This window comes from Staurois parvus, unplaced genomic scaffold, assembly GCF_062004578.1.
Source record: "Staurois parvus isolate SC_StPar_1 unplaced genomic scaffold, SC_StPar_1.0 ptg000192l, whole genome shotgun sequence".
Lineage (NCBI taxonomy): Eukaryota > Metazoa > Chordata > Amphibia > Anura > Ranidae > Staurois > Staurois parvus.
This window is the reverse complement of record NW_028317988.1, coordinates 9,097,949-9,242,127: the sequence shown is the minus strand read 5'-3', so window position 1 is coordinate 9,242,127 and position 144,179 is coordinate 9,097,949. Positions and strand designations below refer to the sequence as shown.

Below are 144,179 nucleotides of genomic sequence, written 5' to 3'. Positions count from 1 at the left end.
CTGGGGCGCACAAAGGGTTAACTGTGTGCTGTTTTACTGTGTGGACAAGCTGCTTTGTATTGCTCTGTTGTGCAGAGCAATACAATCAGCCTGTGTGTGCTGACGGGAGAGGACTGTGTTTACATACAGACCTCTCCTCTGTCAGCTACGCCGACGATCACCGAGTCCCAACCGAGAATCGGCGGCCGGAACCCTGTGATTGACATGCGGAGACGACCATAGCGGGGTGGGTAGCAGGCAACCCTACCTGGCAATGCAAAATCACACACATATATATATATATATATATATATACTGTATCAGGGGTGGACTGACAACTAATGGAGCCCCCGGGCAATAGGGGATCAAGGGGCCCCTGTGTCCTCGCCCACACTCAAACCACACCCAAAAAAGCCTATGTATTGTGCAGAGTGGCCCCGATTCTACTCTTCTCAGTGCGCCCCCATAGGAAGCTGCTTCCTATGGTGACACACCTGCGGGCCCACTCTTGAGCTGGGCTACGTGTGTCTATTTTCATAAATCTCTATGTACAGGATAAAATGTTAGCTAAAATCTACCGGACTAGTGAAGAGCGAATCTGCCTGCTGAGGGCCCGGGGAATCCAGGTTGAAGTTCAGTGAACCCAAACTAGCACATTATGACGTACCTGTAAAACAGATCCCTCCAGCGGCGTGCTGTCACTGCTGTCAGGACTTCCATTTTCACCTGGCCTTCTTTCCAGGTTCACAGGCTCTGGCCATTTGAATTGCTGAGTTGCGATGATGTCACTCTCACGTATGCAGTGTGCATGCATCGGTGCCATCAAAGGCTGTAAAATATGTAAATATCTCCTAAACGGTGCACGTTTAGGCCTTACCCTCCCGTCACAAGTCAGCATTTCTGGAGTATCTCATACCACCCAACCCCTCTCCTGTTATATGTTCTACAAGCAATAAAGCATACAAAAGACAGTCCCCTTGTCTGTTTAATGGAGCCAGAGTGAATGGACTGTTGCCTGTGTGAATAGTGGCCTCTGCACTGTTTGGGAAAGAGCCAGCTAAATCAGTGAAACCTATGAGGATAGAGCTACACTTAGCTCCAACAGGCCCGCACTTGTAAGGTTCCTTGCCGATACCAGATCCTTCTCTCCAGCTTCTTACCAAAGCCAGCACCTTCTCTCCAGCTTCTTGCCGATACCAGCTCCTTCTCTCCAGCTTCTTGCCGATACCAGCACCTTCTCTCCAGCTTCTTACCAATGCCAGCTCCTTCTCTCCAGCTTCTTACCGAAGCCAGCTCCTTCTCTCCAGCTTCTTGCCGATGCCAGCTCCTTCTCTCCAGCTTCTTACCGATGCCAGCTCCTTCTCTCCAGCTTCTTGCCAATGCCAGCTCCTTCTCTCCAGCTTCTTACCGAAGCCAGCTCCTTCTCTCCAGCTTCTTGCCGATGCCAGCACCTTCTCTCCAGCTTCTTACCGATGCCAGCTCCTTCTCTCCAGCTTCTTGCCAATGCCAGCTCCTTCTCTCCAGCTTCTTACCGAAGCCAGCTCCTTCTCTCCAGCTTCTTACCGAAGCCAGCTCCTTCTCTCCAGCTTCTTGCCGATGCCAGCACCTTCTCTCCAGCTTCTTGCCGATGCCAGCTCCTTCTCTCCAGCTTCTTTCCGAAGCCAGCTCCTTCTCTCCAGCTTCTTACCGATGCCAGCTCCTTCTCTCCAGCTTCTTGCCGATGCCAGCTCCTTCTCTCCAGCTTCTTGCCGATGCCAGCTCCTTCTCTCCAGCTTCTTGCCGATGCCAGCTCCTTCTCTCCAGCTTCTTGCCGATGCCAGCTCCTTCTCTCCAGCTTCTTACCGAAGCCAGCTCCTTCTCTCCAGCTTCTTGCTGATGCCAGCACCTTCTCTCCAGCTTCTTGCTGATGCCAGCACCTTCTCTCCAGCTTCTTGCCGATGCCAGCTCCTTCTCTCCAGCTTCTTACCGATGCCAGCTCCTTCTCTCCAGCTTCTTGCTGATGCCAGCACCTTCTCTCCAGCTTCTTGCCGATGCCAGCTCCTTCTCTCCAGCTTCTTACCGATGCCAGCTCCTTCTCTCCAGCTTCTTGTCGATGCCAGCACCTTCTCTCCAGCTTCTTGCCGATGCCAGCTCCTTCTCTCCAGCTTCTTGCCGATGCCAACACCTTCTCTCCAGCTTCTTCCACATGTTGGTCTTCAGCCATTTTTACTGGCCAATGCAGGATGACCTAACTCCCGCAGGTGACCAGGAGTTCAGTCCAACCTTGCCGGAATTCAAACTGAATTGCCCATGGGCAGCTCAGTCTACATTTTAGAGAAGACTAAGAACAGACAGATCTATTTATTTTATTTCAGAAGAGATGTTGCATGTCTCTTCTGCAATAAATAGCCCATCTGCTGAAAGTCTTTTAAAGTTCCACTTTAAACCCAATAAAGTTCTATGACTAAAACGTTTTCCCATTCACATGTCAGGTATTATCTTTCTTTAATGTTTATATTGTGTATTTTGGGTAGGGTGATAGTGATCATGTACAATCCCGTGTGTTTTGTGTGGGTGCATATTTGTGTATACCCCTACACTCTAAATCCTTTCTGGACAATTCTCTTTCTTGTTGCATTGGTTTTTATCTTGTATAATCAAACTCGTAGTAGGAAAATAATGGGTTCCGAAAGGAACTTCTAATGGGGGGTTTAAACCTAAACTTCTATGGTATGATTCCTTTGGGGCTTTTAATCTCATGCTTCACTTCAGTGGGTTCCATTATCAATGGCACTGCAGGACTACAAGTTTCATTAAAATGCCATATTCAGCATTTAAGCATTTAGAAACTAAAGGGAAATGCAAAGCACTTAGATCCCATCCAACAATGCCTAGATTGGATAGGAAAGATATTTAGGACAACTAAGAAGAGACAGAGCGGTGGATTTTCATAATGTGTCACCAATAGGCCCTTGAATGCTGGTCTTCCTAAACCCTCCATTCTTTGCAGTGGTTACATGTATCTTTATGGAAAAATGGTGTAATTAAAGCGGACATCTAGTCAAACTTTAAAAAAAAGTTAGCAGGTACAAAAAACTGTAGCTGCTGACTTTTAAAAAGCAGCCACTTACCTGTCCCTCAATCCCACAGTGTCCTCACCGTAGGCCGTTTCACCACCCATCCTGTGTTCCCGGCGCTGGCATCTTCAGTGTGGGCATCCGGCTGTAACAGCTTGTGACTTCACAGCCGGGTGACCACTGCGCATGCGGGAGTAGCGCTGCGCTTTCGCAATGGTCCTGTAGTCTTCTGGGACCTGTCATGTTTCCCAGAAGACTACGGGGAGGGAGGGGGGGGATCAACTTCCACTGCCGATCGCCTAGGCGATTGCAGCAGAAGTGGGAGCAGGTACCTGTCAATTTCAGGTACTGGCTCCGCAAAGGTGCCAATCCTTAACGGGGAGAGGGGCACCAGTTCTTAAAGCGTAACTTCCCGTTTTGGTGGAGCTCTGCCTTAAGATGATTTCTGTTTTTTTTTTCTTATAGGCAAGGTTATGTTGGTCATTAACGATGAACAAATATGTTTGCTGAATAGAAAAACGGAACCTTAGAAGCGTGACAACAGAAAAAAGACCAAGTATTCCTTCATGTCTGCCCCAGTTTTTTTTTCTTTTTCTTTTTTTTTCTTTTTACTGAGTTGAGATCTGTTCTTGTCCTACTCAATTGAACTTTTCTCCTTCTAGTTTGAGGTCATGTCTCCATGTTCTTGATCATTATTCTGAAAATACTACTCATCAACCTTATTCACTACCCAGTTTTTTTTTTATTTTTTAGATTTGCGCCGATTATTGATTATACACTGCTGAAAAACATTTAAGGAACACTTTTTAATCAGAGTATAGCATCAAGTCAATTAAACTCCTGGGACATTGATCTGGTCAGTTACAGTGCCTTGAAAAAGTATTCATACCCCTTGAAATTTTCCACATTTTGTCATGTTGCAACCAAAAATGCAAATGTATTTTATTGGGATTTTATGTAATAGACCAACACGAAGTGGCACATAATTGCGCAGTGGAAGGAAAATGATAAATGGTTTTCAACATTTTTTTCTAATAAATATCTGAAAAGTGTGGCATGCATTTGTATTCAGCCCCCCTGAGTCAATACTTTGTAGAACCACCTTTCACTGCAATTACAGCTGCAAGTCTTTTGGGTATATCTGCCAGCTTTACACTTCTAGAGAGTGAAAGTTTTGTTCATTCTTTTTTCCAAAATAGCTCAAGCTCTGTCAGATTGGATGGAGAGCATCTCTGAACAGCAATTTTCAAGTCTTGCCACAGATTCTCAATTGGATTTAGGTCTGGACTGTGACTGGGCCATTCTAACACATGAATATGCTTTGAACTAAACCATTCCGTTGTAGCTGTGGCTGTATGTTGTGGGTCGTTGTCCTGCTGGAAGGTGAACCTCCGCCCCAGTCTCAAGTCTTTTGCAGACTCTAACAGGTTTTCTTCTAAAATTGCCTTGTATTTGGCTCCATCCATCTTCCCATCAACTCTGACCAGCTTCCCTGTCCCTGCTGAAGAAAAGCATCCCCACAACATGATGCTGCCACCACCATGTTTCACAGTGGGGATGGTGTGTTCAGGGTGATGTGCAGTGTTAGTTTTCTGCCACACATAGCGTTTTGCTTTTAGGCCAAAAAGTTTAACTTTGGTCTCATCTGACCAGAGCACCTTCTTCCACATGTTTGCTGTGTCCCCCACAAGGCTTCTCGCAAATTGCAAACGGGACTTCTTACGATTTTCTTTCAATAATGGCTTTCTTCTTGCCACTCTTCCATAAAGGCCAGATTTGTGGAGTGCACGACTAATAGTTGTCCTGTGGACAGACTCTTCCACCTGAGCTGCGGATCTCTGCAGCTCCTCCAGAGTTACCATGGGCCTCTTGGCTGCATCTCTGATTAATGCTCTCCTTGCCTGGCCTGTCAGTTTAGTTGGATGGCCATATCTTGGTAGGTTTGCAGTTGTGCCATACTCTTTCCATTTTCAGATGGTGGATTGAACAGTGCTCCGTGAGATGTACAAAGCTTGGGATTTTTTTTTTTATAACTTATACCCTGCTGTACACTTCTCCCCAACTTCATCCCTGACCTGCCTGGTGTGTTTCTTTGGCTTCCTGATGCTGTTTGTTCACTAATGTTATCTAACACACCTCTGAGGGCTTCACAGAACAGATGTATTTATAGATTAAATTAAATTAAATTGCACTTAGGTGGACTCTATTTACTAATTAGGTGACTTCTTAAGGCAATTGGTTCCACTAAATTTTAGTTATGGGTATCAGAGTAAAGGGGGCTGAATACAAATGCACACCATACTTTTCAGATATTTATTTGTAAAGAAATATGAAAACCATTTATCATTTTCCCTTCACTTCGCAATGATGTGCCACTTTGTGTTGGTTTATCACATAAAATCCCAATACAATACATTTACGTTTTTGGTTGTAACATGACAAAATGTGTAAAATTTCAAGGCATTAATACTTTTTCAAGGCACTGGAAGTAGCAGAGGGGGTTGTTAAGCAGTTTCAGCTGCTTTTTTGTTGCTTTGGTGTTAATGAAATTAACAACAGGTGCACTAGATGGGCAACAATGAGATGACCCCCAAAACAGGAATGGTTTTACAGGTGGAGGCTATTGACATTTTTTCCCTACTCATCCTTTCTGACTGGTTTTCACTAGTTTAGCATTTGGCTAGGGTCAGTGTCACTACTGGTAGCATGAGGCGATACCGGGCTCTGTGTTCACTGCCCGGCACCATAGAGCTTGATTGGCATGTGCCATTGAACACCAGAATTGTCAGGTCCTCCACTGGTGCCCTGTGTTTTTCACAGATGAGAGCAGGTTGACCCTGTGACAGACGTGGAAGGGTCTGGAGAAGCTGTGGAGAACGTTATGCTGCCTGTAACCTCGTTCAGCACGACCATTTTGGTGGTGGGTCAGTGATGGTCTGGGGAAGCATATCTATGGAAGGACGGACAGAACTATACAGGATAGACAATGGCACCCTCACTGCCATTAGGTATTGGGATGAAATCCTTGGACCCACTGTCAGACCCTACATTGGTGCAGTGGGTCCTGGGTTCCTCCTGGTGCCCAGTCTCATGTGGCGAGAGTATGCAGGCAGTTCCTGGAGGATGAAGGAATTGATACCATTAAATGGCCCCTACGCTCACCTGACCTAAATCCAATAGAACACCTCTGGGATATCATGTTCCATCCAACGCCACCACGTTGCACCTCAGACTGTCCAGGAGCTCAGTGATGCCCTGGTCAAGATCTAGGAGGAAATACTCAAGAACACCATCCGTCATCTCATTAGGAGCATGCCCCGACATTGTCAGGCATGCATACAAGCACATGGGGGCCATACAAACTACTGAGTACCATTTTGAGTTGCTGCAATGAAATTTGAACAAAATGGATTAGCCTGCTGCATCATTTTTTCATTTTGATTTTCGGAGTGTCTTTGAATTCAGTCCTCTGTAGGTTGGTAATTTTCATTTTCATCAAACGATGGGGCATCCTTACGTTCCTAACACATTACCCAGTCCATATCAGTATAGATATCCAGCATGATATTTTTCCCTGTTGAGATCTGATGTGTTTTCACAGTGTTCCTTTAATTTTTTTGAGCAGTGTATGTGAGAACCTTAGCAGGGGTTCCTAGCAATTAGCAGGAGGCAGCCCGATTGAATTCAACCCAACTTCCAGGGTATGGGGGACTGGCAAATGAAGGGTGGTGTCAGAAAAAAGAAAACAGATCTTGCCAATATGCAGACAGGATAGGGCGAGCCCAAAACATATGTAGAAGATCTGCGCCCCCACGGCCACAACGAGGACACGCGACCGCAGATCCAAATCCTATACAGGCCAACCTGGAAGGAGTATGAAGAAAATGGTGGATAAACTTAAATTGAATAAATCTGTCAGCAGTACTAATAATATCTGAAAACAAATCTCCATATCCTCCTCTCATCCTTCCTCAGATAGCCCAGGAACCAACACCAACCATTTACAATTAGCAAGCTGAAAGGAGTTGGCTGACTGAAGACAGGTATATATAGTAGTAACCAATTTAGTTATATCAGGGTCCATCAGCAGTACCTCTAGTGGAGATTCTGAGAGCTCCAGGATCAAAGCCCCAAACTGCGCCCATGCAGCTTGGCAAAACAGATTTTTTTTCTATTGTTGTGTGGGGATCTATTGTTGCTATGGGGTGTCAATTATTGCTGAGAGGGATTTACCATTGAGGGAAGGGTCTATTGTTGCTGACTGCTGGAGGTTATATTGATGTTGACTGCAAAGAGATTATTTTTTGCTGACAGGGGTCAATTGTTGCCTGGGGGCATTGCTGCTGGGGGGGGGGCTCTATTGTTGCTAAAGAGAATATATTTTTGCTGGGGGCACTATTGTTGCTGAGGGCTGTATTCTTGTTGGCTGCAGGGGATATTTTTTTCTGATTTTCTTGTTATCATTAACAAATTCAATGCAAGTTATTTAGCACCACAAAATGATCCTTGGTTCTATATTCTCTGAACGGGGTGAAACTAGGAGATGGGAAGAGGGTCCAACCAAGTGCCGATGCTTGGAGGTGGGTAGGGTAAGGGGCAGAGACAAGGGGTGACTCAGAAGGGTGGGTACCTGCACCTATTCTCTGAGGCAAAAAAACCCTGCCCCCGCTGAACATAGATTTGAGACAGGGATGGAAAGTGTACTGAAAGCTTGCACTGCCCAAAGAGGACTCCATCTTCAGTTGGGTGGCATGACAGGCAGTCCAATAGCGAGCATTATTGGAAATATAGGAGCTAAGCATCACCGCCTTAAAGGCATCCCACTCTGGTCCCATCATGGAAGAGTGACTCTTCATCTCCCAATAATTAGTCATGTCAGTATGGATGGGTACTTGAAATTCAGATGTGGAGGGCTGAATCTCCAGATCCAAAAAGAGGGCCTATGACCTAATAACAAATTTACCTGGAGGACAGAATGGTCCGACAGCGTTTGAGGGGGTATAGGAAAGAAACTGGACCCATCATTCGTAGCTAAACCACAGTCCAACCTGGAAAGAGCACAGTAAGATTTAGATTGACAGGAATATACCCTATCCGTGGGAAACCTCAAATGTAAGAGATCAACATATCTATAAGTATCGAACCAATGTAAAAAAAAGTTTTGACTCAGATGGTAGAGGTTTCAAGCAGTATAACGTAGGGTTCATCACCAAACTGAAGTCTCTAAAAATAATGGCAGCAGTAACTGGTAAAGATGAAATATGGACACTCAGTTAACTAGTTGCCGACCGCAGATAGCCGAATGATGGCTGCACTGCGGCTGGACAGTTCTGGGAGGGCGTCATATGATATCCTCCCAGAACGCGCTCTCCTGCGCGACCCTGGGGGTGTGCACCCGGCGATCTCCGTGATCGCTGTGTCCTATGGACACAGCTAATCACTTGCTGTGGTAAAAGGCCAATCACAGCGGCCTTTTACCATGTGATCAGCCGTGTCCAATGACACGCTGATCACTGGGAAATGCAATTGCCGGTTCTCGGCTGCACTTTCCTCACGCTGTCAGAGCGTGAGGAAAGTACTGCCAAGAACTGGCAGTTGTCAGAGCAGGGATTGGCACCAATCATTAGGGCACCAGCAGTGCCACCCACCAGTACTGCCCACAAGTGCCCAGCAATGCCACCCACCTGTGCCCAGCAGTGCCACCCACCTGTGCCCATCAGTGCCCACCAGTGCCACCCATTGGTACCCATCAGTGCAGCCTAGCAGTGCCACCAGTCAGTGCCCAGCTGTTGTGCCAGTCAGTGCCCAGCAGTTGCGCCAGGCAGTGCCCAGCAGTGCCGCCAGTCAGTGCCGACTATCAGTGCCTACTATCAGTACCCATCATCAGTACCAGCTCATTAGTGCCACCTATCCGTGCCACCTCATTAGTGCTGCCTGTCAGTGCCACCTACCAGTGCTGCCTATCAGTGCCCATCAGTGCCGCCTATTAGTGCCCATCAGTGCTGCCTATCAGTGCAGCCTCATCAACACACATCAGTGAAGGAGAAAAATTACCTGCTTGCAAACTTTTATAATAGAAACAAAGAAACTTTTTTTTTGCTCTTTTTCTGTTTATAGTGCAAAAAGTAAAACACCAAGTAGCAAGTAAATACCACCAAAAGAAAGCTATATTTGTGAGAAAAAAATGATTAAAATTTCATATGGGTACAAAGTTGCATGACCGCACAATTGTCATTGAAATTGTGACAGGGCTGAAAGCTGAAAATTGGCCTGGTAAGAAGGGGGTATAAGTGCCCGGTAGGTAAGTTTAAGTAAAACATGGCTACTTTTGGTCTCCATGGTCCCACTGTATGTAGGATTGTAGCCACCCTCTCCAGGTCACTCCGGAGATGAACTGTGGACTATGAGATGTTTAGTGTGTTTAAAGTAGTGCACAGGATTGCAACTAACATGCACTACTTGTTCCAAATAAATGGAAGTGAGGGGGTGCTTCAAGAGCTCACCAAGGATGTTACAAGGAAGCACAAAATCATAGTAAGAAATAATTTAGTGAAAAAGAAATTACAGGGACATGAATTAGTGGATGTGTATGGATTATTTTTGGAAAATAAGGAGATCGTTTAGCGTCACATCGTTTAACTTTGGTCCTGTTCATATCACCATCCCGTGTATCTGTGCACCGTCCATCTCTGATGTTAGTGTTACAAAGGAAAGTTGTTTATAAAAAGTGTCAAAACTTGGTGAAGTAACAAGATACAGCACATTGCAGAATTTATTCCGAGTCATCCCGCGGTGCAACTCTGCATTACATTTGTCCGGTACAATTACCAGTCATTTGATCTCACATTGTACTTTATCATTTCGGTTAAACTTGTCTTCTGTCTGTGTCTGCACTTAGCCGTTAAATTCTATCTTGGGGAAGTGTGGCGCACACACACACACATGCACACAGACTATGTGGTTTTCATGGTTTAACGGACACAGCTGTTGACTCTTGACTGTTCTCCTCTCCGAGGTTCAAGAAATCCTTCAAGTTTTGAAAGACTGAGGCAATACCAAGACAAAATAAACCCTCAGCCTGGGTTTCTTTTCCTGTATTTCATATACAGATATGCATTTACAAGGCTTCATCCCAAACACAAACATTTATTATATTACAGTTTACCAATTCTTAGATGTGATGGCTTTATTTGTTTTCTTTCCTTTATTTTCACCTAATGATATGGCTGGTTAGTCTGTTGTTTTTCAACTGAACAAACTGTCCTGTGGATGTAGCAGTTAGAGGTCTGAGAGAAACCATTTACCTCTGACAGGGGAGCTCACAATGACCAGCTTATATTTATTTATGTAAAACCTTTATTTCAAAAGCTAAATGACTGTTTATGTAACTGAGCTGGAGTTTGGCTTCAACTTGTTAGTGTATCCAAATCTGCCAAATCTGCTGTTATTATTATCTAACACCCTCAATATCTGTTGATCCTGCCATGAAGGTATTTGTGCAGGCACTTCTTGTTATAGGGGGATAACTCCTAGATTGTAAGCTCCAAGGATCAGGGCCCTCCTATCCCTCTTGTATTGAACTGTATTGTTCTGTATTGTCTCCCGTTATATTGTAAAGCGCTGAGCAAACTGTTGGCGCAATATAAATCCTGTATAATAATAATAAAACCCTAAAATGCTGAATTCACAGATTAACCACTTGCCCTCCAGAGGATTTTTTTCCCCTGTTCCGTCAAGGCCATTTTTTGCAATACGGCGCTGGCTTATTTTAACTGACCGTTGCATGGTCATGCAACGCTGTACATAAATGAAATGTATGTCCTTTTTAGCCCACACATAGAGCTGTCTTTTGGTGGTATTTGATCACATGTGTGTTTTTTTAGTTTTTCCGCTATAAACAAAAAAAGACCAACAATTTTGGAAAAAAACAATATTTTTTACTTTTTGCTATAAAACATATCCAGTAAAAAAAATTTAAAAATCAAATTTCATCATCAATTTAGGCCAAAATGTATTCTGCTGGAATAATGGATTTTTTTTTATTTTTTATACTAGTAATCAGCGATCAGTGACGTATAGTGGGACTGCGGCAGGCATTTTGCAACTGGGAGGGAACTGACTAGCTGCCACTGACATCCCAATGAAACTAATACAGTGATCAGGGCTAATAAAAGGCACTGACACTGTACTAATGGCACTGGGCAGGAAGGGGTTAACATCTGGGGCGAGCAAAGGGTTAACTGTGTGCTGTTTTACTGTGTGTGCTGTGTGTGTTTTACTAGGGAAACATGCTGCTGTGTATTCCTCTGCTGTTCAGAGAAATACACAACAGCATGTTATTGCTGGCAGGAGAGAGACCTGCGTTGTTTACACACAGGTCTCTCCCCTGTCAGTGTTCCTCGGCGATCGCTGGGTGCCGGCGTGGAATCTCCGGCCGGGACCCGGTGATTGACATCTGTATCCGCCAATGGCAGCACGGGTAGAGCGGCACGCGCGCCCCTTACCCAGGGATGCAAATCACACACACACATATATATATATATATATATAGGGGCGGACTGACAACTCATGGGGCCCCGGGGCAATAGGGGATCATGGGGCCCCTGTGTCCTTGCCCAAACTCAAAAAAGCCTATGAAAAAGGTACCAGGGGCATCTCATGGGGTCCCCTACTGACCTCGGGCAGTGTCCGAGTCTCCAAATGGTCAGTCCGCCCCTGTGTGTGTGTGTGTGTGTGTGTGTGTGTGTATGTGTATATGTATATATATATATATATATATATATGTGTGTGTGATTTTGCGCAGCCCCGCAGCCCTACAGCCCTGTTGCAGTACTTCTGCTGTAGGGCAGAGGGGAAGCAGTTAAATTTATACAAGTGAGCTGTTCTACCTGCCAAAGTCTGTGCATTTCTGTCCATCCAGACCTGATCTTTATCTGCCGCAGTTACACTTTAATTTAATGGTCTCTTAACCACCTGCAAAAAGTAGCAAAATGATATAGCATTTACAATTGTTAGCCACGTTGTAGGTCATGTTATTAAAATGCCCTTTCCTGTTTATTTGCTGCTGCTGTAATTTTCTGAAAAATGCAATACAATATGGAAACCTGGAGGAGCTCTGTGCAATATAGGTGTACAGAATCCCCCTAGAAATGTCACTTCCTGCTTGTGTGATTGGCTCGCTGATTTTCCCAGAGGTTTGCACTAAGACAATTCAGATTTTAGGCATCCCCTGCAATAGGAATTTCAGTTTTGGTGAGATACTCCCCAAGGGAATGCAGACACTGCAACTTTTATTATCAGAACACTGATGCACCAGGTGATTATAATAAACCAGACCCTCCCATTCAGAATCAGTCTGCACAGGAAACAAACAGCTACAGTATGTCTCTTATGTTTGTTGAAATCCCTGCAATGAACATTGATTACCCAGAAGGGATTTTTTCTTTTTCAACAAAAGTGGAGTTACTCTTTAAGCAGGATAGATAACCGTAATAAAAATAAGACCGCTGGAGGGAGCATCCCTGTGAAGGGAGTAACTTTGGGTGGGGGGCCCATGGAACACAGCTCACTTTGGAGGGGTGGGGAGACCCCTGTCTCAGCTCCCCATACCCTTCTTATGTGTAAGTCACCCTGTGCTTGTTAGGGGTGCAGGGTGAAATGTCCTGATATTGTGTAGACATGTATAGGAGGTAGGTGGGGGTTGTGGATTGTTTGGTGTTATGTGATTGTATCCCATTGTTCTATTGTGTGTCTTGCTTGGGAGCAAACTATTATGGGATGTATGTGTTTGTGTATTGGCTTGGCGGGGGGTGGCTGCTGATGTGTTTCTTTTTGCTAGATTTGGTTTGCCCCACCCTGTGTCCTTATGCAGGGAGGGGAGAATTGTTCCCTTGAATGTATATATCTTATGTATGTGTTAAAATAAAACAGTCTATTTCCTGGTTTAATACAAGACTGGTTTTGTCTAGTCTCATATGGTCAGCGGTGGTGTCCGTGGATCTGTGTTCAGACAGGGAAGCGGGAGTATAACGGAAATACCCAGGTGTAGTCGGGGTCCAGTTCCGTTACAATCCCCAACCCTTTATGTGAAACACAGTAATCAAAATATGTAAAAGCAAGATAACAGAAGTATTATTAAAAAATGAACTGATGCAAGTTTTTACAATATAAAACCAAAATGTCAGCTTCCCTTTGTATGTCTATAGGATAGCAACAGATAGTAAGTTCGCACAGTACTGAATATGTCATACTAGAATATCTTGCTCAAGGAGTGGAAACAATCTTCTCCCAGAGAAACATATAAAAACCTTGTCCCGGAGAGTGAGACACAGTTGGCATCTCTACAGCGGGTGGGGGACTCGTACAAAACATGCAGCACACTAATTGCCCAATGTGTTGCACAGTGAAGGGACATTGCAGATATGATCAGAATGACAGAGGCTGCAGGTGTTCAGGTATTCAGTACAGTATGATCTGTCTCTGTTACATCGCCCGTCACTTGGATCAGTCGCATTGGGTACCCCTGAGAGCAGCGCGTATCTGGATGGAATTAATAAAACAAGAGCAGCACAGAGGCCTCTATTCATTGATGTACAGGGATGCAATTTCCAAGCGGAAATGAAGGCTGGCTCTCAATAACTCATCTTTCCATTTTCATTCAGCAACTCCTACAGACTAAAGTGAGTGTGAAAATACATTTGTGCTCTGTCTGATGGCCTCTCTGGTACAGATCACAATATACATAATAATATCCAATGTCTGGTAACCCTTCTGCTGACATTCCATAAAAATAAATAGATATATTTTTGGCAGAGAACTGCCCATATAAGATACCCTGGAGCTTCTTACAGTCTGTTACAGAAAATTTGGGTTTGGTACAAATCATGGCCAATGACGTTACAAATGGCAGAAGATCTGAGCCATCAAGTCCAAAATAATGTATGGATGTAGTACCCTCTCATATACGTGCTAGGTTATGTAAATTTAGTTCTTCGCTCTCTGGTGATCAGTGAGGCTGCCTGTGATCACTTTGGTCTGCTCGGAGTTTCACAGGCTGTGAGTTTCACTTCTTGCCAATGCCTTCTAATTGGTTCTGGAAGATAGTGGGCTAGGAGAGTCAAATCCACAGTATGAATATGTATGTGGTCCCAGCCAATCCCTGGGATAGGGCCCAGAAGGTGGCTGGGAGGGAGCATAAATGATTTGATAGCAGTAGGATTTTTTCCAGGAGGAGGACATCCCAGCCTAAAGGGCTGTTGCCCTTCTAGGCAGTACAGTTGCTCTTTTCTACTGCTCATCAAGGTCCCAGCCTTGCTACCTGGGGTGTGTATTCTACTGAATATTGCTGGGGCTGACTGAGGGACTTATTTTTGGGATCTGGTATGGAGAACTCACAGGAGATGTGTCTGGAAGATATTGGAAGGAGGCATCCAACTATCCAAGGACATTGAGTACAGACCGCTGTGTGAAATCCCAGTGACTGTGTGCTGCTGTCCCTCTTGCATCAGAGTAAGCTTGTACTTATAAATGGACATTGTTCGTGGTGTCTCTATGTATTGCAGCCCATTATTTGATGGTGCGTGGTCTGTGCTCAGAATTCTTAGGAAGAAGATAGATGTCCTCAAGTTTCTACTTAATGTTGCTGGAGTATCCCACTGTTATCTTGTACCCATCTAAGATCAAATTTTTTCAGTAAAGCTTCAAAAAGAATACCCCTAGACTGATCACTGAGCTGGAGAAGTTACTGAGAATATGCGCCTGGCTGCTAGTGCACCTACTGGGGAATCAACCTTGGGACCATATTAAAGGGACCTTTAGGGGGTGAGCTTTACATGTACCACAGAGGTTACGTTTGTTAGGCATTGTATCAGGCCATGTTGACTTGAATGTAGAGTGCAATGTTCAGACTGTGGTCCTTTGGTAACTCCCGTCCCAGTCTAGAAAGATTCTACTAGTGTAGGCAGAATGGAGGTAGCTTCATCCAGACCATCTTGGAACTTAGCCTTTTCTTCCCCATCGCCATTGCTGTACTCCCCATCATCTAACTGTACCACCATCCCAACATTTTATTGTCCTGTGGTAAGATGATGTGTAAAATGCATAGAGCGTTGCAGAGCTTTGGAGGGATTTTTCAAGCTCAGTACAGGGTTCGTTGACTCATTGCATATCTTTGCTTGGTTATGTAATATGGAAAACCACAGGGGTTGCATCCAGAAGGGTCAATGTGCAGATGGTGTTACTTTCCACTGAAATGTGGAATCCAACACCTCTTCACTTGGCCCACTCTACATGTAAGACCATCATGTTAATTTGTAGAGTATGGACTAATCTACTCCCTCCCAGGAGTAATTACAATTGCTGCTATTACTTTCAATATATGACATTGCTTTTAGTGGCCATATCTGGCCATGTGTGGATGCTTATTTGTTTGATGGGGTCCCTTCCAATGGCAGGTGGACTTTATTGCAGCCCCTTAACAATGGTTGACTCACATTCTACTGCTTAACTATGGCAGCCACTGTAATTTAACAATTAGTAATTTAACATAGCCACCAGGCATTCTAAATAGGTAACTTTGCAGTCATTGGAGGGCAAGCAGGGCTTCCATGAGCTTTACTATGCCTATTGTGTGTATCAAAGAAGAGCAGTGGTATGGTGGACCCAAACGAAGCTCGTCAAGGGGTGTGTCTGAGATCATGAAAAATCACATGCACTTCTCAATCACATAGCCATCAAACCTTTCAAGGAGAGGGTAAATGAATATAGTCAAATAATCAAATGTGTTTATTTTACAAATTCTTTTCAGAAGAGGACAGGGCGCCTCCTGTCCCTGGGCCCTATAGAAGGTGCATGGGCTGCCTTGACGGTAGTTACTCTCCTTAAATCTAGGGGGGAGATGAAGAGGATGTATTGCTTAACTTACCCCAACTAGAGTTGGCTCCAGCGTTCTCCTTCCTGTTTCTGAAACTCTGACCTGTGGGCAGTCCCTCAGGATCATCATGTACAATGCAGGTCTATTAACCATGCATTTTACATGAAGGAGGGTGGACCTCAGCCCAGAACATGTTAGATAAAGACAAGGATGGACTGGTCACACAGTTTGAGAAGCCTACCAGACCAAAGAATAAAGTATTACTCCTTATTCACATACCCCTAGACATAACAAGCAGGTAAACAGTGTGGCGAGGGGTCCCACTGCAAGGGTAGGCTTTGGCTAACTGCAGAAGTTCAACTTTAGGTCTCGACATTGATCAGCTTTGAACTCTCAGGGCCAATCACAAGGATAAATCCCTTGGCTCTGTCTTAGAAGTTCCCATGTTGTAAACTATTCTTTACACTAAAACACCTCCTGAACCCTCATTCTTCTTGAGCCCTCGCTATGTTCCCCAAACCTCAAATTAAATCCCTTTCACTCTTAAACCCATCTCCTGGTACACCAAATCCCACCCCCATTCCACCCTGCTTCCACCTATTCTCAAACGTTCTCATAAAAATTTTTTTTTTTAAATTACCTTCATTGTTACATGACACTCTGAATCACCACTTCCTGTAATGAGGACCTGGAATCTTCCACTGCAGACTGGCCCACCACCAATTGGTCTTGTTGCCTTTTTCCATGATGTCATTACACCGATGGAGTCTTCTGGACCCTGTGAGGTCCCCTCTGACTGACAGCCAACCTGCAGATTTTTCATAATGCTAAATTGCTGGCTTTAGTTGTGAAAATATATCTGGCATGTTTTGTTTCAAATTCCAATTTAAATTTTATCTTTAAGAATAACAAATCTCAGTACAAAAATTCAGAACTTAATGTTAAATATTTAGCTTGAAAAACGCATATTCCTGTTTATAGATAATTTTATTTTGTATATGCAGGAAAGAGGATTTAGCACTGTGCTCAGCCTTAATTTGTACAAATGGCAAATGTTTACATTTTGTTTATCTACGTTGTTGGAATTAGTGTTGAGAATGACGTCCTTTGGATGTGATCATTTTTTTGGCATTCAAAAAATGAATCCAGATACACTGCAATTTAATTTTTAATACAAGACAGATGATGACCATTAACCCCCATGAGATGATGAGAAACGGCGAATTAAAGACAATCAACAATCACGCTTTAAGATTGTCATTGCTTTAAAAACCATGTTAGAGATGTGCACAACAGAAAATTTAGTTTCATTTTGGTTTCATTCGCTAAGTAAATTATTTCATCATAATTGTTATGTTAGAACGATTCATTTGTAGAATGAGTCCTTATTTTAGGAGAGTATATATTTGTTGTTGCGATTCGACTTTGGAAGTTCTGTTATTCTTTTGTTATTTTGGAGGATTGACTATATTCATATGTTATTAGGTTGAATTCAAGTTCAAGCCTAATACAAAAAAGAAACTTAGAATATTCACGCTACGCTCACTAGAATAAAAGCAAATGGATCCAAATCAATTCAGATCATTTGTTATGTCGTTACATTATTTCAGAAGATTCAAACACAAACAAAACACCCAAACTATTGCATCATGTCATCCGACTGTAACAAGTTAAAGCGGAGTTCCAGCTGAAAAAAAATAAATAATAAAATTCAGCAGCTACAAAAACTGTAGCTGTTGACTTTTAAAATACAGCCACTTACCTGTCCCTCGGTTCAGCGAAGTCCTCACCGGGGCTGGTTTCACCGGCCGTTTCTTCTCCCTGGCACCGGCATCTTCAGTGTGGGCACCCAGCTGTGACAGCTTACGGCTAGAGATGAGCGAATCGAACCAGGCGAAGTGGAATTCGTTTCGAATTTCAGGAAAAATTTGATTCGCGGCGAATCCGAATATTAGCATACTTCGGGTGCGCGAATCGGATTTTTCCCGATCAGCCGGCAAAAGTGTCCCTGCAGAGAGCTCCGCTATTTCTGACAGTTCTCTGACAGTTCCTTCACATGTACAGCGGTTGAAACATTGTATCTACTTGTTTCCATTTAGGATACAGATGTTTTTATTCGGAAACAGATACAATGTTTCAACCGCTGTAAATGTGAAGGAACTGTCAGAGAACTGTCAGAAATAGTGGAGCTCTCTGCAGATACACTTTTTGCTGTACTGGAATACCTCTTCTTTTCATTCTTCTTTTCATTCTTCTCATTCTTCTTTTCATTCTTCTTTTCATTCTTCTTCTCATTCTTCTTTTCATTCTTCTTCTTCTTTTCATTCTTCTCATTCTTCTTTTCTTCTTCATGAAAAGAAGAATGAAAAGAAGAATGAGAAGAATGAAAAGAAGAATGAAAAGAAGAAGAAGAATGAAAAGAAGAATGAAAAGAAGAATGAGAAGAAGAATGAGAAGAATGAAAAGAAGAATGAGAAGAATGAAAAGAAGAATGAAAAGAAGAAGAAGAAGAAGAATGAAAAGAAGAAGAATGAAAAGAAGAATGAGAAGAAGAATGAAAAGAAGAATGAGAAGAAGAATGAGAAGAATGAAAAGAAGAAGAAGAATGAAAAGAAGAAGAAGAATGAAAAGAAGAATGAGAAGAAGAATGAAAAGAAGAATGAGAAGAATGAAAAGAAGAATGAAAAGAAGAAGAAGAAGATTGAAAAGAAGAAGAAGAATGAAAAGAAGAATGAAAAGAAGAAGAAGAAGAATCTTTTCATTCTTCTCATTCTTCTTTTCATTCTTCTTTTCATTCTTCTTCTTCTTCTTCTTTTCATTCTTCTTTTCATTCTTCTTCTTCTTCTTTTCATTCTTCTTCTTCTTTTCATTCTTCTTCTTCTTCTTTTCATTCTTCTCATTCTTCTTTTCATTCTTCTTCTTCTTCTTTTCATTCTTCTTCTTCTTTTCATTCTTCTTCTTCTTCTTCTTCTCATTCTTCTTTTCATTCTTCTCATTCTTCTTTTCATTCTTCTTTTCATTCTTCTTCTCATTCTTCTTTTCATTCTTCTTCTTTTCATTCTTCTCATTCTTCATGAAAAGAAGAATGAGAAGAAGAATGAAAAGAAGAAGAAGAATGAAAAGAAGAATGAGAAGAAGAATGAAAAGAAGAATGAAAAGAAGAATGAGAAGAATGAAAAGAAGAATGAAAAGAAGAAGAATGAAAAGGAGAATGAAAAGAAGAATGAAAAGAAGAATGAGAAGAAGAATGAGAAGAATGAAAAGAAGAATGAAAAGAAGAATGAGAAGAAGAATGAGAAGAATGAAAAGAAGAATGAAAAGAAGAAGAAGAAGAAGAATGAAAAGAAGAATGAAAAGAAGAAGAAGAATCTTTTCATTCTTCTCATTCTTCTTTTCATTCTTCTTTTCATTCTTCTTTTCATTCTTCTTCTTCTTTTCATTCTTCTTTTCATTCTTCTTCTTCTTCTTTTCATTCTTCTTCTTCTTTTCATTCTTCTTTTCATTCTTCTTCTTCTTCTTTTCATTCTTCTTCTTCTTCTTTTCATTCTTCTTTTCATTCTTCTTCTTCTTCTTCTTTTCATTCTTCTTCTTCTTCTTTTCATTCTTCTTTTCATTCTTCTCATTCTTCTTTTCATTCTTCTCATTCTTCTTTTCATTCTTCTTTTCATTCTTCTTCTCATTCTTCTTTTCATTCTTCTTCTTCTTCTTCTTCTTTTCATTCTTCTTTTCATTCTTCTCATTCTTCTTTTCTTCTTCATGAAAAGAAGAATGAGAAGAAGAATGAAAAGAAGAAGAAGAATGAAAAGAAGAATGAGAAGAAAGAAAAGAAGAATGAAAAGAAGAAGAAGAATGAAAAGAAGAATGAGAAGAAGAATGAGAAGAATGAAAAGAAGAATGAGAAGAATGAAAAGAAGAATGAAAAGAAGAAGAAGAAGAAGAAGAATGAAAAGAAGAATGAAAAGAAGAAGAAGAAGAATCTTTTCATTCTTCTCAGTCTTCTTTTCATTCTTCTTTTCATTCTTCTTCTTTTTCTTTTCATTCTTCTTCTTTTCATTCTTCTTTTCATTCTTCTTCTTCTTTTCATTCTTCTTCTTTTCATTCTTCTTCTTCTACTTTTCATTCTTCTCATTCTTCTTTTCATTCTTCTTCTTCTTCTTTTCATTCTTCTTCTTCTTTTCATTCTTCTTCTCATTCTTCTTCTTTTTCTTTTCATTCTTCTTCTTTTCATTCTTCTTCTTCTTTTCATTCTTCTTCTTCTTCTTCTTTTCATTCTTCTTTTCCTTCTTCTTTTCATTCTTCTCATTCTTCTTTTCATTCCTCTTCTCATTCATCTTTTCATTCTTCTTCTTTTCATTCTTCTTTTCATTTTTCTCATTCTTCTTTTCTTCTTCATGAAAAGAAGAATGAGAAGAAGAATGAAAAGAAGAATGAGAAGAATGAAAAGAAGAATGAAAAGAAGAAGAAGAATGAGAAGAAGAATGAAAAGAAGAATGAGAAGAAGAATGAGAAGAATGAAAAGAAGAATGAGAAGAATGAAAAGAAGAATGAAAAGAAGAAGAAGAAGAATGAAAAGAAGAAGAAGAATGAAAAGAAGAATGAAAAGAAGAAGAAGAAGAATCTTTTCATTCTTCTCATTCTTCTTTTCATTCTTCTTCTCATTCTTCTTTTCATTCTTCTTCTTCTTCTTTTCATTCTTCTTTTCATTTTTCTCATTCTTCTTTTCTTCTTCATGAAAAGAAGAATGAGAAGAAGAATGAAAAGAAGAATGAGAAGAATGAAAAGAAGAAGAAGAATGAAAAGAAGAATGAGAAGAAGAATGAAAAGAAGAATGAGAAGAAGAATGAGAAGAATGAAAAGAAGAATGAGAAGAATGAAAAGAAGAATGAAAAGAAGAAGAAGAAGAATGAAAAGAAGAATGAAAAGAAGAAGAATGAAAAGAAGAATGAGAAGAAGAATGAAAATAAGAATGAAAAGAAGAATGAGAAGAATGAAAAGAAGAATGAAAAGAAGAAGAAGAATGAAAAGAAGAATGAAAAGAAGAAGAAGAATGAAAAGAAGAATGAAAAGAAGAATGAGAAGAAGAATGAGAAGAATGAGAAGAATGAAAAGAAGAATGAAAAGAAGAAGAAGAAGAATGAAAAGAAGAAGAAGAATGAAAAGAAGAATGAAAAGAAGAAGAAGAAGAATCTTTTCATTCTTCTCATTCTTCTTTTCATTCGTCTTCTTCTTCTTTTCATTTTTCTTCTTCTTTTCATTCTTCTTCTTCTTCTGAGGATGAGGATGAAGAAGAAGAAGAAGAAGTAGGATGAAAATAAGAAGAATTCCAAGCCGGCAAAAAGTTTATCTGCAGAGCTCCGCTAAGTGTATCTGCAGAGCTCCGCTATTTCTGACAGTTCTCTGACATTCACATTTTACAGCGGTTGAAACATTGTATCTATTTGTTTCCATTTATGGAAACAAATAGATACAATGTTTCAACCGCTGTTAATGTGAATGTCAGAGAACTGTCAGAAATAGCGGAGCTCTGCAGATACACTTAGCGGAGCTCTGCAGATACACTTTTTGCCGGCTTGGAATTCTTATTTTCATCCTTCTTCTTCTTCTTCATCCTCATCCTCAGAAGAAGAAGAAGAGGATGAGGATGAAGAAGAAGAAGAAGAGAAGAAGAAGTAGGATGAAAATAAGAAGAATTCCAAGCCGAGAAAAAGTGTATCTGTCAGAAATAGAGGAGCTCTGCAGATACACTTTTTGCCGGCTTGGAATTCTTCTTATTTTCATCCTACTTCTTCTTCTTCTTCATCCTCATCCTCATCCTCTTCTTCTTCTTCTGAGGAAGAGGATGAAGAAGAAGAAGAAGAAGAAGAAGAAGAAGTAGGATGAAAATAAGAAGAATTCCAAGCCGGCAAAAAGTGTATCTGCAGAGCTCCGCTAAGTGTATCTGCAGAGCTCCGCTATTTCTGACAGTTCTCTGACATTCACATTTTACAGCGGTTGAAACATTGTATCTATTTGTTTCCATTTATGGAAACAAATAGATACAATGTTTCAACCGCTGTTAATGTGAATGTCAGAGAACTGTCAGGAATAGCGGAGCTCTGCAGATACACTTAGCGGAGCTCTTCAGATACACTTTTTGCCGGCTTGGAATTCTTCTTATTTTCATTCTACTTCTTCTTCTTCTTCATCCTCATCCTCAGAAGAAGAAGAAGAGGATGAGGATGAAGAAGAAGAAGAAGAAGTAGGATGAAAATAAGAAGAATTCCAAGCAGGCAAAAAGTGTATCTGTCAGAAATAGAGGAGCTCTGCAATTACACTTTTTGCCGGCTTGGAATTCTTCTTATTTTCATCCTACTTCTTCTTCTTCTTCTTCATCCTCATCCTCATCCTCTTCTTCTTCTGAGGATGAGGATGAGGATGAAGAAGAAGAAGAAGAAGAAGTAGGATGAAAATAAGAAGAATTCCAAGCCGGCAAAAAGTGTATCTGCAGAGCTCCGCTAAGTGTATCTGCAGAGCTCCGCTAAGAAATAGCGGAGCTCTGCAAATACACTTTTTGCCGGCTTGGAATTCTCCTTCTTCTCATCCTTCTTCTTCTTCTCATCCTTCTTCTTCTTCTCATCCTTCTCCTTCTTCTCATCCTTCTTCTTCTTCTCATCCTTCTTCTTCTTCTCATCCTTCTCCTTCTTCTCATCCTTCTTCTTCTTCTCATCCTTCTTCTTCTTCTCATCCTTCTTCTTCTTCTCATCCTTCTCCTTCTTCTCATCCTTCTCCTTCTTCTCATCCTTCTTCTTCTTCTCATCCTTCTTCTTCTCATCCTTCTCCTTCTTCTCATCCTTCTCCTTCTTCTCATCCTTCTTCTCATCCTTCTCCTTCTTCTCATCCTTCTCCTTCTCCTTCTTCTCATCCTTCTCCTTCTTCTCATCCTTCTCCTTCTCCTTCTTCTCATCCTTCTCCTTCTCCTTCTTCTCATCCTTCTCCTTCTCCTTCTTCTCATCCTTCTCCTTCTTTTCATCCTTCTCCTTCTCCTTCTCCTTCTTCTCATCCTTCTCCTTCTCCTTCTTCTCATCCTTCTCCTTCTTCTCATCCTTCTCCTTCTTCTCATCCTTCTCCTTCTTCTCATCCTTCTCATCCTTCTCCTTCTCCTTCCTCATCTCCAAGGGCATTTAAATTAAAGGTACAGTGTTCTGCACTAATATAAAGGCTCTCTGAAGCCTAGAAACCCTTTCTATAAGTTAAATTCGCAGCGAATAAATTCGCATCGAATTGAATTTCTTCCTCAAATTCGGCGAATCAGCCGAATCGAATTTTTGAATAATTCGCTCATCTCTACTTGCGGCTTCACAGCCGGGTGCCCACTGCACATGCACAAGAAGCGCAGCGCTTTGTGAATGGCCCTGTAGTCTTCTGGGACCTGTCATGTGTCCCAGAAGACTACGGGGAGGGAGGGGCTACCTGTCAAACTTGGGTACCCGCTCCCCAAAGGTGCCAATCCTTAACGGGGAGTGGGGGGCAAAGCATTAAAGTGGAACTTCCCCTTTTGGGTGGAGCTCATCTTTAATACAAATTAATTTTCTGTTTGCATTGTAATTTATTTTCAATTTGTTAAAGATTGTTACTATTGTGATTCGGAGATTCACATACATCTGAATCACTCAAATTTCGAACTGCACATATCTAAACTGTGTATAATTGTGTATAATTTAAAGGAGTTCTATAGTCACAGCATAGTCTTTCAATTTATGACATCAATATTGTAATAACAATACAAACTAATAGATATTTCTGCCAATCAAATATAAGCTTTTTTTGAAAAATCACCTTTCATGTTGCTGCCTGTCTGCTGGCTGCCTCTTTCCACATCTTCTTGGAGTCCCTGCATACTTTGCAGCTTCTCAGTTTCTGAGGACTACATATCCCATGGTACCTTGCTGCCTCCAATCAGTGATTTCTGTACTGACTCTGCCTCCTGAAGCTCCTCCTCTCAGGATCTCTGTAGATCAGAGGCAGACGCTGTGAAATGTGTGACACAGCAGTGCCTACTCACAGTGCATACTGACTAGGATTCAAAGAAGAAAATGTGTGGGCGGTTTCACAAAGTAAGTTTACAAACTTCAAGATCATTCAGATGAATAGGAGCATGTTAGAAAGAATTGAAATACAGTGTGGAAATGAATATATGATTTTACATTGACCATAAGTACATATTAACATTTTTATGTGCATGGGAGCAGTATTATATGCTCATTACATATGCAGGTTTTCAGGCTTTGCTTAGCTACAGAGATTGTACTTCCTTTCTCTGAGTGCCAGCCTATTAGTTTGCTCAGACAAACTGAAAACAGTAAGATCTGTATGTAGCTTACACATATTTATCTCAGCAGTTTTTTTTTTCAGGAATCTGGATTCACTGTTTTTGATTTACTAAAGGCAATCAGACTGTGCAATCTGCAAGTGCAGTTGCTCCTGAGCTTTGTAAATGAACAGAAGTTCTGCTGACTTCTATCATCCAATCAAGTGCAAGCAAAAATGCTGTTTTATTTATTTTCCTTGCATGTGATTGGGTATTCTAGGTAAAGGGAAGCTTTACCTCATTGGTTAAGCTCTGGAGCAACTGTATTTGCAGAGTACAATTGCACTTTGCAAAGTGCACAGTCTATTTGCCTTTAGTAAGTCAACCCTATTGCCTGTGATACAAATGTGCCTGTGTCCACATACCATTATGAGATACAGATCCTAAATGACAGCCAAGTCCCTCCCTCCTTCTGCATGCCTAGCAACTTAAAGTGGAGCTCCACCCAAAGGGGAAGTTCCGCGTTAAGGTCTGCTCCCCCCTCCCCAGTAAGGATTGGCACCTTTGGGGGGCGGAGGGAGTGGGTACCCGAATTTGACAGGTACCTCCCTGTAGTCTTTTGGGACATGTGACAGGTCCCAGAAGACGACGGGGCCATTCAGGTAGAGCAGCGCTACTCACGCATGCGCATTGGGTACCCAACTGTGAAGCCGCAAGCTATCACAGCCAGGTGGCCACACTGAAGATGCTGACCTCCTGGAATACAGGATGGCCGGAGAAACGGGCTGCGGGGACACACTGCAGGACCGAGGGACAGGTAAGTAGCTGTTTTTTAAAAGTCAGCAGCTACAGTTTTTGTAGCTGCTGACTTTTATTTTTGACAGGGTGAGTGGAATTCCGCTTTAAAAAGTACACAGTGAGTGGGATGTCACATCTTGATTGATGGAGGCACCACCTCCCATAAAAGCATGTGGACACTGGCTTTAGTGGAGGGTGCATGTGATCAGCAAAGAGCCAATCAGTGCTGTCTAGACAAAGGGTCATGGGTCATGCAGCCTCTGCATGCAGGAAGCTCAGAGAAGAATGAAAACTCCTCCTAGAAAACGAACCAGCACTTGGCTGGACACAGAAACCAGTTATATGACCAATGTATACCGCTGCTGAGAAAAGGTATTCAACGGTTTCAATTTACTACAATAAATGCATTACCATGTTTTATGTACTGTGGGAGACCTTATATTGTTAATTCAGTGTCATGAGTTCAGTATCAATTTAAATTAAAACAAAGTGAAAAACACTACACTTGCTATGTATAAATTAAATGATCTACCACATAATACATTTTTTAAATTTGCTTTAAGATGCACTTTAAAGTGTTACTAAAGGATATTGTTTTTTATTGAATGTATGTAATGCATTTTTTTTATTGAATGTACCGTATTTTCCGGCGTATAAGACGATTGGGCGTATAAGATGACCCCCTACTTTTCCTGTTAAAATGTAGTGTTTGGGCTATACTCGCCGTATAAGACTACCCCTCTTCCAGTGCACACCAGTGGGAAGAATCGTGCCCCATCATTGGTGTCAGTGGGAGGAATAGTGCCCCATCATTGGTGTCAGTGGCAGGAATAGTGCCCCATCATTGGTGTCAGTGGCAGGAATAGTGCCCCATCATTGGTATCAGTGGGAGGAATAGTGCCCCATCATTAGTATCAGTGGCAGGAATAGTGCCCATCATTGGTGTCAGTGGGAGGAATAGTGCCCCATCATTGGTATTAGTGGGAGGAATAGTGCCCCATCATTGGTGTCAGTGGGAGGAATAGTGCCCCATCATTGGTATCAGTGGGAGGAATAGTGCCCCATCATTAGTATCAGTGGCAGGAATAGTGCCCATCATTGGTGTCAGTGGGAGGAATAGCACCCCATCATTAGTATCAGTGGCAGGAATAGTGCCCCATCATTGGTATCAGTGGGAGGAATAGTGTCCCATCATTGGTGTCAGTGGGAGGAATAGTGCACCATCATTGGTGTCAGTGGGGGGGGAGGAATAGTGCCCAATCGTTGGTGTAAGTGGGGGGGAGGAAAGGTGCCCCATCGTTGGTGTCAGTGGGAGGAATAATGCCCCATCATTGGTATCAGTGACACCAATGATGGGGCACTATTCCTCCCACTGACACTTGCTGACCCCTGTTCCAGTACGGTGCTGCTGTAGCCAGCATATGTGGTTGCAGCAGCACCTAAGCACGGCACACTTACTTGCATCTCCACACGATTTTCGCGGGGCCGCTCAGCTCCGCCTCCTCGCCGGTGATTGGCCGCCTGTGTGCCTTTCCTGAGCTACAGTTCTGGCGGCCAATCACCGGTGAGGAGGCGGAGCCGAGCAGCCGCACGAACATCCAGTGGACGAACCGAAGGAAAGAGCAGCCGTGCTTCCTGGACCGGATCGTCGTGGGACTGGAGCCAGGTAAGAGACAGCAGCCCCTGCCCACCCCTGTACTTAGTTTCCCTTCTGTTGGAAGGGGGGGACGGCGGCGGCACCGCGCCGCCCCCCTAAAAAGTGTCAGCATGCCGCTACCGGCGTATAAGACGACCCCCGACTTTTGAGAAGATTTTCAAGGGGTAAAAAGTCGTCTTATACGCCGGAAAATACGGTATGTAATGCATTAAGTTGAAAAAATGTTTTTAGCTTTAGTATCTCTTTATGTTTTTAGATATACATGGATATGTGAGCTTGATTATGTGTCTGATGAATTCAGGTAATATTCATGGGAGGGCAGTGTTTAAGATAAATGATTACATGAAGATTTGAATGCTTTACTTCTCCATCTTCCATCCAAACTCTCCTGCTACTGAGCAGGCGCTCACACTTTTAAGGGTGTCCCAGCCCCTTGCCAAGCCTTCTGTTGTGGATTGGCTTGGATCCCTCAAAATTGCAAGTCAACCACTCCCCAGATCCACCCACTGCCTAAAGGCCTTCCTTCAAGGCTCTGGAGCAGGGGGGAATTTCAGAGAGACTGGCCCTGACCCAAATTTAACCTCCTGACTATCACACCCAGGCTGCTTCTCAGCCCTCTTCTTTGACAATCAGTTAACTAGGAGGTCACTACAAATTAGGTATATGCAATATATTTTTTTCTTTAGATGGCATTGTAAATCCTTTTTGTTAGATGGTAGCACAGATACTATTGTAATAGTGGCTCTTCCACGCTTTCTATGGGCCTTTATTTCCTCTGTTAATTTGAATGGCCTCAACATCTGTAGATGTTATTTAAAGTGGAAATTCACCCTAGAGGGGAGGTTCCACTTTATGCCCTCCTCTTGGCTCTTTTTGGCACTGTTTTATTTTGACAGGTACCCACTCCCACATCCGGTCGGATCACTGCAGTGATCCACCAGAAGTCCCCCCCCCCCCGCGACCTTCTTGGACACATAATGGGTCCCAGAAGGCTGCGGGACTATTCAAAAAGAGCAGCGCGGCTCGCTCATGGGTAGTGGGCAGCCGGCTGTAAAGCCACAAGGAATCACAGCCGGCTGCCCACAGTAGATATGCCGGCACCGGGACCTGACGACTGGCACATGGCTTTGTCATAGCTTGCTCAAGAGGATACTTACAGTCCTCAACTGTACATAGTTCTTATTTCTGGAGTATTCCACCTAATTCCCCATCCCCATCCAAGTTCTCCAAAAATAAAAACAACATAAACAACACCCCTAGACTGGCGATTGGAGAATTGTGTGAATGAGCCTATGTACCTGGGTACGGGGCAAAGTATACGGGGAAGACCTGGACAGTATTCCTGCAGCTCCTCCGAGAGTAGTGCTTCATTTATAGTTTGTAATTTGTGTTCTTTGTTTGAACCTCTAGACCAGGGGTGGACTGACCATTCGAGCACTCGGGCACTGCCCGAGGGCCCGGGTTCAGTAGGGGGCCCCATGAGATGCCCCTGGTACCTTTCATTGGCTATTTCATAGGCTTTTTTTGGGTATGGGCGAGGACACAGGGGCCCCATGATCGCCTATTGCCCGGGGCCCCGTGAATTGTCAGTCCGCCCCTGCTCTAGACATACAGTATATACTGTATATATTGTTTGCGCACTAGTTGGGAGTGCGACTTAACCCTTACAGATTAAGTTGATTTACTTGTGAGGTTTTGTGTATGGTCTTTTTTAATCTCTGTATGCAAATGGTTTTAATATGTATACCAATAAAAAGTAAAGGTTTTTATATTTGAGAATAGGGGGGCCCTAAAAGTCTGCTGGTTGCACAGTGTATAGTTTTCTGTATAATGTCTTTACTCAGCCTTACCAACCATGTAAGTATACTTTAAAGTGACTGAATACAGTTACAATTTGAAAAAGCGATCCCTCCTTGTACACAAGCTTATCCCAAACCGGCTTTACCCCCATGCCCTTTTTCCAGTGTTCCAGACATTGTGCTTAAACCACATAAGTCTGAATAATTTATGGTTTACAAAGTTCATTCACAAAGATCCAAAACTCGAAGTGAATGACATATTTGCGTTCGGCATATTATGTCCTGCACTCCCTGATGCAAGGCGCCCTGCTGAGAATGAACATAAGACCAAGCATTTATGAAAAAAAATTGCCTTCCAACTTTTCAGCCCTCACAAACTCTAACAAGCCGTTCTAACAAGTATGGGCAGGAAATGTCATAAAAACCAGAATATATTGTAGCTGTGTCAAAAGAAGTGTGACAGCTGAATTGAGCTGATACAGGCCCTTTCATTATTTGAACAATTACTCCGCCATGAACAGCATGAGCTTTCATGAAGTCTCTTTTTTTTTTTTGAGCTCAGATTCCTGATAGAAGAACATTACATAACTCCATCTTTGTAGGAGCTGGCAGACTTGGAAGCTGAAAAATCTTTATCCAGAATGCAAGCACTCAGCTTCTTTTCCTTGCGAGCCAACTATTGAACAGAAAAAGAGACTATCTTATTTTTCCACTGCGTCAACACAAGCATGTTTTTCATCACAGATTAATAAGTGAAGCTCTTCGTCATTTTACAGCTCCTTAAGGGCTTCTTCCCACAGATTTTTCACATAGGAATCAACAAGTCAATGGGATAGTGCTTGTGTCTGTAAGATGCTTGACTGTCCCATAGTTACAGAGGAGAAAAATGAGAACCATGCTTCAGAGGGTACATTGAGTCAAACATGTAAAAACTGTTTTCTAGTTCAATAGTTTTTATTATATGAAAGTATAGACTTCCCACATCCAAAATACTATAGAAAAGGTACAGATTGAGTATAAAACTCAAACAAAAAAAAAAAAATAACTTAACTTTATCGGCTCGGCACCACATATAAAAAATCCATTATTTTATTACAAATGGATAAAAACACATATACAAAAAGGTAATATAAAAACAAAAAAGCTCCCCATAATACAAATAACATACCCAGGGGCAAGAGAGCCCCAGGTTATGTACAACTCTCAATGGACTGGAAATGTAAGCACTAATCACATGTCAAATTTTTATTAACAAGTAGCGAACTTTAGGTATAGTAGTCGTGCTTCCCCAGTCTTTTTTTTCAATTCCTAATATTAAATTTGACATCATGTGATTAGTGCTTACATTTTCAGTCCATTGAGATTTGCACATAACCTAGGGCTCTCTTGTACCTGGGTATTTTCTTTGTATTTTAGGATACTTTTTTTTTATTTTTGGATTATCTTTTTGTGTATGTGTTTTTATCTATTTGTTATAAAATTATGGATTTTTATATGTGGTGTCTCTGGTGCTGAGCTGATAAAATCCAGTTGTTTTGTTTGGGAGAGATTGTGGTGTAAAACCAAATTCCAGACAGCATTCACCCTATATAAATCTGCTTTATTAAAATACAATTCCTCCTTCCATGTTGCCAAACTCTTATTAATACCTTGTCATCCAATCCTTGTCGTCTCTTCTCTACTTTTAACTTTCTCCACCGCCAACTCCACCCAGTAACTCACTCACTGTTCACGAGATTGCCAATCATTTCAGATACAAGATTTATGTGATTCGTGAGGGCACCTCCACTGCACAGACATCCATCCCACTTAGCATACCTTATACTAAAGCTCCCTCAACACTTTCCTCTTTTGACCTTGCTACTACCAAAGAAGTCACTAACGTTTTCTCAGAAGCCCGTCTCACCACCTGCCCTTTGGATCCTGTCCCCTCACAACTACTACAGTCACCCTCTTCTTCTATCCTATGCTCCCTCACTCACATCTTCAATCTCTCCCTTTCTACTGGCACCTTTGCCTCCCTCTAAAGCATGCCAAGATCACTCCCATACTTAAAAAGCCCTCACTGGACCCCACCACTTGAACAACTTAAGACCCATCTCCCTGCTCCCGTTTACCTCTAAACTCTTAGAACGCTTAGTCTACAATCGCCAGAGCTCCTACCTCACTGACAACAACCTTCTTGAACCTTTACAATGCAGCTTTTGCTCACTACACTTCACTGAAACTGCCCAACTAAAACTCACTAATGATTTAATAACTGCTAAAACCAATGGCCACTATTCCATACTCTTACTACTTGATCTCTCTGCGTCTTTTGATACTGTTGACCATCCTCTTCTCCTTTAAAAACTCCACTCTCTTGGCATCCAAGACTCTGCTCTTTCCTGGTTCTCCTTCTACCTATCGCAATGCTCCTTCAGTGTTACCTATAACTCTGTCTACCCCTCTACACTTCCTCTTTCTGTAGGGGTTCCTCAAGGTTCTGTCATTGGACCCCTACTCTTCTTCATTTACACCTCCTCCCATGGTCACTTGATAAACTCCCATGGCTTCAAGTACCATCTCTATGCTGATGACATACAAATCTATCTTTCTACTTCTCACCTCACCCCTTCAGTCTCCTCTCACATTACTAACCTACTAAGTGACATATCCTCAAACTCAATCTTTCTAAAACTGAGTTCATAATATTCCCTCCAGCTCATACCCCCTCCCCTGACTTCTCCATCAAGATCAATAATACAACCATCAGTACCTTCCCTCATGCCAGGGTACTAGGTGTAATCCTGGACTCCCATCTGTCCTTTCAGCCACAAATCCAATAACTGTCCAAATCTTGTAGACTTCACCTCTGTAATATCTCCAAGATATGCCTGTTTTTAACCACCGAAACCACATAAAAAATGTATTCACTCCCTTGTTATCTCTCGCCTTGACTATTGTAACTCCCTCCTTATTTGCGCAAGCTATCTCCTCTTCAGTCTACCATGAATGCTGCTGCCAGACTCATCCACCTTACTAACTGTTCCGTATCTGCCATCCCTCTCTGCCAATCCCTCTACTGGCTTCCCATTGCCCAACTAATAAAATTCAAAACACTAACAATAACACATAAAGCCATTTATAACTCTGCTCTGCCCCCAATTACATCACCAATCTTGTCTCCAAATATCACCCAAACCATCTTCTCCGCTCCTCCCACAACCTCCTGCTGTCTAGCTCCCTTGTCTCCTCCTCCCATGCTCGTCTCCAGGACTTCTCTAGAGCCTCTCCCATCCTCTGGAACTCTCTACACCAATCTATCCGACTATTGCCTACTCTGTCCACTTTTAGACAATCTCTGAAAACCTATTTCTTCTGGGAAGTCTATCCTGCCTTCAGCTAAAAACCAAATCTTTTATTTCTCCCACAGTTATTACCTTTTGTACAACTAGCCCCTCCCTCTTATATTGTAAGCTAGAAGGAGCAGAGCCCACCTATCCCTCTTATATTGAACTGTATTGTTGCTGTATTGTCTCCCGTTATATTGTATAGCGCTGAGCAAAATGTTGGCGCTATGTAAATCCTGTATAATAATAATAATACTTAATCCATACCTTTTCAATAGCTTTATTAATTTTTTACAAACAAGTATATAATTATATGAAAGTGAAAGTGCATCTGGATGGTTTCCACAAATCAAAGCATCGTACATAAATGACTGCCAGGACCTAAGTAGAAGATACAATCTTTAACAATTATAAGCTTTCTACAGAGATTAACCTGCCTGATCACTTCAACCATTAGGTGTATAATATGGACACCTTGGTGCTAAATTGAAGAGGGGGGGATGGGGTGGGACAAGTGTATATGGAATCAGGGTGGGCACCAAAACAAAAACAAGAAAGAAGTGATTAAACGTACAACCTAAGAGTTTACCACCACTGAAATGGTGGAATGCCAGGTCCAACTACAGTGTATATGATAAAGTCTGATGTGTATAAGAGACCAAAAACTCTAAATGATGATCAGAGCAGTATAGCAGCAGATTGCCAACCGGTCCTGCTTATAGTGTGGGAAGAGATAAGAGTAGAGAAAAGGTATAAAAGAAAGATAGAGAGAAAAAGAGAAAAAGAAATGAGAGAAAAGTGCTCCTTTCGACTTGCCCCTACCCGACTTCCTTAGTGCCTCCTGCTTATATTAAAAAGAGAAGGTTTACTTTTAGATATACAGTACTTTCAAGCTGAAGAAAAATAACTACCCTTGCCCCTCACACACTGCAAAGGTTTTGTATTTTTTTTCTCCATGGGACTGGTCCCGAGGATGCTTCTTTTTGGCAATTCTACATCATAAGTGAAGACGCCCACAACCTGGAGCATCAGAAGGAGAAGAAGAGCGATGACTTCATAGGAGCAAGGGGCAAAGACAGCCCTTTTTATCGGCGCACTCAGAAAAAACAAGAATTTAACTCTTGCAGTTGGGGGTTGTGTTGTGACCATTGTTGTACCATTTCTTGGCAGTACACCACAACTCACTATTGCTTCGACACTGACAAGATGAATTGTGATGCCACTGAAATGAATGGCACTGTATTGCACCAACTGATTTTGGGTGTGTTGCAGCACATTGTGGTAATAATGTGAATGGAACTTAAAGTGGATACAGTCTCAAAGTTTTTTACCTTCATGTATTCTATGCATGAAAGTAAAAAACCTCTGTGCAGCATTCCCCAGCCCCCCCTAATACTCACCTAAGCTGTCTATCACAGCCAGTGAGCCAATGAGAATAGAGAGGGGCGGGGCCGAGCCACGGCTTCTTGTGTGAATGGACACATGGAGCAGCGACTGCGGGGTACGCTTGCTTGGGTGCCCTCCAAAGCAAGCTGCTTGCTTTAGGGACACCCAACAGGAGGGAGGGGTCAGAGGCACCGGCGAGGACCCGAGAAGAGGAGGATCCAGACTTCTCTGTGCAAAACCATTGCACAGAGCAGGTAAGTACAATGCTTTTTTTTTTTAATTTAAACCTTTAGAATCACTTCAAAGGGGTGTTTCACCTCACTTTGGAATGATTTCCTCTTATTTCTTGTTGTGTCTCTGGGAGAAGAAGTAAAGAGAAATCCCCCGAGCAGGACAAAGACAGTAAAGAACTCCACTACTCTTTTCAGTATTAGAAACCAAAGGTGATACAGATCAAAACATTGTACATTTATTTATAAAATTATAAAGGTATTTTTTGTGTGTATTTTTTATAAGACACTATAAAATTGAACAAGTAGAAACTCCAATTTATATAATGTTAAAAATGTTTAGCAAACAAAAAGGTAAAGAAAAAAAGGAGGATGGAGTCGATAAGAGCTAATTATGATAAAAGAAAGGGGACTTCTTTATTTTAAAACACTAACAACTGTAACTATTTGATTTGCACCTAAACACTAAGAAAATTGCTCTGTAACAATTTTGACACAATTTATTTGTGAATAGAATCTGCAAACAATGTTTGCAAGCTTCATTCATACAGGAACAATTGTTATTGCTCCTCATACACAGAGCTGGATCCACATGGCAGATTACAGTGGGAGAGCCATGGTAGTATGCTGTGCCCCATCCCCTAAATCAGTGTTTCTCAACTCCAGTCCTCATGGACCCCCAACAGGTCATGTTTTCAGGATTTCCCTCAGATGAAACAGCTGTGGTAATTACTAAGGCAGTGAAACTGATCAAATCACCTGTGCAAAATAATGGAAATCCTGAAAACATGACCTGTGGGGGGTCCATGAGGACTGGAGTTGAGAAACACTGCCCTAAATGCAACACACAAGGCAGGTCCCTCTCCTGTCTTTGCATCTTCTTGATCCTGTCTTCTAATTCTGGTGTCCCAATGCCTAACTGATACAAAAAAATCTACAGATGTTTACGCCTACCTTGGGGGGGGGGGGGGATAACTAGTAGTTCTCACCTTTGGAAGTGCTCATTCTGTCTACAATGGAATATTCACCTGGCCAATCCTTCCTTCTTCTGAAAGAGCACATGGAGATAAGGGATTGATTTACTAAAAGTAAATAGGCTGTGCACTGAAAGTGCAGTTGCTCTAGATCTGAGGGGAACATGCAAAGAAAACAAAACAGCATGTTTGCTTGCACATATTTGGATGAAAGAAATAAAATCTTTGCCTCATTTCAGAGCTTCCCCTTAGATCTAAAGCAACTGCACTTGCAATGCACAGCCTGTTTACCTTTAGTAAATCCACCCCAAGGTGTGATCAGTGTTTAGTCCCCTGAACCACAGAATATGTGCATATGCTGGGATTGTCTTTACATCCATCATTTTCTGGGAGAAACCTGCCCTTCTATGGCTATCCTCATAGTAATGTATTAGGAACATAGCTGCAATCACATGATATGTGGGTGCTTTTAAACTTCTACCTAGCATTTTGATGGTGAGTTGTCAGGAAAGGCCTGCCCATAGTGCAGGTGAAGTTCGGCAGCGCACAAATATGCATGCAAATATGCGCATACGAGCCCAACAGATGTGCGGGTACTTGGACATAGGTGCGCACACGCATGCGCATACAGGAGCGCGCCTGTCACTAATGCTGGTGCCAAAAGGGATATTTAAACTGGCTGCAGTAGTTGTCCCATTGCCGTTTGGTCTTATCCCTGTTTGTGTTCCCTGATTCCTGTGATTGTCTTCTGATACCGAACCAGCTTGTTCCTGACCTCTGCTTGACCGCTACCTGCCCTGATCTCTGACTTGCCTTGGATTACCCTTCTGTCTCCTCTCCTGTCTGATTGATCTTCCGCTGCTGAGCTGGCCTGTGACCGACTATTCTTCCTCCTGCCGCTTAAAGCCTGATCTGCCTGACCAATACTGACCCCGGCTCGTCTGACCCTGCATCCTCAGTATACATCCATCCAGAACCCTGCTTCCTGCCTCCGGCCTACAACTCATCTGCTTACCAGCTATTTCTGGACTGATCACAGGCACTCATACCCCACCATGCCCCTGCGTCCTTGAGCCGGAGTTGTACGGGAGGCCTGCCTCTTCACATCAGGCTCACTATCCAGCTTTCCGGGGTACACCTGCTAAAAGGATTCTACCTACAACTCATGGACAGTGACAGTGAGTACTCTTCTTGGCTGTATCCAGGTGTCCGCAGCTGACCAGCCTAAGCAGGATCCTGGAGGGTCCAAAATCTCCCCCAACTACAAGACTTCCATTGGCTGCCTTTTTCCCCATATCCTCTTCTATGAACCTTTGTTTCAGAGTTGTTCTTTAATCTTGTCCAGGATTCAGTGAACTTTTTAGCAAAGCAATAAAACAATGTCGACTTTCAGGACCCGTGTAATGAAGGATCAGCCAATGGGAGTGCCAGGCGAGAGGTCTAGTCTGTTAGGGGAGATTGGACACAATTCTTGTGAAATCCAGAATGTTTGATATAAGAGGGATTTGCTTATCCTCACTTCATTTCCTCTTGCACAGGATGCAGCTATAGAAATAACAGACAACTATTTATTACGTGCGCTGAGAAATGTACGCAGTCATGTTAAAAGATTTTCTGGATCTGTTTCAAAAGTAGAATATTTGCTGCTTTGCATTTTTTGAAAATATGACCTTCCATTGCACCAACAGACAGACGGTACTATATAGGAGATTGAATTACTCCCTAAGTATAAGAATGTTCAGTCGGTGATCTATTACACATTAGGCTCTGTTTACAAAGTTTTAAACCAACCTTGTCACGTAAGAGAAAACTCAACAGTCCATATACCTGGAAAGAAGAAAGAAAATGTGTACATCTTCTGCCTCTTCTGCAGTATCTTCCCTTTCAGGTCTGCAGAGAAATCGGCATGTTCCGGTATGTCAATACTCTATGTCCCATACAGTACTCACTGGTTCCTCCTGCCAACCCCCACCCCCAGTCAATACTGTATCTTGTACTAACATGGACATCAGTAGTAGGAACAATGATCAAATTGCAAACTGTATCTAAACCCTAACAAACGTAGTTTAATTGAGTTTATCAGTCCTTCGATATGGTGGCTGCTTTTGTTTTCTTCTTTAAAGTGGTTGTAAACCTTATACATGAAATATGAACAAAACATATCCCTCTATAGCAGCGGTTCTCAACCTGTGGGTCACGACCCCTTTGGGGGTCGAACAACCCTTTCACAGGGGTCTCCTAAGACCATCGGAAAACACATATTTCCGATGGTCTTAGGAACCGAGACACCGCTCCTCTATCAGTCTCCAGGCGGGTCCGCCCACATGCAGATACGTCCACATTTCCCTGGACCGCGATGTGTGCGCAGGATGACATGCCGCCCGTCATCTGGCCACATCCCCGGGGTCACTCAACAGCTCCGCCTCCTCGCCAGTGATTGGCCGCCGGAACTGTAGCTCAGGAGAGGCACACAGGTGGCCAATCACCGGCGAGGAGGAGGAGCCGAGCAGCAGCGCGAAGATCAAAGCAGATCGAGCAAGAGAGCGGCCGGAGAAGGAAGACAGCTGACAGGTAAGTGTCTGTAGCGTGCAGATGGTGCTGCTGCAGCCAGGTATGCTGGCTGTAGATGGGAGAGGGAGGGAGCAAGCCCAGGCTGGAGCAGGAGTCAGCAAGGTAAGTATCATTGGTGTCAGTAGGAGGAATAGTGCCCCATCATTGGTGTCACTAATACCAATGATGGGGCACTATTCCTCCCACTGACACCAATGATGGGGCACTATTAACTCCCCCCCCCACTGATACCAACGATGAGGAACTATTCCTCCCCCCACTGACACCAACGATGTGGCACTATTCCTCCCCCCACTGACACCAACGATGGGGCACTATTCCTCCCCCCACTGACACCAACGATGGGGCACTATCCCCCCCGACTGACACCAATGATGGGGCACAATTCCCCCCCACACTAGTATCAATGATGGGGCACTATTCTCCTCCCCCCCCACTGACACCAATGATGGGGCACTATTCCTCCCACACTGACACCAATGATGGGGCACTATTCCTCCCACTGATACCAACGATGGGACACTATTCTCCCACTGACATCAGTGATGTGGCACTACTCCTCTCACTGACACCAATGATGTGGCACTACTCCTCTCACTGCAAAATTACAGTTATGAAGTAGCAACGAAAATAATTTTATGGTCGGGGGTCACCACAACATGAGGAACTGTATTAAAGGGTCGCGGCATTAGGAAGGTTGAGAACCACTGCTCTATAGTGTGTACTTGTCTCAAATAAGACTTTTGTCTGCTGCTTCATTCCTCTGCTATCAGCATGAATCACTTCTGACAAGTTTTCCTGACACCAAGAGAAAAATGGTGACAGGGGAAGGACTTCCAGCTGATTGACAGCCTCAGTTCTGTTCCTGTGTGGAGGAGGGGTGTCCTTTCCCTCCAATCAGCTCACAGAGCTCTCTTTACTGAGCTCTGCAGAGTGTAACTTCAGCTCTCCGTCCCCTTTTTTCTAAACTCTCAGACACTGTGGCGGAACCGTTCCGCCTGGGCTTCCTCGTGCGGAGCAGTGCATCTCATCCAATGGTCCCCTTTTCCGGCAAGTCTTCCAGCACTCTCCCAAGGCAGGTATTATAGCTAAAAATACTCCCTTCCCTGTTCTCCCAAACCACGAGTCGGAACTTTGTGTAGGGTGAAAATGAATGACTCTTTATTAAACACAGTTCAGTATATACATCTTCACCCCACCCCCACCAAACAGCCTGGCACCATGTTTTCCCCACCCACAGTAAAACCTACAATACTACATTACAGTATAAACTCTATTAGAGGTGAATGACTACCAGGTCACATTACCCTAAACAAACAGTGTAGAATGTCTGTGAAACATGTCCAGCTTTACAAAGGGAAGAAAACTGAAACAGAAAGGGCAAAATGGTATCACAAAGGGACGATTCGTCACAGACACGCTTTATAATTCAGCACTTTGAACAGATGTAGAGAAGAGAATACTACAGATAAACAAGTACAACTTATTGGGGAGGATTTGTTTCAACTCTGTATAACCTGAGGCCAGTCACTTCACTGGGTACATGTAGGGGTTTACAATCACTTTTAGGCTTTTTTATTTTTTTTTACTGGATCATTCTGCCAGTAACACACTTTCTTTCCAAGGATGATAACACTTACTTTCTATTCTGAAGCTTTGGAGAAGGAGTCAGTCCAAAACATTACATTACAAAGAATGTAAGGTTTTCTGTAGTTTATAGAGATGACCTGGACAGGGTTGACATATACTGGCAAGATGCAGGACAGCACTGGACTTGTGTGATCAACAGATATTTTTGAAGAGATATAACAAAAGATATTATATGGTTTATTTAAAGGTAAAAAAAGATTAAAAATAAAAAAATTCAATGTAAGGGTTATATACAATTTATCCACTTGACCTCCGAAAGGTTTTACCCCCTTCATGACTAGGGCATTTTTTGCTACTTTAACTGGCAATTACACAGTCATGCAACACTGTACCCAAATTAAATTGTTATAACTATTTTAAAAAATAAAGCTTTCTTTTGGTGGTTTTTGACCACCACTGGGTTTTTTATTTTTTATTATATAAAGGAAAAAGACCAAAAAGTTAGAAAAAAACTATAGTTTCACTTTCTATTATAAAACATATCCAGTAAAACAAAAAACTAAAATCTAGTTTCTTCATAATGTAGGTCAAAAATGTATTCTGCTATATGTTTTTGGTAAAAAAAAATCCCCATAAGTTTATATTAATTGATCTGTGTTAAAGTTGTAGCGTCTACAAAATATGGTATATATATATATATATATATATATATACGTACTGGAATTTATGCAGCTATTACTCTAGTAATGGTGGTGAACAGCAGCTTATAGTGGGACTGTGATAGTGTGGTGGGCAATCTGGTGCTAGCTGATGCCGGCTGGGAGGTACACTAACTGACTAACTGACTCTGACATCAATGGCGACACTAATACATTTATTAGTGCTAATACTGTACACTGTCACTGTACTAATGGCACTGGTTGTAAAGGGGTTAATATCTAGAGGCAATCAAGGGGTTAACTGTGTGCCTAACAAGTGTAATGTGTACAATATGAGCTGCCAGGGGCGGACTGACCATTTGGAAACTCGGGCGCTGCCCAAAGGCCCGGGGTCAGTAGGGGGCCCCATGAGATGCCCCTGGTACCTTTTTCATAGGCTTTTTTGAGTTTGGGCAAGGCAAAGGGGCCCCATGATCCCCTATTGCCTGGGGGCCCCATGAGTTGTCAGTCCGCCCCTCTGAGCTGCTTTTACTTTGCTATCCGGCTGTTTTTGTCTACCTGCTTTTCAGGTAGAAGAAACAGCCGGATCGCTGTTCACAGTACACAGAGGTCTGTGCTTTTGTAAACACTGTGTGTGATTGGACACAGCCGATCAGCTGACCTCAGCCAAAATCATTGGCTGAAATAAGCTGCTAAACTGTGTCCAATCACTCAGAAGAAGGCCGATCAAATACATGTACATGATTGTGCCTGCACATGCAGTATATTTACTGTAAGTGGTCAGCAGGTGGTTAATTTATAAAAACATAATCTATGAACTGAAACTTTTTTTACCTCTCCATAATACAGGGTTTCTCAACCAGGGTTCTGTGGTTTCTTCTGAGGTTCCTATGGGTTCCTTGAGCAGTAACCGCCTACCATTCGAGCACTCGGGCACTGCCCAAGGGCCCAGGGTCAGTAGGGGGCCCCATGAGATGCTCCTGGTACCTTTCATTGGCTTTTTCATAGGCTTTTATGGGTGTGGGTGAGGACACAGGGACCCCATGATCCCCTATTGCCTGGGGGCCCCATGAGTTGTCAGTCCGCCCCTGCCGTCTACACTAAACATCAATGCAAGGGGTTAATTTTCCACTAACCACCAACATAAGAATTCACTTCTACACTGACCACCAATGTTAGTAGTTACAATTTGTACTGTCTGCCTCTCTTTTCTGCATTGGTAACAAAATTAGCTATCCTGAGTGTCAAATATGCTAGGTACTCCAGATTACTTATTCTTTTATTTAAAACTTTTCTCAACTTAGTGATCATGCTTATTTACCATGAGCTGTAGGTAGAGTCCTTTTAGCAGGTGTACCCCAGAAACCTGAAAATTATTTCACGGGTTCCTCACGGATAAAAACGCTAAGGAAGGCTGCCACAATACATTTCTTCTTTCAAACAAAAATATCTTCTGCTCTTGTGTATATCACATTCATTTTCACTATGTGCATCATTCGTCAATTTGATAAAATATACGGATGGTCTCATTTTCATTACATCTTGCAATGTGTTTCCAATTAATAAATAATCATTCAAAAGTACATTCAATTGGACAATCTAAATTAATCACAAAAGCAATACAACTGAACTGTAGGTCAGTCTCAGAATTTGAAAGTGGGAGGGCAGCACTCTGAGCATGCACATGTGCTGAATGTGTGAATGTGAACATGCTGATACTGTAGGTGGAAGGAGAGAGGTCTGCTGTTGATCCTTCATCGTCCGGTCACAGGTAGGGGCAGAGAGATGACCAGGGTATAATGATTTACCGCATTAGTAACTGGGAAGCTCTGGACTAAGACCAGGGGGGAATTTGCTTCATGGGCTAGTGCTAATTTGATTTGTACAATATCCACCCACTCAATAAACAATATGTGCAAGAGAATAAAGAAAATACAGCTGCTGTTACATGACATACAGTGATTAATTTACTGGAGAGCGCAGAATCTGGTGAAGCTCTCTATAGAAACATAGTCAGCTTCCAGGTTTTTGTCAAAGCTTCATTGAACAAGCTGAAGTTAGAAACTGATTAGCTACCATGCACAGCTGCACTAGATTTTATACTGTTCAGTTTTAGTAAATCAACTGCACAGTCTCTCAAAATCTGCTCGTGCAAACGTTGTGAACAGATGACGAAACGCGTAGGGAAGGCTTCACTTACGCTTATCTGGATCGCACACTGGAGGACATAGCAGAATTTCCTGTGTACCATGCAAGATCTTGATTCCTATTAGGTATAATTACATTGGCCTATATTATTATATTTTTATGCATTCATTTAATTTATTTATTTTTATTATATTGAACAATATTACACTATGAGAGGCTCTTCCCCTTTTCTTTTACTTGGCTCTGCAGTATATTCCCAACTATTTCATTAGAAAATAAAGTGACACCTGTCTCCAATGAAAAATTGGTGGGGTATACAGGGAGCGAGATATTCTGTATTTGTTGCTGTTTGACTTTCTTGTTTACACATCCGATTGCGATGTGAGGATTGAGGGCACACAGGAGAGGAAGACACATGGTTTTTATAGTTATCAATTTATTGAAGCACAAAAGCACATTTATAGATTGGCAATGAGCACATCATCACATGGACTTTATTGTGTTTGTACACTTTTATCACGTGGACTTCTTTTAAAATCATATATTTCTGTTTGTATATTTTATGAATGTAGGCTATTTCACAACAAATTTGATGTATTTGGCTGGTGGTCCCGAGTCGAGATACTCCATCAGAAATTGACCAAAGCAGGATCTGCAGTCAGTAATGACACATACTGGGCATGATGTACTGTAGCTACTTGCTACTCATTCAAGCTTGCTATAACAGCATCTGGCAAAGAGAAGCCTTCCATCACCAGCTTTCTTATCAGCCCGCGGATGCTGAGAACTCTACTGAATGCTGGGAATAGCAAAGGAGCTGATACTGAAATATGCAAGAGTGTGTTGCAATAAACCATGTCCTTTAGGAACATCCACCTATTATCATGCCCACCAATCAATGTGGCATTGTGGCATGGTACACTTTCCTTAGCTCACAGATACCTGTCCCTACCATGAACTAGGCTAGTTGATTGGTGTTTGCTCAATAGGCCAAAGGTTCCAAGTCTTCCCCTGAGTAGCAAATTGCACATCTGCAGGGCTAAATGGACAGAAAAACAAATGATTTGGCAGGCAAAGCAGTTCCCATGCATGTTTTTGCCTAGAGTTCAGCTTCAAAGATTTTGTTTATCTCAAAATTGTGCTTTTCAGTGTTCAATAATATGGACCCCCTTATTAGGGACTGCCCCACTATGTGTTACGTGGCACCCCAAACTGCAATATATAGAATTATCTTGTCACAATTCAAGTCCAGCACTCCCTCAGAGTTCAGGCACTACAAATTTACAAACTGAGGTCTGTTGGCATTGGCAACGTCATATGTACCTGGATAGAAAACTGGTTACAGGAGCAAGTCTAGAGGGTGGCGATAAATGGTGTAACTTTGGGATGGTCTGTTGTAAGTGGGGTGTCCCAGGGCTCTGTTCTAAGAACAATTCTGTTTAACTTGTTCATAAACTATATAGAGGTTAGGATAAATAGTTCAATCTCAGTGTTTGCTAATGATACAAAGCTAAGCAGGGTAATAGCCTTACAACCAGTTATTAAAACCTGACAAGAACTTGATAGAATAGAGGGATGGGCAAACATTTGGCAAATAAGGGACAATGTAGAAAAATGTAAAGTAAAGCTACGCTCTAGGAGGAGAACCCCTGGGGCAATCAAGAATGGTAAAGGATCTGGGAGTTCTGGTAGACAACAGGCTCAGCAATAGCATGCAATGCCATGCTGCAGCAAGCAAGACCAACAGAATATTAGCATGCATTAGACAGATAAAACAATAATTCTACCACTTTACAAAACTCTGGTTAGGCCACATCTTGAGTATGATGTCCAGTTCTGGTTATCAGTCCTCAGGAAGGATGTGCTGGAACTGGAGAGAGCCCAGAGAAAGGCAACAAAGCTAATGAGGAGGCTGGAGGAACTCAGTTAAGAGGAAAGACTGCACACATTAAGCTTATTTTGATATGATTGCAATATATAAATATCTAAATAGAGACCCCAGCAAAGAAGAAACTGTTCAGTCTCAGGGTACTCAAAAAGACATTTGGCCACTCAATGAGGTTGGATGAAAAATGATTTAACCTTAAATTGCATAAGGAGTTCTTTGCTGTTAGAACGGTAAGGATCTGCAACTCCCTTCCACAATCAGTGGTGTCAGCAGGAAGTGTCAATAATTAAAAAAAACCCATTTAGATGGGCATCTTATTGAACACAATATACCGTGATATGGGAATTGGCAGAGACAGAATTGCATACACACCCACACAGGTTGAACTGGACGGACTGAGGTATTTATTCAACTCAACCTTACCAACTATGACTGTCATGTTTCTCAGAAGTTGCCTGAATATTGTGGAACAATGCATCATACACAGGTTTAAAGGTTACCAAAGGGGCTCGAGAACCAAATTATGACAAAACAATGTACATTCAGACAACTGCAAACGGCAACTCATGCAGGTTGGCATTCTCATTGCTGACAATAGTGAATGTGCAGGTCCACTACCAGGATCAATTCAACCAGTGTATCCTACAGCACTTCATGAATACTTACAAATAGGGGTCCATAAACACATAAACATCCCCCCCCCCCATCATGAGACACAATTCCATTGATTAAGGGAAATGGGCCCTTCTGCACCATTCCAAAAGGTTTTGTAGACATTGGTGAGATTTATGCCTTTTGGAGAAAAGTAGGTTACCATTCCTGTCCTGATTTTTAAAAGTTTGTTCATTTCTGTTCACAATTTATTTTAGGCTAGTAACCTTAGTAAAAGAACATTATCTTTTGTGAAGTTTAAACAAACCTGTATAATGTCCATGTAGGGCAAGCACAGGAAGAACATAGAAACGCCATGTTGGGTAGAGTTGGGTTGGGAGTCTAATCAAAGACCCTAGTGCTGCAAGGCCAGAGTGCTGCCCCACATACCTTTCCTTCACTCCCCCCAATGCTCTATTCTTTTTGGTATGAAGGAGAATGCGATGCATTCCCCTTCCTCTCATGTTATAGTGCTGGGGCTTGAAGATTGTCCCAGTGCTGCCACACGAGGATATGTAGACAGGTTTCAACCCTGTGTAAGCTTTGACTAGGAGGATTCTGCACAGAGCTTTCTTACTTTGCTCCTGGCAGCTGAATGGAGTGGCAAGGGAATAAAAGGCAGTTAGTCAAGAATATGTTGACTTGGCAATAAAATATGCCTGTTGAGTTGCTCTATATGGGCAAAGCACAGAATCACTTTAACATCTATTATTAACCACTTCCCGACCGGCCATTGTATATAAATGGCTGGACGGTGGCACTGCAGGGTCGGGTGGCTGTTTATAAACGGCCTCCCCACACCCTACTTGTGTGCGCTCCCGGGGAGCGCGCAGCACCGCGATCCGGTGCCCGCTGTGTCCTCCGGACACAATGAAACACCGACCGTCGGACAGGACCTCTGTACAAGGTCCCGATCATGTGATCAGTGATTGGCCAATCAGTGATCACATGCAAAGTAGTAAGCAAGGTGTCACTTCTGACATCATTGCTTACTACGTGTGAAATGTGTGAATGATCAGAGGTCACATGGTACAAGGCTATTCACAACAGCCTTGTACCATGTGACAAGCTGTGACCAATCACAGCTCACTCAGTAGTTCTCAATGGCTGCAAGAATGCAGACAGAGAGAAAGAGAAATGATTGCTTTTACATCCTATATGGGTGTAAAAGCAATCAGTGTAAAAAAAAAAATCTTCATCACCCCCCAAACGTAGTACAGTGTCACCATGGTGACCATGGTAACACTGTACTGCTAGGGTGACAGTATGTAAAAAAATAAATAAATAAATAATAATATAAAAAAAAAATAAAAATGTAAAAAGAAATGTTTAAAAATTATAATTTTTGGTTATAAACTAATTTGGCTTATTTTTTTTTTTTACTAAAAAGATAACGGAATACATTTTGGCCAAGATTTATGATGACATATTATTTATTTGCAAAATTGTATAAGAAAAACACTTTTTTTCAAAAGTTTTGGACATTTTCATTTACATAGCAAAAAAAATAAAAATCCCAGCGGTGAATAAATACCACCAAAATAAAGTGGTCTCCTGGGTACAGTGTTGCATGACTGTGCAATTGTCATTCAAAGGGTGATAGCGCTGAAAGCTGAAAATTGCCCTGGTCAGGAAGGGGGTAAAAGTGTCCGGACTGGAAGTGGTTAAATCCTTGCAACTTCCAAAGCTATTGATTTTCAGTATTTCCACCCACCCCACCCCAAGATTAGCTTGCTGCAGTTTTTTAAGTTTCACTTTAATCTCTAGAATCTGAACAGAAACTAGCAAGCCAAAAGACTCTGTTCAGAGCAAGTCTGCTCATTGATGTAGATGAAGGGTTAACCATCTCAAGCAAAGGGCAAAGGGTCACACTGACTGTTCTTTGTTATTGTGACTCAACTGTTGTCCCGAAGCCACAGACTGTATATTAATAAAATGACATTGATGCTGATCCCCAAGATGTTTCGGCAGGAAGCCAAAAGATTTCCGTGCAGAAGCAGGCCCTTCAAAGACACAAAGCACAATGTAAAGAAGAAAAAAAAATGTGAACGCATTACATCGTGTACACATGGATGCCTGTGTGAGAGAGAGAGGGTGTGGATGGTTTAAATAGAGGTTGAGAGACAACTTGACACACACTTTGAAAAAAAAATACAAAAATTGTGCAACCCACACACTTAGATTATTTTTATTGCTACACGCTTTATATTGTTCTTTCAGCTAAAAGATTGAGAGACATTCCATGCATATCTGTAAAAGATTCCCACATACTTATACGCTGAATGAATGTATGGAGTATTTAATCTTCATTAGACCAAATGGAAGTCTGCACTACATATTTGTCCAAAACCACATTATCGTCTCTCTGATTGCTCAGTAATTATAGCAGAAATGATTTTGGCTCAATTAGTTGGAATCAAATGAGGAAAATAAATTGAATAGTAAGATCCGGCTTCTACCAAAAAAGGAAAGATACAGAAGAAGGCCTGTTAGTCTTGCTTATTAGGTATTGTGACTATGGTAGCCCAAGGTTTTGACTTTTAAAAAATTGCAAATAGAATTACCAAGCAGTCATTGTGGGAAGTTTTATTAATGTTCTTGTTATTTGAGTAAAATATATTTAACTATTTTAACTCATACAGTCCAACTTTACTTAAAAAATAAAATCAAGTGCCCAGTACAATTAAACAGAAAAAAATGCAATTTTTGCTGTTGCAATGCTCAATTTTCTTTGTTGCTTTACTCGGAAACTCTGCTCTTCCACTAGACACTTCTAGACACATAGGGGTTTATTTACTAAAACTGGAGAGTGCGAATTCTGGTGTAATTCTGTATAGAAACCAATCATCTTCCAGGTTTTATTGTCAAAGCTTAATTTACCAAGCTGAAGTTTCAAGCTGACTGGCTCCCATGCACAGCTGCAACATAGTTTGCACTCTCCATTTTTAGTAAATCAATCCCCCCATGTCAATCAACTCAATTTATGTAAGCCCAGTCCATAACAGACCTCTGAGATTGTGTTCTCACATACCCAGAATGCTGCTTACTACATGCACAATGTTTTGGGCAGGAATTGGTATTGCCAATGCTGAAAATGGAGAGGAAGGACTGGTGATATCATGTGACCAGCCAGAAAACTGCAGGATTTAAGGTATGTATAAAGGAATTTAAGAAAAAATATTTAGTGTGGATGGCTTCAGGGAGGTGGGGATAGACAGAATGGAATTTGGCCCTAAATGGTAAGTTCACTTTTAGTCTCCTTTAGAAGCCTGTATAACAGGGTGGCAATGGAGCAATCACAGACAAAGAGTTTTTACCCTATAACAGAACCTTTTACAAAGTCCTTCATGGCATGGTCACCTGGAATTATTTTATTTAAAACAGCATATTTAAAGACTAAACATTAGCAGAAAAAATGTAATTGATGTTTTATGGATTGGGTGTACATATACCTCTACTTTTATGTTCTTCAGTCATCAACAATATTTACTATAAGGAGCTTATGGCATGGACAAGAAATATAACAATACACAGTTTTTTTTAATTCTGGATGGAGTTTGCCTTTTAACATGGTAATAATTTTGTCAGTTTCATAAAATAACTATACCGCATATCAATAGAAGAATGAACTTAATCAAATGAAGTGATATTTAAAAAAGTAATGGTTAGAAATACTGATTACTCTAAGAACTAGAAACTAATAGCAATATGCATTTAAAAAATACATTCTTGTAGTTTGCCAAACATGACAAGAACAATATTTAAGACTAAAAAAAAAAACAACTTCACAAGTATACATGAAAACACTATGGGACAGAGTTCTGCTGGAGAACTATATTAGATATAGCCCATGAGGTCAGCTTCTGTCTCCCAGTTTCCAGTTTTATCTTAAACATATGTATTCAATTCATGGTAAATCTTTCTAATGCAAACAAGCTGTACGCAAATAAAATTCCCGGATATTGCATCTAATTTTAACTCCAATTCCCACCCCAGCATAAATATTCTGCAGTGGAATGGATAGCAGACAATAGAAGTAAGTAAGTTTAACAGCAAATGGAATTTTTATCCAACAATATTTTAGGAATCAAGATACCACACCATGGATCATAAAGCCAAACTCCAGCCAAAGTTTGTTTTTTTTTCCTTTGGTTTTGTTTGAGGTAGAGAAAGGTTAGAATATTGTTCAGGTTTTCATTGCCATCTTTCTCCTTGTTTTTGAGGATTCACCTCATTTCTCATACTGGTGACAAAACAGGGAATGAGCTCTCCCCAGTGGGGAAACAGCAAGGAAAGCTTGTCAGCGGTTCTTGGGATTGAGCAACACCACATACAACCACACCAGTAGAAGACCAAAATATACTAAACTGTTATTAAATCAAATAATACAACAGACATCATGATATGCCAATGGCAATTTACTGGGGTTTAAAACAGATAGATTAGATTGTAAGCTCCAAGGATCAGGGCCCTCCTAACACTGTTGTATTGAACTGTATTGTTGCTGTATTGTCTCCCGTTATATTGTAAAGCGCTGAGCAAACTGTTGGCGCTATATAAATCCAAAGAGTAGCAAGAAGAACAACCTAGTGGGTGAAGAACCCACGGGTCAAGGGGGTCCGTATGTGGACAAAATTCCATCCTTTAATCCTGCTATATAAATCCTGAATAATAATAATAATAATGAAAAAAACTTTTATTAAAACAAACCAACCAAAATTAACTTTAATTGAAAACCACCTGCTTAGTTTTCAGGACTCAAGCACCAAGCATCTTTATACCACCAGTTTAATGGCTGAAATACTGTCCATCCACATAGGTGGGCGACAATATGACCAACGCAGTCAAAGCCATGACAAAGGGAGGGAAGGACCAGAGATGATAGTTAGACTGAAGATCCAAACTGCTGATAGGTTCCAGATAACAGCAATGAGGGCAGCACAGTGGCTAGCACTTCCACCTAGCAGCACTAGGGTCATTAGTTTGAAGCCCAGCCATGACACTGCCTGCCTGGACTTCACATGTTCTGCCTGTGCCTGTTTGGGTTTTGTCTGCATACACCGGTTTCCTCCCACACTCCAAAGACATGCTGGTAGGTTAATTGGCTCCTGTCTAAATTGGCCCTAGTATGTGTACGTATGAATGTGAGTTAGGACCTTGGATTGTAAGCTCTTTGAGGGCAGGGACTGATGTGAATTTACAATATACAGTATATGTAAATTGACAATAATATACACTGCTCAAAAAAAATTAAAGGAACACTTTGAAAACACATCAGATCTCAATGGGGAAAAATATCATGCTGGATATCTATACTGATATGGACTGGGTAATGTGTTAGGATCGTAAGGATGCCCCATTGTTTGATGGAAATGAAGATTATCAACCTACAGAGGACTGAATTCAAAGAAAGACAAAGTGAAAAAATTATGCAGCAGGTTAGTCAATTTTGCTGAAATTTCATTGCAGCAACTCAAAATGGTACTCCGCAGTTTGTATGGTCCCCACGTGCTTGTATGCATACCTGACAATGTCGGGGCATGCTCCTAATGAGACAACGGATGGTGTCCTGGGGTATTTCCTCCCAGATCAGGACCAGGGCAACACTGGGCTCCCTGGACAGTCTGAGATGCAACCTGGCGGTGTTGGATGGACCAAAACATGATATCCCAGAGGTGTTCTATTGGATTTAGGTCAGGCAAGTGTGGGGGCCATTTAATGGTGTCAATTCCTTCATCCTCCAGGAACTGCCTGCGTACTCTTGCCACATGAGGCCTGGCATTTTCGTGCACCCAGAGGAACCCAGGACCCACTGCACCAGCGTAGGGTCTGGCAATGGGTCCAAGTTTTCACCCCTATACCTAATGGCAGTCAGGGTGCCATTGCCCAGCCTGTAGAAGTCTGTGCTTTCCTTCATGGATATGCCTCCCCAGACCAATGACTGACCCACCACCAAAACGGTCTGGCTGAACAATGTTACAGGCAGCATAATGTTTTCCACAGCTTCTCCAGACCCTTTCACGTCTGTCACATGTGCTCAGGGTGAACCTGCTCTCATCTGTGAAAAGCACAGGGCGCCAGTGGTGGACCTGCCAGTTCTGGTGTTCAGTGGCAACTGCCAATTGAGCTCTGTGGTGCCAGACAGTGAGCACAGGGCCGACTATAGAATGTTGAGCCCTCGGGCTACCCTCATGAAGTCTGTTTCTGATTGTTTGGTCAGAGACATTCACACCAGTGGCCTGCTGGAGGTCTATTTGTAGTGCTCTGGCAGTGCTCATCCTGTTCCTCTTTGCATAAAGGATACTGGTCCTGCTGATGGGTTAAGGACCTTCTATGGCCCTGTCCAGCTCTCCTAGAGTAACTGCCTGTCTCCTGGAATCTCCTCCATGCTCTTGAGACTGTGCTGGGAGACACGGCAAACCTTCTGGCAATGACACATATTGATGTGCCATCCTGGAGGAGTTGGACTGCCTGTGCAACCTCTGTAGGGTTCAGGTATTGCCTCATGCTACCAATAGTGACACTGACCCTAGGCAAATGCAAAACTAGTGAAAAACAGTCAGAAAAGATGAGTAGGGAAAAACATGTCAGTGGCCTTCACCTATAAAACCATTCTTGTTTTGGGGGTCATCTCATTGTTGCCCATCTAGTGCACCTGTTGTTAATTTAATTAAAACCAAAGCAGCTGAAACTGATTAACAGCCCCCTCTGCTACTTAACTGACCAGATAAATATCCAAGGAGTTTAATTGACTATACTCTGATTAAAAAGTGTTCCTTTAATTTTGTTGAGCAGGGTATAAAGGGTCCAGTAATCTGGCTGTTAATTTTCTTTAAAAAAACATCAGCTTCCAATTTCTCTGACAGTTATTAATGATTCTACAGCTACAGGGGAGAGAGCTTGTGACCTGTAAAATAAAAAAGAGGCACCAGCAGAAAGCCCAGACTAAACTCTAACCTTTGTTAACAATCTGTTACATAAGATAAATTAAAACACATTAGACAGAAGAAAAGAGGGTTTGAAATATTTTGGCCACTATCTGTCTCTATGACCAAACAGGCAGTGAGGGAAAATCTGCCCAAAGGCTGCAGAAAAAGCAGTGAATATCTAAAAACAATTATTCCCCTACACCACTTTGTCCAAAATACAAACCAAAAAATTTCTATTTTGTTAGCTACATGAATACTGAGCCAACGAGACGGTGAATGGGACACAAAGCCTCGTGACTAGTCTACAGGTAATAATAGAGAATATAATGTATCTAACCCCAGAAACAAGAATGTAATTAATTGCAGCATACCAATCCTTAATTTTGGTGGCTGTACTAGATGTCTAAAAACACATTGCAAATAACTCTCTTCCTGTCTTACCTTCATTGTGGTTATGTCTCTGCCTCCCTCTCTTCTTGGTTATTCACAAAACAAAGTGTGTGTTTTGAATGGCCTGAAGGAGATACAACCACAGTGCTGGAGTCTATTGGGCCTACAGCCTTTATATCCAAGTGGTCTGGAAGTACATGATTTAGTGAATATAGAAGAAAGCCTGTATGACAGGAGGTGGCTTTTGAGGTGTTGAATGTGGTGGGGTTATTGTGTCCAGAGTCGGTCTTCAAGTCTACAGGACTGCAAGGTTGTCATTTTATGCCTATGACCACCTTGAAAGACTTATCTATGTTCAAAAGTAAAGGATTTCTTAGCAATTTGTCTGCTCCCTGTTGGCCTTTTAACACACATAATTATAATTAGCCTTATGACGGACCTACTTAAAGGTTTAAGGTGGTGTGATTCAATTTCCAAGCTCCATGCCCTACCCCTTTCCCTGAAACTCTTTTTCTGACCCTTTCTATTTGATTCCCTCCCTCTTTCTCTGCACCTCATTTCTTTTTGAAACTCTTTCATTCTCTTGCATAGCATTTGTTAGTGACCTCCTGAAGAGGTGTTCTTATACTTTGCCCACACAATCCCGATAAAGAACTGTGACTGTATGTTGCCATTTGCCTTGTGTAAGACTTACAAAAGGCTTTCCAGAGACACAATTAGCCAGTTACATATACCTTTTCAGTCTGCTCATTCATGGAGCATGGGAGGAGGAACTGTTGATACCATTTCATGCTTTGTCTAATTGTAGTGTCAAAAGCCTGACCTTTACTATCAAAGTAAAGACTAACCCTTACTAAGGGAGGTCAACCTTGGACTGACAATCTAGTAGTTCTGCTAAAAGATATATCCAACTGCAAGCTACCGAGTAGAAAACATTTTACTTACAACAGAATACAAGAAAACTGAGCTGAATGGATTCATGTTCAAGTGATACTTGAGTTCAGCTGTGAAATACAGCAGGGGTCATAGGTTGTTTTAGGGATCAGGGGTTTTCTTGGAGTGGTTTATAGCTTTTTAAAAACATTTACACATTTCATATAATTGAAATTAATAACGTTGGCACCATTGGATAAGCTTTTTAAAGGATTTTTTTTCTAATCAAAAGTAATAATATAGCTATAGGTGGTGCCTAGTGGACTTAGTCAACCCTGGCTTCTTATAAGCTTTGGATACTTCAACAGCCAGATTTCCCTATCATATTTAGCAGCTTTATTCCAGCCTGCCTGGGAGTTTGGGCATTCCTGCCTACATTTGTGTTCTATCTCCTCTTATTACATTATTTCATAGTATAAAATGAATAAAAAATCCAACAAGGAGGATTGCCAACTCCTTGTAATGGCCACAGTAGACAGCCATTATAGTGTTCAAAGTGAAAATTTCCCCCAAACATGGAGGGGCAGCCGCCATCTTTTTTGGACACCAAGCACAAGAAAGAGTTAGATTGGCTGTCATTGCAGCTTTAAACAGTAAGGCCACCCCTAGTCACCAAGCTGGAGGAGAGACATGTGCAGCTGGAGAAGGAAGATCTACTACAATGTGCAGCTGCCCAGGACCACATAGTTGCTCTTCATGGAGAGTTGTTGCCTGATCCAGAGGACAGAGACTTAGTAATTGTGGATTGTGAATACCTAAAACAGAGACTGAATTTTCTATCTTTGAGTACTCCACACACACTTCGCAGCACTCTCCAGGTAATGTACGGTGAACTTGGCCAGTGAGTATCAGCCAGAAAGCATCATAGGCTGTGTGTGCCTCCAGAGATCAGTTGTCCATTAGCCACAGTTCCAGAGTTACTGTCTCCAACTGCTGTACAAGAACCTGCTGTTCCAGGCTACATGGGCTGCTGTTCCAGACTCCCAGGTAGAGGTAGAGAGAGCCTGTCATTCGGGACCCCAAGATAGGAGTTGATAGCAGCAATATTTACCATCAGCTTGAGAGAGGACAGCTCAGAACAAGAGGGGTGATCCCTCGCCAGGACTTGGAGAGATGAACCAGGACTCCAGAGTGGTGAAAGACCTGTTGGCCAGCTCAGTTTGTACTTGCCCAGTTTGCTAACCATCGTATTATGCTCAGGGGAGAGAAGGTTTCCAGATGTATTACAAACCAAATCTCTCCAGTTGGAGAGAGTGAAATCCAACTTCTTAGGGCTTCAACTCTGGCAGACTCTTTAGTACCTTGCCAGTGGTACAGGGAGAGTCCTTAGAGGCTAGTTGGGCTCAGTTTAGAGATATCATGCTGAGTTTTATAGTATACTTGCAGTACTATGTATTTGTAAACTGTGTTCTTAATAGTTGCCTAGTTAAATTGGAATTCACTATCCACTGTGCCTTGCATGATGGTTATCTAATTTAGAAAGCATTACTGTTTGTCATAAATTTAATTGTCTTTTCTGTTCTTCTCGGCAATGTTTGCCCAATAAATTTGATCGTAAAGGAGTCATCCTTTTGAGAAAAGAAGAACCCAATACAACCAACGGCTCCTCCGGGGGTAGGTAGCACTACACTCTTACATGAATGAACTCTCAAAATTAGTCATAAGAGATTTATAATTTAGCAATATGGATATGTTGTTATCAAGAGTGATTGGTAGAAAGAGAAATTAGACATTTGCAATGAGATGAATATTTCTCAAACGGTTATTAAGAACATCATACAAGTGTTCAATGAGAACCTGATGATCTCTGCAATGGCTGCCGCAGATAAGTGTGTGTAATTATGTACATCTGATAATGGTCACGTTTAATAATAATAAACGTCCTGAAATCTGTTTGCATTCTCCTTGTTGGAATGCATTACGCTGGCTTAATTTGCCTGTTCTTTTCAAATCATGTATTGATTAGAGAATATATTTAGCAATTAGCAGTCTTTTCTCCTCCCTGGGGTATAACAGCGATGCTTGTATTAGTATTTCATAAGAGGAGTCAAAGACACAAGGCTGGCTCTAATTGTTTATTTATAATTCACTGAAGGACTCTGCTTTATTTCAGATACAGCTTTCAAATACTTTGCTGCACAAATAAGGCGTAAAGATGGTTTTGTTTCCTAATGAGTAGTTTGGGGATTTCAAGCAGATATTTGCTTACGAATATTTTAAGTAAATTATAAGCAGTGAGACTGCAATGTGAATTAAGAGGTATGATGTCACCTCTGGGGGAGCATTCAATGCTTCAATTACAGCCAACAAGTAAACACGGCTTTAGCTGCTAATAAATTCACCTTTTTTCCTCATTACACTGTGAATGCATTCAAAATAATCTTGGTATAACGAGCATAGGAGAAGAGTGTTCTAAATTACAGATCCTGCACGTTTTTTATTTATAACAACTGAGAATCTGTAACAATAGAAGGTGAGAAAATGCAAAGGATCTACAACTCCGTTTTGAAATTATTAGTTTTTTTGCATTGGGATTTGTTAGAAAAAGAAATAGAAAATTTTGTTCCTTGTCAGCTTGCTGTAAAAAAAAAGACAATATGAATGAAAGCAGTGGTCTCTCTGCTGATGTCCAACTCACCTCCTGTTGGAACAGACCATGTGTATAGTGCTCACCCCCGAAAGGGGCCCACTGGTTTGCCACAGGTTCCTCTGGGCACAGCAACAATCATTCTTTCTGGCTCAATGAACTGTCCAGGGGTGTCTTTTTGAGATGCATTGCTGAATAAACTTGGATGGGGTACAGGGAGCTATGGGATACTCCATTAACACTGAGCAGTAACAAGAGGACATGTCTCTTTGTCACTACTTCTTAGAATAGTCCCTCTGGTAGAAGCCAAGAGAATTGACAGCACTGAGACACCACAGTAAATGTCCCTGTCCAAGCAGGCACTGGCACTGATGCACAAGGGATAGTAGTGGCAGTCACCAGGATCCTGCACTCAGGTCTGTACTCACAATGTCCCTGGATACTTGGATGCCAGAGCTAAAGCTGTGGGGCCTGTTTTGCTGAAAATCTCTGAAACTAGAGTTCACCAGAGATTTTCAGAAAAACAGACCCCACAGCTTTAGCATAGCTAGGACCTCAGTGAGCACATTCTGAACTTCCACTGGGCTGCCTGGAAGGGCAGTAGTCCTTCAGACTGGGAGCTTCTCCTCCTGGACCAAGAACAGGGCTGACCTAGACCCCAGGCTATTTATACACTCCTCAGACACCTCCTGGGCACCCTCCCCCAGGGATTGGCAGAGGCAACATAAATATTCAGGCTTCTGATTTGCTTCTTTCCAGCCCACTACATTCTTGAATCCTCCAGAAGGCATGGGCAAGCAATCAAACTTGCAATCAGTGAAACCTAGAACAGCCCAAAACAATCACAAGCTACTCCACCGTTTATAGTAAACTAAATTCACCTAACCTTTTTGAAACCTCCCTAGGAGGGTGCTACATAAGCAAAGCTCAAGCTCCTTGTTCCTTGAATCTCTGCCGAGAGATTTCTTTTTCAGAACAGAGACCAAGGGTCCTTCTCTACAGCATGCTGGCAGGGGACAGGTTTTCCTGCCTAGGCTGTGGATGCTTTAGAAAGAAAACAAACTATAAAACTTTACCCACTTTTTGATTTGATGTACCTGGAATGCATACAGCTAATTTTAACTGATAGTTCAGTTGGGCTTTAATGCAATGGGTAACATTATTGACAGTCCTCAAAAGGTAAGTATGTGCCAAAGCAAGCTTACCCAGAAAAGTCTAGATTTGTATATAATTTCTGCTTCCTATATTCCTTGGTCTACTGATCATTTTGACATGTCACTAAAGATAACATTTGCCAATGTATTTTTGTACCCTATAATCAACTTGAATTGTCCTGATTTTTGACAGGTTTACTTTAGGCCTCCCTACCCTACCTAGTCCTTTGTACTGTTTTATTTTAGCATATCCTATTCAAGTCAACCTTTGAAATTTAAAACATGTCAACAATGCATGTTTCAAATGCATCAGCTTTCCCCTCACACTGTACTACTTTATTGTCTGGGCAATCCACTCAGCATTCCAACTCCTTTTTATTAATGGAGGACCAATTCCCGGGAGACGAGCTCTGGAGCTCAGTGATGTGTGCATGGCTTACACAGGAAAGCTTTATGGTACTGAGTCATAGCAAAACAACAATACTAAAGGATCCGCAAAGGAATTATGTGTTGACTGCTTTAAAACAAAAGAAATTATTAAACTGCGTGCATGTAAGATAAAAAAACATTTAGTCTTGAAGAACCTCTGGGAAATTATTCAATTTTGCTGCAAAAATGGGTTATGTGGCCCAAATGTCTACCATAGGTCTAAATAAAATATAAGTTTTAATGATAAATTTTCTCTAAATAGTACACTAAGTTCATAGCCTTTATACCTATTCCTAATATTTCCTTACCAATATCTTATTGTACAAAGAATGCATGAAGGACACCAGTTGACTATATGGATCATCTCTCCTCATATGCAGCACTCCAGAAGGTAGAAAAAAGGCATGTGGTGTGGGATCATGTATTTCAAAAGATGTTCTCAGTTGGGAGGGAAAGATTACCCTAAGGCAGCTCTCCCTGTAGTAGTCCCAGGTAAAGGCTAGATATGAAAGAAGGAAGACGCCAGACTGTGTGAGGTCCACATATAATTTTAAATTAAATCTTGAACCATAAAAAGACAACTTGTTTCAAAGGCTCTAAATGTCCCCCTTCATTAGGGCTAAAATGAGGAAAATGCTATCAGAGTTCAGAATTTGGTAGTATACATCTGATATTATTATTATTATTATACAGGGTTTATACAACGCTATAAGTTTGCGCAGTGCTTTAAAAATGAAGGTAGACATTACAGTTACAATACAATTTGGTACAAGAGGAAACAGAGGGCCCTGTTCATGAGAGCTTACAATCTAAGAGGAAGGGTTAAGTGATACAAAAGGTAATAGCTGTGGGGGGATGGAAACCATGGGAAGCTATCAGCTGACCCAGGGAAAAAGCGTAGATCGTGAATAACAGAGGTCCAAGGACAGAACATTGGGGGACCCTGACAGTAAGAGGAGTAGGAGAGGCGAAAGTAGAGTTGTAAGTGACACTGAAGGTGTGGTTAAGTTAATTTTCAAATCAACGGAGAGTACAGACATGGAAGCCAATTAAATAGACTTTTTGAGGATGAGGGGGTGGTCAACTGTATCAAAGGCAATGGAGAGGTCCAAGAGTAAAAGTATAGCATAGTGACCATTGGTTTTAGCTGTTAGTAAGCTGTTTGTAAGTTTTAGGAGAGCAGTTTCTGTGGAGTGTTGTGGGCGAAATCCAGACTGAAGGGGATCAAGAAGGTTATTCTCAATGAGGTGGCAGCTCAGCTGGTTGTAGACTAGACGTTCAAGGAGTTTAGAGGCAAAAGGGAGTAAAGTGATGGGTCTTAGATTGCTAAGATTGGTGGGGTCCAGTTAGGTGTTTTTAAGTATGGGGGTGACTAGTGTATGTTTTAGAGGGTTGGGGAAGATGCCAGTAGAAGGGGGGAGATTGAAGGATAGAGACAGAGGGTGACCGTAGTATTTGTGAGGGAACAGGGTCCAGGGGACAGGTGGTTAGGTGGGCTTTAGCAAAAAGTTTACCAACTTCCTCTATAGAAGCTGGGTTAAACAAGGGAAGTATTGATTGTGCAGGTGGACAAAGAGTGTAGGGTGAGGGAGATATCTCTACAGTGGAAATCTCATCACAAACTGCATCAGTATTTTTTAAGTGATTAGTGATCTCCTGGGCAGTGCGTGAGTTAGTGGGTGGAGGTAATGAAGGATGAAGTAGAGAGTTAAATGTAGAAAAGACTTGACAGGGACTGCGTGAGAGGGTGTTAATGAGAGTGATAAAATAGGTCTGTTTGGCAGTGTGGAGACAAGAATTGTATTTTAGAAGGGCAGATTTATATTGGTCAAAGTCTTGCTGGGTCTTAGTCTAATGAAATAAATGTTCAAGAGCACAGTTAACTTTTTTGAGGCCTCTAGTATTGTCTATTTTCCAGGGCTGTAGCTGTCACGGCCTAATTCTGTGTGTAGTGGGGGGGGGGGCAATTTGTCCAGGGTGGATGCCAGTGAACTGTTGTAGACAGAAGTGGCCAGGTTGTGGCAGGACAGGGCTGAGATTGTGTCATAGAGACAACCTGTTGCAGAAAAAAAAGAAGGGTTAAGATAGCAAAGGTTTCTACGGGTAACTGTTTGGTAGTTGAAAGACAAGAAAGAGTGCAGCTAATAAGGGAGTGATCAGAGAGAGGAAAAGGAAAGTTGGTGAGGTTGCAAGGAGTGCATAGGTAGGAGAATACAAGGTTGAGGCAGTTACCATTAGAACGAATGGAAGCATATGTCCATTGTTTTACGTCAAATTAAGTGGTTAGGCTCAGAAGTTTAGAGATAGCGGGATTGTTAAGATTAACAGGGATGTTGAAATCCTCGAGAATAACTGTGGGAATTTCAGAAGAGAGAAAGTAAGGTAGCCAGGCAGAGAAGTCATCAAAGAAGCTTGATACCGGTCCAGGAGGCTGATAGAGCACTGCAATTCTTAAAGAAACTGGAGAGAATAGACAAATGCAGTGAGCTTCAAATGAGGAGAGGGACAGAGAGGGAGGTGAATGAAGTACCTGAAAAGTGCTATGAGGGGATAGGAGGATTGCAACTCCACCTCCCTCATCAACTAGGCCTGGGAGAGTGAGCCCAGAGGAGTCCACCATGGGAGTGGGCAGCAGGAGAGAGAAAGTCAAATTCATGAAGCCAGGTTTCCGTAATTGCAAGTAGGTTAAAGGAGTTTGTGATAAAAAAAGGTCATGGACAGAGGTGAGTTTGTTACAGACAGAGCGGGCATTCCAAAGGGCACAGGAAAAGGGGAGGCTGGTTTTAGGAAGAAGATGAATATTAACCAGAATTGGTTACTGTTAGAGGATAGGAAAAGAAAAAGATGGCAGCCCAGGATTTGGGGAAATGTCTCCGGATGTTAGGAGAAGTAGAAGGGTGAGAGAGGTAATATGGGAGTATGACTTTCATGGAGGGACAGATCCCAGTGACCTGGAGGATTTATTAGTATGTGTACTCAGAATTAGCAGTTGATGAGTACAGCAATAAGGTGAAGACAGGAGTAAGGGGATGATATATATAAACTGTGGGGTGGAGAAGAGGGGTGAAGGAGAGAGAGTTTGAAGAGAGAGGATACAACTGTGAGAAGGAGTAGGGAGTGCATGTTACAGAGTGGTGAGATGAAGAAGCAGACTGGGTAAGAGGTGAAAAAGCTGGATGGGCATACAGGTCACCTGTAGTTTGTTTAGTATTTGGAGTTGTCTGCAGTGGCTTCTTGCTTTGTGTATTTGCTGAAGTGCAGAGCTGAAGTGCAATGCTCAATATGGGCTAAGGAAATAAAAATTGACAAATGCAAAGAAAATATAATCATTATAACATAAACATTCTACATATACAATTGTGCTCAAAAGTTTGCATCCATTTGAAGAATTGGCAATAGTATGTTTAATTTTTAAAGAAAACATGATTGAGCAGGCAAAATAAATTTATTTTATTTCTTATGCGATTCATATTTAACTGAAGGCCATAGCAGAATGGCACAATCATAAAACAAAACATGGCAATAAGTAAACACATTAAATGACCCCTGTTCAAAATTATGCATACCCTTAGTTCTTAATACTGTGTATTTCCCCCTTTTGTATTAGATTTCCCCAAATGTCTGCAGGTGGTATAGCTGCCCATTTGTCTTGGCAAAATGCATCCAGGTCATGCAAAGTCTTTGGTCGTCTTGCATGAACGGCACGTTTGAGATCTACCCAGAGTGGCTCGATGATAGGAAGGTCAGGAGACTGTGATGGCCACTCCAGAACCTTCATCTTTTTCTCCTGTAACCACTGGAGGATCAACTTGCTCTTGTGGTTAGGGTCATTGTTGTGCTGGAAAGTCCAAGAGTGTACCATGTGCAGCTTTTGTGCAAAAGAATGCAAATTGTCCGCCAATATTTTCTGATAACATGCTGCATCCATCTTGCTATCAATTTTCACAAGATTTCTGTGCCTTTAGAGCTCACACAACCCAAAATATCAGTGAGCCACCACCATGCTTCACAATGGAAATGGTATTCTTGTCGCTATAGGCCTTGTTGTCCTCTCTCCAAACATAGTGCTTATGGTTGTGACCATACATCACTATTTTGGTGCCGTCACTCCAGATTACAGTGTGCCAAGATATATGTTTATTGCTGCTCAAGGTAGAGAGACTCCCAATCTCCAAGCATAACTCTTCCTGTAGGTGCTAGCCCAGCTCGTGTGCTGCATAGATGAGAACAAAAGAAGTCCGATTGGCTCCACTTCAAACAATCCACTTTATTGAACCAAGATAAATCCAATATAGACAGTGGAAATACAGTGGGGGACTGACAGGTAAACGCGTTTCACCAGCGTAATGAATAAGTGCTGTCTTTGGCGTGAAACACGTTTACCTGTCAGTCCCCACACTGTTATCCACTGTCTGTATTGATTTTATCTTGGTTCAATAAAGTGGAATGTTTTGAGTGTTGCCAATTGGACTTCCTTTGTTCTCATATAGTGTGCCAGGAGCTGTGAGGCATTTCAAGGTGTTGTCGGGCATATTGTAACTATGCTTTTTTGTGGCATTGGTGCAATAAAGGCTTCTTTCTGGCAACTCCACCATACAGTTCATTTTTGTTAAAGTATTGTCGTATTGTGCTCCTAGAAACTACCACACCGTCTTTTTTCCAGAGCAGCCTATATTTATCCTGAGTTTACCTGTGGGTTTTTCTTTGTATCCAAAACAATTCTTCTGGCAGTTGTGGCTACAATCTTTCTTAGTCTATATGACCTTGGCTTGGTATCAAAAGATCCCCAAACTTTCCACTTCTCAATAAGCGATTGAACAGAACTGACTGGCGTATTCAAGGCTTGGATATCTTTTTATATCCTTTTCCATTATTATAAAGTTCCATTACCTTGTTACGCAGGTCTTTTGACAGTTCTTTTCTGCTCCCCATGGCTTAGCATCTAGCCTTCTCAGTGAATTCAAGTGAGAGCTAACAAAATTAAATCTTTATATAAAGACAATTATTGTAATTTTAAAAGCCACAGATGTGAGAAATTAACCTTTAATTGCCATTTTAATCTGTGTGTCACCTTGAGTGTCTGTACCAAGGCCAAACATTCCAGAGGATGTAAACATTTGATCAGGGCCATTGGAGTGATTTCTGTTATCATCATTATTATTATACAGGATTTATATATATATTTATATACAGCGCTTTACAAAATGAAGGTAGACATTACAGTTACAATACAATTTGGTACAAGAGGAAACAGAGGGCCCTGGACGTTAGAGCTTACAATCTAGGTTATTATGATTTAAAAAGGAGCCAAACAACTATGTGACAATAAATGACTTCATATGACCATTATCCTGAAATAAAAGACAGTTTTTTTGGCATGATCAGTCATATTTTCATTAACAATATCAAAATTTCACAATTTCTGCCAGGGTATGCAAACATTTGAGCACAACTGTATTCTTGCAAATAGAAAGTGCAATGGCATGGCTTAAATAGGAAGTTCATGGAAGGAGCAAAGGGTTCAATGTTCACAAGAAACAAGGTACAGGGCATGCAAACTTTGAGTACAACTGTAGATACATATACATACGTATAGATATATAGATACTGTATATACCATACAATGAAAAGTGAACAGAGAATGTACTGGCATAATGTAAAATCATCAATACATTTAATTCAAATAAATGTCTTGTATTTGGGGAAAAAGCAGATCTCATAAAATCAGAATGCTGATGAAGAGGGCACGCCATTGAAACGTATAAACCATTGAGGCAGCACCTATGTTGGTTGTAAGAGTTTGACAGATATTTTTTCACATCCTCTGTAGGATCATTAGTAGTGTAGAAATGCCCCCTTGTATTAGTGGCTAGTGTAGGTTGGAGATAAAATCCTCATTGACTACTGCTCAAGGAATACCTAGTAACCTCAGAATAACCTCAGAAGCACCTTGATTGAGAAAGTTGCAATGCAATGCAGAATTTATACAGCATTTCTCAGCTTCAAAAGTCAGGGGCTGGGGAACTGATGTCACCCACTGCACAGCATAGGACAAAGTGCTGAGTGTATTCTGAGATCTAAGTGGAGGGAATATTTATTTATTTATTATAGGTACTTGTATAGTGCAGTCAATTTAGGCAGCGCTTTGCATATATATATATTACATTCACATCAGTCCCTAACCCTCAAGGGGCGTACAATCTAAGGTCCCTAACTCACATTCATACATACACATACTACCACACCCCCCCTCTATACAGTCTCTTAGGGATACATTATTATTATTAATATTATACAGGATTTATATATCACCCTGGTCGTTAGAAAATGACAATCTAGGAGACATGGGCAGCTCAGGCTTTCAAGCACCTGCCGTGTGCTGGAGGCGGGGGGGGGGGGGGGCAGGGTTGTCTCCCAGGATTGCTTGTTGTCAACATAGACTGTTAGAAGCGACTCATGCAGAAGCAGAGGAATGAGAGAGGAGACAGAAATCACAATAAATGCTTTGGATAGAAGCAAGTACACACTATAGAAGGATATGCTTTGTTCATTTTTCAATTCCAAGGTTTAAAACCACTTTTTTTTTTTAAATCATCAATAAAGTGTTCCTGCTGGAGTTGGGCTTTAAGACCATATAGTGTTCTTTGCTTTACTGAAAAGTTTGGGCAATCTTTACAAAATAACTAGTAGCTATTGTATTTGGAAACCCCCTTCCTAAACTCCGAATGAAGTCATGTTATTTTATTCCTTGTAACAATGAGTACCACTTAGCCTAAAGCAACAATATACAAGATGGAATGACTTTGTAAATGTAGGCTATATGGGTGGTATACACCAATTGTTTTAGATCCCTGATGGGTATCAACTCTCAGTCCTAAAATGAGGAATGTATGTTTTTTTGTATTTGAGTTGGAAGTGGTGACATGTAAATGCTTTCTGTTTTAGGAAGGCATATCGTCATTTGTATAAATATATGAAATAAATACATTTGATGACCAATGGAGCTATAGTAAACTTCCCAAGGTCATAAGGAGCTGAATGCAGCATTTAAAACCAGCCAGCTGGGATAGATTGTTTTATTCATTCAGAGCATTCAACCTGCAAGCCAGCAAATTCTCATGACAAACTCCATTTAAACTTGACTTTGTTAACCAAACATTTCATTGAATCTATTGACATTCTTCAGTAAACACGTTACCTAATATATGATGTGCTTATGATAGGCAACAGAGACCTAGGAACGTATTTCATCATCAAAAGTCAGTGCATGCAGAGCCTCAGCAGAATATTCCAAAGGTGCCAAATTGCAAAAGTACCGTTCACTCTTGGCTGACTCTTGCTAGCTTTGGGCAGGATTTTCTTTGTAGACAATGACTCCAATGTTATTGTGGATGTGAATCTGATCAGTGTGACCTTTTCTTGGTTTACAGGCCTTTTAATTCCCTTTCCTGGACGGCACTGTCGAAGCAAAGCCACATTGGTCTATATCAGAAGTAGGTTGACTGTCAATGCTGTTAATTTCAAGTACCATAATACTTTTGCTTAGTCTTTGTGTTGAGTACTAAACCTCAAGGATGAACTTTTCACATAAGAGACAGAGTTGATGTAGTGATGCCTGAGAGGTAAATCCTTATTTAAATGTAATTTATTATTTCTATGTACATATTAGAGGCAGTTATAGACTGTCATAGACTATTGGAGCCTTGCCTATGAATGTGTTTTTTACTAAATAATGAAGTAACAGTTACCAATCAGGTTCTTGTTTAGGATGTTTGATTCTCATTTGTGGCTGAGGAGTAGCAACAAATATCATGTAAATATATAAGGCCTTTGAAGTGAATCTGGCCAGGCTGTGGACATTTAAGTAAGTGTTTCTCAACCTTTTTTCAGTCAAGGCACCCTATAAAATTATGGACAATCTCAAGGCACCTCATTCAATATGTAAAAAACTATTCTAATAGTTTTACGTAACACAGCAATATTCACACTCGTAGTACACCCAATGTTAAAAGTGATTTATTCTTCCAAAGCAATAGTTTGCACACTGGTACTGACTAGTATTTCAGTCTTTCTCCCTTAGTTTCTCTCCCTCCCTCAGCTAATGTGACCCCACTGCTAAGAGAAAGGGCAGGGGGGGGGGGCAAACAAGGATGCTGTGCACTCAACATCCTCCTTATCAACTGATGATGTCATTGGTTGTTAGGATATCAGCAGCTAGAAGGTCGTAAAAGTGCACAATGAAAACCTCTGGCTTTGTGTACTAAAAGGATTCACCTGCTGTCTGGCATTTTGGGCAATGTGTAGGCATTGTGCCAAGGCACCCCTGAAGATGCTTGAAGCCACCCCAGGGTGCCTGGGCACCCTGGTTGAAAAAGGCTGTTTTATGTATTTACATATTCTTAACAAGCAGTAAATGAGCTTTGAAACAAGCCCTCACTGGTCTCTGTAACTGTAGGCACTGAGGAGAAGTTCACCCTTTCAGTTCTAAGGAGAAGCATTAAAATGTATGTATAGCAGCTCAACTGTCCCATCCCCCATTCCTGGCAGTGACTCAGCAGCCTTGGTCACCCTACTCCCATTCCCAGCAGTGACTCAGTAGGCTTGGTCACCCTACTCCCATTCCCAGCAGTGGCTCAGCAGCTCAGCTCACCTTGCTCTCACTCCCAGCGGTGACCCAGCAGCTCAGCTCGCCCTGCTCTCAATCCCAGCGGTGACCAAGCAGCTCAGCTTACCCTGCTCTCACTCTCAGAGATGACCCAGCAGCTCAGCTCACCCTGCTCTCACTCCCAGTGGTGACCCAGCAGCTTAGCTCACCCTGCTCTCACTCCCAGCGGTGACCCAGCAGCTCAGCTCACCCTGCTCTCACTCTCAGAGATGACTCAGCAGCCTTGGTCACCCTACTCTCATTCCCAGCAGTGACTCAGCAGCTCAGTTCACCCTGCTCTCTCAGAGATGACCCAGCAGCACAGCTCACTCTGCTCTCACTCCCAGCGGTGACACAGCAACTCATCTCACCCTGCTCTCACTCCCAGCAATGACCCAGCAGCTCAGCTCACCCTGCTCTCACTCTAAGAGGTGACCCAGCAGCTCAGCTCACCCTGCACTCACTCTCAGAGGTAAGCCAGCAGATCAGCTCACCCTGCTCTCACTCCTAGCAGTGACTCAGCAGCACAGCTCACCCTGCTCTCACTCCCAGCAGTGACACAGAAGCTCAGCTCAGCCTGCTCCTATTCCCAATGATGACACAGCAGCTCAGCTCACCCTGCTCCTATTCCCAGCGGTGACACAGCAGCTCAGCTCACCCTGCTCCTATTCCCAGCGGTGACAAAGCAGCTCAGCTCACCCTGCTCCTATTCCAAGTGGTGACACAGAAGCTCAGCTCACCCTTCTCTCCCTCCCAGCAGTGGCTTGGCATCCTTCCAGCCTTATACCCCTTATTGTGAACACCGAGCAAGAACTGTGGGAGGAGGGAGCAGGGGACTTGAGCTGCTGATTACTGCTGGGAAAGAGAACAGGATGAGCTGAGTTGTTGAGTGAGCAACTTTCCCAGCTTCAGTCAAGCTGAAGGGGCTTGGAGCAGTGAAGTTCAGGTGGAGCCATCCATTCAGCGGGGATCACAAGTCCAATGCTTTGGCATTTAATCACATGACTGGCACAGAGAAGTACTTCTGGTCCTGGTTTGTTTTCTAAGGACAACTTACATTTGCAGTATACTGTATATCCACTTAAGGACCAGGCCTTTTCTGTCACTTTTTGTTCACAGGAAACAATCATTTTTTCTGCTAGAAAACTATCTAGAAAACCCAAGCATTATATATATTTTTTAAAGCAGAGGTCCTAGAGCATAAAGTTTTTCAGTTTTTTATATGTCACACAGTATTTGTGCAACGTTTTTTCAAATGCAATTGTTTTGGGAAAAAATACAGTTTTTTGAAATTTAATGCAAAACAATAACACATAACCCAATTTTTTTGTAAAATATAAAAAATGATGTTACACAGAGTAAATAGATACCAAACATGTCAGGCTTTAAAACTGAGCATGCCCGTGCAACGGCGACAAATGATGTAAATTTTACTATGCATAGGTGATGCTTTAAAAGCCTTTCCAGGTTATCACTTTAGATTTACAGAAGAGGTCTGTCCATGATTTGCGGTGATACCCCACATGTGTGGGATCAAAGCATGACCGAACATGTTTGTGTACGTGTGGGACCGAAGCGTGAGTTCGCATTTGCACACAAGCACAGGGGGGAGGGGGGGGCACTTTATTTATTTACTCTACACTTTAAATTTTTTTTTATCACTTTTATTGCTGTACAAAAGAATGTAAACATCTCTTGTGACAGCAATAAGCATGTGACAGGTACTCTTTATGGAGGGATCTGGGGTCTATAAGACCCCAAATCTCTCCTCTGCAAATTAAAGCATTCATGGAGCTGGTGTTTGATCGCCTCTGTGACCAACAGGTGGCAGTGCCGACTGGTTAATCGGGACTCCCGGTAGGATGGATGATCCCGTGAAAGCATCAGAAGGATGTCCCCTCCCGCTGCTTGTAATAGCCGTCAACTGCAAAAAAAACGGGACCAGGGTGATGCCTGCAGCTACAGGAATCATCCCGATACAATCACTTGAAGACCAGTGATGTACCAGGTATGTGATTGGTCAACAAGAGGATATTCACATTTATTTTTTTTTATTTACAGAGAGTGAGGCTGCACATTATAGTAAAAGCATCACTCAATTCATGAATGTACAGAACAGCATCTTTAATGCGTCCTTGTTTGAAACCCGCCATGCTGACATGCACTGGTTGATTATGGGGATAATGCTATAAGTACTCCTGAGAGTAGAAAAAGTATCCCTTAAAGCATTTGATCAACACTCATTGCAACATGCCTTTAGAAAGGTTACTTCCTTGCTAAATTGTCTAACTGGCTGATCATAGAATCTTAGATAAGACTTTAAACAGTTAGGGGTCTATTTATAAAAAAAAGTCTTGGCATTCGCACAACCAGGAATAATCCCTGTAATGTATCTAAAATGTTTATTTCCTTTTAGCGTCAGCTTCATCTACTGGCCATAAAGCAGTATTTTCCTGAAATACCTCAATCAGGAAAATACAGCATTATGACCACTAGATGGAGGTGACAAGTGACAGGAATTAAACATATTTGACACATTAATGGAATTATTTGCGATAGCTTTGCAAATGACAAGACACTCGCACTGTGAATTTTTTTTTGTAAAAATACCCTATGGGGGTTATTTACTAAAGTTGGAGAGTACAAAATCAGGTGCAGCAATGCACAGAATCCAATTTGCTTCCAGGTTTTATTGCCAAAGTTTAACTGAACAAGCTGAAGTTTGAAGCTGATTGGATACCATGCCTTCTGCACCTGATTCTGAGTGCATCAGTTTTAGTAATTTTCCCCCACGTCTCTTTCTGCTATAAAAGTGAATGATCCAAAAGACTGTAATGACTGTTCAGCAACCCCCTCACCCCCGCCATATCCACAATGAGTAAAAAATATATTGTAATATAAAAGGCCAGTTTCTATTGCACTTGGAAAATGTGAGTTTCTCTGTAAACAGGTAGATTTTTATTTTTGTGAGCTTAATCCCCATTTAATACATAATTGTACAATTATTACATCTGATTACATTTAAGAAACTAGGTCATTATCAGCATGTCATGTGTTGCACGTAGCATTTGTGTAGAGCCAACTTCAGCACATTTCAGCGGGTCGAGTGTGAAGGAAGTTGAGCAACACAACAAATGCCATCTGAAAAGTACCTCTCATAATGAGACTTCATTAACCAGATGCTATAATAAGAAGCTCAACATATGCTGGCCACTAATGCAAGTTACCATGGAATTCCCCTTCATCACTTTCCTGCTACTCACACAACTATATGTGCAATAACCACAATGTATTTCAGTTGAAGTTTGTCTGCACAATGGACAGACATAAGAGCATGGTTAGCTGAGCTGGCAATCCCCAAATATAATTTTTCAAGGCATGTTTTGTATAGAAGTAACAGGTTTAAAGTGAATCTGAAGTATACAATTACCTGCTGTACTTGTTCACTTTTTATTTCACTGTGTAATACTATCCCTCCTCTTCTTTATACATTTGTAGAAAGGGGTTATGTGGCTCCTTATGTAATTCTCTGTGTGGCCACTAGAGGACCCCCTTTTTCCCTAAAAAGGGAGGGTATATTTAGGTCTGTGTAGTAAGCATGAGGTGGTAGTAGTGTAATAGTCGGCAGAGAAGAGATGGCCCTTGTGGGAAACCTGGTTGCGGAAATCTGCAGCAGGAATGGCCAGATCCGCATGGCTACACTGAGGAAACTGGGACCATACTGTGTATGCTTTAAGTGAGATTTATTTACAGTGAAATAAAATCCATCCAAACACCAGCACACAGCAAACATAAAATTATAAGGGGAGGGGGGAACCAAAACCAGGAAGGCAGCAGGATACAGGGTACAGCACACAGGGCAGAAGCAGGCACATGGTAATGGCTAGCAGTACCTGGCAGCAAGCAAAACACTGGAGCAGGAGGTACTAATAGGGGAGGACCTAAATACCTTCCCAGCAGCCAGCATCAGGTGAAAACTGATTACTGGGATCTGCTGGCTGCTGGGAGACACGTGCTGGTGGACAGTGGAATTACAACCCTCCACCCAGGGAACCACAGTGACACCAGCAGGTGATCCAAGTACTGACACTTGGGGCACTCCTCAGTACAATGTAGACTTTTACAGATAGTGCTTTCCCATGCTGGGGATCATTCAGAACACCCACCTTCCCTTTGGGCTCAGCCTGGAAGACAGCAGAGGAAATGCACCTCTACAACAGGGCAAGAGGAAACATCACCTGAAATATGAGTGGCAATGTGATGACTGACAGTGATCTGTGTTAAAGAAATGCTTGGCACTGAAGATGTTTGAATTTTCCTCAGTACTTATTAAAGAAATAAGAAAACCAGCAGACTGGACTGGCTTTATTTTGTACTGGTGACCTGGTATATACCTGGGGAACTGTAAGTAAAGTATGTCTCTGGATCTTCCAGAAGAGAAGATGTTGGAAGATGTTGGTGCTTTTGCCATGTGTTATAAGGACATGAGGTACATTGACTCTTTTCGGAAGTGGGAGTTTACATTGGCGAAGTTGGGCTTGTACTGACTAAAGGGGATCAGAATCTAACTGTAGCGCATATGATAATCTGCCCCTGCCCACACATTTGCTGAGAATTTTCATGTTTTGTAATCTGTAAAAAGATTAGGTTTGCTTCTCATCCTGCTTCAGCCACCATTGGCCACCTAGGACATTCACTGCTGCTACCAAACCAGCTGCTGTGCTTGTATTCACAATGGAAGAAATGCCATTAAAGGTCCAGTTCACTTCTAGTCCTTTCACATTGTTTCCAATCAAGCCCTGATGAAGTGGGCATTTTTGGACCCTCAAATTGCTTTGGATACTTGTTGGCTTGTTCCTCTGGCTTTTACTGGAATAAAGTTATATCTGGACTTCTTAGCAGGGCTGTCCTAATGCATGGGCACCCCTGGCACTTCCCAGAGGCCCCAGGTGCATAGGGGCCCCATGATAATCTTGCATTAGATCATGCTTGCCAACTGTCCCAGATTTGCAGGGACAGTCACGCTTTTTACTAAGGATGGCCCGGGCAGCGTCCCCAAACCTGTACTGTGCCCTCTTGATCCCAGTAATGTGCCCTCCTGACTTCCTCTGTATTGTGCCCTTTGGCTTTCCTTCCCCCATACTGCGCCCTTGTGTTGATTAGTCTTTGATTTATTGCATGTTTTCTTATCGTTTAAAACCAATTTTACTGAAACCTCTAATAAATATATGTTTAATTCTATTAACTATTGATACTTTAATTCTTCAGAGTAGATGTGTAAATTGGGGCATGTTGGTAGGAGCCCCAGTGTATTACTTTGCACTTTGTACTTAGCAGTGGTGTGGCACTTCAGTTTGCAATTTTGTTACATTACATTACCAGTCAAGAAGACCGTGGAGATCCTTTGGGGTGTAGAAACCACCTGCCTAGGAACCAGATTACTGACATCAACACAGTAAGATAACAATCTTATGGGTCCAGCACTAATCTTCCACTTTCCTCAACTATTCTTGGACATTCACAGCACAAGACTGCAGAGTGGTAAAGCTGGTTATACATGGCTCAAATCTTGTCCAATTCCTCTAAATCAAAATTCAAGCCATGGATGGCCTTGCTGACACCACCTGGCTCAAGAAACTTTGATTGGGAAATTGAAGGAGCTGAGCTGAAACAGTGATAGAAGCCAATAAGCTGTGATCACAGTTAGGGTACTCTGGCAGCCATGGGTGTCAAAAGTCAGAACACAAAAGCTGGCAGTGGGAGATTGGTCTACCCTTGCTTTTGGGATATTTGAGTGCACTGGAAGCCCATTGATTTCAATTTGTTGTTTTAGTACAATGCACGTTGACATACTGTACATTAACGTACGTGCATTACCACACTATAAAAAAATAAGCAGACCCTAAATGTGGTCATTTTAACAAATATTCCATGTGTATGGTTCTCTGTTGTCCAGAAACCCACCCCAAGAAATGCCATGTAGTCATTCCTGGAGTGCAAATAGACAGGAAGTGAATGCAAACAGGCTGCAGGAGATCAACTTTTATTGACTGCACTGGAATGCAGTGGTGTGTTTAGTTCTTGTGCTTCCCTAGGCAACACAGTACCACTGAACACCTCCCTTCCTCTGGTGCCACCCCCCCTTTGCCGCTACCCCTAGGCAACACAGCAACAACTCCCCCACCCTTCACTCTGCAACCACCATTGTCTGCCACCACCGACCATCGCAACCTTACCCACCTCCCCCTCCCAATTCACTAACCTTATCTCTCTGGAATTACAGAAGAGCAGCTGGCCATCCTCGCACCCTCCAGCAGCGTGCACCCTCCTTGGATCCTCCGCAGTGCCTCACTAGGTCCCTTCTTCTGCCCACCTTAAAATTGCACCTTGTTTGCCTCGCGATAAATACGCTGCTGCTGGAACGCACTGCAAGGCACTGCTGTGAAATAGGGCCATTGGAATCCAGGTTAAACACTGTCCATGCATTTTTGATGCAGAATAAAAATTCACTGGACTGCATCTGATGAGAACCAACCATGAGAACTGAGTAATCAGCGGTCATGTGATTTCTCAGTTCTTGGGCGTAGAGTCGGTGGGGGACAACTGCAGCATCACATCTATAATGCAGCATGGAGGTATGTGTGTTTGTTTTTATAACCTCAAACTTCTTTAGGCTCCATACACACTGGGTATTTTAATAACGCTGGTAGCGTTAGCTATGTAAAGTCACGTCAAAAATGCAAGTTTTTCAGCATTTTTTAGCATTTTTAGGTTTAGCCGCATTTTGCTGCGTTTTTCTGCACTTGCAGTTTTAGTGATTTTTTGCCCCTAAAAAATTTTGCTTTTTGCAGCGGTTTGCCACGTTTTCAACATTAGAGCATTTTTACAGCTAAAAAACTTCTCTAGAAACCCACTAGTTCTGTTTTTTTTCCAGCCAAAAAATCGCTACTGCCAAAAAATGCTGATTACAGCCTATGTGTGCATGGACACATAGGATAACATGCTGGGGACTTTACTGGCTGTAGAAAAAAATGCCAAAAGCTAAAAACAACCGCTGTAAAAACGTCCAGTGTGCATGAAAAACTTTTGTCCTGCTCAGAAAATAGCCTAATACCATTTTTTTCCCCCCTATTCATACAGAACAAATGTATTGTATTCATTTTACTGGTTGAATGGCTATTCGAAGATTTTACAAATACACCCCTTTATGTCATCTACTTTAAAGCCTAAATGAATGCAAGCATTAGTTTTATCTTTAGATGAAGCATACACAAGCTCTTGTGAAACATCTACTGTATAACCTTTCCCATTTGACTGGATGGTGAATATATTGAATTTCGGATGATCTTGCTTTTAGAATAGGCCACACGCTATTTTTGTTACTCTAGGAAGTCCGAAAGAAGATGGAAACTGGATATTGTGTCGGTCACACAAGAAACGATAATGAGCAGTGATGTCATATACATTGGGGAGATAAGCCAGATGTGAGATGAAATGTCCCTGTGATAGCGGCCAGGAATGGTAACGTCATTGATTGCTACTAGGGACTCTGCTCAGACGATCAGAAAAGAAGCCAAAAGCCAAGTCAATAATATGACATGAAACACTAAAGGAAACAATGTATCACAATTATGTGAAAGTAACTGTGATTAGAGATGAGTGAGCCAAATGGAATGTGGGGTATTTTTTTTTTAGTGCTGAACTTGAACTCCAGGCAAACAGCTAGGCACACAGATGAAATAAATATATAGTTTCCTGTGAAATATTAGCCTTTCTCAACCAAGGTTCCTCCAAAGGTTGCTAAGGAGTTCTATGAGCAATGAGCTAATTCTTCTTCTTAGATGAGAAACCACTGACACCATTGATCTTTTTAACTATCTGTAAGGGGGGAATTCTTCCCATTGACCAAATATGTAAGGAACATTCTTCCCAGGAACCTTCACACTAATGTACTCTGAGCTGTAGATCTAGAATTATTAGCAGGGGTTCCCTGAGACCAGAAAATTATTTCAAGGCTTCCTCTATGTTAAAGTAATTCTAAAGGCTCAAGGATTTTTACCTTCATGCATTCTATGCATATCCGGTATGTACCGGTACATTGAAAGGTTGAAGCGGTTATACCGAGACAATGCCTGAAGCTACATCCTGGTATCTTTGTTTAGAACTGTCAATGGGCTTTTTTTTGTAAAAGGAATCCTAGTGACTAATTAGCAACTGGATCGCTTTTACAGGCAGTGGATGGGGGTCTGGGGCAGCCTTCCCGAGCTTCCCTGTCTCTCCGGGGCTGGCCGTTCCACCGGCTGACAATAGAGATGATTGAGGACCTTAAAATTCCTGATCATCTGCATCAGGGGTGTCAAACTGGCGGCCCACCAGCTGTTGTGAAACTACAAGTCCCATCATTCCTTTGGGAGTCATGCTTGTAACTGTCAATCTTGCAATGCCCCATAGGACTTGTAATTTGGCAACAGCTGGAGGGCCGCGAGTTTGACACCTGTGATCTACATGGTCTAAGAAACCAGAAGCAACAAGTATTTCATTGCTTCCAGTTTTGCCAGAGTGTAAACAAGCTATTCCTGGCTTGTAAAGGCATTAGATGGAACCGATCTGATTTTGATTTGATGCTTTGAAGGCCAGAGGAGAGATATGGGGTTGTATTGTTACTGTTTAATTGTTACTACTGTACAAATTGACCATCTGATTTGCCCACTTTAATCACTTCAATGCTGTTACCATGCTATTACTCTGACTGGATACTTAATAAAACTTTTGCAAAAGAAATACATATACAGTATGAGAGTTGTTTACCTGCAGCAGGATTTGTATATCCAGCCCAGTGATTTTTTTTATGCGGTTAAGTAGCACATACTGTATAGATCTTGGCCCTGCCCCAGCCTGTGATTGGTCAGTGAAGGAGAAGCAACAGACTTATAAATATATCTTTCTTCCACTCTTCTCTTTCTTCCTATCCTATCTGCATGTTTCTTTTTAGCACATGAGCAAAGCAGGACAAGCAGTTGGTTGCTTATAGTGCTTCTTCTTCTCCAAATCTGATCTTGGCTGTACAGGGATTGCAAGAGAATGAAAATGTGTTTCAGGTACTTACACTAGTTGTTTTCAAAATTACATGCTTTTGCATACACATTATTTTTTATGGTCGGGGTTAAAACTGCAGTTTTTAACTGAATATAAAATTTTGTATTTTTATTTTCAGCCAATAGGTGGAGCTGTTTTAACAGATATACCAAACCACAGTAGTCTTACTTACTTTGATGAAAAAGTGTGCTCCCTACAGAGCTCATGAGATCAAACCACAGCTTAAGAGAGATCAGAGTTGCCACTTTTCCTCTTTTTTTCCTCTAGGTCTGTTGTACTTTCTACAATATTTAAGTCAGACAGAGAGCCTGAAGGTAAACAGTATCTGCTCTGCCCTGTCTTTAGAATCCCATAATGTACTGTGAATCTCATATCACAATTGTGCCCTGTATTAAAGTGTAACCAAACCTAAAAATAAAAAAAAAATCATAAAATTCAAGTGGTATCAATGTTACCTTCTTCTTTTCCTAAATTTAATTTTTTCAACTGGTGATCCTGCCTATTCCTTGTCTTCTTATTCTAGGGTGGCAAGAAGAGCTATCACCCTCAGATGTGCACAAATCTATGGAATCCCAGATGGCATGCTGACACAAATGGCAATAATACTTACAGTTTTGAGGCCACTGGGAGAGAAGACATCATAAAATGTTGACCTCATTGAGAAGGGCATGTACTTGAGACTTGACTTTGGTGCATAGAATGAAAACAGTTGAAAAGAGAAGCCTGAAGCAAAAAACAAAAAATAAGTGAAGGGCTAGCATGACAAGGTAAACAGGGGAATGATGGAGAGAGAGGGCTAACTTTAAATAGTAATAGATGAGAAGCACTTACAGAGATTGGTGGGTTCACAGAGAGAAGAGGGGCAGGGGGTCTTCAAGGCAGGATCTGGAAAAGTTCTAGGCATTCTGAAGAAAACCATTGAGGAAGATACTTCTCGCCCCTGTGTTGGATCAGTTCTCCTTTGGTGGTCAAAGTGGCCTGGCGGTTGGGGTCTTTGAAAGTGTTTAACAATTTCTGTGATTATCATATTAGGGACCCATCTAAGCTGTAGAATCCCCTGTGGAATACCAGTTAATTGTGGGTTAACTGGGAAGTTGAACAGAGTGGTATCTGTGTAAAGTTGGGATTGTCCCCAAGTCGGTGTGTTGCGGCTGGGGACCTTTAAGTAGTTATGCAGATGCAAAGTAGATGTCGGACACATTTGTGCCTCCAAAGATAGACAACCTTATGGTTATGGTTATTGCCACTACTAATAGTCTTTCTGTTTTAAGGAATGTTTTTATATTTGGTTATTTGTTAAACACTTGCTCTCCAGAGGATTTACCCCCCTTCCTGACCAGGCCATTTTTTGCGATACGGAGCTGTGTTACTTTAACTGACAATTGTGCGTTCATGCAATGTTGTACATAAATAAAATTTATGTCCTTTTTTCCCCACAAATAGAGCTTTTTTCGGTGGTATTTGATCACCTGTGCATTTTTTATTTTTTGTGCTGTAAACAAACAAACCTGAAAATTTTGAAAAAAAAAATATTTTTGACTTTTGCTATAAAACATATCCAGTGAAAAAAATTAAAAAAATAAAATGTCTTCATAAATTTAGGCCAAAATGTATTCTGCTCCATGTCTTTGATAAAAAAAAATCCCAATATGTGTAAATTCATTGGTTTACATGAAAGTTATAGGGTCTACGCATGGCAGTATATATACTGGAATTTTTATTTATGTTTTTTTTTTTACTAGTAATGACGGCGATCAGCAACATATTGTGGGACTGCAGAGGGCATTCTGACACGGGGGGACTGACTAACTGCCACTGACATCCCCAGTGGCACTAATATAATAATCAGTGCTAAAACAAAATACTGGCACTGTACTAATGACACTGAGCAGGAAGGGGTTAACATCTGGGGCGATCAAAGGGTTAACTGTGTGCTGTGTGTTTTTTACTATGTAGACAAGCTTCTTTATATTGCTGCTGTGCAGAGCAATACAAAGCAGCCTGTTCGTGCTGACGGGAGAGATCTATGATCACTGAGAATCCTTTTTATCACGGTAATGCACGAGGAGAATGCGCCCCTTTTTTGCTTTCTTCCAGGGATATTTTATAATAGAATATCTACAAAGTTAGTTAGATTGATAAAAGACACAAGTCCATCACATTCAAACTGAAAGAAAAAACAAATCAATATATACAGGATCGTTTACCACAGCTGACTGAAAGAAAGGAAAAAAACCCCTAAGGGGAAGAAATTCTATACTGATCCCCTAGGACACTCAGAGTTTCTCTGGATCAACAAATTCTGTTGCTAAACCCACAACAGTATAATCAGTCTGTATATGCAGTAAAGCAAGCTTGTTATACTCACTGTGGAAACTAAGGGGTTAACCCTCTTCATTGTGTAAAAAGGCGGTTTGATCCTGTCTTCTCGCTTCCTTTCCTTCTTCTACTGTCCCTAATGCATCTGCAAGTATAAATCTCTAGGAGTCACTCTGCACATGCTCAGTTTGGTGTGGATTGCTAGAGAGGTATTTTTTTTCGGGAGGGTGCATGTGATCAGCACATCGCCAACCAGCACTGTCCAGACAGAGGGTCAGAGGTCATGCAGCCTCATAGGAAAGTCAGAGGAGAATGAAATCTCCTCCTACAAGCTTTAACCGGTGCTCAGCTGGACACTGAGAGAAGTCACAAGACTGCTCTAACTGCTGATGAAAAAAGGGCTTTAGCAGTTTATATTTACTAAAATAATTGCATTTCCATGTTCTGTGTACTGTGGGAGATCAGATATAGTGAATGCAGGGTCCGTGGAGAGCAAATATAGTGACTGCAGGGTCCAGGCAGACCGGATATAGTGAATGCAGGGTCCGGGGAGAGCGGATATAGTGAATGCAGGGTCCTGGGAGACCAGATATAGTGAATGCAGGGTCCGGGGAGACCGGATATAGTGACTGCAGGGTCCGGGGAGACCGGATATAGTGAATGCAGGGTCCGGGGAGACCAGATATAGTGACTGCAGGTTCCGGGGAGAGCGGATATAGTGAATGCAGGGTCCGGGGAGACCGGATATAGTGACTGCAGGTTCCGGGGAGAGCGGATATAGTGAATGTAGGGTCCGGGGAGAGCGGATATAGTGAATGCAGGGTCCGGGGAGACCAGATATAGTGAATGCAGGGTCCGGGGAGACCGGATATAGTGAATGCAGGGTCCTGGTAGAGCGAATATAGTGAATGCAGGGTTCGGGGAGACCGGATATAGTTAATGCAGGGTCCGGGGAGACCAGATATAGTGAATGCAGGGTCCGGGGAGACCAGATATAGTGAATGCAGGGTCCGGAGTGAGCGGATATAGTGAATGCAGGGTCCTGGTAGAGCAGATATAGTGAATGCAGGGTCCGGGGAGACCGGATATAGTTAATGCAGCGTTCGGGGAGACCAGATATAGTGAATGCAGGGTCCGGGGAGACCAGATATAGTGACTGCAGGGTCCGGGGAGACCGAATATAGTGAATGCAGGGTCCGGGGAGATCTGATATAGTGAATGCAGGGTCCGGGGAGAGCGGTTTTAGTGACTGCAGGGTCCTGGTAGAGCGGATATAGTGAATGCAGGGTCCGGAGTGAGCAGATATAGTGAATGCAGGGTCCTGGTAGAGCGAATATAGTGAATGCAGGGTCCCGGGAGACCGGATATAGTTAATGCAGGGTCCGGGGAGACCAGATATAGTAAATGCAGGGTCCGGAGTGAGCGGATATAGTGAATGCAGGGTCCTGGTAGAGCAGATATAGTGAATGCAGCGTTCGGGGAGACCAGATATAGTTAATGCAGGGTCTGGGGAGACCAGATATAGTGAATGCAGGGTCCGGGGAGACCAGATATAGTGAATGCAGGGTCTGGGGAGACCAAATATAGTGAATGCAGGGTCTGGGGAGACCAGATATAGTTAATGCAGGGTCCTGGGAGACCAGATATAGTGAATGCAGGGTCCGGGGAGACCAGATATAGTGAATGCAGGGTCCTGGTAGAGCAGATATAGTGAATGCAGGGTCCGGGGAGACCGGATATAGTTAATGCAGGGTCCGGGGAGACCAGATATAGTGAATGCAGGGTCCGGGGAGACCAGATATAGTGACTGCAGGGTCCGGGGAGACCGAATATAGTGAATGCAGGGTCCGGGGAGATCTGATATAGTGAATGCAGGGTCCGGGGAGAGCGGTTTTAGTGACTGCAGGGTCCTGGTAGAGCGGATATAGTGAATGCAGGGTCCGGAGTGAGCAGATATAGTGAATGCAGGGTCCTGGTAGAGCGAATATAGTGAATGCAGGGTCCGGGGAGACCGGATATAGTTAATGCAGGGTCCGGGGAGACCAGATATAGTAAATGCATTGTCCGGAGTGAGCGGATATAGTGAATGCAGGGTCCTGGTAGAGCGGATATAGTGAATGCAGCGTTCGGGGAGACCAGATATAGTTAATGCAGGGTCTGGGGAGACCAGATATAGTGAATGCAGGGTCCGGGGAGACCAGATATAGTGAATGCAGGGTCTGGGGAGACCAAATATAGTGAATGCAGGGTCTGGGGAGACCAGATATAGTTAATGCAGGGTCCTGGGAGACCAGATATAGTGAATGCAGGGTCCGGGGAGACCAGATATAGTGAATGCAGGGTCCGGGGAGACCAGATATAGTTAATGCAGGGTCCTGGGAGGCCAGATATAGTGAATGCAGGGTCCGGGGAGACCAGATATAGTGAATGCAGGGTCCAGGGAGAGCGGATATAGTGAATGCAGGGTCCAGGGAGACCAGATACAGTTAATGCAGGGTCCTGGGTTTAGTAACACTTTAAAGATGCCAGTTTGATATAAACATAGCCTAACACCAAATCTCCTTTAAGACAGAAGCCACCATAAATCTTGGTCTGCGTTGCGTGCCAGCGACTAATGACAGCTCCCTATTTCTTCTGAGAGGTGAGAAGTAAACATGGATTAATGAAGTCTCACACCGCAGGGGCCTAAAGTGTGTCTAGACCCCTAATACATAACTGGAATACTGGTGGACATAAGGAATGCCGTATAAATCTGCAGGATAAATTTAACCGGGCATTAACATATAAAAATAAAGGCCCAAAGCCTTCGCTTAATCAGGAGCATCTGTCTTGTGTTTGATGTTGAGTCTCAGAAACGTCCTAATACCTAGTGCTGCTATATTTAAGTAACCTTGCCCGTACACCGCTGATCACATGTCAGGAGGTTTATAGTGTTGATGTTGTTGCTAAGCCCTCGCCGTGTTTGAGGACTGCTTTCCAGTTTAGTAAGGTTAAACCGCACTTCTCCTACAATGCCTGGTGTCAGGTCACTGGACTAGTAGTTAAAAGGACACTCCACAAAAAGAAAAAAAAAATAACTGCTTCAGTCCAGGATCAAATTCATTACCTGTGATCTGACAGTCTGTGATACTTATTTGCACTAATATTTAAAATTTCAGGACACATTTCTGGAATGTTCTCTTCTGTTCGGCACCCTTGCTGTGCATGTGTGTGCATGTTTTTGTTGGTTTTTTATTTTTATGTTTTCATAGATTGTATTTAAAGTGAAACTTAAACTAAAGTTCAAAATACCTCTTCTTCAACGTTCCAACTCCCTCAAGGTCCTTTCCAACACCGGCATACTAAAAATAAAAATTCCAGTATCTATACCATAGATTGTAGACACTATAACTTTCACACAAACTAATCAATACACTTACTGGGACTATTTTTTTTTTTTACCAAATACATGTAGCAAAATACTTTTTAGCCAAAATTTATAAAGAATTTAGATTTTTTTTTTTTATTGGATATGTTTTATAGTAGAAAGTAGAAAATATTGGGGTTTTTCTCAAAATTTGGGGTCTTTTTTTGTTTATATCCCAAAAACAAAAAACCCAGGGGTGATCAAATACCACCTAAAGAAAGCTCTATTTGTGTGAAATTATTTTTATAAATTTTCTTTCCGTACAGCATTGCATAACCATGCAATCACCAGTTAAAGCAGATCAGTGTTGAACTGCAAAAAACGGCCTGGTGATGAAGGGGGTAAAATCTTCCAGAGCTCAAGTGGCTAAGGAACTCCAGTCTAAATAGAATGACAAGCTGCCAAATACACTAATGATAACACTAACAGTGGAGGTATTTGCTTTTATTATTTGTAATAGGAGATAACCTAATTTGCAATCCAAGAGCTACCAAGCTTTTAAAAATCGTAGTCTGTGTATTATTATTATTATTATACAGGATTTATATAGCGCCAACAGTTTGCTCAGCGCTTTACAATATAACGGGAGACAATACAGCAACAATACAGTTCAATACAAGAGGGGTAGGAGGGCCCTGATCCTTGGAGCTTACAATCTGTGGTTTCTCTTTCTTTGGCCAGCAATGGTAGTTCAGAGTTGTTCTATATTTGTCAAGTGATGGTGTAGTTTTTTTTCCATCTGCCACAAAGAAAAAGGGTGGTGTTTAACATGGAGGGCTCAGCTCCACATCAGCACCCCAACGGTTTGACTGTGATCAGCTACCTAGTTGCTGCACCTGATGATGCCAGTTGGAACATCACATCCTAATTTGTAACCAAGTCCTCCCACTTCAGGTTCAAGCATCCGAGCCCTGATGAAGGGAGAATGTCCGAGCCCCTGAAATGAGTTAGCTGTTAATTTTCACCCTAGTATGAACAATTAAAACTTTTTTTGTTTCTTTGACCATTGGCACAATGCTTTTATTACATCTCTATACCTTTGGAGTTTTGTAGATGTAAGGGCTCATGTACACGGGGAGTTTGGAAAATCCTTCTGAACAATGGAAACGTGGGTTAAAAAACATCAGTTTAGCCGCGTTTGCATACTGCGTTTATGCACATTTGCGTTTAGAAGCGTTTTTAAAAGATAACCTCAGGAGACCTTCCCAAATGCCCAGAATGCACTGAAAAATAGTAAGTAATTAACTATTTCAGACATTTTGAGAGAACTAGTTAGAGCAGAAGCAGAGAGAGCAGTATGTGTTGAGATGACCTGTCTTTTCTGGTTGTATTCACTATGGATCCCATCATGAGCATAATGCGGCACATTCTACCATGTTTTCCTTCATGCAAAACCTGGAACTGACTGCACTGGTGTACCGGGTCAAAGTTGAAGTGGTAGTAAAGGCTGAAGTTTTTTTTTTTTATCCTAGGGCAGTACAGTGGCTAAATGGTTAGCACTTCCGCCTGGCAGTACTATAGTCATAGGTTTGAATCCCAACCATGGCACCACCTGCCTGGAGTTTGCATGTTCTCCCTGTGCCTGTGTGGGTTTCCTCCGGGTACTCTAGTTTCCTCCCATACTCCAAAGACATGCTGACAAGTTAACTGGCTCCTGTCTAAATTGTCCCTAGTATGTGTATGTATGAATGTAAGTTAGGGACCGTAGATTGTACACCCCTTGAGGGTTAGGGACTGATGTGAATGTACAATATATAAAACATGTATAAATTGACATTCCTTTATAAGTACCTATAGTAAATAAATAAATACATATCTTCATGCATGAAGGTAAATGCCCCCAGCTCCCCTCAGTACTTACCTGAACCTCATTGCAATCCAGCAATGTGAAGGACAGCCTCAGCTATTCCAGGTTTCTGCCTCCTCATTGGCCGAGACAACAAGCAGGAGCCAATGTCAATCACAGCCAGTCAGCCAATGAGAAGGGGGGGGGCAGCACCAAACCACAGCACTGTGTGTGAATGGACACAAGGAGCAGCGGGTGCCCCCATAGCAAGCTGCTTGCTGTGGGGGCACCTGACAGGCAGGGAGAGCCTGTGGGGGACCTGAAAAGAGGAAGATCCAGGCTACTCTATGCAAAACCATGACATACAGCAGGTAAGTATAGACATGTTTGTTATTTTACAAAAAAACAAAAACAAAATGAACCTTTATAACTGCTTTAATTTTCGACCGCAGTGACAAACAAATTTGAAGGAGCAGGATGGAATTTTTTTTTGAATAAATACATTTCTAACCATGAATGTGGTTTTCATTTGGTAAAGTCCATTCACTTTAAAAACAAATGTTAACAACAAATGGAATTTTGCAGTACAGCTATCTTCAAGCCATCGAATGTACTGAGAATTTTTGTACAAATGTTCTTATGAATATTCTATGACGTTTTGTTCGAAAATCTACTAGTGTTTACCCAACTTATGAGGTGATTATCCTCACCTTGGAAAGATATCCTTTTATTTCCTCTTGAGTCTGTAGGACAGGAAGTGAAGGGAAATCCTCCCAATTAGACACAGATGGCATAAAAAATAAAAACAAAAACCAAAAACTACTCTATCCAAAATGAAAAAAAAACCTATATGCTATATATTTTATCTGTACGGAACACTTATGTTAAATAATTTAATGGTAAATAAAATTAGAATAATTGTTTCAAATTAAATAATGTTTCAAGGTATATCCATAATAAGGTAATTTCATAAACAGATGATCCGAGACTGTTATTTAGTGAAAAATAGACGCAGATAACTCAGAACTTATGTTCACTTTAACTGTATGAGGTAATACTCATCCGCCAATGTCCATCACTGCTATGCATTCCATTGGAGAACATTTCCAAACTAACAGATGATTTGATTGCAATGTGTTTAATGACAGACAGGCCAGTAGAAAATATAAAATAAGATACAATTTATTAAAGGGAAAGCATAAGCAGACAGGTTATGAGGTGGGCTAAAAGGAACCAAAAAGCTCTCCACTGAACCAGTAGGGAGGATAGTAGAGCCTTCTTGAAACAAAATGTACAATTGGTGCATGTTTCACTTCCATCATAAATCCATGTAATAAGAGATATATTCGTCCTTTTAGAATAGTAAGCCATATAAATAATTCCTTTTTGTCACTTGGCCATCTGTCCATCCAGGACTGTTGGTACAGATACAGCTAAATATTTTTACAGCCATTTTTCTTACAGCCATTTAGTCCAAATTTCAGACAGCTATTGAAGCCTTTAGTAAAGACTGAGTCAAACACTGGGGTTTATTCACAAAGCTATAAAACATGCATTATATCCCATAATAAACTCCTAATTACAACAATGTTTTAGTAATATTTCCAGTACATGTCAATTTTAATAGCAAATCATACATGAGTTTTAAATGTGTTCAAATGAAGTCCAACAAATCCAGTTACAATGTGGATGAGCATCAATTGTTCATCCTAGAATTGAGTAGGGGCGTTGCTAGGGTTCTAAAAGACCTGGGGAACCTTTGTGAACCCCAAGGAGAGTAATAATGCAGCAACCAGAAAATGCTGAGACTATCAACACTTTGGTCAGAAGTAAGTAATGTACAATATAGTGTATAGAGTGCAGAAGCCTATAAGACACAGTGCAAAGGTCAGGAGTATGTAACACACAGGGTGCAGGGAGCAGTGCCAGGTTCAGGAGTTTATAACGCACAGACTGCCAGAGACAGGAATAAGTAACACACAGAGTGCAAGGGTCATGTGTGTGTAAAGCACAAACTGCAGGGCTCATGTGTGTGCAATGCAACACATGCAGGGGTCAGGAGTGTCTAATGCTCAGAGCGCAGGGGTCAAGTGTAAGTAATGCATGGAGTGTAGGGGTCAGGAGTACCGAAAAAGAGAGTGCATGAATCCCCTGCATTCAATACCCTCCCCCATTTTACCTTTTTAGCAAACACCCACCCTACCTACCCCCCCCCCCAACGAAAACAAATTCCAGCACTAATCTGCCTGCTCACCCGCCAAACACAAATTGTCTCTGTAAGTTCCACAAATAAAAATGCAAAAATCTCCCCTCCTCACCCAATCTCTCTTCCCAGTACAAATATTTGCCTCCCCAAATCACCTCTCCCAGCACAAATCTTCTCCTTCCCCCCTCCAATCTCCTTCCATAACAAATCTCCCACTTCTGAATAAGTTCCCCCTCCCAGTACAAATTCTTTGCACTCCAGCGCAATTCCTCTTTCCTTAAATCCAACTCTCAGTGCCAATTTTTTTCTCCCTGCCCCCTAATCCTCATGCCAGTGCAAATCCCCCTTAATCCCCTTCCCAGCAAAATTCCCCCGGCCAGCAAAAATCCTCCCCTTACCCAGAATAAATCATAGTATTCTCCCCCCCCCAAAAAAAAATCTCCATCCCAGCACATATCCTGTCCCACTCCCAGCACAAATTGTTTCCCCTTCCCCAAATCCCCCTCCCACCATAAATCTTTGTTACAACCCCCTATCCAACAGGTCACTGTGTTCCCCCTCCTTCCCTGAACTTATAGATCTCTGACACAGGGTGGCAGGTGACTGGGGGACATTCTTCCTCCCAGGTATTCCTTGCCTTGTGTCATGTGACACATCAGAGCCAAGGAGGGAACTCCCCTGGTCTGTGAAGTGTAACAGCAGTTATGTGTTGAGGACATGTGATGTGCAACCACAAAGTCATATATAGGCCATCACTATTTATGTGAGGGGATCTTTAAATGTTGTTAATTTCCCTTATAAAATTCCCTGTATAACCTGCCTACTGTACTATTGGTGGTCTTCCTCATTCCAATAAGAGAGCACATGTGGCATGGTTATTTTTCTAAATAGCCACAAATGCTGCAAAAATGTATATTTTACATTTGTTTAAATGTTTCTTCATTTTGTAATAAAAGGGAGTACTGGTATATAATGCTGCCTTGATTTCTTACAGGATGCCTAGTCACTGAGTTCCTGTGCAAGCGCTTGCTAAAATACGTTTTTAGTCATTATTGAAAAAATAAATATGTCTTCCTACCACTTTCCTGATGTTATCCTGTTCTTTCTTTTTATAATCTGTATTGCATGCAATATATGAGTAAGCATGTAACAGTTCCTGCTTCCTCACCCCATAATGACTCCACTCCTCTGTCATTTAGAGCTATAATACTTAGGAAGATTATTAACATTCCAAAGATTCCATCTGATGATTCACTATCCCATTAGAACATACTACATGGTGATATGTTTGGTACACAGATGTAGGACAGTTATTGTCTGTAAATATTCCTACAACAAATTGACAAAATACAGCATATTCAAAAGGCTTTGGAAACAGCAAAAAATATTTCGAAATATTACAAATATTTGGTTATTAACCCCTTGGCACCGGCACCTCCAAGCCCTTTAAGGGGTTTGTGATTCAAGGAGGCAGGGCAGGTTTAGAGTCACGTGACTGTCGTGATTGGCTGTCCCGACGGTCACATTATCAGAAAGCTCCCAACCGCAAGTAGCAATCTGGACCGTTCTGGGAGGTGCTGGTAAATGTGCCAGAAATGCGCAGGGCATGTGCTCTCGGCACATCTTTTGTTTACATTGGGTAGGCAAATATGTGGCCCCTCGGTGCCAAGGCCCTGCTGCTGAGAGGCCGCATATTTGTGTATGCTGGGCGCCAAGGAGTGAAAAACCACTGGATGACCAAAAATGTCAATCTTTCCCACTTTTTTTCCAACTTTTTGTCCTTCTCTCTCTAGCTTGTCCCTACTCTATTCACTCCCCCTGACAGACAGGTGAACTATCTCTACACTGTGCAATTGCAAGAATGCCAAGCTTAGGAGCCAGGGTCTTAAATGGACTCTGCCTGACCCAAGATGGCACATGGGGTGGCAGCATCTAACTAGATCACTTCCCCAGTGACCCAGGAAACCATAGAGGAGTATGTTTGTCCTGACTTTCTCTTCCTTTGCAATGCCACTGAGGTTCAGTGGAGAAAATCAACTACACCTGCCTATAGGCACGCCAGCCTAGCATATTACGTTTATACATCATTTATTGATGAAATGAAAAAAATATTCTACTCACAAAGCAATGTATAAACATGCTCATTAATGAAATCCAGAAATGAAAATTCCAGAGCCACTGCACGAGGTGATTGTAGCCGTATTAGTGCATTTGTGACAGAAACAACTGAGTACTGTCCGTGATACTTTTTTTATTTGCACTAACATACAATTTTGAGAGCCACTGCACAAATTTCTTATGACGGAAAGAAACTACGCAGGTCTACAGAGGTTAACACGCTTCAAGGGGAGTCCCCTCTTCCTCAGAGACCAGGGCTCTGAGGAAGAGGGTATTCCTCTTTAAAATTCCCCTTGAAATGCGTTAGACTCTGTAGACCTGCATGGCTTCTTCCTGTGATAAGAAGTTTGTGAAGCGGTTCTGGCATTTCTGTATCTCATTGATGAGCATGTTTATACATTGCTTTGTGAGTATAACATTTTCTTTATTTCATCAATAAATGGTGTGTAAAGGTAATGTGCTAGGCTGGTGTACCCTCTCTTTGTTCTTACAGTGTTCAGTGCATTTAGACTACCGTAGGAGGGCAGTAAGGGGTGGTGGTCACCTAGGAATTGGAAGAGAAACAGAAATTATGAGAGTCATCTGATACTTGAGCACCATACTTGAATGTTTTTACTGTGTACTCTTTTTTCTCTCCTGCCCCTCTCCACTGTCTACCCCTTTGCCCCGCTTTCCACAGTACATCTCTACTCCTCTCTGCTGCCTACACATCTCTCATCCTTCTTTCTCTCATTCTTCTTCCTTTCCTACCCCACTCTCCCTCTTTCTTGCTCTTTATCCGTCTCACTGTAACTTTTTATCACTCTTCTATCTTCTCCACCCCGCTCTCTTTTCTACCCCTGTTACAGTCATTCTCCCTCTCTCCCCCTCCATCCTTTATACCCCTATTACAGTTCCTTTCCCTCTCTATTCCCCTGTCTTCTCTCTGCCCTTCTCTCTCTTTCTCCTTCTCTACCGCTCATTTTCCTCCTCCTCTTGTCTCTACCATTCCCTTATTGTTCCTCCTCCCCTTTCACTTTTCATCCTTCTCTATCCTTCTTTACCCTTCTCTCCTCTCTATACCCCTCTTTCACTTCTCTGTTTCTGTTCTTCTCTACTCTTTACCCCTCTCTTACGCTTTCTCGCTCTTTACCTCTAAGTCTCATTCACTGCTCCTCCCTCTCTAAACCAATTTTCTTTCTACCCCTCTCTCAATCTTTCTTCTCTTCAACCCTCTTACTCCTCTTCCTTCTCTACTTGGAATGAGCTGTTTGTTTATGGTGTTCTTCGTGGTCAAGCGGCAGGTACCTACACCAAGAATCCTCAGCCATGTAAGCGATGTCAGTGGTTGCTAAAGATGCAGTAGGTGAAGGCATCTGCTGAATCCTCAGCAATCACTAGTTTCACATGGCCCAATTTGCTTACATGTCTGGGAATCCCTGGCCATATTGGAAAGGGGCAGGAATGGGGGGGGGGGGTTTACATCATTGCCCAAATAAGGCTACATGGCCATACTTGGGCAATACCACTGACCAAATTGACCAATATTATGTCACCACTATCTCTGCTCTTCCCCTGATATTACTGATGACAAAGTTGTCATTTGGCAAGTGCCCTTCATTATGTAACATTCTCTGATTTTTTTCTGTTTTGGTGGGTGTTTTTTTCGTTGTGATTGGCAAGGATCTACATTGCTGGATGAGGTACAACATAATTGACTATGGATTTATAGCATGTGACTTTTTTTATTTGAAAGGATTTTTCAAAAACTGTGTATGTGTTTTTGTTTACTGTTCACTTTGTTAAAATTCATACAGGAGGGGTGGTATCTGGGTGCACCCTTATTGATAAAGGGTGCTTCCATATGAGCCCTCTCCCCGCAGATCCCTCCAACCGCCAAGGCCCTTGCCCTCATTAACCTGGGGGTAAAGCACTGTGCCAGAGGAGTAAGTACCCCCCATGTTGAGGGCTTGCATGCTCGTCCCCTCCCCCCACCCACCTTTTCTGGCCAGCCAGATTACATGCTTGTATAAGGGTCTGCATTTAATTTTGGAGGTGGCGGGGCATACATTTTTCTTTTTTTGCATGGGGTTCCACTTTAAAATCTATGCTGGATCTACATAGTCTGGTATGGATTTTGGTGAGACCCCTATACTGTTCTTTTTAGTGAATTTGGCTGTAGGAAATACTACAACAAAAGGGACATTTGCAAAGAAATTTTAATTGCTGTAGGTAGCAGGTTGTATATATCCTACAGATGTACAACTTTACCCCCCCCCCCCCCCAAGCAGGTTATCTTAATGAATTATATGGAATTAGGCATTTTTATTGTTTCACATTACGCATTACTAAACTGTCTGCTCCCAGCCAAATTTAAATTTTAAGAATACTTTTTTTACATTGGTTCATGTCCTCCAGGTCAGTGCCCAGCTCCCCATGCCATTTGTCCTAGCTAATAGACAGAAAATGGCTATTAGTGATTTTACAGGTTTGGCACTAATTGATTTCAGTTAGATTCAGATTTGATATCCAAATATATTTAAAGTTTGCTGAACTGTAGCATCCTCCTAGATAAATGCTAGGATACCTATTGTAGATCATAGTTGGTTCCTCTGCTTAACAGGAGACCTGTAAGGAAAATCTAATTACGTTTTAATCTTAACAGAGAGCTGCAATTGTTAGTAGTGCTTGCTCAGTGTGTTCAGATGCTGCTAGTTCTGTCTCTGGCTTTCTCTGTATTCAAGTAAATTAGGAAGGTTCTGGATGTATAAGTAGAACTCATACAGAACACAGTCTAAATATTAATGCCACTCCAGCCAATCTCAGGGAGTGCAGCCCTGAGAAATGTTGGGAGAGAGTATTTATTCTTTGGGCATACTGAGCACTGGGTCTTTCCTGGACAGGATTGTACCAGCCTGAGGGAAGGCATGCTGCCTCCCCAGGCACCTGCTGCCATATGGTCTCAGGTGGGCTACCTGAGGGCCTGAAGTAAGAGAGAAAGTGACCCTGTGTTCATTGAACTTCTGGAAGTAGTGGGAAGACGTCAGATGGAGAAGAAGCTTCCAAAATTCCCGCCCCGATGTCTGTCTGGGTGCTGTTTGGTGGTATAGGGGCCCGACGGTTGAGGTCTTTGGAGACATTCTAATTCTACTGTGATACTTCAGTGTAAGGACCCATCTATAGTATAGTGTCCTTAGTGGTATCCCAGTTAACAATGGGTTAGCTGGGAATTTTGGACACGGAGGTGTTGGCGGAGAGTTGGGCTTGTCCCTGAGCCAGTGTGTTGTGGCTCAGAGTTTGCGCTGATAAAAATGTGGTTGGTTCTTTAGGGCCCTCCAAAGACTGGCAACCTTGGTTACTAGTATTATGATCCTCATTATGTTTCTGTTTAAAGGAATGTTTATATAAGTTGTTTTGTTAATAAAATGTGGCCAATTTCACTCCAAATTGGTGTTGGCCTATTTATTCCAGGTATACTGGGGAAAAAAGGGGTACAGGGGGGACATAGCTGTCCTTTTGGTAAGTGAGTTAAGACATCTGTTGTGCACTATTTATGTCCATTGAACTCCTTCTTGACATTGGGACTTTGCTCAAGGCTGCTACTTAAAAAAGAATGAGTGACAGTGTGTGTGCACCTGGCTGTAGATCTACCTTGTGTCTGGCTGTGGGGGGAAGTTAGAGAAGACCTGGATATTACGAGGGTAAGCGCTACACCTGCTTACACCAAAGGTACTTTCAGCTCATTGCTATTCTTTACCCCTCTTTCACTTCTCCTCTTTCTCTGGCCTTCTTTACCCCTTTCTCCACTTTAACCCTCTCTCATTCCTCCTTCTTTACCCTTTTGTTTTTCCTTCCTTTTCCCTCTCTACTATTTGTTTTATTCTCTCTTCCATTATTTCCTCAATCTATACCCTTTTTTCTCCTGTTCTTTCTCTATCTTTCTCTCCTCATCTCTCTCACTATATTTCATATGCCCTCTTTTTTTTCTCTTTTTTTGTCTGAGTATAGATCTACTGTATGTTTGTGCAAACATGTTTGAATGTACTGTTGTCAGACTCACTACCTCTGCTGAAAGTCTATTTCAAGCAACAACTACTCATTCAGTAAAATAATACTTTCTAAGATTAGTTTTGAACTTTCCTCCTGCATGTTTAAGGTCATGTCCCTGTATTCCTGATCTTGGCTTCATATTGAAGATACTGAGCTCCTGAACCTTTTCATATTCTTAATGTATGTAGCGCCTCTCAGTAGGGTACTAGTATTAGGGTTTTCTTTCCTCCAAATAAGTTTTTATTCAAAGTTTTATATGTTTACAAAAAAAAAAAAGAACATATCACATGACATTGTACATTAGCAGTCATACATTTCCTCAGTACAGACAAATTGAGTACCCTATTTTTTACAAAGGCATATAGCAAAATAGCTATGAGATCTATAGTTCAGCAAAATCAAAAAGGATACATCCTTAACCATGAAGCCCATACAACATCCCTCAAGTCTCTCCACACACAAATGCATGAGAAGAAGTAACAAAGTATTAACCGTTATTCAGCATAAATAATAAACAAGAGATCAGTACAACCGCTATGCCATTTTAGATAACAAAAACAACACTCATGGAATGTGCCTACCAATTATGTGACATCGACCACCCATATCCGCCAATACAACAGACCATGCGGGTTTTTAATGAATTTCTCCACCAGTTCAGTTAACATTGTAAAATCTGTAGGGACATTAACGCCAAGGGGGTCAACCGAGGTACCTGCAGCCATGGGTATAGATTGTTGAACTTATAAGGGGTGCCTCTTTGAGTTTCTTTCCTTTAAGTAAGGTAGAGTTAACTTGCATTGACCAATCCTAAAATGTAGGAGGAAATGGCTACAGCCATTTTAATATGTTAGGAAAATTTAGTTTTTGGCCTCCCTGTAATCAGGGAGAGAAGTGTTCATTTTTTTATGTTTTTTTTAGACTTAACCACTTCCTCTGCTTCCCAATGAACTCTGTGATATAGTGGGTGGAAGAGCTTTAACCCTGGCCTGCATATTTATGCCTCTTCAAACCAATTTCTGGTCAGGAGAGTGATTGACATGCAGGGGGCTGAAAGGAGTATAAATAGGCTGGGACCAGGAACAGCTTTGTCTCCTTCCTGGGGGAGTAAGTCCCAGTCTGAGGGCTGAGGCATCCCTTGGAGTTGGAAACTACCTGCAATACAAAAGAAAGTCTTCTGTGGTTCCATCTCCTGCTTGGGTTGGGGACCTTTGGCCTAGCCTCCTGAAAGTATCCTGAAAGTAACACACCTGAGGATAACGGGCACAATGAGTACCTGCCATGTAGATTCCATAGACTTTTCTTTGCCCTATTTGTGAGAGCTTAAAGCAGTACATCTGGGATTATACTCCTGTTGAGGAGTTCCTGATTGCAATCTAGCTACCCTTTACATTCAAGAGAGTGGTTCTCACCCTGAAGGAGCAGACCAGATTTAGAGTCCACCATTACAGCTTTGTTAGAAGTTTTTGGAGTTACTCAATGCCTACCCTCACCCTATCCCAGTTCTTTTAGCAAAATAAACTGCAAAAAGATGTGAACAGCCTGTTCTCTCACTCGAGTGACTATGAACTACCGTGTGTCTGGCTGCTATGTACCTATCAGGGAGTGGGACCTGGAACCAAACAGCCAGACCAGTCTCAGGTTTGTGCTACATGTGTTTAAAGGTTTCAATCATGTTTCCCCTTTCCCTTCTTACCTCCATACTGTAGCATAGTCTGTTCCTGAAGTCTCTCCTGATATGTTTTGTCCCCCAGGCCTTTCACCATTTTTGTTGCCTGTCTCTGGACTAGTCCTTTCTTATCAACATCTTTTTGTAAGTGAGATTTCCGGGACAGGACATATCCGATACAGTATTCTAAATGAAGCCTAAATGAACATCTATATAGAGGAATCAGGACCTCCTTCCTCTGGCTGGTGATCCTTCTAGTGATATATGAAGATCTATATGGGGGAATCAGAACCTCCCTCCTCCTGATGGTGACCCCTCTAATGATAACCAAAGATCTATTTAGAGGAATCAGGACTTCTTTCTTCCTGATGGTGATCTCTTCAGCAATAACCAAATATCTATATAGAGGAATCAGGACCTCCTTCCTCTGGCTGGTGATCATCTAGTGATATATGAAGATCTATATGGGGGAATCAGAACCTCCCTCCTCCTGATGGTGACCCCTCTAATGATAACCAAAGATCTATTTAGAGGAATCAGGACCTCTTTTTTCCTGATGGTGATCTCTTCAGCAATAACCAAATATCTATATAGAGGAATCAGGACCTCCTTCCTCCTGCTGATGATCCCTCTAGTGATACACCCTAGAATTCTTTTCCCACTGCTTGGCCACGCTGTTTGCTCCTTTTGCAATCATCTGAACTAAGTGCCCCCCCCCCCAAAAAAAAAAAAATTTTCTGTAGTTCTGGCCAACCCTATACCTCAATAGTCAAAAGTCAGGAGTTCTGAATTTGCTCTGACTTTCTATTTTGCATGCTTGTTCCAGGTCAGATACTGAAGCCATTGACGGTCAGGCTAATAGTAAAAAGAATTCAGCAATGCCAATAAAATCCCATATAATAACTAAAAAATTGTCAACTCCATATATTGCAGGCCGAGTTACACAATCTCTTCTTTTCAGTGAAGTGCATTGTAGGATCTACTTATTCTTTTCCCTTGCATGGCCTAAATAATGAATTGAAATCCGCAGTATTGCCAAATCCATCTTCACTCTGATGAACGGCATGTATGATTTTCTCAAAAGAATCTATTAGAGAGGATGAATGCTTCTCACAAACTGTGTTCTCTGCTAAGCAAATGAATAAAATACTGGAGTTATCACCTCTATCCTCTGTGTTCCCTCTGAAAAAAAGTTATTCTTTGTGACATTTGTATTGTGAATTGCCAGATTCATCAAAGTCTCCCTGGCTATTGAATGAATCACAAGAGAACTGATTAAAATCTGATTAGTATTCAGGCTAGAAGCTAAGTGCTAGTGTTTGCTAGTGGCAATTTCTTTCTGTGCCAGGGCAGCAACCATTAAAGGAAATCATTTATAATAAAGTGGAATGTTTTATAGCCATTTCCTTGAATTAACTACCCCCTTTAGTACATGTCCACTGACAGAAATTTCAGTTCACACTTCCTTTCTATATGAAATATTTAAGTATTGTGACCCCACAATGATTTTCATTAAAATTGACATAACTATTAAAGATTTGCAAAGCAATGAAAAGTTTCATTTTCTAATTTTTATTTTAAATCTGGACTCCAGGTAAACAGCTAAAGTCACTGTTGAAATGCATATACAAAGAATGTTTTATCTTTCTGTTTTGAGATCCAAGCACCCCTGCCACACTGCATAGCCATATTGATGACCTGACTTTTCTATAATGCAGTTAAAACAATTCAGTTTGGCCACCAACCTACCCTTAGGTTATGACTGGCAGTGAAGGAAAAGCACAATGCTGATAGGCTATCACTCTGCTCTCTCCTCCTGTAAGCATGTTCTGCCTGCTGATTGACAGCGCTTTGCAAACCAATACACTTCTGATTGGCTTAGGATGAGATGATTCAGATTTAGATTGATTTAGGCATTTATGCTACTGGTTTGTAAATATATTTACCATTGTTGTATCAAGTTCACAACAAAACTAACTGTCTGGTGGGCAACTTTAAAAATATTCCGCCCCAAAGAATGGGACACCGCCAAATCAGCTTGTGTGGCTGTCTTTGAGGATTTGAGGTAATGTGGTCCTTTTACAGCAACCAATAATGCAAATATGGCCTTCTTCATTGACCACTAGTTTAAAGGGCTGTTCTGCATTGACCACCACTGGCCACCAGCGGCAGGAGGTCCTTCTCCGCTGAATCACCAATGTAAATAGGCACTTCATATCTGGCCATCAATGTAAAAAAAACTATTCTTCACTGACCATGAATGTAACTGAAACCTCCTCCACTGACCAACAATGTATGGTACCTCTTCCGCACTAGTAAACAATGTAAGCAGGCTCTTTTTCACTGTACACCAATGTAAGAAGCCCTAGTCCACTAACCCTAAGGGGGCGTTCTCCATTGACCACCAGTGTAAAGGGCTTTTCTCCACTAACCCCTCCATGGAAAGGTGCATTTTGTCACTGGCTACCAGTTTAAAGAGCTCCTTTGCCATTGACCCACCAGTGTTAATGGACCCTTTTCTTCTGGCCACCATTGCAAAGGGGCTCTTCTTCACTTACCATCAATGTAATGGAAACCTCATTCTCTGGCCAACAATGTAAGGAAGGTCTCCCCCATTGACTAGCAATGTAAGAGGGCCCTTCTCCACTGATATCTCTTACTTTCATCTCTAGCTGCATATACTGTGAGTAATTTATCATCACAACAGAGTCTCTGAAGTCATGTTTCAGTCAGTGTTTGACACATTATGACATCTGCTGTTTGTTTACAGTAAGAAGCATGGCTGGCTGTCAAGTTTCTGCTGCCAGAAAGGAGGAAAGAAACTGTAATCTGATGCCTCGGTTGTGAACTTTGAAGATGAATTTCTCCACAGTACATGCAGCTGCAGACTTTAGCGAGGGTTTGTTTTAGCTCTCATGCAGGTACATTCCTACTTACAACGTAAATCGACTGCATATTTTGATGCCTAGGCACCTCTGGTGCTGTGTACAGCCACCCATAGACATGAATGGTTGTAGGCACTTGTGTAAAGTGGTGCATGTGCACAGGCATAACTTCTTGAATGCAGGCGATCTTTCTCTGCTGTAAGGTAGCATACGCCAATCTGCATGAGCTGTAGATATTTTTTAACTGTTTTTAACTGTTTGTAAAGAATATGTTATATTTGCAATGTTAATAGAAGAGGATTTATCTGGAATATAGGGTGGTACACCAGAAAATGCTGGAGAGCTCTCCTAGAGGAGAAGTTCCTATTTTGGACCTGTACATAGTTGCCAGGAAGTTGTCCTCAGTTTACTAATCTGTGGGTATCCCATACACCTCTATTAACATTACAGGCACTTTACCATCAAATTTGAGCAGTATTGTAGTCTGTGAAACTTCATAAAATAAAGATACTGCAAGGCTAGAGTCTTTGAATAAAAATAATTCTAGAGGGTGAACGTGGAGGAATACAAAAAAAAGATTAGAAAATAGCACAGTTATTTTTTTTAACTATAAGTGAATTTCAATAATTTCCTGTTTGCAGTGTTTCATAACAAGACCTTTTTCACAGTTGGATAGTAAGAGAGGGCAGGCAGGTGTGCTAATGGGACAGGACAAATTGTATTCAGCAAAAATTGATGTTGCTCTAATTAGAGCCCGGCTAAAGCTGATTTATTGCCCCGTTTCTTCTTATGTCAATTAGCACTTTAATTAAATGCCAAACTTCAGCTTTTATTTTGCAAGTCTTCTTATTGGAATTTCAAATGCTTGCTTATCATTCATCAGCAGCTGCGGCAGAACACAAAGCAACAAGCAGTAAGTAATCCACACATTGTGGAGTTTAAAATCTATTGCAGTAAAGTGGATCAAAATGACAAGAAAACGGATGATCGTTCCTAGTTATGTACATGTCTTACTCAGCATTGACTGTGGGGAATGTTGCAAATCCCTTTATAGCAGCTCAAAGAATGTTCTTCGAAAGGGGGGGAGAGGGGTAGCATGATGTAATGGTGGGTGTTAATGGGTCCTTGCAATGCTGGGGATGTAGGTTTATTTAACATAATGATACTAATTGAATGAAGTCTGTATTTTCTCATCATTTTTTAAGTTTCAGTAAAATGTTGCTAGTGTGCATCTATATGACAGTGAAAGCCACAATAGAATATAAGCTTTTCCAAGGTATAAAATTATATATAAAGATGTATCAGTAAATATACAGCATACATGATCTCAAACAGGTCCTCAGTAGCACACTATGTGGTCAAAATATGAGTTCAGGAGTTTCCACTGAAGGACACCAATGATGTTACAAGATGCAAAGATATTTTAGACAATTGTGTGTTTCCAAACTTGTGGTAACAGTTTGGGGAAGGCCCATATTTGTTCCAGTATGACTGTACTCCTGGGGACAAAGCCAGCTCCATAAAGATGTAGTTTGATGGGATCGGTGTGTGTGGAGGAACTCAAGAGGCCTTCACAGATCCCTGAAACACCTTTTGAATTACCTGGAACATTGATTGCAAGCCAGGTCTTCATCAGTAATTGCCTTCAATGAGGAGTAAGAGGAAGATAAGTTATGTGCTTCTCATCAAACTCAGGCTTCCATATAACAAGTTCAGCCTTCTGAGTTTATCATTATAGGTAAAGGAAGTGAAACTAACTTGTCAGAGTATTGAAAGTATTAGACATGTGTAGCACCCCTCTAGATAGCTAGGTAGAGCTAGCTAGTTTTTTTAGTTAGAGAGGCTGAGTAGCAGCCTGGGCAATAGTCAGCTGGGCTAACCTTAGGTCAGGGCTGAGAGGCTCTGCAGGTCAGTTCCCTGACACCTCTTCCTTCTCTAGAATCTTGGAGAAGATTCTAGACGCTGTGGGTGAGAGTGAGGAGCAGCTGGCATGCACACTTAGAGGACTCTGGTCAATCCCCAAGCAGGTGGCTTGGCATGGGGCCAGGGCAGCCTTTAAGTGTGCTTTAGCCTGCTCAGTAGCGGGATAGTTCGGGTGGAAGATGTGAGGAAGGCTGAGATGCAGGAGCCTGGGAAGGGGCCCAGTAAGAAGAAGCCTACCTACAGGCCTGGACCTGGAAAAGAGGATTACTCAGCCTCACCGGTCCCTGGAGGGAGGACCACTTGTGGAGCCAGGGAAGGAGCCAGCCTATCAGAAGGTCTGAAAGCAGCCACCTACCCAACCAGCTCACAGGCAGGGACTGAAAGAGTAATCCTACACCCCCTTGGCCAGTTAAGGGGAAAGTGCATTCTGGTGGTAAACCTAACTAGATTCATACCCAGGACTGTTAATCCTTTCAAATAGAAGCCACTGGATCCCCTTGCCCTGGGATTCCTCCAGACAGCTCGGTAATGAAGAGGATTTATCTGGGGTATAGGGTGGTACACCAGGAAATACTGGAGAGCTCTCCTAGAAGAGAATTTCCTATTTTGGACCTGTACATAGTTGCCAGGAAGTTGTCCTCAGTTTACTGTTCCTTGAGTATCCCATACATCTCTCAACCCCATCCAAGTTTAACACCTCTAATAAAACTTAAAACCAAGCTCAAGGACTGTTTACTGTCTCTGGAATGCAAGTCTTTGAAAAATACTTGTTGCCTGGCTATGCAAGACTATAGGGGACCCAAATGTTCGGCGACTCCTAAAGAGCTACACATGTAACAACTTAATGACATCTACAGGCCAGAGGTATGAACATGTTAAAATGCTATATGCTCACAAATTCCCCAAAACACACTCCAACATTTTCCTAGAAGAGTGGAGGCTGTTGTAGCTACACAGAGGGGACCAACACCATATTAATACCCATGGTTGTGGAATGGGGATATCCAACAAGCTCATATGGGTGTGATGGGCAGGTGTCCACAAACTTTTGGCACCATAGCGTGATTATCTTCTATTATGTATATGCTGTATATCTGTTGTGTTACAAACTAGAATTCAGATTGATTTACAGGACCGCTTTGGTGAAAATTTTGTATTCTAAAAACTGCATGGGCTTAATCCATATAACAATAGAATTCCATATACAAATTTCATTTTTACATTTATAATTATACAAGCACCAAGCTGATTAACAAATATTACAGTGACAGGGTTGGGACCTCATGAAGATGAATCTCCGGCAGTGGCTATTGTATTCTGACGCCCTGCCCCACCAGCTGTCAAATTACCTCCACAGTGCCTAATTCTGATTGGATACATGTGCTGTTCGCCCAATAATTTTGAATCAATAGATGTTGGACGGGAGGCAGCTGACAGGGTTACCCACTGAGCTCATTTTCAGTGGTTCATCAGGAACCAGACAAAAAATTCAATCTGTGTATGGCCATGTAAAAGCAACTCTGAAGCCTGGGCCAGGACATGTGACTTGGATTGGTCCAAGGATCGATGTGTTTTATATTTTACAAAAGATTGTGACAACAAGAAATTACAGGTTTCCTTTCTATTTTCTTTTTTGTTCCTTTTTGTTCTTTCAATTCACAGGAAAAATCTACATGTCTTGGTGTACTTCAAGTGAGCATCTGGATTCCTCTCTAGGTTACAATGCTGACAGACTCTAGTATTAGCAGTTACTTTGTTGTGCCAATACAGACTTGGAAAGTAAAAGTAAGGCTTCTTTTTCTGACTTTGATTTGAACGGCTTACATTGTTGCAGCAGTTAAATACACCAGCGCTTTTACGTTCCATGCACACGGGGCGTTTTAATAACGCTGGTAACGTTAGCTGTGTAAAGTTACATAAAAAATTTGAGATTTTCATCATTTTTGTATTAGCGTTTAACTACGTTTTTTCGAGTTTTTTCATCAAAAGTCCAAAAATGCTGGTTTGCCATGATTTACCATGTTTTACCATGTTTTACCGTCTTTTGCCACGCTTTACAGCGCTTTTCAGCGTTAGAGCATTTTTACAGCTAAAAAACTCCCCTAGAAACCCACGAGTTCTGGGTTTTTGTTCCAGCCAAAAAACGCTGATTACAGTCTATGTGTACATGGACACATAGGATAACATGCTGGGGGGTTTACTGGCTGCAGAAAAAAATGTCAAAAGACAAAAACAGCCGCTGTAAAAACGTCCAGTGTGCATGAGAACTTAAGCATTGCGTGGATACATAATTTCGACCCCTTGGTGGTCAGTTTAGAAGTTATAGCTTGAATTAAATTTTCCATCTATACCCAAGAAAAATAAGCACCTTTCAAAAAAAAATAAAATCATAACAAAACACTTCCAATAGTATATTTACTGAACAAAAAGAGGAAAATAAGTGAAGTTTATTGTTAGAGTTTATATATACTTTATTATTATTTTTTCGTAACAGTAAGGCAAAGTTGACATTAATGCTAAATCTGGAGTTTGGAAAGTGTTTTGGGGCCAAACAAGCATCCCCAAATCCTGGGTAGGAAAATGTATACTAAATTGTATGGCCCAGTACCTACTTCGGTGTTTGGTGGGCATTCCCTTAATGCAATCTTAATGTTTTGAACACAAGATATGAGTAATTTACCTCCAAACCTTGCAAAGTCAACACAGGCTCTACCAGGGGCGGACTGACAACTCATGGGGCCCCCGGGCAATAGGGAATCATGGGGTCCCAGTGTCCTTGCCCAAACTCAAAAAAGCCTGTGAAAAAGGTACCAGGGGCATCTCATGGGGCCCCCTACTGACCCCGGGCCCTCGGGCAGTGCCCGAGTTTCCAAATTCTCAGTTTGCCCCTGGGCTCTACATGCCCTTTACCTTCAGCTTCCATGTAAACATTAAGTATAGTAAAAGTCATCTGCGCTCATGTATAGCACAAATACTGTGGAAGAAATCTCTCAAAGTCTCATGCGTATCTAGAGCATAAACCTGGTCTTAGTCCACTAAGTTCCACTTGGCTTGGCTGCTCTCCTCAGAATGGGTGATCCATAAGCATTTCATGCAAAAGAACAAAAGAGGGTTCACCATCCTCATGTAATAACCGAGACACCATTTATTTCCAATGGTAAAAGTAGATTATATACTTACAAGCAGTAGAACACAACATGCTCACACAAATCTCCAAAAGAATGACCAGAACTGATATGCACACCTCCAGATGGACTTGCATCCATCTGGTCGTACAGTCCTACAGATTTCGAGGGTACCCCCTCTTCACCAGAGACAGAACCTCAGTGCAATCTTAATGTTTGTAACACAAGAAATGAGGGATTTAAAATGGTTGTAAACCATTGCATACACCCAGTGAAGTGACTGGTGATGCACAGAGATGAAACAAATCCTACTACATAAGTTTGTTTATCTGCAGTATTCTCTTCTCTACATCTGTTCAAAGTGCTAAATTTAGAAAGCTTGTCTGAAAGTTCAGAAAAAAGGGGGCAGAGAGCTGAAATTAAACTCTGCAGAGCTCAGTGAGGATATTTCAGAGAGCTGATTGGAGGGAAGAGACACCCCCTCCACACAGCTCACAGGAACAGATCTCAGGCTGTCAATCTACTGGCGATCCTTCCCCTGTCACCATCTTTCTCTTTGTCTCAGAAATGACACTTAGTGCTCTTAACTGAGACAAGTACACACTATAGAGGGATATGCTTTGTTCATATTTCATGTCTGAGGTTTACAACCACTCCAAACCCTGCGAAGTCAACACAGGCTCTGTATGCTCTTTACGTCCAGTGTCCATGAAAAAAATAGGTTAAGGCTAAACTCCAGTCAGTTATAAAGCTAAAGCAGAAAGATTTTAGTTTTATTTTGCTTTACTAAAAATAAAAATACATTTATTTTTAAATTGAACTAGTATACATACCTGAATTTAATTTTATTTCAGCCTCAAATACTTTTCAGAATGGCGACAGAGGGGCAGTAATAAGAGCAAATCAATGTTTTGCAATATACAAATGCCAATAAGGAAAATGCTGACAGGTGGAGAGAACAGTCTCCCAAATCAGTTTTTTGCTGCTCCTTTACTGTCAAATCTTTTTTTCTCAAAGAATAGGTGCATTAACTCCCTCCTTCTGAGTCACCCTTGTCTCCGCCCCCTACCCATCTTCGAGAACTGTCACTTTGTTCCACCCCCGACCCACCTCCCAGTACCACCCCTTTTAGAGAATACAGAACCAAGTATCATTTTATGGTGCTAAGTAATTTGTATGCAATTTGTTGATAACAAGAAAAGCAGAAAAATAGATCTCCTGCAGCTAACAACAATAGACCCCTCCCCCAGCAACAATAGATCTCCCCAACAAAAATAGATCCACCTCAACAACAATACCCCCGGTAGCAACAACAAATCTCTAAGCAGCCAAAATCAATAAACCCTCAAGCAGCCAGCAACAATAAACCCCTCCCTCAACAGTAGATCTTTTCCAGCAACCGTAGATCCCCCACCAGCAACAATAGACCCCCCAAGATCCCTCAGCAGTCAGTATCAATAGACCCTCCAGCACACCCCAGTACTCCTTGTCATTACATACATTCAGTGCTGGAGGTCCTGGAATTGCGTTTCCCCACATTCCCGCTGGAAAAAAGCCCTGGTCATATCACAGGAGGAGGGCAGCTGACCTATCCTATCTTAGGCTAGGTTTGCATATGCGCGGGTGGTGCAGCTGTGGGACCTGCATAAAAATACCAGCAGCCGCACCACCCACACAGAGCAATGTGGGACCCGCGGACGGGTGCCATTAATTCTAATGCCACGCCGCCCGCACTGGAAATCACAACCGTATTGGGAACCTCAGTTCCCGTGCGGATTGCAGTTTCCCTACGTGTCCTGGGGCACAGGAGTCCATTCAAATGAATGGGGTCTTGTACCCACGCAAAATGCGGCCCGCACGGCCGCAGATATGTGAACCAGGGGTTATGGCAATTAAAACAGTTCCCATATATTTGTTTTAATTGTGTAATTATCTGTTTGCCCGAAGCTCAGCTGAAGCTTCATGTGTCATGTCAGCTAGTGACACAAATGGTGATTTCCTTTAAAATACTTTTATGAGAATGTCAGCAATGCCTATCAGGCTATAATATGGACATTATCACTGATTAACTTATACATTTATTTATTTGAACAATCATGTCTCTATTAGAAAATATGAGAACTAAGGATATAATTTCCTTACACTCAAAAACTGCATGCATTATGATAAAAAGACATTCAATTAAAGTAAAGACCCAGGATTACAATCACCACAAGAATAGCGAGAATACGTCCTCTTTTAAACATACCTCATTCTTTAATAATGCAAAGAAGTGCTTAGAGAGAAAATCTTTTTTCTAGAGAAAAAAAATGGGTCTTCTAGGAAATGAAAAGGATCAGGCAATTATTCCGCCTTCTGTGAAGTTACTTTCTGGTGCATCACAGGAATTGCATTCATTTAACATAAATGGGATTAAAGTCACCTCCAGCTCATGCAGCAGTTTAACAGCATGCTGAATATGGGGCTTAATTCCCATAAAGAGGATTTGATCCTTTCTTTTCCTCTGTCTGTTATATACATGTGCTATAACGGTGACTACATCAGCTATGTGGCCGGCTGGAGCGGATAGTATGGACAACTTTTCACTTACTACTATGGCTGTGGTCACATAATATCGGGCCATTAATGTGCACGAGTTTCCTAAATTAGACATATATAACAATGGCCAACAATTAAGGCAGCTTTGAGTTTGTCTTTATTTTAGCCTGTCAGGTTTAGCTGGACCTCAAGCAGGGAGGGCCAGCAAAAGGAACTAATAAAGCACCATGTTTTCCATCTAGCACTGTCAATAGGCTTCCATGAGGTGTGCCCTCTATTCTTCGTTGTCCAATCAGCAGCATAGAGTAAAAAGTAAAGGTAAGGTAAAAGTAACTCTGTGATACCTGTAATGGAACTGACCCCGTCTGCGTTTGAGTACTTCCATTAGAATACCGCTTCCCCTTCGGGACACCAACAACAGACACCACAGCTAATCATACAAGACTAGACGACACCAGTCTTGAAGTAAACCAGAGGTAAACTACTTTATTTGAACACAGATACAAGATATATACACTCAGGGAACAATCCCCCATCCCTGCATAATAACACAGGGTGGGGCAATCTACATTTAGTAACAAGAGACACACAGGTATTTAAGCTTCACACCAGCAGACAGTTCCATCAGGAGGGAGAGCTGCTGGAGACACCCCCCCACTAAGCTAATACACATAAACACATACATTCCATAATAGTTTGCTCCCAAGCCAGACAAACAGTAGAACAATGGGATGCAGCCTCATAACATTAACCTCCGCGGCGGTATGATTATTTCCGATTTTTGGTGCTGAAAGCGGTACCATTTTTTTGCATGGAAATATCTAGTTTTTTATTGTAGGCTATAATTTTTAGGAATAACTCACTGAAATCTGTACGAACAAGAGTCTATTAAACATTCCGGATATGATAAAATTTGAAACACAAAATCATAAATTATAATTTAATAAATAATCATAAAAAATAATAATATAATAATAATACATTTAATTCAATAATATAATAAAACCAAAAACACAGAAATTTGAAATACAGAGGCAAATTCGCACATCGCTGAGCAAAGTCACAAAATCGTTTTCAGTGTCTGATGACGAATTTCCCCACGAATCATTATCACTCAATTCTAAAAGTGGTTCTGGTTTACTATCGCTGTTCTCTAGCTGGTCTAAAACCGCTTTTGACGTAAAGGGACGCTTTTTGGACGCCATGGACTTTTCTAAGTTTCCAGGCAGAAAGAACAGTCAAAATGCAGGCAGAACACAGGACAAAGCACTCGGGACAAAATATACGTGAAATGCATTGAAACAGCAATGTTTTACTATGTAATAATCATTTTAAAAAAAATGAAATTTTTAAAAAATTTCAAATTTGCACCGGTTCCGGCGCACGTACGTCCTGACGTCACAGGGACCGGAACACGGAAGCCGGATGCCGGCATCGGCCGGAGGAGATGGCCGGGGACGCTGCAGGGGACACATCGTGGGAGCGAAGGACAAGGTAAGTGCTGCAGGGACTCCCTGAGCAACGCCGCATGGTAAGCCCGAGTGTAGCTCGGGGTTACCGCTCTTGGTACTCAAATTTTACCCCGAGCTACACTCGGGAATACCGCTAAGGAGGTTAAACAATCAACAACCCCCCCCCCCACCTGTCTCCTAAACATGTCTACACAGTCTGAGACAAAACCCACACAATATTAGGACAGATCACCCTGTACCCCTAACAGGCACAGGGTGATTTACACAAAAGAGGGATATGGGGAGCTGAGACAGGGGTCTCTCCACCTCTCCAAAGTGAGCTGTGTTCCATGGGCCCCCCACCCAAAGTGACTCCCGTGACAAAATCCCTAATAAGAGAACTACAAGCAAAGCTCGGTCAGGTATGTACCAAAAGGTATCTGATCTGACCTGATACACTGAAGAAATCATTTTCAAAGCCTCTGGAGGCCTCTAAAGAATAACCACTACCAACATAAGGGGAGTATAGATACACCACCCCATCACCCATGAGTTAGAGCAGTTCTGTATGTCAAATACTAGAAGTGCTCCATATTCTTCATTCTTTTTTTTATTATAATAACTACAACTTACTGATCACACTAATGTAGCGCTCACCCCAGTAGGAGCCACTAATAATTGGATTCTGTTGTCCTTATCTGTCTCACAATGACCCATCCAAACTGGCCAAAAACTCACTGACACACCTTGTGGATTTTGATGGGCTTTAATAAAGGGCAAAAGCCCTTTAGAGAGTTAAAGTGTTACTAAACCCACAACAGTAAAATCAGTCCGTGGATGCAGTAAAGCATGCTTGTTATACTCACTGCGGAACCTAAGGGGTTAATCCTCTGCATTGTGTAAAAAGGCCATTTGGTCCTGTTTTCTCTGCCCCTCCTCTTGTTCACATGTCCACCTGATAAGAGAGACTGAATCCACAGTCACATGCACATGGTCAGTTAAGTGTGTATTGCTAGAGAAGTTTTTTTTTCTTGGGAGAGTGCATGTGATCAGCACATGGCCAATCAGCACTGCCTAAACAAGGGGTTCTGCATCTTCCTAGAGCAGAAAGAAAACTCCTTCTACAAACTTTAACCTGTGCTCTGCTGGACACTGATAGAAGTCACAAGACTGCTCTAACTGCTGAAGAGAAAGGGTATTTAACAGTTTATATGCTAAAATAATTGTATTTCCATGTTCTGTGTGCTGTGGGAGACCAGATATAGTGTGTGCAGGGTCCTGGGTTTAGTAGCACTTTAACCGCTTCCCTGCTGCCCTATAGCAGATATACTGCTACAGGGCAGCAAGGGTACACAAAATCACGTATATATATACGTGATTTCATATTTACGGGTAGGGGGCACGTGCGAGCTGTGCATGCCCTACTCGTGCCACCATCCGAGGCCACAGCTCTCACAAAAAATAAAAAATGCAGAGCGGATCAAATGCCACCGAAAGAAAGCTCAATTAGTGGGAAAAAAGGACGTAAATTTCATTTGGGTGCAGTGTTGCATGACCGCACAATTGTCAGTTAAAATAACGCAGTGCCGTTTCGCAAAAAATGGTATGGTCAGGAATGGGGGTAAATGCTCTGGAGGGCAAGTGGTTAAAGTGGTAATAAACACTGCTTGCTCACTTGTAGCTACAAGTACCTGCAGGTGCAGGGAATGTCTCCTAAACATACACCATTTAGGAGATATTCACTGTTTGTGTGCATGTGTGAGAATAATGTCATCATGGCCCGGCCATTCACACAGCAGGCCTCGAACTCGGAAGGAAGAAGATGAAAGACCTTTGAGAAGTGACAGCGCACTACTGGAGGGCTTGCTTTGTAGATTAGTTTTTCATAATATGCTATTATGTGGTGCATACTAGCCAGGGGCAGACTGAGAACCCATGGGGCCCCCGGGCAATAGGGGATCATGGGGCCCCTGTGTCCTTGCCCACACTCAAAGCACACCCAAAAAAGCCTATAAAATAGGTACCAGGGGCATTTCATGGGGCCCCCTAATGACCCCAGGCCCTCAGGAAGTGCCCGAGTGGTCAGTCCGCCCCTGATACTAGCACATTGTCGACTTGCAGACCACCCACCCGCAATATGCTGATTGGCTCTGTTCAGTCACAGCCCAGATCTCTGTACAGAGGGAACGATCTCTCTGTTTCTCATCCCTGAAAAGCAGGGATGAGAAACTAAGAAATCTATTAGTATAAGCAGCACACTTTACACATATTACACATTGTTAGGCACACTTTAACTCGTTAATTGCCTTAGATGTTAACCCCATCCCAGCCAGTGTCATTAGTACAGTGACATAGTTTTTCACTGATCACTGGTGATGTCAGTGTGATGTACAATCTAAGGTCCCTAACTCACATTCATCCATACACATACTAGGGCCAATTTAGACTGGAGCCAATTAACCTACCAGCATGTCTTTGGAGTGTAGGAGGAAACCGGAGTACAAAGAGAAAACTCACGCAGGCACAGAGAGAACATGCAAACTCCAGGCATGTGATGCTGTGGTTGGGATTTGAACCAACGACCCTAGTACTGCCAGGCGGAAGTGCTAACCATTTAGCCGCTGTGCTGTTCTTCTAAAAGGGCTGTCGCACACATGTGATGGGGCAACACTGTAAAAATCTTAACGGATAAGATCACCTTTAGAACACATTACACCTGACACATTTAAAATCAGGCTCAGCCCGCACAGCCACGTTATTCATCCACAGCGATCTGTGAATGAATAACCTACAATGCCCTCCTGCCACCGCAGCAGATGGGTAGTAGTTAGGCTCCTGTGGGAAAAAATAATAAAAGCATATTTTTTTTTGTAAAACTAGAAACAATAGGAGCGCTACCTTGTAAGTGTAGATGTTTTATTAAAACCAAATAACGGGTAAAATGCACTCACTTCATTAGGTAGGTAACAACATATAATATCCGCTAGTCCCATCTGCAGAGCTCAGCAGTATCACGGCTGGGTATGGAAGAGCTATGCCAGGAAGTGGCTGGAAGGCTGCATACCATACAGATCCCTTGTAAGTTTGACAAAGATGTGGTCCCTGTTGCTTGGAAATACGTAGCCACACCCCCATGCCTTCCTTGTCATCATGTTTCTCCTTCCCTGCATTTCCGTTCCAGTCCTTGGTCAATGGTATGTTCCACGCTGGCTCCTTGAAGGCTCTTCCTGTCCCAGCTGCCTCTTGTAATGGATTGTCTTCTCCAGCAGTGCCCCCTTGGTGAACCCTGCAGAAGACCTTCCAGCCACTTACTGGCATAGCTCTGCCATACCTGGCAGCAACCCTGCTGAGCTCTGGAGATGGGAATAGAGGATGTTACATGCTTTTACCTAACTAACAGTGTAAGTGCATTTTAACCCTTTATTTGGTTTTAATAAAACAGTTACACTTAGAAGGTGGCACTTCTAATTTTCTTGTTTTACAGACTACAGAGTGTTCATCCCAAACTCTACCAAGGAGCTGCAGCCATTCATATAGTGACTTGTATTGGACTTTTTATAGAGACTCCCCTTTTCTAGAGAGACTTCCATTTTTCCTACTTCACCACCCCAGCTTCCTTGGACTATATATATATATATATATATATATATATATATATATATATGCCTGGGTTAAGGGATTCCTAAAATATTTATAGAGGGAGCCAGTGGAAAACCAACCTATGGACTGCAGAGGTTGTCCTGGAGGAAGGAGCTCGCCCACAGTGACTGAAACATGTGTTTATGTGAGTAGTGGTAGTTGTAACCATAGACTTTTGGGCTAATACAACTGGGCAGTACCCTGCAACCACTGACCGGGTGTTCTACTCCCAAGCATAAGGGGAAGCAGGCCTCCATATAAAGACACTAGTATCACAAGCATCCCGCACCATTGTTTAAGTATGCAATGGAGCAAGAGATGACCCAGTCCATGGAAGATTGCACTAGAAAATAGTGCAAAATTAAACTTTAGATGGAAATGTGTTTAGAGGATGCCTGTGCTCATCTCTAGGAACAAGCACCTGAGATAACTGTAGTCTGACAGTCCATGATAAGTGCAGCAACCAGAGTAGTATAGTAGCAGAAAGAGGTCTATGCAGAAGGATCGGGATCTGGTATAAAAAGCCATCATGACAGGCTGGTAAGATCAGGTCTTTTAGATCACAACAGATAAAAGAACACCATCTGTCACCAGCATCACCTTTGGAAGACCCATTACCCTTGCCCGGTACCACTTCACGACTGCCTGCCAACTCCTTTGCTTGGTTAATCCATTGTGGTGGCCCTCTTGCGCTCCCTCTTCACCCCTGAGTGTATATAACAGGCCCTGTTCTTTTGGAAATGACAAGGTGAATTATTCATACTCTGAATGTTCTAGGGTTGTCAGTGGTGTACCCCAAGGTTCAGTGTTGGGACCCTTACTATATTTATAAACAATTAAGGGTCTGGGATTCTAAATTCCATTTCACACTTTGCAGATGACACCAAGCTGTGCAGTGGAATAACATCTTTCCAACTTACAAGCCGACCTCAATGCACTGTTTAATTGGGCAACTATGTGGCAAATGAGGTTTAATGTTGATAAATGTAAGGTTCCGCACTTGGGGGCTAAGAATATGCATGCATCATACATACTTGGGGGGGGGGGGTACAACTGGGGGAATCAATGGTGGAGAAGGATCTGGAAGTTCTGGTAGATATCACAAGCTTAAAAATGGCATGCAATGCCAAGCTGCGGTTTCTAAAGCGACTATGTAACTAAGTAACTATGTAACTAAGTACTTTGATTCACACCTTTTGTAGAGACTTTGGACCAGGCAATAAACAATGTAACTTTTACTGGTATGCTCAAGAATACAGTCCAACAGTACAAGTACAGAACATAAGTGCAGTCCTAGCTACCAAGTGTAGTCTGCCCAGATGTGAACCTGCCCCAAAGTAAGGGTCCCATATGGATGGTGGGTGGCTCTCCAATACAGACTACATGATTGAGCAGACCCTTTGCTCTAGTCCCATGTGGGTGCTTCCAATGACCTTGGCCTTACAACCTCCCCCTGTATTCGTTGGTCCACCAGAGAGGGCAGGACCCAAAAATACCTTGGAAAAGTCTGAGACATTGTTAACCCTTCCCCACCCTGGGCAGCCTGAACTCACTGAATACCCATATAATGCATATAATAGAAGCACCTGCTTATAGTTATTATCTTTAAAATTTCATGAGTGTTTAAAGTTTTGAACTTGGAGTTTTACTTTAGCTCCACCAGGAATCAGCCTGTCTGTAACCCCAAAAAATGTCCTCGTATATTTCAACCTCTGAGTTCAGGAGAAATAAAGCTCCAGATACCAAAGTGTGCAAGCTAAATCCCTGAAAGTTGAATGCGTACAAGCAGTTTTATGCAAAGTCAGAATGACCGATGAAATATTGTACTCTTATCAAAGAAGATAGTAACTACAAATGGCTGAGGACCACCATATAAGGTAGTTCTGTTTCATCAGAATAGAAACCAAAGCTATGAAATGATAGAATTAACAAGTGAAACTCAAAAACAAAACTAACTTGTTCACACATCTAAAATTGAGGGGTTATACATAATGGTTACCAGTTAATAAGACATTTTTTCCTTACACCACCCATTTAAACATTCCTCCAAATTTGATTTTGTAGGGTGTGGATGGCATACCCTCCTTAATGTGGTTGTAAACCTCTGACATGAAAAAATAACAAAGCACATCATTCTATGGTGTGTACTTGCTTCAATCCAAAGTACCTAGTGTGATTTCTGTCTGCTGCCTCCTGCCTGCTCTGCTATCTGCATAAGTCACTTCTGACAACTGCAGTATAATAAATGTTTGCTTTTGGGTGTAATAGCGCTTTAACCACTTGAGGACTGCCTGCAGGACATTCAGGTATAACAGATGGCCATGAGTGCCCTGTCCCCCCACCCCTTCTGTGCTGTTATTCGGTAAAGTACAAATTTGGCAGCAGGTCCCAGCCAATTATTTATAGTCGGGACCTGCTGATCGGCTGTGTCCAATCACAGCACAGAGCCCTGTGTTTACAAACAACACAGGGCTCTGTACACAGAGCACCGATGTAGCAAAGCCAGATCTGTTTGTAAAAGCAGCACATATTACACACAATACAATTGTTAACCCTTTGATTGTATTGAAGATGTTAATCCCTTCCCAACCAGTGTCATTAGTAGAGAGACAGTGTACAGTATTAGCACTGATCACTGCATTAGTGTCACTATTAATGTCAGTGTCGGTTAGTCGGTTTGGGGTAGATTTACTAAACTGGTGCAGTTAGAATCTGGTGCAGCTGTTTCTTGGTATTCAATCAGCTTCTAACTTCAGCATGTTCAATTAAGCTTTGGCAATAAAACAAGATTTTGCACTCACCGGTTTTACTAAATAACCCCCACAGTTTACCTCCCAACCAGTGTCAGTTAGTGTCAGATTACTCGCCGTGCTATCATGTCCCACTATAAGTCCCTGATCACCGCTGTTACCAGTAAAGCATCATAGCTGCGTAAATTCCAGTATATATACCATAGTTTGTACACACTATAACTTTTACATAAACCAATTATTATACACTTATTGTGTAGCAGAATACATTTTGGCCTAAATTTATGAAGAAATTAAATTTTAAAATTTTTTTTTATTTGATATGTTTTATAACAGGAAGTAGAACATGTGTTTTCAAAATTTTTAGTCTTTTTTAATTTATATAATTAAAAACTAAAAAACCCAGTGGTGATCAAATACAACCAAAAGAAAGTTCTATATGTGTGAGAAAAATTATATAAATTTTAATTTGGGTACAGTGTTGTATGACCGTGCAATTGCTAGTTGAAGTAGCACAGTGCTGAATAGCAATAAAAATGCCCTGGTCATGAAGGGGGTAAAACCTTCCAGAGCTCAAGTGGTTAATTCATATTATTTTCTTGCCCAGAGAGCCCCTTTAAATTCCCTCTGCAGCATGTTCAGTGCAGTTGTTTTTAAACCAGAATTTTTTTTTCCTTTTCTATTTTTTAACCAGGCAAAGAAAAAAAAGCAATTCAGCTTGTAATATAAATTAAAAATAAGCATGTGTGAAAAATTATATAAATTTTAATTTGGGTAGAGTGTTGCATGAACGTGCAATTGCTAGCTGAAGTAGCACAGTGCTGAATAGCAAAAAATGCCTTGGTCATGAACGGGGTAAAACCTTCCAGAGCTCAAGTGGTTAATTCATATTATTTTCTTGTCCAGAGACCCCCTTTAAATTCTCTCTGCAGCATGTTCAGTGCAGTGGTTTTTAAACCAGAAATTTATTTTCCTTTTCTATTTTTTAACTAGGCAAAGAAAAAAAAGCAATTCAGCTTGTAATATAAATTAAAAAAATAAGCATGTGTGGAAAATGATATACATTTAATTTGGGTACAGTGTTGCAAGACCGTGCAATTGCTAGCTGAAGTAGCACAGTGCTGAATAGCAAAAAATGCTCTGGTCATGAAGGGGGTAAAACCGTCCAAAGTAGTTAATTCATATTTTTTTCTTACCCAGAGACTCCCTTTAAATTCTCTCTGCAGAATCTTATTATTATTATTATGCAGTATTTATATAGCGCCAAAAAGTTTGCTAAGCGCTGTACAATATAGTGGGGGACAGTACATGAGACAGTACAGTAACAATACAATACACAAGGGGTTCGAGGGCCCTGCTCTTTCAAGCTTACAATCTAGGAGAATGTTCAGTGCAGTTGTTTTTAAACCAGAATTTTTTTTTCCTTTTCTATTTTTAACTAGGCAAAGAAAAAAAAACGATTCAGCTTGTAATATGAATGAAAAAATAAACATGTGTGAAAAACTATATAAATTAATTTGGGTACCGTGTTGCATGACCATTCAATTGCTAGTTGAAGTAGCACAGTGCTGAATAGCAAAAAAATGCCCTGGTCATGAAGGGGGTAAAACCTTCCAGAGCTCAAGTGGTTAATTCATAATATTTTCTTGCCCAGAGCCCCCTTTAAATTCCCTCTGCAGCATGTTCAGTGCAGTGGTTTTTAAGCCAGAATTTTTTTTTCCTTTTTTATTTTTTAACTAGGCGATTCAGCTTGTAATATAAATTAAAAAAATAAGCATGTGTGGAAAATTATATACATTTAATTTGGGTACAGTGTTGCAAGACCGTGCAATTGCTAGCTGAAGTAGCACAGTGCTGAATAGCAAAAAAATGCTCTGGTCATGAAGGGGATAAAACCGTCCAAAGTAGTTAATTCATATTTTTTTCTTACCCAGAGACCCCCTTTAAATTCTCCCTGCAGCATGTTCAGTGCAGTTGTTTTTAAACCAGAATTTTTTTTTCCTTTTCTATTTTTTAACTAGGCAAAGAAAAAAAAACGTTTCAGCTTGTAATATAAATGAGAAAATAAGCATGTGTGAAAAACTATATAAATTAATTTGGGTACAGTGTTGCATGACCATTCAATTGCTAGTTGAAGTAGCACAGTGCTGAATAGCAAAAAAATGCCTTGGTCATGAACGGGGTAAACCCTTCCAGAGCTCAAGTGGTTAATTCATATTATTTTCTTGCCCAGAGCCCCCCTTTAAATTCCCTCTGCAGCATGTTCAGTGCAGTGGTTTTTAAGCCAGGATTTTTTTTTCCTTTTCTATTTTTTAACTAGGCAAAGAAAAAAAAAACGATTCAGCTTGTAATATAAATTAAAAATAAGCATGTGTGAAAAATTATATAAATTTTAATTTGGGTACAGTGTTGCATGAACGTGCAATTGCTAGCTGAAGTAACACAGTGCTGAATAGCAAAAAAAATGCCTTGGTCATGAAGGGGGTAAAACCTTCCAGAGCTCAAGTGGTTAATTCATATTATTTTCTTGGCCAGAGACCCCCTTTAAATTCTCTTTGCAGCATGTTATTATTATTATTATACAGTATTTATATAGCGCCAAAAAGTTTGCTCAGCGCTGTACAGTAACAATACAATACACGAGGGATTCGGAGGCCCTGCTCTTTCAAGCTTACAATCTAGGAGAATATTCAGTGCAGTGGTTTTTAAATCAGAATTTTTTTTTCCTTTTCTATTTTTTAACTTGGCAAAGAAAAAAAACCGATTCAGCTTGTAATATAAATGAGAAAATGAGCATGTGTGAAAAACTATATCAATTAATTTGGGTAGTGTTGCATGACCATTCAATTGCTAGTTGAAGTAGCACAGTGCTGAATAGCAAAAAAATGCCCTGGTCATGAAGGGGGAAACCCTTCCAGAGCTCAAGGTGTTAATTCATATTATTTTCTTGCCCAGAGACCCCCTTTAAATTTCCTCTGCAGCATGTTCAGTGCAGTGGTTTTTAAGCCAGGATTTTTTTTTTCCTTTTCTATTTTTTAACTAGGCGATTCAGCTTGTAATATAAATTAAAAATAAGCATGTGTGGAAAATTATATACATTTAATTTGGGTACAGTGTTGCATGACCATTCAATTGCTAATTGAAGTAGCACAGTGCTGAATAGCAAAAAAAATGCCTTGGTCATAAAGTGGGTAAAACCTTCCAGAGCTCAAGTGGTTAATTCATATTATTTTCTTGCCCGGAGACCCCCTTTAAATTTCCTCTGCAGCATGTTCATTGCAGTGGTTTTTAAGCCAGGATTTTTTTTTTCCTTTTCTATTTTTTCACTAGGCGATTCAGCTTGTAATATAAATTAAAAATAAGCATGTGTATAAAGCCATTCTTTGCTGATTGTTCTTCCTAATGTTTTCCAGGTCTGTTTTCGGGACAGCTGGAAGGGGGCTGGGAGACTGTTTACAATATTTTCACATGATCATTGTGGTCGGGGCCCTTGCAGTGTGTGAAAGACCTTCTGTTTTCAGATGGCATTGAAAGTTTACCGTCTCTGCAGACAAAAGGAAGAGGGAGCTTTTTTTTTTGCCAGCGGATGAGTAATGGGCATGGCGGAGGCACAATAAGTTCAATCCAGCCCTAAATTTACTTGGTGTTCCAAAAAGCTTCCTTCTCTCTTCCAAAGCCACCATTGTCTGTCCTCGGAGCTCTCCGATGAAGCGGGGAGAATGCCAAGTGGGGGGCTATGGAACGACAGTTGTTCGCGGCATAGAACGCACTATCTGCCTTTCCTACTTCTCCGGCGAGCGCTGGATAGGCATCAATAATTGGTTATCCCTCTGTCAGATAGAACTACGGGGCCATCTGCACAGCATTTAGTTCCAGAAGAATCCAGCAACTCGCAAAGTTTTAATATATCCCTCTGCATTCAATTAGCCTGATGAGCGGTATTATATGAGTAATTGATGGAAATCAAGATACTGTTTATTGTTGCAAGCTGTATTTATTCATTCCCCCCACATACAGCAGAAGGCTCAGACTTTGCTAATAAATTTTTGGATCGGTGACTCCTTAGAAGTAAAAAAAAAAAAGAACAAAAAAAATGAATTAAGACAAAAACATCTGCATCTGTTTTATTGCTACGGGAACATTTTACTGGGCAATCAAAGGCTTTGTTGGCTAAAAAAAGGTTTCTTTAAGTAGCGGTAATAATTACTCTTCATGATCGGGAGGAAATAAAGAGGATTGTGCACCAAAAGAAAGGTTTTAATATTATTTGCTTTTTTATATACATGTTCATAAAATACAAAACAAAATTGTAAAAGAAATCATAGTAGCTATTGACAAATATCATAGGACCACGGTATGGCTAGATTTAAACATGCAGCTAAGGTTGCTGTGCTCCTGAAATTGTTCCATGGTGGATTGCTTTTCAGAGGCATTTTACAAGTGATGAGGGGGTGATTAGATGCCTCCACACCAGCTGTTTTAGCCCCTTTAAATTCTGCACCACTAGGCAGCAACAGTGTGCATTACACACAGTCACAGGGTAGTTGTGGTGCAGCCCCATTTGCTTAAATGGGTTGTGTTCAACGACTTTACTGCCCAACAAATGCAATTGGGAGATCATTTTTGCCACAGGTGTGTCAGATTTTCCATTTACACCTCTGCCCTTGGGGTTCCCTTTGGTTATGGATTGGTTACATCTAGCTTGATATCTGGATTTTTTTCTGGTGACCCATTTGGTCTCCCCACAGGCTGGTGGGCTATCTCCGTTTGCCCCCTGGATCGGGAGGTTCCTCCATACCATAGCAGTGCACACGTTCATTATCAATTGATATAATAAATATTTATTATCAATTATTATTGAATATCTCAAAAGGCATAGATGGTCCTGATGAAGTGCGAAACGCGTAGTCCATTTACTTCATTGAAACTGTTCTATAATATGCCTTGCTCATTGAGTATTGGATAGGCCCACTGGCCATTTTATATTTGACTTTTATAATAAAAATTGTTGGGTTTTATTGTAGCTATAATGGTTTTGGTATACGTTTACTCCCAGATATGTCATATATAAAGTCTCACTCATTTGTTGTACTTTGCTCTTCATGTGTGCTACTCCATCCAGCTGCCTTTGCAGATTATGGGTGATGTTCAGGAGGCACTAAAAACATAGCTCAGCTTCCTATTTGTAGTAGGGATGATCTCATGTGTATTCAGACGTGAGTCTGAACCCGCCTGTTCTATCCTGAGGGGAAGCTGTCAAAGGTGACAGCCAATCATAGGCGGCAGAGGCACTCCCCGCAGCTGTACATATGCAACGGGCTTGTATACGTAAGACTGCAGGGTCAGAAATGCCTCCACTGCCTATCATTGGCTGTCAGCTCTGACAGCTTCCCATCAGGATAGCTCAGATGTGTTTTAACCCTGTAGATGCCATACCACCACACACGCACACGGTTACAGGGTAGTTGCAGTGCGGACCCCTTTGCATGAAAGGGTTGCGTTGAGCAGCAGTGCATACCAAATGCTTGCTAGTGTGGGCTTCTAGGGGTTAAAATAGGTGTTGAGGAGACAATACAACACCTCCTCACCGCTTGTCAAATGCTCTCTGAAGAGCATTCTAAACGCAGATCGTTAATGAGCCCTAACCTGCCAAAAGGTTTGTAGTCATGATAAACAGCACATCCTGTATAAAAAAGATCTGTGTATTAACCTCATTATTATCCGGTCGGGTCACATGATTCAGCAGCTCTGGCTTAACCATGTAAGGGGGCGCTCAACAACGGCTGGCAGTTGTGATGACACCCATAGGCTTCCATGGCCAATCCTTTGCTGATGCTCTGCCCTCTCCCCTATAGCAGCTCACGTGTAAGGGCCCCTGATTCACCTCAGGCATCGGTCATACCAGCCCAGGGCACCTCCTATCTTTCTCCACAACAGGAACAAAATTGTGTACTGTACGCCTGTCAAATGAAGGCATTCCACCATCTTGATTACTCGCTAGCTCCCAGCCAGAGGCCCACCTCATGAAATAAAGGAATGTCCACATGATAAACAAATATAAAAATGATATGTATCTATGCAAACTAATTATAAAATAGCAAGCAAGACCCCTCTGAAGAAGCCCCTACCCAGGGACGCAATGCGTAAGGTCGGAGTGAAAGGAGTGACACAATTTTTATCACTATCACCATTTACTTAATATTTAATATTTTGAGAGTATTTATGACACCATGGATTTATATATTTTTATACACTTATTTATTGTATATTTTTGGGGTACAAAAATTTTGAATTAGTGTTCACCATTTTATAATAATTATTGAAATATTGATTGATTAGCGCTGCACATAATTTATTGATTATTTTTTTGAACGTCCATGCAATAGCCTTTTGAATGCTTTACTGTAGCATGAACAAAGTGCAAGGTTCTTCCCAACTCAGAAGTTCACCTCTTCCTCTTTGCTCCAGATATCAACATTAGTGTATGGTCCAAACCCAATGTTAACTTGGGGATGCCAACCAGCTCTTCCATTTTCCGCAGTTGCATGTTCCCTGTGATACGTTTCCCTCTGGGGCCTATATTTGGCATACCCCAAAGGCCATACTCCACTTTAGACTATGGCCTACATAATGACGCACTGCAGGCTATCTCTTCCCATTAACCCTCACCTCTGGTTCTTACGGCCCTGGCTTATAAAGGAATCAACTAGCCCAACCCACAGTACACCCCAGGGTTTGCCCTAAAAGGGATACTAACCCCTGCCTACACAATGACACAGGGGAGCTGTAGTTGCTGGACCATGGGACCAGACTGGATAAAAAAAATATGTTAGTACACGTATCTTTTTTCTACAGGGTAGAGAGAATAAGTAGGAGTAGGGGGAAGGGAACACATTTAGGGATAGTTATAATTAACCTTATCTTCCACTTTATTGGCCACAAAAACCTCTCTTGAGCCCCTCTCCAGTTTAGCTTCAATTTGTTACTAGGGATTGCCTCCCCCTGCCAGTATTGGCACTTTCATAGGGCAGGGGAAGGCAGTAGGTGGATCTTGGCCATAAAGTTAGGGAAAGTCAGACTCCAGTAATAATGAGAAACTAAATCAGAGAGGGGCAGAGAATGGTCTTTTAGGTCTAGAAGGATATTTCTTGTCTTCTCTTAGACAGGCTTTCTATATATAAAAGTTTAAATTGGAAGACAGGTTCACTAGACAGCCAAGGGAATTCCAATGAAGCCAGTAACAGGACTTTAATTGTTGTTGTTTGATGGGAAGTAGAGGCCAGACTCTCCCTGAGGACCTTTGAACAGAGCATCTGAGAAGCATGTGAGTGGTCTTCCCGTCTGAATGGGAGCTTATTGACAAACCCTTCCTTCATGGGGAAGTAATGTTGTTTCCGTCATGCTGTTATCAGTGAGTGGAGTTGGTCATGTCCCTCAAAACTAGTACGATTATGATGAGGGAAGTCTATCCCGTCTCTACCTGACCACTGAAATGTTACTTTCCTCGTCAGCTCATCCTTCACAGTTACTACAAATGAATAGCCAAGTAAAATACAAAAATATCAAAACCAATGTGTGCAGTAATATTCACCTTCAATACAGAGATTTCCCCCACTACTTTTTTTTCCACTAGATGTCCTCAGTCTGATGACTTCCTCTGAGCCCAGGTCATCCTGGACTCATCCCTCTGAGTCTGTGACTGGATAGTGAAAGGTGAAGCAGCACAGTGATGAGCTCATCATGCTGTGCTTTCTCTTCCTATCAGCATGCTTCTTTGCTCTTTGTAAGGCTTCTTCCATGCAACCATGCTGTACAGGGATTGGCAGAGGCTGATACTCAGGTACTTACACTGCTTGAATTTAAAGGCTTAATCCACCATTGGAACCATGTGCTATGTTGCTCCCATAGTTTTCTTTATCCACTTGCTCTCCAAACGATTTACCCCCTTCCTGACCAGGCCATTTTTTGCATTACGTCGCTGCGTTACTTTATCTGACAATGGCGCGGTCACACAACACTGCACCCAAATTAAATTTGTGTCCTTTTTTCCCACAAATTGAGCTTTCTTTTGGTGGTATTGATCACCTGGGCGGTTTTTATTTTTTACGCTGTAAACAAAAAAAGACTGACAATTTTGAAAAAAAAACAACATATTTTTGACTTTTTGCTATTAAACATGTCCAGTAAAACATTTTTAAAAATCAAATTTTGTCAGAAATTTAGGCCAAAATGTATTCTGCTCCATGTCTTTGCTAAAACAAATCCCAATACGTGTAAATTAATTGGTTTACTTGAAAGTTATAGCGTTTACAAATGGCAGTATATATACTGGATTTTTTTTTTTTTTATCAATACAACGGCACTGGGGGGAACTGACTAACTGAGCTGCCACTGCTATCCCAATGACACTAATACAGTGATAAGTACTAATAAAAAGTACTAATGACACTGGGCAGGAAGGGGTTAACATCTGGGGCGATCAAACGGTTAACTGTGCGCTGTTTTACTATGTTGTCTGTGTGTGCTTTACTGTGTAAGCACGCTGCTTTGTATTTTTCTGCTATGCAGAGCAATACAAAGCAGCGTGCTGGTACTGACAGGGGAGAGATGTATATTGTTTACATACAGACCTCTCTTCTGTCTCTGCTCCTTGGCTATCGCTGGGTGCCAGCAGGGAATATCCATTCGGGACCCGGTAATCGACAGCTGTAGCCGCCAATGGTGGCGTGGGTAGGTATTTTGCACAGCCCTGTCACCCTTTAGCAGTACTTCTGCTATAGGGTGGTCGGGAATTTTGTTACATTTGGTGTGGCTGTGTGTAGCATCCATTCAGAGATCCATTACTGCAGGATCTGTGAGTGGAAAGACTACAAAACCCGTTGGCCACCCCAGAAGAGAATCTCAATGAATCACAAGTCACACACTTGTAGTCCATCTTTTGCTTTCTCCACTTAATGTATGTCACATTGTTGCATAGTTGGTAAGGTTGAATAACCACTCGAGCACCAGAAGATTTTACCCCCTTCATGACCAGACCTTATTTTACTATACAACACTGCGTTACCTAAACTGGTAATTGTGTGGTCATGCAACGTTGTAGCCAAATTAAATTTGTATAATTTTTTTCACAGAAATAGAGCTTTCTTTTGCTGGTATTTGATCACCACTGGGTTTTTTTCAATTTATATATTTTTTTACTTTTTACGGTCTGCTACATAGTCAATAAAAAAAACAAAAAATAATCAAATTTCTTCATTACTTTTTCGACAAAATGTATTCTGCTACATAACTTTGAAAACAAATACCAATAAGTGTCTATTTATTACTTTGTGTGAAAGCTATAACGCCTTTTTTATATATACTAATAATGGTGAAAAGCGACTTATAATGGAACTGCAATAGTTGGCGGGCAATCTGCCACTAATGATGCTGGTGTAAACTAACTGGGTCTGACATCTCCACTGATATTAATACAGTGATCGGTGATAATACTATACACTGTCACTGTACTAATGACACAGGCTGGGAAGGGGTTAACATCTAGGGCGATCAAGGGGTTAAATGTGTGCCTAACTATGTGAATTATGTGTAAAGTGTACTGCTTTTTACTAAGGATATCTTAGTTTCTTATTTCCTCTGTACAGAGCCCTGTGGTGATTGTTGATTGTCAACTGTGACTGCACACAGCCGATAAGAAGGTCTCGGCCATGAATTATTGGCTGGGACTTTCTGACAGGCTCCCACTGTGGCAGGTGGAGGTGTGCGTGCCCCCAAAACCTGGAAACAGGGTATGTCGCTTTTCCTGTGCGGGATGCTCATCCGCATTACATTGTGGGCAATCCAAAAGTGGTTAAATACATCAGTCCATCCAATTCAACTCTGGGTGGGTGTATGCATTCAACTCTTCCCATATCCCTGTACATTGGTTATGCTAAGATGGCTATTTAAGAGTTCTCTGAATTTGTCATCACTTCCTGCTAACACAGTTGGTTATGGAAGGGAGTTCCACATCCTTACCATTCTAACAGTAATGAAGTCCTTACGCAGTTTGAGGTTAAACCTCTTCTTGTCCAACTTCACTGAGTCACCACATGTCCTCTTTTCTCCGTATGCTAGAACCGCCATTTAGATATTCATCTTTTGCTATCATATTTATATATTGCAATAATCTTTATATATTGCGATAGTACCCACTGGAGATATTCATCCTCACTTTCTGTCCCTTTGACCACACAGGAAAATAGCTCACCCCAGGGGTGACACAAGCAACAATTTCTGACAAACTGAATTGACCATACCCTCCTTGACATTTTATGCACAACAAGGAAATCCACTGGAAATAAAGTCAAAAGTACAAAGATAAGGTAATTAAATAAAATTCTGTTTTGGTTGGGCTATGTTTATTCCTCGAAAATTTCCTCCAGGTGGAATGATCCTTTAAGCATACGTTTGCTTTATTCCAGATGTACAGTAGCAGTGCCATTAACGTCTCCCTCTTCAGCCCCAGGGGAATGATTCACATACCAAAGAAACAAGATCCTCTTTAACTTAAAGAAAATTAAAAAGAAAATGGTCAACCATAAAAATGTTTTTCATCTCAATATTTTCTTAGCGTTATCATGCTAATACCCATCAGAATTTTTTTTCTGTCTTTTTTAACTTGAAGCTGAATCGTTGAGTCAACGCAAATATCACCGTTGTTTTTTTTGCAGTTATTTTCAATTACGGCATATTTGTGGTTCCCTAAGGAAACATATGGGATTGGCTGTTATACCTTTCAACCTACTAAACCCCTTTCAGCCTTCCTGGGAATAGAATCAGATTTCACAGTGTCAAGTGGGGCATTATACCACAACAACACTGGCAAATGGTCGACCCAGAACCACTTAAAGGGCCATTTTCCAGCAGGCCCTCCTTTTTTATATTTGCACACATTTAATGGTATCCCTGACCTCTGTACCTGCATTTTTTTCTTTCAAACGAAAGCACAAAACATACCCATTGGTGTTTACGTGATACTAAATTTATAAAGTTATTTTTATACATAAGAATACATTCGTTATACTTGCAGGCTCATGGAAAAGAATAGGTGCCCTTAGGGTAAGTATCATTTACATCTAAATACTCTTGTTGGAAAAACGTCAAAGCTGGCATAAAACAGGGGTATCCTTTGCTTAGTTTACTTTCAGTCTTTTTACTTAAAGAAAAACCAAAGAAACCCAAAAAATATGAATATATAATATATGTGGCCTTATTTAGTGATGAGATCTAGTGAGTTGGTATTTTAGAACTAAATAACAATGATTGGTAATGTGAGTTACAGCATTTTTCAGTGCAAGGAGGAAAGCTTACCACCCCTAGAAATCAGAATACTGTTCGATAAAGGTCTTATTCACACGTATGCATTGTTCTACCACTGCATTTTCCATTGAAATCATTGGTAATGCATCAAAAAACATCAGGTATATAGGTGAAAAGGATGCCACTCTACAGACCAGCCCATGTGAGAGTAAGAAGCACCTTCAACTGTCAATCCTCCACAAATCGCACCCTCTGATGCGCTTCACCCCATGGGGTGGGGGAAAAATGCATCAAAAGGCATGGTTTTCAGAGGAGGGACAGCTGAGGCCACTTCTTACTCTCAGCTCACATGGCCTGGCCAGGAAAGTGGAGTCCTTTTCATCTATATAGTATCAATATTCCCATTGCACACCTTCCTGGATAAGGCTTCAGAAGTAACGGGTGCTGAAGCAACAACCAGCTGGAATTGAAGACATCACAGATCAAATGCACATATTCACCAGCACACCAGGGATCATCAAATACATCCAAATCATTATTGAAGAATTATCACATCTGTGATGGACAGCAGAAATATTCTTTTATTTTTGTGTTGTTTTGTTTGTGGCCAAACAGTCAGCTTGTCTGCTTTGTCTACAATTTGGAGTTCCTGTGCCCCGCAGGGGGCGGGAAATGGGATTGATCTCAGCAGGGAGCGCAGACAGCATGGTGTTGTGTGGATGGGAAAGCCCCTATTGTGTGCACCAGGAGTTTGGGGGCTTGGTCAATTGAAAGGGCCATACTGTCTTTTTATGAATGAGAGAGTTTGAGTCAGGATCTCAGAGCCACTCCTGTCTGAGCCCTAGCTTGGAGATGCATTGAACTGTGCTTTGTTTTGTGCACTACTGGGACTTGTGGTCCTATACTGCCTGTGTAGTCTTGAAGCTGCGGTCAAGCCACACAGCCCTCTGAAGACCCGTGCAGAGTTCGTCCCCTGCTCGGGGCAGAGTGCTGTGAGGGGTCTGAGTTGCGGCCAGACCCCACAGCCAAGACTCTGCCAGAGCCTGCAAGCCTGTCTACTGAGCACCCCTGCACCCTTGCCCGCTGCTGGGTGCCCCTGGAAGCTGACCACTGGGAGTGTCCCTGGAAGATGTCCGTTGCTGAGTGTCACTGGAAGCTGTTCGTTGCTGAGTGTCCCCTGAAGATGTCTGTTGCTGAGTGTCCCTGGAAACTGTCCATTGCTGAGTGTCCCTGGAAGCTGTCCGTTGCTGAGTGTCCCTGCACACTGCCTGCTGAGTGTCCCTGGAAGCCGACCGCTGTGAGTGTCCCTTCACACTGCCTGCTGAGTGTACCTGAAAGCTGCCCGCTGCTGAGTGTCCCTGGAAGCCACCTGCCATGAGTGTCCCTACAAACCGCATGTTGCGGATTATTGTTGCCTGGACTACCCCATGGTGTGCCCAGTTATCTTTGCCTGAACTGCCCCACTGTGTGCCCGGGTTATTGCTAAATAAACTGCCCCACTGTGTGCCCGGATTATTGCTACCTGAACTGCCCCATTCTGTGCCCAGTTATCTTTGCCTGAACTGCCCCACTGTGTGCCCGGGTTATTGATAAATAAACTGCCCCCCTGTGTGCCTGGGTTATTGCTACCTGAACTGCCCCACTGTGTGCCTGGATTATTGTTGCCTGAACTGCCCTATTGTGTGCCCGGATCATCTTTGCCTGGACTCCCCCCTATTGTGTGCCCGGACGCTACCCTTATTACCCTGACCAAGTGTCTCACATCCTTCAATAAATCCCTTGTGTGTTTATCATTCTCCGTGTGTATTCTGACCTGCCTACACCTCCGTCACAACATCACAGAAGACATAGTGCAACATCTCAGAGCCACGCAGGACCCCTTTGTCAGGCATGTGATGAAGTGGTCCTGCACGGCTCTGAAATGTTGCACTATGTCTTCTGTGATGTGATCATTCTTCAATAAAGATTTGGACATATTCCGTGGTGAGCTGGCTGTAAATTTCACCTATATGCCTGACACTTTTGAAACTGTCTGTCTTGCCGCCGATACCTCTTCTCCTGGAGAGCACAGAGAAAGTATCTTCTTTTCCTGCTTAGAGTATCACTCTAAGTTTTTTTTTAAGCATCAAAAAATGCTTTAATGTGCATTTTTTGCGTGTTAACGCATCCTGTCATTCCACTCTGAAAAGAACACATAACGCGTTGATGTGTATTTTAATGCATGTGTTGACAAGTATTTTGAATACTTTCTGTTGATTTCAATGTCAATGTATCAAGCAAAAATACAAAGGTGTGAATCCAGCTTTAAAGAGATCTGTCTCATTGCCCATTTAGGCAAAAGTGACATATTCCTGTGATGGTCACCCCTACATCCTCTCATACTCACCTTCTCATGCTCCTTCAATGCTCTGTTCCCCTGCAGGAGTGTTGAATCTAATCCCTATGTAGTAGAGGTAATAGGACTTGATGTTTCAATCCCTATGGCCAATTGGCACTCTTGATGTTGGGATTGGTGTGGCTAAAAGGAAAATGGTAGGTGAGTAGTTAGGTGCAGGTAGACTTCCCACCTGTAGGTGGCTTGTGCCATCACTACATGGGAGGAAGAGTCCCATAAGAGAATTGATCCCTTTTGGATTACATCATTTGCCTTGTGATTCAGAAGATTCTAGAAGCTAGTGGGCTGAGGGTTGGAGACCAAGATCTGCTTATTCATGGCAGTCTGACAAATCCCAGGCATGAGGCCTGACAGTGTAGCAGATGGGCCCATAAATTTGAGAGAGCTTAGGGGGAGTCTGGTGATCGGGTGGAAGATAGAGTGTTGAGGATTGTGAGGCCTGGGAAGGGACCCAGGGGAAGGGGGGCTATGCATCCAGGCTGGAGCTGAGGAGGAAAGAAGGAAGGAGAAGAGTAAGACAGAGGAAACTGCAAGTCCTATCCAGAAGGAACCCTGCTCATAATGGAAGACTAGCACAGCTAAAGTGCCTGAACCAGTAGTCTTATGCAAAACTGAAGGGCACAAGGGACAGAGTGAGTACCTTTACACCCCCAGGGCCTATACGGGAGTAGGCTGCCAGATGCAATATCCAGCATCCTTTCACAGGGACAGTGTCACAGCTAACCTAATCTCTTGCTCTGGTACACTTACCCAAAGTAGCCAGGTGTGCTACTGATCTTTAAAGGGACTGATACCACATCCAGGATCTATTACTTTTTTTTGTCCATAATCACAGGAAGTTTGTCCTTAATCTGTTCTTCTAGTCAAGTTGGGCATCCCATAACCCCTATTCCCTATCCAAGTTGTTTTCCCCTAATGAAAACAACAAAAACAAGCCCATGGACTGGATTCTAGACTATGTGTTTGCTAAAAAATGCATGTTGCCTGACTGTGAAGGAAATAGTGGGATCCAAAATCCAACGGCTCCTTAGGTGGTAGCCCTACATTTGTTTGTGCTGGTGCGGCTAAGATCGGAAGGATTTAACCAATTACGCATTGTTTGACCATTTATTATACAGTGGCCATATTGATCTGGTAAGAGTCCTGTGTATTTATTGAGCGGAGCACTGATTGCTGGGTGTCTTTCCCGCTAAACAACCATCACAAGGAGCGGATTGTTGGGTGTTTTTTCCAGAGCTGTAATATTACTAAGAGTGGAACACTATGGCACTTCCTTTTAAATGTTTAATGGATAGATATGGACACCACTAATTGGTAATATATATTTGTTTGGACTTTGGTACACATTGATTTCACGGTCCTTAATTGGTTATAAATTGGGATTATTTCTTTCTGAAACAACACATATATGTTGATGAATTTATCTGTTCATACGTTTGGATTTACGTTTAAATGCTTATTGGATATATTTTTCATAACACATTGTAGCGCTGCAACAACATTATTGTGTATTAATTTGGTATCACAAATTTTTGTGCTAGCAGCTAACAGTCATTTCACCTGAGATCAGTTTTCTTTTCTTATACCACCATAACAAACTACTCATTAGTAATATGCCAGAGGTGGCTAAACCTGGCCGTGGTCCTTTATTGTGATTTAAAACAATTTACGTCAATGAAACTAACTTTCAGTAAACAAATCAATAAACCATATTTTACCAGAAACCGCCAGATCAGTTATCCCTGTCAATTGCATATTGTGGCTCGGCGTAATCATTAGCCACCCAAGGCTCACCACCACTGTGACAATGCAAACAAGGTCCACCAGAATTGATATGACTCCTAGTAAGAAAAGTATTGCGCTCACTGTGCATGATCCTTTTATAACAATGAAGTAAACAACAATTCACGTTATACGCATTGTGGTGACTGCAGGCCATTGTTCATTTGGCTCTACTATGCAATGCGTTGAGGTGCTATTAACAATTAATGGCACCATTATGCAACACATATAATGCAGGTGCATCAGCATGCATTGCCACAACACACTAGTCTGAATGGGCCCTGACAGAAAATACAAATTTCAGCTCACTTTCTCAACAAGTATGCCTTGTCATATTTACATAGCCATGCTCATCACAGCTCCTCCTCAGATATATAACATACATGCTGGCATAAAAAAAAACCTTCCTAAATTCCCCTTTTACTCAATTAAATCCATAGTCATGTGACCCTTGGGTCCTGAGTCTCTTCTTCATTTCCATGCACAGGAGATAGTTACATAGTTAGTCTGGCTGAAAAAAGACAAAAGTCCATCCAGTTCAACCGTTAAAAAAAAGTTATAATCCTATACCCACAGTTGATCCAGCAAAAGGCAAAAAAACCCAGCAAAGCATGATCAAATTTGCTCCTGCTGGGAAACAAAATTCCCTCCTGATCCCCCGAGAGGCAATCGGATATTCCCTGGATCAACTTTACTTTGTTAGTATCCAGTTATATTCTGTGTATCTAAGAAAGAATCCAGGCTTTTTTTTAAAGCAATCCACTGAGCTGGCCAGAACCAACTCTGGAAGATAGGGTCCTTCTTTAAGCTGTCCTGCACTGGGGCTCTCTCGGGATCCAGAAGAGAGTGTGCAGATGACTTCAGCACAACGGGGCAGGTTGGGACCAGTTAGCCTGAGCAAATCTACAGTGCTGTATTACTGGTCCCCACATCCAAGCACAGCGTTGGCAGGGACAGAGACAACACTGCTCCTACATAGATACAGTAGAGTGAGTTGACCCCCCCCATCACCAGGACACAAAGTGTGCCATTGGATAGCCAGGTGAAAATAAAAGGAAAAAAGCCTAAGGTTTGAACAGTGCAGTAACTAAGTGGTTAGCAATTCCACCTGGCAGCACTTGAGTCGTTTGCATGTTCTCCCTGTGCCTGTATGGGTTTCCTCTGGGTACTCCGGTTTTCCCCCACACTCCAAATACACGCTGGTAGGTTAATTGGCTCCTGTCTAAATTGGACCTAGTATATGAATTAGTGTGCGTTAAATTGTAAACTCTTTGAAGGCAGAGACTGTTATTATTATTATTATTATTATTACAGGATTTATATAGCACCAACAGTTTGCTCAGCGCTTTACAATATAACGGGAGACAATACAGCAACAATACAGTTCATTACAAGAGGGATTTGAGGGTCCTGATCCTTGGAGTTTACAATCTAGGAGGGAGGGGCTAGTGGTACAAAAGGTAGTAACTGTGGGGGATGGACTGGTAGGAAGAGTAGAAGATTCCAGTATTAGCTGAGGGTAGGATAAGCTTCCCTGAAGAGATAGGTTTTCAGAGATCGCCTAAAAGTGAGCAGAGTAGGCGATAGTCTGATAAATTAGGGTAGAGAGTTCCGGAGGATGGGGGAAGCACTGGAGAAGTCCTGGAGATGCTGGAGAAGTCCTAGAGATGTGATGTGAATGCACAATGTATATGTAAAAGCGCTGTGTCACTTGACGGCGCTATATAAGTACCTATAATAAATAAACTTAGGACTGGTAACCTGCAATATTTTTGGGTTTAAATCTACTAGAAAATCGTAAAGGACAACTTCAAATTAGTCCTAAGGTGAATGCAGACGTGGCAATAGAATCCCTTTTGTCCTTAAAAGAATACCACTAAGGGATATGATACGGTCTAGTTTTAAGTCCAGCTAATTAAAATCTACAAGTGCTGTGTAACTGAGAATCAGCCATCACCCACCACTTTCCCACAGGCAAGAAAGAAAGGACTTCAGTACAGCAAAGTCAGAACATGCTTCCATCACCAAGAACAGAAGCTGCAATTCATCTCCGCTTCTCCTTATCAACAGCTTCCACTTCTGTGTCTCTGCGGAATCATATTAGAATTAGATTGATCAGCACAATGTCACCTTTGGAATGTTCAAGTCTTTAATAATGTGGCACAACTCTTTTCGAGGGCAAAGCATGGATTTCTCCCTTTTCCCATGTTAAGGGGATAAATGGCATGGCAAATGTGTTCCTGTAATAAAGCTGGGAGGGTTATTTGTTTCACTAATGAGTCTTGAGAATGCCTTGTTTTATGTTAGCAGCTGTTTAACTGGTATTAATTTAAAAATTGTAAATAAGAACTACAAGGATAATTTGCATGCCTCCTGCCGAATGACAATTTATTAAGCTATAAACAAAATAATAAAGCAGAGAATGACAAGCGGAACATGAGGATAAAGTTTACAATTGGGACAAATGCTTCAAGTTTGGCGTTTGTTAAAGAGAGATTGAATTTTCCTATGCCGAGCATTTGTTAAGGGCCAATAAACCAACATTTTAAACTGTATCTAAACTCTTTTTTTTTTAATTTTTGTGGTAAAAACCTCTAGTTGTGTCTCTTCCTTTATTAGAAGTGACCGCAGCTGGAATTTTCTAGAAGAGGAATCAACACACAAAAGCACGTTGGAAGTCTGATAGTCAGAGGTGCCCAATGTGATTTTTGGAAGGGTAGGAATGCTTTCTTTGCTTTACCAAAATATCCAATTTCTTTATTTCACCAAATAAAATGTGTGTTGTGGCATTAAAGCGCCAATTCCTAAGTTCAAGGTAATAGAATTGATGTAGAGTTAAGGATAGTGTCATGGAGCTGGAATTTTCTGGCCTCCCTAGTGTTGCTCTTAGTGATCTTGCCTACAGTTGCCCCAAAGCAACTGCAGGTATTATTGCTTCAGTGTCCAGGGGTGAGAGGGTTAGCGTTTACAGGGCACCCAAAACAGCTACAAGTATTCCCTCCACTCAAATGACCGAGCTCCTCTCTTGGGCTATTGGTGTGCCTTCAAGCTGAGACTGTCAGTCTTCCGTTGTGTGCCTTTAAGTCAAGACTGTCAATGGACTGAGCAAACTCATCTGAAGCTGCTTCCCGTAACCACTTCCCGTCCGGTCATTGTATATAAATTGTCGAACAGGAGCATTGCAGGAGCGGGTGGCCATTTATAAATGTCTTCCCTGCCTGTGTGCGCTCCCTAGAACATCGATCGCTGTACGGGACCTCTGTGTGAGGTCCCGATCATGTGATCACTGATTGGCCTATCACATGAATAGTAGTAAGTGTCAGACCCCTGACCTTCTCACCAAACTCGTGACCGAAGGACTGGCCAATCTGAAACCGCGATGCCACGTGCGTAACAATGCCACACCCAGCTGCACCCTGCGCAACGATTTTCCAGCTAATTGGACCACAATCGATGTACCGGCAGCCTGAGCGATTGATACTGGGTCAGGTTAATTACGCAATTAACCCTTCACACTGCCACCACCTCCTTTTTGTACAGAGAAAGAGGAAACACGGCGATATCCGCAATAACACTATAATGGTTGAGGTAATCGTCTGTATAACACGGTTATTCAGAAGGTTAAACAAGCACAGTAGCGTTCTCTTTAGAGGCAGGAATTTGTAAATTGCAATACAGAGCTATAGAAACAGTTGAACACTTTCAGAAGGAAAGATTTATTGTTAAAAGGTCAAACGGGTGCAATAAAAATATTTACAGAAAAAGATGTAACTAAGATATATGTATAAATATACAGAGAGTAACAGCACAGCAATGAGATATCAGAGAGAGGTGAAAGGGTTAAGGTACTTGCCAAAGTCCTGGGTTAGCAGATCCAAGTTTCAGAGTAAAAGGGCACGGGTCTCCCAGGTGGTACTGATGTTAAAATGGGAGACGTCTTCAACTTCCTCTTCTTATGCCTGACAGCCTAATTTGTAGTTCCCCAGCAGGGGGTGTCTCTGAAGTCAAGGACCAATACCCTGTTTAGGGCGTGGAGGTCTGGGCTTGGACCTAAACTAGAGCCAAAATCTCATTTAGTTCATATTTTGGCTCATATCTTTTCCTATGCACAAGTGACATTCCACCCGTGGGTAGATTATTATGCAGACACGTTTGAGGATTGATTAGATATGAATTATGAAATTATACACTGAACGGTTCACAAGATCTATTTTTCAGCTTTCCTATGCATTCGAGACAAGGCGAGTGACCTATCAAATTGTTTGTCTTCTCTTAGCCAATCTGGCAATATGTCTGGTTTTTATGTAAGTCTCTCATATTCCAAGATATGAGACATAGGGGAAAAATGGACTTTTAAAAGTGTTATCTGGTCCCGCCTTCCTTGGAATGTCTTCAACTCCAAGGAAAGCTTGCCTTATCTTATACGAGGTGTTACATTTTACAGGTTCTTCGGACAGCTAGGCTCCAGCTCCCTTGGGGACTTTATAGCTCCTAGCCCCCTGCTGGGCCCTGGCCTCCTTTGACACTCCTAACACACATACACACTGGCTAAATTTCGCTGTGACTCTCAGAGAGGGAAGGGGGGAAGTATGAGGGGAGAAAATGGAGATTCTCAACAAAAATGGAGGCCTGCGTCAGTCTCTGGGTATACGCTGGTTACAGTTAGCAAGATGTCACTTCTGACATCATTGCTTACTACCAGGGGCGGACTGACAACTCATGGGGCCCCCGGGCAATAGGGGATCATGGGGCCCCTGTGTCCTTGCCCAAACTCAAAAAAGCCTATGAAAAAGGTACCAGGGGCATCTCATGGGACCCCCTACTGACCCCGGGCCCTCGGGCAGTGCCCGAGTTTCCAAATGGCCAGTCCACCCCTGCTTACTACTAGTGAAATCTGTGAAATGATCATAGAGGTCACATGGTACAAGGCTATTCACAACAGCCTTGTTCCACGTGACAAGCTGTGGCCAATCACAGCTCACACAGTATTTCTCAATGGCTGCAAGAATGCTGCCAGAGAGAAGGAGAAATGATTGCTTTTACAGCCTTTATGGGTGTAAAAACAAACAGTGTAAAAAAAAAAAATCTTCATCACCCCCCCCCCCCACAAGTAGTACAGTGTCACTATAACGACACTGTACTGCTAGGGTGACAGTATGTTAAAAAAAATAAAAAACATAATTAATAATATAAAAAAATAAAATAAAAATGTAAACTTTTTTTTTTTTAAATTATAATTTTTGGTTATAAACTAATTTTTTTTCACTAAAAAGAGAGATGAATAAAGTTTGGCCAAGATTTATGAAGAAATATTATTTATTTTCAAAATTTTATACAAAAACACTTTTTTTTCAAAATGTTTTTTCAAAATTTAAATCCCAGTGGTAAATAAATACCACCAAAATAAAGTTTTAGCTGTCTCAAAAAAATGCTAAAAAATTCATGTGGGTAAAGTGTTGTATGACCGTGCAATTGTCATTCAAAGTGTGATAGCACTGAAAGCTGAAAATAGGCCTGGACTGGAAGGGGGTGAAAGCGTCCGGACTTGAAGTGGTTAAAATACATCTTCCTGCCTTCCATGCCATAGCATAGGCCCTTTCCCAATCCTAGGGACTTGGCTCCAATACTGTTCATTCCCAAGCAACTGGCCTGGTAGGCAAGGGGCATAAAACATTCTTGTGATTGGTCAGGAAACAGGCAGAAGTTAACATATTGAATAATGTTAGCAGCTGACAAGAGCAGACCTGCCAAAAAAGATGGTATATAACAAATCCTATGCGGAGTAAATATTCACTATTATAGTGGATGCAATTATTTTATTGAGATCAATTAGATCATGAAAAGGTAGACATTGGAATCATGGTGAAAAACATGGATACACCCCTATTTATGGCACTTTTTCTTTTTTGTAGACATTAACGTATTCCCTAAGCTTATGAGAAACCCAACAAATGTTGAAAACTATAACAATTAGAGCTTGGGATGGCTACAGCCTAGTTGCAAAAACTAAATTTAGACTCACAGCACTCCATTTTTGGCAGAGCTACTATACTTTTTCCTTTTTTCATTCCAGTTTGTCATAAAAATACGGTAACACCTGCCTTCCCCCCAAGACGTCCTGTGTAAGGGTGATAACGTTGACTTTCCATACCTGGTATGTAGCCATAAAGTCACTCCGGATGATTTCTACCATCAGGGGTGTATTTACCACAAGGCAAACAAGGCATTTGCCTAGGGCAGCATTTCTCAGGGGGCAGCACTGAACCTCGGAAGAAGGGACGGACGAAGGGACACACGCGGCATGGGGACCTGGGGGCTTCCGAGAGATGCTGCGGGTCTTATGATGGTGTATGCACAGCCCAACTCTTGTTCCCAGGGATGTCTGGAGCTGTTAAGGTGAGGGTCTCTCTCTCTCTCTCTCAACATGGGGGATGGTGGTTGATGTATGGGGGGGCAGAGGTAGTGGAAGGCTTTCTTGGGTGAGACGCAGGGGTGTTTTTGCTCAATATCAGCCTCTTTCTGCAGGGGGCGCCAATTTTTTTGTTGCCTAGGGCAGCACAAAACCTAAATACACCACTGGCTACCAAGGTCAACTAGAAGACAGCATCCTATGTAGACACATCCAGCAACTCTTACAGATCAAGGCAGCTCACAATCCTACCTCTAGGATCCAGCGTGATGCTGTTTTATAGTTACAGGTGACAACAGTGCCTCTGTATACAGGGTATAAACAGGCAGCATTGTTACCCTTACGCAAGAAGTCTTAGGGGCTGAAGTTTGCATTATTTTTATGACAAGCGGTTTGGAATAAAAAAATAGACATACAGTGAAGGAAATAAGTATTTGATCCCCTGCTAATTTTGAATGTTTGCCCACTCACAAAGAAATGATCAGTCTAAAAATCGAATGTTCGGTGTATTGTAACACTGAGAGGCAGAATAGCAACAGAAAATTCAAAAGAAATGCATGTCTAACAAATTATGCACTGATTTGCATGTTCATGAGGGAAAGAAGTATTTGATCCCCTATCATTCAGCAGGCTTTCTGGCTACCAGGTGTCTTTCATACAGGTACAAGCTGAGATTAGAAGCAGTCTCTTAAAGGGAGTGCTGCTAATCTCATTTTGTTACCTGTATAAAAGACACCTGTCCACAGGAGCAATCAGACAATCAGTTTCCAAACTCTCCACCATATTTACCCAAGATAAGGATTTGCATACACCTTAAATGGTAACTCCACTTTTTGTGGGAAAAATAGGGATAATATAGAGCATGAGTGTCAAACTGGTGGCCCTCCAGCTGTTGCCAAACTACAAGTCCCATGAGGCATTGCAAGATTGAGAGTTACAAGCACGATTCCCAAAGGCAGAGGCATGATGGGACTTGTAGTTTTGCAAAAACTGTAAGGCCATCAGTTTGACACCCCTGACATAGAGTATACAATAACAACACAAGTCAAATTGTAATTGAATGTTATTAAAAAAAATACCTTTATTTTTCAATCTGCAGCTCTGTAATTTTCTGTAAAATGCAGTGCAATGTGGCAGCTTGAAGGCGTACTCTACACAGTGTACAGAACACCCAACAGAAATGTCATTTCCAGCTTGTGTGATTGACTTTTAGATTTTCCCAGAAGTCTGCACTAGGATACAAATCAGATTTTTGGCATCCCCTGCAACAGAAATGTAATTTTTGTTGAGATACTCCCAAAGGAGGAAATCACTTCTAAGGGGATGCAGACCCTACCACTTTCCTCATTAGAACCCTGCAAGTGCAGCAGCTGATTGATAATTTAAAAAATCACTCCTATACAGATTCACTCTGCGCATGAACGCAGACAAACACACAGCTACCGTATTTCTTCAGAATAATAAAAGGTAGGAATCTGCAACAACATTTGTTAAAATCCTTGCAAAGTACATTGGACACTCAGTGAGGAATGTTTTTTTTTCTCAACAAAAGTGGAATTACTTTTTGAAACTGAACAGCTAAATACACAGTTGAAATAAACACCTTGGATGACAACATATTTCTAAATCTTTTCAACCAGTCTTGTAATCAAAGCACCCCTGCCTGACAGGATAGCTGGGTCCGTGACCTCACATTGAAACACTGCATCCTACTGATTGGACAATGGAACATCAGCTCACTGCTCTGAGCATGACTCTGCTCTCTTCACCTGTTAGCAAGCTCTCAGTGTTAGATTAACAGCAAGACAAAATGCTATAAAACCTAACTGGCTCACAGCTTATTCTTCTCTTCAGCTTGTTCTGTGATAGACTACAGAAACAAATATAAACACACATTTCAGGTATAGCGCCTAATCTTAGTTTAGGAATTGTGATCTTTCGTTTTTAGAGCTAAATACAGGTAGTAATTCCTAATAAATACAGTATCTGTTAGGATAAAATGTTGACTTTCAGTTGCCCTAGAGTTCAGATTCAAAAAGTTATTTCTAGTTCATATTTAGATTTTTCATATCTTACCTTGAATTTTTTTTTTACCAAAACCCTTGTGTTGACAATCTGTACAGAGGGAATGATCTGTGTGTTTCTACTCCCTGCAAAGCAGGGAGAAGGAACAATCAGATATTTAGTAAAAAAAAGCACATATTACACACATTACACATTGTTAGGCACACAGTTAGCACTTTGATTGCCCCTAGATGTTAACCCTTTCCCAGCCAGTATACATAGTGCAGTGACAGTGTATAGTAGTATCATTGATCACTGTATTAGTGTCACTGGTGATGTCAGTATTAGTCCCACTCAGTCAGTGTCCCATTCAGGATTAGTTAGTGCCAGATTGCCCAGTTGCCCGCACATACCCACTATAGGTTGCTGATCACCTCTATTACAAGTATAAAAAAAAAAAAAAATAATTCCACTATACTCTATATACAATAGTTACTAGAGGATATCACTTTCATACAAACCAATAAATATATACTTATTGGTATTTTTTTTTTTTTACCAAAGACATGTAGCAGAAGACCTGTACCAGAATGCATTTTGGCCTAAATTCATGAAGAAATTTGATTTAAAAGAAAAAATGTACTGGGTATGTTTTCAGCAGAAAGTAAAAAAAAATATATAATGTTTTTTTAATTATCCGTCTTTTTTTGTTTATAAATTTCAAAAATCAAATACCACCAAAAGAAAACTCTATTTGTGTGGAAAAAATGATCTAAATTTAATTTGGGTAGGTGCAGCATTGCATGTCCGCACAATTAATAGTTAAAATAGCATAGTACTAAATAGCAAAAACTGGCCTGGTCATGAAGGAGGTAAAAACCTATGGAGCTCAAGAGGTTAAGTAATATAGAATTGAATACACTTTTATTGGCTGCCAATGATACTGGCAGATTGGAGCAACAAATGTCCTCCCATTGGATATCGTGGGTATACAAGGCAATCATTTGAACTCAGCACCAGGGTGTCTTATTCATCTTTGTGTGTAGTACATGAGAATACAGTTTAGATACCAGGCTTTTAGGGCCTTGAGATTTATTTATCACAATCGGAGTATAATCAGAGATATGAACATCTTGATATCTAAACTAGGTACTTAATGTTTGTCTCAGTTGTAGATATCTATAGCAAAAGTACCTTGGTGGTAATATTTCATTTGAAGTTGTTCAAAGTAACATAAGGCTCCATTATGGTAGACATCGCAGAGGGTCTCCACACCCCTAAGGTTCCACATAAATGAATCTGGGACTATTTTAAGTTGTGGATTCCACAAAGCCAGTGTCACTGGGAGATCTGAATAGGAGGTCAAATTCCTAGCCACCCTCCATACCAACCTAGTCAATGTCACAATGGGTATATGAACCTGGAGTACGAGGTGTTGTGTGGCCTAGTATATGAGGAGTTGGTCTACAGTATTTTCAATATTGTTACCAAGTATTTATCTGCTGATTGTTAGATTGTAATTAAACACCAGTTATTTAGAGGCTTTAACTGCTAGACAATAGAGGTACATGTTGGATAAAGCCATGCCCACTTCATCTTTGGCTCCCTGCGGAGTATCAATCGTCAGCTTACAAATAATGTTAAACCAGATGATGGTTGAGAAGTGTGAGCTCAGTTGTGTGAAGAAGGATTTCGATTATAGGCACTTGCGACCAGAGGCGGACTGACAACTCATGGGGCCCCCAGGCAATAGGGGATCATGGGGCCCCTGTGTCCTTGCCCAAACTCAAAAAAGCCTATGAAAAAGGTACCAGGGGCTTCTCATGGGGCCCCCTACTGACCCCGGGCCTTCGGGCAGTGCCCGAGTTTCCAAATGGTCAGTCCACCCCTGCTTGCGACACAATCAATAAACACTTTGGCAGCAGGATAATTCTGATTAATTGGTTCTGCTGGCTTCTAAGAGATGTTGCAGTATCTAAACCAACAATGAATGTTTGACATATCGCAAGAGAAGCTCTATATTAGTGGCGCTGGCTTGGAAGGAATCCCTAGTTGTGACTATCCCAAAATATTTAAAGGAAGTTATAATTAAAGGGGGTAAATTGTAGAACCAGGTATTCAGGGATTAGGAGATAGTGGCATGGGGACAAACGTTTTGCCAGCTGATTTTGAGTCCCAATTAGGTACCAAATGTGTCCTGGTCAGGATGGTTACAATTGGGGTTTTAATTGTATCCTGTATATTTAGAATTAAATCAAAAGAGTAAAGGACCCACCTCTTCTATTCTGCCTCCCAGGGTGATTACCCTAGATCTATCCAGTTGGCAAATCGTAACAGACACCATTTAATTGTTATCCCAAAAGTGGGGATATTAATTGCCCTTGTCAGATACCCCAGTGCAGCAGTAGTAAAGGGGATAGTATAGTATTCACTAGTATGTTGGAACGAGAGTGGGCATACATAACAGAGACCCATCTACAAAATCTAGAGCTGAAGTCATTGTGTCTGATGACGGCTTAACGGAAGGACCTTTCTTTGGAGTCAAATACCTTGGCAGTATCAACGGAAGTCAAGACACAGGATTCTGGAATGTAGTCCAGTAACTGTGCTATAATCTGTCTCCTGCAGATATTAAAGGAAATGGATTTCCTTGGCCTAAATCCAGTTTGATCAATGTGTATAATGGAGAGGATAACTGTATTCAGCCTAAGGGCTGATTTTTGATAATATAATGTCATGTGAATTCAATAAGGAAATTGATCTATAAGATGAAAAACCTTTTGGGTATTTTTCTGGTTAAGGTACATAGCTGCACCATCCTACATTGATTCGGGCCAGATGCAACATTCAAATGTATCCTTGTATACATGTACCAGGACAGGTCTGGTGCCACTATATCCATACATACCTCTAAGGGTAAACTGTCAGACCCAAAGGCCTTGCCCATTGCCAAACCAGTTATTGCAGCTTTCACCTCCTCCTCTGTGATTATATAGTCCAGCAAAGTCACTTGGGCAGCAGTCAACAGTGGAAAGGTCATATCAACCAGGAACAGCATCTGAGCATACATATTGTTTATATAGACATCATGAAAGCACATAAGGACCTCATAAACAGCAGCAACCTTTCTACCAGAGCTGTCTCAGACCTTGGGAACAGCAGTACCAGGTTGTCGGTGCCCAGGGCTTTTTTATTCTCAGAAAATAGGTGTAGGGACTCAGCTATGGCCCTCAAAACACCCAACTCCCCCTCACACACCCTCCAAACTGCATCAAATAGTGGGTGAGGTCAATTTCACTAACATGCATAGTGCAGAGTTCAGGAGTGTGCTGCATACAGAGTGCAGAGTTCAGGAGTGCACTACATTCAGAGTGCAGAGTTCCGGAGTGCACTACATACAGAGTGCAGTGTTCCGGAGTGCACTACATACAGAGTGCTGAGTTCCGGAGTGCACTACATACAGAGTGCAGAGTTCCGGAGTGTACTACATACAGAGTGCAGAGTTCAGCCTTCTTCCACAGTTGCTTATCTCTGCATCCCCCATCCATATCTCACTTTCACCCCTCTTTAGCTCTGACCTCTGTATGCAATCCCCCCTTAACTATAACATATTCTTCCCCCTCCTTAAAAGCTCCACCAACTTCCACATGACTGTCTTACTTTGCTGTATTAAGCTAAAGTACCCAGCTGGCTCTAGTACCTCTCCGCACACTGTAGGTGGCCTCACCTCTCTAACTTGAAGGGAGATCATCCAGTGGTGTGTCGGGATCTGTGCTGCACTCTGGGCACCTGCATCTCCCTTGTCCCCATCCTGCACTCAGTGGGAGTTGTCCAGGAAATCAGCTTTGTGGGAGTCGTTGGGAGAAAAGCTGTCGCTTGTAAACACATAGAAGCTGGACTTCTGTGTCTGCAAGTGATAGTAGTGACCGGGAGTAAAGGGCCTGAGCCAGAGGTGGTGGAACTGAATTCCACCAAGTTCAAGCAGAAAAAAAAGCCCTGGTGTGCTAAACAGTATGTGCCAACAATTGGCTCGATTTATTACCATCATCATATTATTCATGTTTGGTAGAAAAAAATGTATTTGGCAATGTCAAACATTTCATTTGTATTTATGCAGAACCAGTCTACAGCATGCTGTAGAATTGCAGGCAATAGCTCGTTTTTAAATATAGCACAGTGGCTAAATGGTTAGCACTTCCACCTGGCAGTACTAGGGGCATTGGTTCAAATCCCAGCCACAGCACCACCTGCCTGGAGTTTGCATGTTCTCCCTGTGTCGGTGTGGGTTTCCTCCAGGTACTCCAGTTTCCTCCCACACTCCAAAGACATGCTGGTAGGTTAATTAGATCCTGTCTAAATCAGTCCTAGTGTATGTATGAATGTAAATCAGGGATTATAGATTGTAAACCCCTTGAGGGTTAGGGAATGATGTGATTGTACAATATATGTAAAGCACTGAGTAAATTGACAGTGTTATATAAGCACCTATAATAACAAGTATAGGATATGGTGGATTTCATTGCACACTTAATATTGCTTTCAAAATAACACCCCTGCCCTTTTCTCCTCTTGGTCTTACAAGAACTCTAACACTCTGCTATAGGATCACTGGAAACTATCAGACCCAACCAAATGGGGTGAAACCTCCATTTGGGTCTGAGACCAACACTTTTCAAATTCAAGTTCTAACGGGGAGTGATCAGATGTAGCTCTGGGTCAATATGCAACTGGCTGCAGTCTTGGTAAAGTCTTGCTGTTACACAATGCCAGATCTATTCAAGATTGGGTCCCCTTGCCAGTGATAGACCAGAAGTAAGACCTAATATTTGGGTAAGTATACCTACACAGATCTATTCACCCTACTTCATCCTACTTCAGTACTGAGGTGTTTAAACGTGTTAGAGTGTGAACATTCAGGACCTCTACTTCTGTCTAGCAGTGGATCGAACAACAAACTAGTCACCCAGACATAGAATGTACATACCTGGGTACTTGGCTATAAATGAATCTTGGCATATAGAGATACAAAACAATCCTTGGGATCACATTGTATGTGAATACAGTCCCATAGCATGGATTGATCAACCACCCCTGATATTTTTAAACTGAATTTGAAAGCAAGGAGGGATATAAAAAGGCAGAGAGATATTTGCAATGATAGGAAAGTGCATATCATCTAAGAAGAGTCCCCAATAAAGATGTGCGTTTCATTTTGTTTTGATTCCTTTTTCAGACGAAAATTTCATTTTTGGAGATTCAGATGTATACGAATATTTGAATGGACATAAAAGCAAATGTCATCAAATCTGAAAAAAAAGTATATATAGAAATTAATGAATGCATTTATTTAATTTGTTTCATTCGGATGATGTCATACCATGCAATAGTAGTTCAGGCCCATGGGGTAATAAATGAAATTTTCAAATTTGTTCGATAATTCGGATTCAGATAATGAACTGATCTGAATTTCGTTCCATTCAATAACTGGGATGCACATGACGGCAGTCAAAATTGTCCAATCATCTCATGCCATCTCTCTGGGTGGGTTGGACTAGCGTCCAAAAATGTTGACTCCTTCTGATTCAAATTTGTCCAAATCAATAATATATTGAATAAATAGCAATTTTCCAGAAAAACTGCAACATTTTTTGAATCCACTCAGACCAACAAATATACAAAAGGAATGCCAAAGATAGGAAACAAATTCTAAAAACGAATTGGGTCAACACAGCGAATATGACAAAAATTAAATTCTTTAATAAACAAATGCATCCGAATCACAACAAAACAAAAATTTTCAGCATGCACGTTTAGTCCCCAAAACAATGATGATGGGAGGTTTTACCAAAAAAAAAACCCTGACCCTGAGTTGTAACCTTTGTTAAAAATGTTAAAGCCAAACTTTTATTTTTTATTTTCGAATAGAGTGGTGAGGAATTAGAACCCATATTAGGTTTTATTGCTGTCTGTGTCCCCATTGGGTAGATTTACCCTTTCTATTTGTCCTAGTGACAATTATTATCAGGACAGAAAACTATGGGAAATCCTAAATTTTACAGCTATCACTGGAAAAAGAGATGAAGACAAATCTTACAATAGGGACACCTGTTCTGGTGACAGCTGTCTAAGACGGGATAGATACACTAAGTTGCCAAAAGTATTGGGCCGCCTGCCTTTATACGCACTTGAACTTTAATGGCATACCAGTCTTAGTCCATAGGGTTCAATATTGAGTTGGCCCCGCTCTTTGCAGCTATAACAGCTTAAAGTCCTCTGAGAAGGCTGTCTACAAGGTTTAGGAGGGTGTCTATGGAAATGTTTGACCATTCTTCCAGAAGCGCATTTGTGAGGTCAGTCACTGATGTCGGGGGAGGAGGCCTGGCTCACAGTCTCTGCTCTAATTCATCCCAAAGGTGTTCTATCGGGTTGAGGTCAGGACTCTGTGCAGGCCAGTCATGTTCCTCCACCCCAAAATCGCTCATCTGGAATATGCAGTTCAATTTTGGGCACCAATTCAGAAAAAAAACATTGGGGAACTGGAGAAAGTACAGAGAAGGGCAACCAAACTGATAAGAGGCATGGAGGAGCTCAGCTATGAGGAAAGATTAGAGGAACTGAATTTATTCTCTCTTGAGAAGAGGAGATTAAGGGGGGATATGATCAACATGTATAAGTACATCAGTGGTTCATATACTCAGTGTAGAGTTATTCACCCTAGAGTTATCACAGAGGACAAGGGGGCACTCTTTATGTCTGGAGGAAAAGAAATGTAATCTCCAGATACAGAAAGGTTTCTTCACAGTAAGAGCTGTGAGAATGTGGAATAGACTCCCTCAAGAGTTCGTTCTGGCCAGCTCATTGGATTGATTTAAAAAAGTCCTGGATTCTTTCTTGTATGCACAGAATATAACTGGATACTAACATTTATAGGTAAAGTTGATTCAGGCAATATCCGATTGCCTCTCAGGAGATCAGGAAGGAGCTTTTTCCCCTGCAGGAGCAAATTGGACCATGCTTTGCAGGGTGTTTTGCCTTCCTCTGGATCAACAGTGGGTGGTTTTTTTTATGGTTGAACTGGATGGACACAATTTGCAAAGAACGTTGTATTTTAACAGCCAAGTCAACAGTATGAACAAGCCTGTCTGGGGCAACTTTCAACTGAGCAACAGGCAGACGATTGCTGTGTAAATGACTCAGCATTTGTTGAAAAGAATTCACCAGTGTGCAATTTAAAGCAGAACTAAAGGCAAAACCTTTTTTTTTTTCATTTTGGATAAAGTAAGAGAGGGGCATAACCCCTGACAGTTTTTTTGCCAAAAGTGTGCCTTTGGGGACATTTCCCTTCACTTCCTGTCCCATAGCCAAAACAGGAAGTTAAAGGAAATACCCTCAGAGTGAGGAATCTCATGTTTTCACCAAGGTCACAAATTTGTGTCACCATTGGAAGAGTTCACCTCTATTACTGTCCTAGGGACAACCCGAAATGTGGGATTTTTTTTACTTTAATTTTTTATGATAATGGTACACATGACAAACAGAGAGGGTGAATATTCCTAAAGAGGGCACATAGGGCAATAAAGACCTGACAAATGATCAAATTCCTCTACAATCAATCTAACACTAAAAAAAGGTATAGGACTACCCCCTTAGGGACTGCTGCTACATTTGGGACCCCCTATAGTCCCACACAGCCAGTCATTCAGCATTTTCCATACAAGCTTTCATCTGGAGACAGAAACCAGTCCTTGAGCATTGGTTTTGTTATTTTATTGAGGGGATTAGAACTTATATAGGATAAGAGGGGCATAGAATGCCTAAGGGAACTAATATCTGAGGTCAACTTCCTGAGCTATTTACAAGCTTCTCTTCTCTTTTGCAATCTCTGTTGGAGTGCTAGCCAGCATCTCCTAGTTGTACCACCCCAGACCCTAGATGATTTCCTCTTCACCCAGTAATCTGAAGACTTTCTTCCTGAGCAGGGGGATCTGGCTCCTGTTCCTTTAAATGAGATGAATAGTCACTAGTAGGGGGCTAGTCTGGTTTCCCACCAGAGTGCTCCTTCCCCTATCCACCCAGGGGGTGCAGGTGTACTCACTCAGATCCTCTCCTGTACCACTTGCAGGATGGCTGCTGCTACTAGTCCTGCCAGCTGGGCTGCTTCTTTCCTGCTATACAGGTGTTCCTCGCTCAGGGAGACCAGCGAGTCCCGAGTTTTTCTCCTTTCCAGCTCCAGGCTCTCAGGTAGGCCCCATCCCACTAGGCCTCCTGGCAGCCTTCTTCTTCCAGCCTTACATTTTTCTATTCCTTCTTCCACTTAACACCTCACCACTCCTACTACTGAGCAGGCTATTGCACTTTTAAGAGACATCTAGGCCCTTGCCAAGCCTTCCATTGGGGATTAGCTGAGGTCCCTAAAGGATGCAGCCAGCCTCTCCTCAAATCCACCACCTGCCTCCAATGCCCTCCTCAGAAAGCCTCAGAACAGGGGGATATTTCAGAGGGGCTGGCCTGCAGAGTCTCTTAGCCCTGACAATTTGATCCCTTTGGCTATCACACTTAAGCTGCTAACTAGCTCCTGACTAACCATTAGGGTCTAGCTCCCCCTAGCTGAACTATGGGGGTGCTACAAAAGTTTTCCCTTAAATTCTACTTGAAGGTATCTGGTTTAAAAAAAATTCTCAGAATTCTTATAACCACCACAAATAATCTCCGTAATGTGTCTAATACATCTACTTTCTATAGGGACCCTCAAGTTTAGCTAGGGGGAGCTAGTTAGTTTTTTCTTGGGTACACCCTGAGTAGCAGCCTTGGATGAGTTAGCCTGGGTGTGAGTCAGTCAGGTTTGCTTTAGGTCTGGGCTGAGGGCTCTGCAGGTCAGTTCCCTGACACCTCCCCCTGCTCTAAAGGCTGGAGAAGTTTCTGGAAGGCAGTGTGTAGGGGTGAGGAGGGGCTAATCTGCATTCTTAAGGGATTTTGGCCAATCCCCAAGCAGGAGGCTTGGCATGGGGCCAGGACAGCCCTTAAGTATTAAAGAGCCTGATCAGCAGGGGAGTCAGTGTTGAGTGGAAGATGGAGTGAAGGCTGGAGTGTGGAGCGAGTGAGGGGGCCTAGGGAAGGGGCCTACCTACAGACAGGTGCTGGACAAGGGAAACTCTACTGCACCACTGTCTCCCAGGAGGGACAGCAGGGAGGGAGCCAGCCCAGCGAAAAACCTGAAGGTAGCCACATACTCATTGAGCTATCATGAAGGACAATGTGAGTAACCTTACTCCCCCTGGGCCTGATAAGGGGAGAGGGCAGTCAGGTGGAGAACCCAACTATCTCCTCATCTGGGACTTTTTTCTTAAGTTGGCAGTTTATGGGTCCCCTTCCCAGGGATACCCTCTGGCAGCTGGGTGAAGAGGAGGATTAATCTGGGGTCTGAGAAGGTACACCAGAGTTCTCTTTAAAGGAGAGACTTTTTGTCCACGGACTTGTACATAGTTGCTAAGGAGCTGATTCTCACAGTTCATAGTTTCCTTGGGCATCACATACACCCCTCAACCCCATCCAAGTTCAAAACCCCTTAATAAAACATCAAAAGCAAGCTCAAGGACTGTTTCATGACTTCAGTGTGCAGGTGTGGAAGAAAATGTGTGTTGCCTGGCTGTGCAGAGCTGTAGGGGGACCCAAAACTCAGTGACTCCTAAGGGGATAGTACTACATTTCTGTGATTTTCAGCTCCATCTAGTTGTCATAATGTGGTATTATCAGGAAAATACCTCAATCAGGAAAATACAGCATTATAGACACTAGAAACAAAACAAAAACAAACAAAGGAAAAAAACATATTAGACAACTATTAATGATTGGCCAAACACCCTCTGAACACCATCTGAGTATGCTACTGAAATACTGCAGGAGTTATATTATTAAGTCATGAAGCATTTACTTATATATAATGATGGCGGCGGGAGCGGTTGCACATCAGTGAGCTCCTGAGCTCCTGCGCCCCTGGCCCCAATCCGCCACCATCCCCTAGCGGGGGCCCTACTACACTCCGGTCCCTGCCTGGCCACCAAGGAAGGCCACCGGACCTTTTCCAGGGCTCCGGGAATCGCGGCCTACCGCGCACCCGAAGACGGGGCCTCGATTTTTGCCGCGGCCGACCCGGATCGCCGGACATCCGCCCGGACCGCCGCCGCTCCGTCCCCAGCTCCCGCCGACCTGCCTACCTCCCCAGGGTCCCCCCATCAGCCCTGGGTTCTCGCTGCCCACCAGGAACCGGCTCGACCCCATGGTGGACTGCTGCTCCACCACCCAGCCCGCCGACCTGCCCGTCTCCCTGGAGCCCTCCCCACCGGCTCTCAGGCCAGCAGCATCCAGCCGCCGGCACCCAGTTGCCACCTCCGGAGACCCTGCTACCG

The 144,179-nt window shown here is 41.9% G+C and overlaps 1 long non-coding RNA gene across 2 annotated transcripts; it reads left to right on the top strand.

Moving 5' to 3' along the window:
• Positions 1 to 63,550: 63,550 nt before the first annotated feature.
• LOC149461801 (uncharacterized) lies at positions 63,551 to 120,468 on the top strand. Of its 2 annotated transcripts, XR_016312779.1 has the most exons (6): positions 63,551 to 63,594; positions 63,729 to 63,791; positions 66,767 to 66,950; positions 98,042 to 98,164; positions 120,119 to 120,246; positions 120,346 to 120,468. It is a non-coding gene; the product is annotated as an uncharacterized LOC149461801 (long non-coding RNA). The 2 variants fall into 2 exon arrangements; XR_016312778.1 differs by lacking the exon at positions 63,551 to 63,594 and having other exon boundaries at positions 63,662 to 63,791.
• Positions 120,469 to 144,179: the final 23,711 nt, after the last annotated feature.